The sequence below is a fragment of the Arachis hypogaea genome, chromosome 18 (assembly GCF_003086295.3).
Source record: "Arachis hypogaea cultivar Tifrunner chromosome 18, arahy.Tifrunner.gnm2.J5K5, whole genome shotgun sequence".
In the NCBI taxonomy this organism is placed as follows: domain Eukaryota; kingdom Viridiplantae; phylum Streptophyta; class Magnoliopsida; order Fabales; family Fabaceae; genus Arachis; species Arachis hypogaea.
The window spans coordinates 27313499-27457677 of NC_092053.1; the positions used below are offsets into that span (position 1 = coordinate 27313499).

Here is a 144179-nt window from a genome sequence, read left to right on the forward strand (position 1 = left end):
TTGATCAAGATTGGGGAGATTGAATTACCAAGACATTGGGATTCAATCACTCATGATTGCCAAGAGGTCAATGAGTTGCATGATTGAAGAGGAGATGAAAACTATTGATCCTAAGAATGCAATATCTCTTGATCTCAATGTTAATTTCATTCTTAATTCTTGTTATTTACTTCTTGTCTTTAATTCTTGTCATTTACTTATGCACATTTATAGCTTTATTTACTTTTACACATTTGTGCCTTCCAAGTGTTTGTAGAAATGCTTCACTTAGTTTTACTTTCTAGTTATTTACTTTCTTGCACTTTACTTTCTTATACTTTCCATTCCTTACAATTTACATTCTTGCACTTTAATTTTCAGCACTTTACATTCTTATCATTTACTTTTTTGTTCTTTATTGCTTTCATTTAATTTCAAGTCATTTACATTCCTTGTTTGCTTATCACTCAAAATTGAATCGTCTAACTAGAATAATTAATCAACTATTGCTTGCTTAATCCATTAATCCTCGTGGGATCGACCACACTCTTGTGAGTTTTATTACTTGATACGATCTGGTGCACTTGCCGATAATTAATTACGGAAGATACATTAATTTCGTCATCACCTTGCCATGCGAGATGCAATAAAGAATGTTCTTCCTGATGCGACCCATCGGTTATGCGGATCGCATCTTCAGAGAAATGCATGTGAAAATATAAAGAATCTTAATTTCCTAGGGATTTTAAGGGTCTTATATACGACAACAACGACAGCATAGACTTTGATCGAAGATGGGAAGCCATTTTGGATAAGCACAACCTTGTTGGGAATACGTGGATGAAAAAGACTTACGAAACTCGTGCGATGTAGTCCTATTATTTCTTAAGGGAAAAGTTTTTTGGGTACATAAGGATGACGTCACAGTGTGAAGGTATAAACTCTCTCATCAAATTTGACGTTAATTGCAAGAATACATTCATCAACTTCATGCATAACCTGGATAGGGCCTTAAAGGAGTATCAAAACAATGAATTAGTAGCTGACTTTAAGTCTCAGTGCTCTAAGCCAGTCATGATTACTTCGTTGGAGGCATATGAAAGATTTGCATCATGTTATTTCACTCGCAACATTTTTAAGGAAATTCGTAATGAGATTCAGAGGGCAGAGGCTTTGAATATCAAGGTATTAAGCATGGTCTCGGACAAGGTCGAGTTCAATGTGACTGCTCTCGGAGACCCAACCAAAGATCGACGGGTGGAATTCGACAGAAGTAAAAATCAGTTCGCGTGCTAGTGCAAGCTGTTTGAATCATGTGGCATTCCTTGTAGTCACATTTTCTGTGCCATGAAGTTTGAAAACCTCCTTGTGTTTCCGGAGTCTGATATACAAAAGGTGGACTATGAATGCAAAGAATGAATTTATTAGCCCAATAATACCTGTGAACGAGAACGTTGAAAGGGTCTTAAAGTTTTGAGTTGGTGCATTGGCATCCAATTGCAAAAAGCTGTGTGATAATGCTTGTAAAAACGTTACTGATTTTATGAAGTCTAGACTGAGTTTGTGAAGCTAATTATTCGCTTGCAGTCACGCAAACATGGCACATCCACTCCAGAACCGAATGTGGAAGGCATCAATGATCTGTTTGTTGTCAAATGTAAAGGTGCCCCTTTCAAGAGGTCTTCTTGGAGGAAGAAGAGAGCATGCTTTTATTTCCACAAGTACGGTCATTACTACAAGCGCTGTCCAGATCTGATGCATGATAGTGAGCAAGGTATCCCTTGCGAGCAATCAAATAGGAATGCATCAGCCAAGGTTGATTTCAGCCAACAAAGGTATGCTAATTCTTCGAAGTTGAATTCAGTTAAGTCTGAAGACCTATCACGACCTAAGACGAAGGTATGATTTTCTTATTACAATTGAGTTGATGCTGGTGAAAACTATTTGGTAGGTGTCCATTTCAAAAACATGAAATTATGTGATGGTTAACGTCTATGTACGCATGTTTTTAAAAAGGGTGGAGCTAGTAAATTTATGGCCAAGGATTTGAGGAAATGGAATGGTAAACACAACACGTTTTATGAGGTTATTGCTTGAATCTCAACCTGTTCTATTCTTCCAATTAATTGGGTACATAAATGTACATCATGTTTTATGAAACTTTTTTGTTTATTTTTTAAAATAGTTGAATCTCCATGAAAACAGGGTATCCATGGATGGGATGTCCCACAATGGAGTAGACTCCCGAAACTTACACTATGCAAAATAGGTGTGTACAACTCCTTTTAAACAATACGCGGGGTCTACCATGATGCGTTTATGCCAGATTATGATTTGTGTATTAAGTACTTTATGAAATCAAGAGGTCAATCTATCACACCAACAGCAAGGACACTCATTCACAAACAATGAATGCAATAAACATGACATGGACGAAACAAAAGCCACAACACACGTACAGGATGATGTCGGATTTCCGTTACCTTTGTCAATGCTTTATGGATAAAGTATCCTACATGGCGTTGTTCGAGGCTATGCATAAGAGAAGTTGATTACATTGGAACAACCGTTTTCAAACTTTCGTGCAATACTAATATAGGGTCAATATGTATGGTTTAATGTAGTAAACTAACGGCACGAGTTATAGAAAATATGTTTGGATTTGGTTGGGAATGACTCATGTCTTATTTTACAATGTATGAACAAATCCAGACCACCAAAGGAATTGTATACGGCGGGGAAAGTTCAACCTGGTCCTTCTAGGATCAACATTGAAGATATCAAACATTGGATAATTAGGCTTGATTCATTTGGGGTTTAGTGTTTACAATTGTTTAGTGTAAAAAAATTTTGTGGAATCCTCTAATAAGTGGTGGTGATGAGTATAAAGAGTTTGATGACAATAATGACAAAAAGGAAATAGTAAAGGTAGAGGGGTTTTCAGGGAAGAGGGGTTTGAACGCAAGGTTCTGAGTTCGGTTTATTTGTATTTAGCCATTTCCTAAATCCGTTCTAATGTAACCTTTTTGCTTGAAATCATTATTTTATTTTATTTTTTTGAAAAATATAGTCACAAAACAACACAACAAATAGGTAAAAAATTTAAAAATAATTCTAGTAACTTAACGACCTGGAAATTCTTTCAACATGCTCAGTAACATCATAAAATTGGTAAAAGTAACGAAAGACGATCATTGAAGATGGAGGTGTGCAATAGTACGCAATCACTAGTTAAAAACTAATTTGTCTGAAAGCCATAAGTGTATTAATCCCCAATACTGCACAAACAAGTAGAAGTACCAAAAAGGATAGTAATGTTACTAAATTATCACCTACTACATACTGAAAGTCTTAGCAAAATATACGCAAAGATATTGTAAATTCAGGGACAGGAGACAATAAGCCCTTGATCTTGGAGCATCCTATCTGCATCGAACCTAGATGATTGTGAGCGGATCAATGGAGATGACCTCAAAGACCCCTACACCGCTTGGCTTGAAGTTGCACAAGGAAGCAAAAGTTTTCCATGCTCCAGAAATAACCCCGAAGCTACCATTTCTTTTTCCACTGTATCTTGTGTATGTAGCTTCAACCTCTATGTGGTCGTGGATAAGTAGGAGAGGGTGCCTCTGAGCAGTGAAGTGACTAAGATGCGGGACATTGGGCTGATGATAGCACATGATAAATTAGTAACAATTAGTGCGTGTAATGATTAAGGTGGAATATATCATTAACACAAGAGGTTGCACATAGTATAAGCTTACCAACAATCAAGAAGACAACATTGGCCCAGTTAGTTCCATAACAAAGAAGGGCCACTTGGAGGATACCCTTGCAGCAACATCTTTAGCCTTCTCTAAAGAAGGATTGTTGACACATTTTGCAGCTTCGAAGTTACCTTTTCTTTCATATGGCTGTTCTTCCAGAGGTCGGGTTGGTATGAATTCTCAATGCCACCAAAATCAAAGATTTAGACCTGGAATTCTGAGTTTTTTTGTGTTTGAAATTGAGCATAGAGTCCAGATTGATTTGGCACCTTTTGTAGAACTCCAGCTAGCCACGCGTCAATACAATTTTTCTATTTTGATTTGGTGTCCAGAAGCACCGAAATGGGCGTTCATACCATCAGAGACCACAAGGTTCATGTATGGGGTACGGTTTGGAAGTTGATCCTATTTTGGGACCATCAAAGAATGTGTCACGTCACAGTGAAGGAATTGTGTCAGCATCTTAATGGTAGTTCGATCAATGCCATGAAACATGTCCAAACATTTAGTGGTCATGCCTGCGGACTTCCTTCGACTATCCATGTTGCATGCGACAAAGTATGGAATGTTATGAATTATAGTATTATGGTCACTCGACCCAGTCGAGGCCTCGTTTTTGTACGCATGCAATATGGTCACTAATTTATGGTAATATGTTGTTGCTCGTTGTCCTAGACTAACCATCACCTACCATGGAATATTAATTAATGGCCTTCATATTATGTGGCCTATGGATACCACTTGGTACGATTTAGAGTTGATTAATCTAATAGAAGAAACTTGATTAACCTAATTATAATAGGGAAAAAAATAAGTTAAATTGATTAATATTAGTTAAAATCAGGTAAATACATAATTAGTTAAATTACTAAAAAAATATAATATGACATTAAAAATAACATATAAAATAACATATTTTAGTACTCTTTTTAAATACTTTCAATAATTTTATTTTTATTATTGTTTTAGGTTTGGGGGATGAGGGTTTAGGGATCTGTGTACGGGATTTAGGGTTTAGGGTTTAGGTTATATGGTTTGGGGAATGGGGTTTGGGATTTAGAGTTTAGGGTTTAGGGTTCAGAGTTTGGGGTTAAGGGTATGGTCACTAATTTATGGTTTAGAGTTTAGGTTTTAGGCTTTATGGGTTTATGGTTTATGACTTAGGGTTAAGGGTTTATGGTTTAGTGTTTGGGATTTAGGATTTGCGGTTTAGTCTTTAGGGTTTAGGGTTTGCGGTTTAGTGTTTAGGGTTTGGGGTTTGAGATTTAGGGTTTACAGTTTATGGTGTAGAGTTTAGTATTTATTGTTTAGGGTTTAGGCATTAGGGTTTGGGGTTTGGGATTTGTGGTTCAGAATTTAGGGTTTAGGATTTAAGGTTTAGGGTTTAGTGTTTACGGTTTAGTGTTTATGGTTTATAGTTTATTGTTTAGGGTTCGGTGTTTGGGGTTTAGGATTTAGGATTTAGTGTTTGAATATTGGGATTTGGGGTTTGAGTTTTAGGGTTTATGGTTCAGGATTTAGGGTTTAGGGGTTCAGAGGTGTATGGTTTAGGGTTTAGGGTTTAGGGTTTAGTGATTATGGTTTATGGTTTAGGGTTTAGGATTTAGGGTTTAGGGTTTAGTGATTATGGTTTAGTGTTTAGGATTTATGGTTTAGGGTTTAATGTTTATGGTTTAGGGTTTATTTATTATGGTTTAGTGTTTAGGGTTTATGGTTTAGGGTTTAGGGTTTAGTGTTTATGGTTTAGGGTTTAGAGTTTAGTGTTTATGATTTAGGGTTTAAGGGTTTTGGTTTACAATTTAGGGTTTATGGTTTAGGATTTAGTGTTTATGGTTTAGGGCTCAGGGGTCAGGCTCATGGTTCAGTGCTGAGGGGTTTATGGTTTAGGGTTTATGGTTTATGGTTTAACATTTAGGGTTTAGGGTTTATGGTATAGAGTTTGGGGTTCGGGTTTCTTGATTTGGGGTATAGGATTTAGGGGTCAGGCATTAGGGTTTTGGGTTTGGGGTTTGTGGTTTACAGTTTATGGTTATTGATTTAGGGTTTAGGGTTTAGGATTTATGATTTAGGGTTTAGTGTTTATGGTTTATGGGTTATGGGTTAGAGCTCAAGGCTCAAGGCTCAAGACTAAAGGGTTTGGTGGTTTAGGGTTTATAGGTTTATGGTTTAGACTTAGAGTGTGTATGGGTTTAGGATTTATGGGTTAAGGGTTCGGGGTGTTATTATATTGTAATTTACGTTTGGAGAACGTGGGTTATCTTTTTGGTTTTGGGAAAATAGTTGGTAAGTTGATTCTCCTAGAACTATATAGGTGATGGTAAAAAGAGAAATGCAAAAAGTCAATAAGCAATAAATTAGATGAAGAGTGTTCAAGACAAAGAATAAGACGTAGAACTCTATGGGAGACAGGTAATGTAATACAACATTAATGAAAGGGAATATAACTCATAGGAAATGGAAAAAATATACTCTTTCTTCGCGTTATTGACCCAATACGTGTATGATATTCAAACCTAGCTTTTGTGGCTAAGTTGATGGAGTCTAATGTTGCGTCAATTAATTTTTTACTGAACGGTAGTTGGAAAAAAAATATCAAGTTTATGATAACAACCTAAAATAATTATCTACATACAATTTTGATAAAAATAGATCATACATATGAATATGATAATTAATATTTTTTGGAGATAATTACTTTTTTATCATAATAAAAATGGATCAAAATTTTAATTAGTTTTACATGCAGACAAATGATAATTAAATTTTTTGGAGACAAGCATTCATTACTGAAATTAAAACACTTATAACTAATGAATGACACAGTTGCATGAAAACTTTAACTAGCTTTGAATAATACAAACAATTCAATGTTGGTTAAATAAATCAACTAATGCATGGAAAGAACAACACTTAGTGAAAACTACAAATTTTAGTCGAAAGTATGGAGCCTTCTGTTTAACCAATCAGAAAATAGAGTTTTAAATGAAATAAATCATTGGAAAAATGTTAGGAAAGTTTATTATCTGACTACGTTAACAACTTCATATATTAGGGGTCTAGAAATATCAATCTGCTGTCAGAACTCCTTGAATAATAAGGTCTAGCCACCATGTTTGTTATTATTTTAAGAAATTGTGGTTGGTAGTGGAGTGCAACTCATTAAAGCTACATGTTTCAATATTTTTCTTGTTTATTTTTTAAAAAAAATTTACAAAACCCAAACATCCAATGGTGGGCAAAGGGAAGTGACACTCAACACAAAAGATAGAAAAAGGAGATGACGAAGCAAAAAATAAACAAACTAGGAAAATTTCAAGGAAAGTCGTCGATAAGGAAGTCATAGAACTGTCATCCAGGTTAGAAATAAAATGTATTCCAATAAATTATCATTCATATTTTAAATTGAATCCTAATAGAATATCGACAAATTTTATGTGTTGTTTATCGCAGTCTCCACAGAAGCACCATGCATGACCAGTGCCTACATGTAAAGTTTAATAGTGGAACCGATAAAGATATTGGCGAGGACTTCGGTAGAATTACCGCCGAAGAAGGCTCCCTAAAAGATGTAGTGACGCAAATGTCGACCATGATGAATACACTGTCTAACCTGATTGCTTTCCTGGCCAAAACGTGTTATCCATTGTTCGGAACTATGCTACACACGTTAATCTTTGAAATGGTCTGGCCGATAACTTCAACCCTACATTAATGCCTGTGATCATGAGCGGATTCAGTATGCCATCAGGTACACTTGAGAAGAATCTAGATTCATCCAAAAAGAACATATCCAACATGTCTAGTATTCAACAAGGCGCAGATTCAACTTCGCATCAAGATATGGAGTGTTGTTCAAAGTCTTCGAAGTGTGAACAAACCACGCCCGGTGAATACGTAATTTGCCGTAATCTGTTCTGTGATGATGGTACTGAAAGACAGATATAGAACTAATCATACCGAATAGCGTAGACAAAGTTGTGTATATTAGCTACTTCAACTCAGATGATCGCAAGTTGCCACTAAGGAAGGAGTTCGCAAAGATACTTGCAGTGGGTTATCTCCTATTAACGTTGTATTATAGGTCTTCTGTGTTATATAAGTATTAATAACTAACGGGTAACTAATCATTATCTCAGTGGATGCTTGTTCTGTTTTGTCCCTCAGATGATATGGCATTGTGCAAAGACGAAGTTTCAGTCGTTACGTACGTATTTGGTTTAAATTTGATAGATGATGATATAAATTCAGAGATAATTTCACAGACAAACTTGTGACACGCTAATAAGAGAGTCATGTATACTCTACTACCAAACAAACCATTGGTGGATGAGGTATGGATCTCCCTCATTACCATTATTTAATTTCGTGAAAGAATTTATAACCATACAAACATGTTGTAGTAAGGGAATAATTGCGTTTATATTTTTCTTAATGGTCGTCAAACCTCCAATGCTAAACTAGATAATAAACTTGACATCAAGCATGATCATGGCTGATGCACGTAAGGACACCAGGTTTTCCTGCATGTGGTTTTTACCGACTACATTTTTGGTGAGTGCAAACAATTGTTCATGGGTTGGTTTACGTTTATTTTTGCATTATTTGCTTATACATATACTGGTAAACTCAAATTTTAGCAATTTGTCCTTAATTGGAGTCACTCGCCAAAGACTTTGAAACACTATTACGCTGAGAAATCCATGGGAGAGTTTGAAAACCTATGCAAGGTAAGTTTGTACTTCATGGATCACAGTACATGTTTTTGTTAATACTAAATTCTTATTTGAATATCACTTATGTGTGTAATAATGTTAGATTTTCGTTCCAATGAATGAGGATAACATGCACTGGTACCTAGTTGTAATAGACATAAAAAAAAAGGCACCTTATATTACTAGATTCTAAGCCATGCATCTCAAGCAAAACCAGGCGCCGTCGTAGTGTCAAACTAATGGTAATGCTCTAACACTTCTAATGACAAGAACTAGAGATTCTATATTACTTGAACACTCAAAAGACTTGATACATATGAAATAAATTTTACTCTCATTATAGGCTTTGTTTGTTGAGGAGATGCTTGATGACTCAACCTTTTATGCTTACCAGTCAACACACAGACCAGTAATTTCAGATTTTCCTATAATAAACCTTGTCGGGATTGGCAAGCAAAGGGATGACTTGTAAGATACCAAACAATTTTATCTGGCTAGTTGATTTCTAAAGAACTGACCAGACATTTATTCTTTTGTTAGTTTGTGTTGAATAATTATTTTTTATCACAATTTAAGGATGCTACAATGGTATTTATATTGTTAATGTACTATACACTGCTTTTTCTTCCAGCTTTGTTTATGGACCATGATATGCTAAATAATCCTGTTTCTTGTGCTATGATCCTTTACGGTAAGAAATTAACGTAATTATAGATTATAACAAAATGTTTTTAATGTGCAAGGAATGATTGTGGTGTTTGGGTGGCTACCTGGATGAGGGAGTGCCAATGGCGGGATGACTACATAATCCATGTAATTAAAAAATTCGATTCATGGTTTCGTATACTCTTTTAAAATCTTACGTATGCTTACATCAAAATTTTTTTAACTCAGGTAAATGATAGCACAAATTTGCGGCTGGCTATTGATCTCATCATGAAACCGTTCAATTTAAAATCATAGGAAGTGCTTCAAACATCAAAGACATACTTCAGTGAAATATATAAAAGGAGGAAAGAATGGTTAATGGGAAAGGAAATCTGCTCTGAGTTCTAACTATGTCCTTTAAATAAGTGTTTTATTTACTTAGTGTGGTCATACTTTAATATTTGTAATAAGTTATGAAGACATGTTATGGTTGTTTTTGCAGTAATTTATATTAGTTTTCGTTTGTATTGCATTTATTATATGATCAAAAACTTGGTCTTGCAACTCATTTGGGTTAACGTGATGAGCCGGTTACGTCATGCTCTCACTGTTATTTATATCCTTCTTGTCAAATTTGATATGCAATCTAATATTTTGATCAAGCTTCGACCCAATAGTAACCTCCTACTTAGGTAGTGAAACATAAATAACAAGAGTGTACATAAGCTGCATAAATCATCATATTGGAATGGAAATGGTGATTTTTAGGATGATGGATTATAAGGCTCTAATGCTTGATTATGGTACTTTTTTATTTAAAGGGTATAAATTTGACCATCAGATTTATTAGATGCCATGAATTGGATCCTACAATTTACTATTTTTTTTAAACAAATGCCACCCTCGGATTTGATTTAAAAAATTTTTAAAAACAACTTGCAACGTAATCGGTAGGTCTGATTAATGATTCTAATAGCAAAATAAAGACACATTTTAAACCAATAGAATTGAATTGTAGCCGTTTCTCTTCCATAATGAAAATGTCTAGCCAGTTGTTATTTGCAAAATTAAGAAGCATATAATGAAAAAATAAGATTTAATCAAGTTTGTTGGAACTCCCACTGAATTTATGTGTTCGCATAGGCAATGAAAAAATGTTGGGAGACGAGAACCTTTTCTGGTCAACAACAGGTTATTCTAACTCATAACAATGATACCGGTAATACAATGTTCTGCCATCCCAATTTTGATTGGATGTAACATCTCACACAATTAATCGCTTGGACAAATTTAACTTCATATCTTATAAAACAACCGAGGACTTCTAGCAAATAAACTACATCATACATTTACTTACCAAAAAGCTACACTGCCAACCATGCCTAGAGAAGAAATGAGTGAATTCCAACTAAATTATCTTCCATTACCGGTTATTCCGGATGAACTGCTTCAAGAAATTTTTTTGCGAAGTAGTGCCAAAGTAGTAGGAAGATGTATGTGCTTGAATAAATTCTGACTCCAACGCCTAAGCCAACCGAACACATGCTTAGAGCACATGCGAAGACAAGTTGTGTTAGATCAACATGTTTTGTTTTATGTTGGATATTCAATACTCTTAATGGGTTCAGATTCACTAGTCATAGTGGATGCTGTTTCGGGAGAACCTATTAATGTTTAGCAACCTTTCGGAGTTGGCTCTTTTGGGTGGTTTCGTATCGTCAGAACGTCAAATGGGAACATATGTGTCAAGTTCTCCTGGGACCAAAACGACACAAGACTTTTAGTATGGAATCCAACAACAAGACATTCTAGAAAAATTTTGGACACCCACATGGAGCACGGTAGATCATATTTCTCTATTTATGGTTTTGGTTATGTCCCAAATTTAGATGCTTACAACATCATACATATGTGCAAAAGAGATATTTCTGATCCCTACATTTTTTTCTCTAGATATTGTTCAATGTGATCTTCATGGTTTCACTGTGTTAATTGTCTGCCTGGTGTTGAAAAAATTGACCCTAACTCTGTTTTTCAAAATGGTCATTCATACTGGATAACTGGTATAGGAGATAGTTATGCTACTCCAAAGTCTTTTAAGTTACAGTCTCAAATATGAATCTTTTAGTGAGGTCTCTATTCCAGTAGGAGCATTATATAGCAATCACAGTTTACTGGTCCACAAGGACAAACTTGCACTCCTCGCTCATACACAAAATAAATTTGGTTATGTCGCATTAATTTGACGCTTGAATGAAGACGTTCGTGAAAACAAAATATTCGAGCAATACTACAGGTTTGGAAGTCGAACCATAAGAGAAAATCTATTACTATTCGTGGATCATAATCTAATTCTGTTAGTTAACAATTCAAAGGAAAGAGATTTACTCCTGAATTCCAGGTACAGAGAGCTTATGTTGACAGAATATGACATTGAACATGGCACTAGGAATCTATTAGTAAGGAGAGAATGGCCTACCCTAGAAACACCACACCCTATAACAGTTAGGTCTACGCTCAAGTATTTTGAAGGGATGTTTCCAGTGTAGAAATTAGACACAATTAAATCATTCAGATTTAATCGATTATAGAACTTTCCTATGAACATCTATAACTAGTCTTCTGATTAGACATCTATATGGTTGTTTTTTGGATATCTTTTTACTTTTTCTTGTAATAATTTATGCTATTCGTTAAGCTCTTTTTTTTAATGTTTTAAATCAATTTGTTGAATTGAGTTTAAAATATGTCACTTTTTTTTGTTTTTCATTGGTTTAAACTCCTTTTAACTAAAAGTTTTGTTTATGTACCAAATTGTTTTTATCTAATTTTATGTCTCGTGTAGTGTTCTTCAACTAAAAGTGATTTATAATAGTGTTATCCTAACCACCTTACTATAAAGATTACGAAACTTATATCAACTTAACGCAGTCATATTTGTTATCAAACTCAACTTTGGCACAAACATTTTACGAAAATAATCTACTAAAAACTGTTATTCAATCAGAAATTTAAAAGGGTAAAGAACTACAATTATCAGACATATCCATAAACGGATAAAAAAATTACCTGAATCAAAGGTGAAATTGCCTCCAAGGGTTAGGAGAATCATATAGCACATGCTTGGGCTTAAATTTCCAGATGAAGTACAGCTTCCTCATATTCGAGCCACTAGATGAAGAAACTTGTCATGAAGATTTTTTTTTGGCACTGGCCCACTTTACTTGTACAGTGACCTGCACTATAAAAATGAATATTTTTTACGGGTTAGTTCACAGAGCACAAATCCAAGCACAACATACACATATTATTTTCTTAATTAAACTAATACTGGGGGAAAATTAGGGAATACCAATTCCTCTCCTATCCTACACCTTTGTTCCAAACAAGAGATCAATGGGGATGACAATGAATACACACGGTCGAAATAATTTAGCTTAGTATGCAACAAAATTCGACCTTTACCTTAGTATGCAACAAATTTTGACAAAAAATGACAACATATAAACAGGCTTTTAACTAACTACTTGAAATAAGTAAAAACTGAACTTACATGATGGCCACAGGTCTCATGCCAACCATTCTAGGAACCACAACTGTGTTAGAGGATAACCCAACCTAACCTTTATATAGTCAGGCCTGCAATAACCCACACATTATTGAATATTACTAGATCGGAATGAAAAATCATTTTTGTGAAGTTTGGCGATGAACTAGAGTAATAAAGACCCTATTCAGGTGTCAATTATCTATTGTGGTGGGTAGATAATTACTGTCAGGGGAGTCACATGAAAATCTGTAAATTTTGTCAAATTTTATGCCTGCGACTCTTACAGACTTGCCAAACATTGAATTATAAGATGATTGCATCGTTAAGCTTTCATGTCAGGAGAAAAAAATTTATTATTTCTGGTATTTGGACAAGTTACTCCAAGATAATAGCAATTTTATCCAACATTAATTTATGGACGAACTAGTATAACTAACTCACAAGTCATAATCACAGACCATATCATATACATGGATCTATATGTTGAATAAGAATACGTCAGTATATACATAATCAAATTCTAATACTGAACTTTCGTCAATGAAAGTTTATTTCAGGAAACCGCATCACCAGTTTTTTTTTCTTTTCATTTCTCTTAGTTTTGCATTTACATTATAGAAGAAAAAATCACAGACTGTCATAGATAAATAATTTGTCTCGAACTATCTCCAAACAAAGAATCATCAATGATCTTTCGTCACCCTGCAGCAATTTAATAACAATGTCATAGTGTAGTTTTCAACAAACACACCAAACATGGAAATTAATTTTAAGTTACTAAACCTTTTAGAGGTGCTTATGGTTCTGGTTTTCTTCTTATCATCCGACTTTGTTGATGAAGCCTCATTCTCTCTTGTAGCTGCTTCTCTCTTCATTCTCTTCAACTCTACTTCCATGGCGTTTGTCAGTCCATCAACTTTCTTTGCAAGCATCTGAAAAAAAATATCTTAAAACTTTAGTTCAATTTCAAAAGAATGATTATGTGACAAGGCATTAACTAATGGCTATCAGCATTATCTTAATTTCTTCATCTTTGGCTTGCAAATTACTGTCTTCAACTTCACAAGACTTCCTCAGATTCACGACTTCTTTTTGAAACTTATCATACACAAAACATGAGACCACATGTTCACTGCAAAATCATTTGGTATCTTGCTTTTGGAATCTTCATCTACCACAACAGTGTTTCTAATTTCTGCTACTTCGTATTCATTACTAAACCAGTTCAACTTCATGTCGGTGTTCACATGTGTCTCGTTCTCCTTTTCACCACCATTAACAGCTTTGCTTCGCGATGCCCATATCCCTGTTACAACATTTTCAGCAGCACAACGTCTCTTTCTTGCGGGGCTCCCCTGTTTTAACATCCAAGCAGCATTGTCTTTGAACATTTTTTCGTATTTGGCTGCTGAAACAAATAGCTTCCAACAGCAGATCCCCTATGTTGTGATGTGGATCTCTTTCTCAGTCCACTACTGGTAGTTAGGCAACCTAGGATGTTAGATTTTACTTCTTTAGAAGGATTATAAAACGCATTCAAATTGGTTGCGTTATTTGAGAATTGCTTTAAGCCATCTTTACAACAGTTATTGCTTCTTCTGTTCTCTAGGTTTACTATTCTTTCCTCTAGATCAGCCATCATGTTCTCCAGTTCTTTTTTCCCCAAATGTTCTACAACATCATTTGGCTGAGTGTCACCCAATGCCCTTGTTGGCGCCACGCAACCAAGTCTTACAATGTGCTCATCAACCCACACAAAGAATTTGCAATATGTTTGTTTTACCTAAATCGATTCGAACACAATGAAAATGTGTTGGTACAAAACACTCATATTCATTCTAATCCACATATATCGCTATAATTAATCCCTAAACTCAATCTCAAAAATCCTTTCTAATTTTAAACTAGTTTTGATATCAGATCAGGTTCGATGTCAAATCATTTCAAAATCAATTTATTTCTCTAATTCGATTTATTTCCAATAAATCAACTTATTTATAAATCTCAATGATTTTTCAAAATCAACCAGCTCCAACATTAAATCATTTATAAAATCAACCTAATTCAACATCAAACAGGTTACGAAATCCGATCATTTTCATATCCAATTCTCAGGCCATTCCCAACAATTCAAAATCACATCCACAAAAACTCAACAAAATCCAGAGTTTAAACCACAAATCCAATAAATCACAATTTAAACCAATTTTAGCATAAACTTAGTATGCATACATGAAGAATTGCGAGCTTACCTTTAATAATGGGCATCCAAAAAATTGCCTATTCGGGTTCGTGTTTGTCTTCGACATGTAAAAGATGGCATATTTTTCGCAGAAGCATTTTGGGGCCACACCATCTTTTACATCCCCAGGTTACAGCGAACATGAGTTTGCATATCTAACTATGAGTTCGTGTCGTCCGCCGTCTCTACCTCTGCTTCGTCTCGTACTTGAGGAGCATGCATCACTGGCCATCAATCTAATTAACACCACCATGAACAACTATAATCAACTACTGGATTCGAAATTGAAATAGTCTTCTTCCACGAACAGTGTTTACAGAAAGTGAGTAACATAACAAAAAAAATAAAAAAATTGGAAGAGAAATTCAAAAAAATACCCAACTAGTGATGGATCCAAGATAGCCCTAACAGAAAAATCGACAACACAGGTTGTGGTTGTTCGCTGGAACAACCAACGATGTCTAACGCAGTTCAATCCTTTGAGCTGCCTCAACTACAATCTATGGTTTGTCGGAATAACTTAACCCAGCCGGTGAGACACAGAAGAATACCAACGCATGAACTAGAAGAAGAAGCAGTAGGCTTTACAAGGGTATTTCGAAAGGGTTTTGCTGTGGGTCGTCGGATCCTAGCCGGGGAGGGGATAAATTAGGGTCTTCGAGGAATTAACCACTGTTTTTATTATTTTGAAACATTTTGTAAAAATTAATTATTTGCAAAATGCACCCATTCATATTGGAGTACATATACATTAAGGGTGGTATAATGCAAATAACATAAAATACAATGCAGTATGAAAACTTTTAATAAATCCATTAATAAATTTTTGAAAATTTTACTTGATCAACGGCCGTAATGGTGACACCTAATCAAGGGTAAACAACCCTCACAATTCTATAAGGTTTGGAAGAAATCACCATTATAAAATCATATTTGCAATTAGATAAATGCAAGACAAAGAATTGCCAAATGTTGCACATTTAATAGAATTTTTATAACTTGGACAGCAAATTCGAATTAGATTGGATACAATGTTATGAAGCATTATTGGAACTGTCATTAGAACTTCCCAAGCATGTAGTTTCTTGGATTTGCTATTTTATATGCTAATAATTATTTGAGTAAATATCTAAATTGATCTTTAAAAAATTTTAGATAAAAATTTTTATTATTTAATATATTTTATTCATTAAAAATTTTAAAAATTATTTTTGTTAGACAAATTGATCTCTTTGTTATTTTTAATATGCTTGTTAAATAAATAAATCTCTAACAAATTTTATTATAAGATAATTTGATAAAAATATAACTATAAAATAATTTTGAAAACAAAATGACGAAGAATGAATTTTATTCGATGGGAATACTTTTTTATGACTTATAAAGAATTAATTTATTTTTTGGTAATCGAATAAAAATTTATTTGGGATTAAAATATTTGATATAGAATTTTTTGAAGACCAAATCTAGTTTATTCTAATAATTTAAATCGTTAAATGATGGGCCCCCATTAAGAAGTTCACATTCCACAAACCATAGAAAATTTGAAAAGAGGAAAAATAATGGAGAATTCTTTGACACAAGCTCGTTCTCACAGCCACCACTTCCATTTCCACACCAATTGCTTCACAAAAACCATACATACAGAAACTAAGAGCAGCAAAAACAAAACCATCTTTTTCTTCTTCAAACCTTCTTCAAAATTCCAATCCCTCACAACCCAAGCTCGCCTTGCTTCCTCTATCCACCCACTGTCGCCACCGCCACCATCCACCAACCATGCTGTTTGGGACTCAAAGCACACCACCCTTCTTGTGGAAGCTTACCATGTTCACCGTGGACTGGGAATCTTGCTCCGGAAACTTGATAGCATAGATGGTGACCCTCTTAGGATTCTTACTGAAGACGGTGATTGGCCCAAAGAATACTTTTGGGCTGTTGTCAAGTTCCTCAAGAATGCATCAAGGTTTTCGGAAATCCTTCAGGTTTGGGACTTCTGGGACCCCTATCACTTGCAGTTTCTTGTATTTAGTTTATTTATTTATTTATTTATTTATTTTTTTTTTGACAAAGTTTGAAGCTTTGCGTAAAGCCGTAAATGTTCTTAAAATATTTAATTGAAAATAATGTAATTTGGAGTCATAATGATTTATGGGTAATAAGTGAGAATATGATACGGTTCCTTATGTGACTACTGACTATGATAAATTTATGAAAAAGACAAAGTAATAAATCTATGAATTTTTAGGTGGGTAGTGCATTTAGTATGGATAAAACACTTGTGCATCATAGTAACTCATTCATTTGCTTGCTATGTATGTAAACTCTCCACTTATTTATGGATGAACTAAAATGAATTGATGTACACATGTAAATCTATTGTCAATGTCTGGAATCTATTTAATTGCCTTTTGATGTGTAAAAGGGTTTTCTTCTTCCTTCTTTTTGGATTAATATTTCATAGTTCCTTAGCATCTTGCAGTAATTGATTCCAGGGTATTTGTGAATAATAGGTATTTGACATGTGGAAGAACATTGAGAAATCCCGGATTAGTGAGTTAAACTATAACAAGATAATATCCCTGTTAGTTGAAGGAGGGATGATGGAAGGTGCCATGTCTACATTGCAAGAGATGAAAATTCATGGTCTCAAGCCTTCTTTGGACACCTACAATCCGATTATCCACGGTTTCTCCAGAGAAGGTAAATTTGGCGAAGCTTTGTGTTTTCTTGATGAGATGAAAGAATTTGATTTAGAGCCAGACACGGAGACTTATGACGGATTAATACGAGCTTATGGTAAATTTAAAATGTATGATGAGTTTGGTAAGTGTGTGAAAAAGATGGAGTTGGATGGTTGTCCTCCTGATCATATCACTTATAATATACTTGTACAAGAGTATTCACATGGTGGGGTACTCGAAAGGATGGAAAAATTATATCAAAGAATGATTTTGAAAAGAATGCGTTTGCAATCTTCAACATTGATTGCAATGCTCGATGCTTACACCACATTTGGAATGGTTGAAAAGATGGAAATGTTTTATAGAAAATTGTTGAACTCAAAAACACGTCTAGATGATGATTTGATACGAAAAGTGGCTGAGGTTTATATCAAGAACTACATGTTTTCTAGGTTAGAGGACCTTGGATTAGATTTACGTTTAGCATTTGGTGAATCTGACCTTGTATGGTGTCTTCGCCTCCTATCTTATGCATGTCTTCTGAGTCGAAAAGGTATGGATATAATTGTTCAAGAAATGCAAGATGCCAAGGTTCATTAGAATGTTACCACTGCCAATATCATCATGCTGGCTTATGTGAAGATGAGAGATTTCAAGAGCTTGAGGATTTTGCTCTCGCTATTGCCAATGTATCGAGTGAAGCCTGATATAGTCACTGTTGGAATTGTATTCGATGCAAACAGAATCGGCTTTGATGGTAGTGGAACTTTAGAAGCATGGAGAAGAATGCGGTATCATTACCGAGTTGTAGAAATGGAAACAGATTCTCTGGTTCTTACTGCATTTGGTAAAGGCCATTTTCTAAAAAGCTGCGAAGAAATATACTCTTCCCTTCACCCAGAGTATAGAGAAAGGAAAACATGGACGTATCATGACCTTATTACTTTAGTATCAATGTATAGTGGCAAGTAACATTCATTGTATGAAAACAAAACAGATAACAAAAGAGATGGAGTATGTAAAACAGATAACAAAAGTTTCAATGTCTCGCATTATTGTTATTGTCCAGTTGGGATTAGGAGGTTGAAAAAAACACTTGTAACTAGCGGTTTAGGAATTGTAGATTTATCATACATTACATTACAATCAGCTCTGCAGCTTGTAATATTTTCCGTTTTCGGGTTGTTTCTCCCGGATTTAAAATGTATAACAAGAAAAAAGTATTTACACTCTTACAAGACATGTTTTCCTCTCCAACAATATGGGACGTTACATGGGCAGAAAAATGGTGATATGATACCAGGTAGTTTATGCATTTTCTTTGCCCATTATCATTTCTTCTATGTAAGGTAGTGCTTTGAAGGTAATAGGTTGTGTTTTTTTTTTTGTTGGACCAAGGCAGGCTGGCATGCATCTCCATGCACCACAAATACTTGCAATCCCGCTACCACCTCCTAGACATGGGCCTGCACCTAGAGTATATAAGTGAGGTAGGGCTGCTTGTGCTCGCATTGGGACTAACACTAGTTAGTGTGATTATGTGAGGGGCAATGATGATGATGAAGATGGCGATCATGAGGTAAATACATATATATAGAATCACTATGATACTTGGTAATGGAATTCCAAACATGCTTACCATTTTGAAACCTAAGCTATCTGCATCTATTATCTACAGTGAGGGTCCTCAAAAACGATTCTATTTCTTCTAAGAGCCTCTTGTTACCCACATGAAATCCCCATGAATCCATATCTATGTATGTCTCTGATGACATTAAATCAATGAGATAGCTGTAAACGTCTCCCAGATCATAAGGTGTGGTGAGGACCTGCTTTATTGGTTCAGACGGGAGACACTCGGAGTTTGTGTAAATGTGCTTTCTGCATTCCTGTAGACAATAGAAATGGCATAGCTATGACATCTAATCTAGTTGTGTAAAATGCACATATTTTAAACTTCATGCGAGTGTAATAAAGTTAACCCTAAATATAGAGCATATGTAGTTTAAACTTATAGACATAAAAATGGTAGTTACCTGGAGCATTTGACTTATAGTTGCAGTTTGCTCAGTACTTAAGAAGTCTGATTTGAGTAGTTCGTGAAGTAAAACCAGAGTTTCCGAGCTCAAACTACTTGCATCAATGCTATTAAGTATGCCAGATATGCATGAATTGTTAAACAGTATCTATATGTATGGCAGGTCTTTGAGTTTTAGCAAGTGACGGAGATGCTAAACGAGGAGATACCAAAGACGCTGTCATCTCTTCCATAATCATTCTGCACCAGTTGCTCTTTCCATGTAGTTTTGTTTGATTTTCCAGCTTTTCCCATCTCAGAAGCATTGACAGGCAAACGGCACAATTTGTAGCCACTCTCGCGTCATCATAAAAAACTAGGCCTTCCAATATACTCTTTATGGACATTAAGTACCCAACGGAGCATTTCAACTCTTCATGTGTATTGTTTATTTGATTTGATACTCTGTTAAACAACTCTAACAGGCTATAAGAAGCAATAATCTTGACCACAGGAGAACCAAAATGCAGAATTCTGCACAAATCATGGCAGTGGATGCCAATGAAGGGTAGGGGTTCTGCTGAATTTGTTAAAACAAAGAAGTTTTGCCAATCCACAACCCCTTGAACAGTGGCATGCAAACTAGAACAGAAAAATTAGCATCTAAAACATAATTGATGAAAAAAATATGTAATATTGAGGTCGATATGGTGACATTAATCAGAACGAAGAGGATATGTATAATTTATCATTTCATTATGCTGATACGAACTTTTATACCTTCTAATAGCGAAGTAATGAAGCAAAAGAACAAAGATTAATGTTTCTCCAGTGCTTGTTCCCTCATCATGGTCAACCAAAGCAGGTCCCTTTGATGCAGCAGCACAGACTGCAGTATTGACTACAGATATTATGCTAGTGTTGAAAAGAATAGTCTTTGATGCCTCTTCAAGTGCTTTACTGGTGGAAAGATGCAAAATCATGGAAAGAATACCAATTGCAAAGAGACTTTCATTACTTAAAACATCAGAATTTTCTGGTGGAATAAAATACTCCATCATCTGCAGAATCAGTAACATGCTGTTAGAACAATCACTGGACAAATCATAGTGTTACAAGTAGTTTGTTCACAAAAAAATGGTAGCATCAATGCACATTTGCATTCAACCCTTCTCTGACTGTGGTTTTGCTATTATATATTCCACTTCAATTTAGTTACTACATTTTAGACTCTCAATTCTAATATTTCAAAATCATTCTTGCAACAGATCCCCAGATTGTTGTTTTTGGCCTGTTACAGTGTTACCTATTCATATTATCATACTTTTCCAAATTCAAACATGAGCATCGCAATTCACAAGAGTTATGTTTTGCAGTCTAGATCCTTCAGGATTTTAAATGTAGAAGTTTGGCAAAATGACACCCATATGATCAGAACTCGATAATATTGTCATCATTTGATAGAGACTACACATGGAGGATCACTGACTATACTAAGTCTGATAAATAGCTAGGACTAGGAGTAAAGGGAACTAGAAAGTCCAGGTTCCAAAATCCAAATCCAAAGCTAGCGTAAATTGCAAGGACTAAAATGATAAATTAACCAAACCAAAACTAGAATATCTAAACATGGTCATGATTAATTTATATAATCTCTAAACAACTTTAATACTCGAAACAAACTTTCTAACAATAGGAAGCAATGTGCCTAAGTATATACCTTCATGGTTACTGCAATCCAACTCTGATCAGCTGAAAGTGCTTCAGGATGCACTGAACTCAAAATGTTAAAAACTAAAAGCAAGATGGACATGAAAGTTGTTTCTGAGAAGGTATTGCTCGAATAGCACCAAGTCCTGATTGTTGACCCTATTCCATGCAAAGATAGCTGGTCAGAAGCAGCTGGACAGATGTGAATTAAGGTTGCCATAAGATTTAGAACCGAAATCACATCATGTTCTTGACCTTCTTCCTCAAAGAGCTGTGCCAATAAGCATATGAAAAGTCTAGCTCCATAATTATCTTTTTCAGATACTAACTCTGCAAGCGTCTGTACATCTATAGTTTGATAAATGTTCCCAATAATTATGTCACCTCCTTCTAAGTTGTAGCTTCTGCAGAATGCTAAAATTTGATGACCCAAAGATTCGACTATATTCTCTTGTTGAAACAACCACCTCAATGATACTGTGTGAATACTTCCAGAAAGTAAATCCCATTCATCATTCTTTATGAGCCGAAACAGAATCTCTTCAGCTTCTCGACTGTAATGAATTCCGTGGTTCATCTTGCCAAGACCCCTTAACAATCCGTACAGATTTACCAGTTGTGTCACTATCAAGTTATCTTTGGTTGGATCATGAAAATCACTTCCATTCAGAAGAATATATTGTTCAAGGGAAGCTAAAACCAACTTCTCATCAGCAATTCTGGTAAATGAAAGTCAAATAAAGTTGTTAGGGAAACATAGAAGTTGATGAATTGTCAAATACAGAAATACGAATAAAATGAAATAGACAGTTCAACAACCTTATATCATATAGTGTACGAGTATACATAATCAGCAAAATAGCAGTTTGGCAAGAGGACAAGTTTAAATTGTTACTTCTCCTCTGCCCAAGTAGAAAGACTAAGTCAACAGGATCGGATGGTAGGTCCAATGCAGCATCTCTAATTGGTTGTCCAGAATCATTTCCCTGGAGAGAATCTATAAGGGAGCTGAGTAACAAATATACTCTATATTTCATCCTATCTCCAGTAAACAAACCCAAACATCCAAATGAAAAACTGAACCAACTGGATGAAATCAGGGACTCTGCAAATTCCATGGCATCATTACTAGAATGCAAAAGTATCAAATGAAAAGTTTCAAGCACAGCCAGGACAATTTCCTCTTCCATTTCATGGATGCCAGATACGAGCCAAGGAAGCAAATGTGTTCTACATATATCTAGAATGCAGCTTCTAAGTGTCAGCTTACTAGAGTTGATGGTGTTCCCATCATGACTGTATGCATATGCCTCTTTAAGTAGGTACAGACATTGCAAGATTTGGTTAATGTCCCTTTCAGAGATGCAGATACAAGATAATGCGGCATGTTTCACTGCATCCTCAACAGATTTTGGCAGATCTAAATCTCCATTACAAGATGGAGATCTGATAAGGACCACAAAGACTGAGCAAGCCATTATAAAAGTATCAGGAGTCATACCCATCTCTCCATTAGAATTCTTTTTAAGCATTTTTATCAAAACAAGAACCAACTCCTCCATTTGAGAAGATGATACAGCTCCAGGACACTCAGAAATGCATTCATAAATGAGCTTCAAAGTCTGGTATTGAGCTGGGTGAAAAGGAACTTCAGCCACATAATGTAATACTGGAATCAGAGTGTGAAACCCAATAACAAGCCTTAGTTTGAAAGCTTCCTTAGCAGTTGATAAAAAATCAAGTACCTGAAGGCACATCCTAACTACAGGATCCTTACAATTTGTTCATAAAAATGGAACAACATAAGTCACTTATTTGTAACATGAAGAACCAAATTAAGAATCGCATTTACAAACTTTAAAAGGAAAAAGGTGAGCTAAGCTAAACTAGACCAATCAAACTCATCTAGGTAACTGACTATACATTTCATTCAATCAGCAATGAATCCAAACTGTAACTGATAGAAACCGGTTTGGTTTAGTTTACAAGAGGAAAGGCAAGTATTCTACTTGCTGGTTTTTAGTTGTTTTAGTTCATAATTGCTGTGAATTAGCTATCGGGTTGTTTCCTTTGAGCTTCACTAGCAGGCATAAGGGCAATAGTTCTTAGTCCTAGCTGCTGCCTATAAATACTAGTTGATTAGTTAATTTTAATTTTATGAATTTTCTGTTAAAACTGTTAGAACTAGAAAGGAAGAACTCCCTCCACAGTTGGTAGTTCCAACCTTGTATTCCAACAAGGGAATTGTGATTTGCAATCCCTAATCATCAATAAAGCCTACCGTTTCTGCTACTCCCTGAACCTATCACTAACGCATGGACATACTAGTTAGCAATTTTTAGGTGTACTTACCTGAATATCTTAATACTTCAAATACATAATCTGCAATGTTTTCTTCTACCATGACATGAATCTGATTGTCTAAAGTTCCAATGGAAGACAGATAATGAAATAGTAAATCCAGAGTGCTGATTTGGACTTGACTGTTCGATGAAAGCAGTGGACCTTTGATGGCTTCTGCAAGCAGATTAACCAGAGATAACTCCTTGGCTCCCTCAATGTTTTCTTCAGAGTCAGCTCCATCAGAGTAAGAAAGGTGACAAGTATCATATGCACCTTCTTCCCTGAGCAAATGTCCTTGAGCCAACATAGTCAAAAGTGCTAATCAATAATGAAGGAGAACTGTTAGTCAAAGTAAAACAATACTGAAAGTTATGTCATACTACAGAATGAGTCTTTACTGTTGCTAAAGCCGTTTGGATGACTAACATTAATTACTCATTCATTAATCCAGCAATGTCTGCTTAGCATATATACTCTGTAGCTTATGTGTGCATAGTCTTAGAGAGATACAAGCAGAAAACCAATCTTATTGATATCATGATATACAGATGATCATATATGAAGTTCTGCATAATATGGCAAACTTTTTGTGTCTTTATATCGTCAGCGTGTAACAGCACCAGGGGCTAGGGCCTCCTAATTGCAAACATCTATTAGATTGTATCATCTTGTTTGTAATGAGTTTCAATGCAAGAAAAGAGTAAAAACATGTTTTGGAGAATGCCAATGGTATCAGCTCCTTAAGATGAAAGCATGAGGACCAAGTAACAGAGAGAAATGAGAGAGCTTGGAATTGTGAATGAGAAAATAGACATGACAAGCTAAGTAAGACAAAAGACATGTTAGTAAACTCTAAATGAAATGAGAATGAACTTCTAACTAACTACACACACCAAGACCGACCTAACTAACTGCATGTTGAACCAGTGTAACTGCCAATAACAACTATCATAGAAATTCTTGATGTCAAATCTTACTAAATGTCCAAAACTGGCCTCGTCACAAACAAAACAGAAATACTGAAAATTGAAACTTCAGCAACAAACAAAAAGATTGTGAGATTGATAACAGACCAATACAATTCAAGCGAACATCATCATTTTGAGACTTCATGAGAACGTCTCCCAATAGGTACAGGAGCGTCGGACAAAAGGGAACTAAGATATCAGTGTCATCTCCCTCAGTAGATGTATTCTTAAGAGCATACAGTTTGTAAAGGACAAAAAGGATCTCGCCACGGATCTCATCACTGCACTGAGGAAGTAGAGGGCTTACAACATCCAAATCAAATTTGAAAAAACTATTATGCATATCAGAACCAATACAATTGTTTACCTTGGCAATTGAAGACCGGTAACAAGAATGGTAATGAGGCCGTATACATCTCTGATATGTGCTATTAGATCATCATTTTCACAATTCAGAAGAACCCCAAGGCAGTGTATCTGTACACTCAAACCACAAAAAAAAAAAAAACGACAGTCAATAAATTTTTCCCTTCATTGTGTCAAGAATAATGGAAATAAAAACTCTTCTACAATGTTCCAATAGAGTAAAAAAAGAGGACAACCCGGCGCATAAGCATCTTGCGTTAAGGCAGGGTCCGGGAAGAGTCGCACCAAAGGGTGTAATATATGCAGCCTAACCTGATAATTACATCAGTGGCTGTTTCCACGGCTTGAACTCATGACCTGGAGGTCATATGGACTGTTAATTGTACTTCAAGACTGCATAGAGTCATATGTTAAGTTTAAATTTGTGGTCCGCCACCAAAACAACAACCATGACTGCATCCACAATCACAGAAATTACAGTGATTGTGGCTACAGAGATTTCAGTCAGAGCAAAATCTCATAGTTTTGGAAGCCTTGGAAATGCATATAAATTCATAACAACTTCAATTTTAGTCCAATTTCCCCAATTCAGTAAATGCAACATAACAACAATCACAATTTAAAAGCATCACTAGATAAATAATTCGTTACATGCAAAAAACATATCACCGCATTACATTTGATTTCATGTAAGGTATTTAAACAAATAAACTGTCAGATGAAACCAATAATCCAAAACTTATATGATCGGAAAGTAAATCAAAATTACCATGTGCAACTGACGGGAGCTCCAGGCCAGAGTACCGGAGGCAATCCTATCGAAAACCCGACCGACGAACTCTTGTCGAACGGAGGGATCATTGGATGCGCAGAGATTGACAATGAGGCGGATAATCTGCGCAGCAATGGGCTCATCGTCGAAGGAGGAGAGGGCAGCGACGAGAGGAGAGAGGAGGAACTGAGGGTGGAATGCGAGCACTGATAGGAGGAAGGGAGGGTGAGAGAGGGACCGTTCGATCTGGGAGAGAGCATAGGACACGTGGACGGTTGGGGAGAGAGGGTTTGAGACTAGGTTGGAGAAGCAGAGGAGGCAGATGGAGCCGCCGAGCTGAGTCCGGAGATTTAAGGAGGAACGGTGGCCCTGGGAGCATGAGGTGTCGTTGACGAAGACAGTGTCAGCTTCTTCTTCGAAATCCAAATCCACTTCCTGCGAATCGTACATTCTCGTCCGGGTTCAAGCTCAGAAACGATGAGGACGAGGCGTATGTTCAAACTTGCTTTTGGCGCCAAAGTAACAGCAAAATGTGCTGAGGCATGCGGAGATCCGAAATGTTTATTTTGTTTATTTATATTTTAGGGCAAATAACCCATATAAACAAAGCATTGGTTAAATTTACACAATTCTACCAAAATAAAAAACGTTACAAGTTCCACCAAGAGCACATTTTTTATATAGTTCGAATTACACTAATTCGAATTACACATTTATAGTAATTCGAATCACACTGATTCGAACTACACACACGCACTCAAGCACTAATTCGAATCAAGTTGATTCAAATTACACACAGAGAAAGAGACACTAATTCGAATGGGCTAGGTTCGAATTACTCCATGTTTTGCCTATATAAGGAGTTCGAACCAACTTCATTCGAACCACTATTTCAAATTCATACCCCACCAAATCCTAGAAAAAACGACCCAAAACGACTCCAACAAAGGCTTGAGCAGAATATTTAGCTGATGGGGGATAATTTGGACAGACTTTATCGATTAGATGTAGTAGCCTATATAACTGGTGTCATCAACAAAGAGGTTAGTGCCAACTTGTTCTTTTAAAATAGGAGGACTTAATTTTTTTTATATATTTATTGTTAGTGGTTTTGATAGTGAATGATGTTAGTGGCATTGTTAGTGAATGATTTTAGGGGTTTTATTAGTGGTTTTGATAGTGAATGATGTTAGTGGTTTTGTTAGGGGTTTTGTTAGTTGTTTAGGGTGAATGATGTTAGTGGTTTTGTTAGTGGTTTTGGGGGTGGTTTCATTAGTGGTTTCGTCAGCGAATGATGCTAGTGGTTATGTTAGTGACTTTGTTAGTGGTTTTGTTGGTGGTTTTGTTGGTGGTTTTGTTAGTGGTTTTGTTAGTGGTTTTCTTAATGGTTTTGTTGGTGGTTTTATTAGTGGTTTTGTTAGTGAATGATCTTTTGTTAGTGAATGATTAAAGTTATTTTTTATTTTCTGGAACATTATCTTTGCAGCCCCAGCGATGCATCTCGAGCATGCAACGGCAGCAGGGTATGCGTATGGACGAGAGGTACATTCCGTACTTACAGATGGCCGGCTTATACCATCTTGCGAGGCTGAACGAGAGATGGTTCATATTGGATGAGCCCCTGGTCAGTGCGTTCGTTGAGCGCTGGCGTCCAGAGACGCACACGTTCCATATGTTGTTCGGGGAGTGCACTATTACACTGCAGGACGTGGCGTACCAGTTAGGACTACCGATCGATGGATGTTATGTTAGTGGTTACCTGACAGATTTCCAGACGTACATCCAAGGTGGTCGGCCAGCTTGGGTGTGGTTCTAGGAGTTGCTGGGTGTGTTACCTCCTGTGAACTAAATCCAGAAGTTTGCAGTGAACTGCAGCTGGTTCTAGGAGACCTTCGGAGAGCTCCCTGAGGGAGCCGATGAGCCCACAGTTAGGAGGTATACCCGGGCCTATATCATGATGCTGTTAGGGACTCAGCTATTTGCTGATAAGTCCGGCATCAGCATTCACATTAGGTGGCTCCCCTACGTAACTAGGCTTGAGGACATGGGTGGGTACAGCTGGGGATCAGCTGCTCTCTCGTGGTTATACCGGTGCATGTGTCGAATGTCAGGGCAAAATTTGCGGCCACATATTGAATACAGAATGTACGGTATGCAGCAGGTGGTAGCCATCCTCCATCGGGAGCCTCAAGTGCAACCTTGATACCGTTGTGCCTATCTGATATCACCAGGATCCCCGGTTGCGGGGTCACGTGCTGGCGGAGATGGGATAGAAAGAACAACTAGGACTCCGCATTCTCACTCTCCACGAGTGCAAATGCAATAGGCAGGATGTTGGAGTTCCCGTCCTGTGTAATCGCAATGAGCAACGTACCCCCATATTTACCGTACAAGTGCGTCCCGTCGATACTCACCAACAGCTTGCAATGCCGCAATGCCTCAATACATGGTGGGAACATCAAAAAAAGCCGGTGAAATAGGCTTGCGAACCGTCCACCTGTCCCCCCAATAGAACAGGACTCGTTCTCAGCACTGCAACACTACCAGGCATCGTCAGCTGCACTCCCAAGACCCATCGCGGCAACTCGTTGTATGACTCATCCCAATCTCGGTAAATATGGGCCACGGCCTTCTTCTTGACCAACCAAACCCTCCTTAAGTCGGCCTGAACCCAAAGTGTGCCTCCGTCGCATTCGGCACCCTCTCCACGATACCAACCTCTCCGCCACCACTGCAGTTGAGATCAACGGCGAACGACGGGGACGCGACAGGCTCCTCCCTAGGTGCATTCACGGGCATGGACGAACATGCACCAATGGGTCTCGAGCTAGAACCGGCTACGGTGCCTAGAGTTTGGGTATTCCGGTTCGAACCTCCCGAGCTAGATACCACATCAACCAACTTTGCCAACAACTCAGGTGTCCTGACCTCGAAAAACTGGCGACGACAATGGAACAGGACTGCAAATCCTCGTCAGTCCCTATAACAAAAGAATCGTACTTCATGTCATCTCTAAGCACTGAGATCGGAATGCGGTAGAATAGCTTCTGAACACGTTTCACGCCTTGCAGCCCAAGTTTTTGTATTATAGAATTCAAGAAGTCATCGAATCTCGTCGTTGGTCTCATAAAAATACTCAGAGGATCTTTATCAGTAAACTTCACACCGGAGCGTGTCTTTCTCTTAATCGACCCTCTATAATGCACCAACACTACAAAGCTCTCCTCACTAGCCATTTAGTCTCACTCAAATGAACTCAATTCACGTTCACACCATATTTATACACGTATGGGGCTTCTTAATTTGAAACAGCCCAATTCGAATTACATACACATAATTCGAATTAGATACATTTGAACTATAATCAGAATTCCTCACCATGTAATTTGAATCAGATAGATTCGAACTTCTCCTTGCATGGTTCGAATTAGTTTGATTCGAACTATTTACACTGCAAGCCTAATTAATGCATGTTCAAATAAAACACACATATGCATATGATGTATGCTTGCCCATTTGGCTGATGAGTCTCATCTGTCGGTTATAAAGCCAAACCTGACATGTCTGGTAGCTAACCCTGAACAGAACACCAAACATGGAGCAAGTGGGATAACGCTACAACCCTTGCATCTTATCAGCGTACCTGGAGCAGAGAACAACCTCACCACTACTTGTTACCCAGGCGGTGTTATAGTTCTCGACCCAGAGCAAGTGGCGACAGAACTCAGCCCTTGCATCTTACCTGAAACCTCAACTCTCCCAGAGCAAGTGGATAACACCACTGTGGTGCGCAAATTTGTGACTCACACAACTGAACCGGCAAGTGTACCGAGTTGTCCAAGTAATACCTCAGGTGAGTGAGGGTCAAATCCCACGAGGATTGCTTCGGAGGTGCTTCTTCTTCTGGATTAACACGTCATACTCACTACTCCAACGATGGATGATTCATTCAATGCCAAGGATATAAGTGATTAAGCCATTGGTCATGGTCATTAATCTCCTCAGGTCCAAACCAAACACCCGAACAGGCTAGATTAATTTGGGAGAGGGTGAAGCGCACGCAATTCAATCTCTTGGTGATCCTACTCAAAACGCCACAGACAAGGTCGGATCTTCCGAATCAGAGGATGATGCTCTATGATTCTAGCCTGTAGAGCCACAAGAACCTCAATTACCCCTGACTAACGAGGTTTTATGTCACATACCCCGATTATCCCAGATAACTTATTGGAACCTGTGATGCATTCTCAAGTTGTAGCTCAATACTATCCAGGTCAGGACTCGTAAGGAACTCATGTAGAATCAAGATTCATAAGGATGAAGAACAACAATGCATCATAGAATAGAATCAAACATAGATTGAAGTAGAAAAAGTAATTGCATTAATCCATAGGAATTAGCAGAGCTCCTAACCTTAACCTAGGAGGTTTAGTTGCTCATACTGTACAGAAAATAATATGTAAGGTTGGAAGGTTGTGGAGAGAGAGATCCTAAACAATGGTGATCTTCCCTTATATATACTAATCTAAACCTAAAAGGACATTAATAATAATTCGAAATTACAAAAATAGAATAGACTAAGCTAAAGGTGCAAAAGTCCACTTTTGGGCCCACTTGGTGAGTGTTTGGGTTGAGCTTGGCATCCAACTTGAAGAAGTGGGTATTGAATGCCCACTAGGGGGTAGATATGCTGCTTTCTTGCTCCCCTTGTGGCATTGAACGCAGAGTTTGGGCATTCAACGTTGGCTTGAGTCCTTTTGGGGCGTTGAACGCCAGAAAGGGGGTAGTTTGGGCGTTCAACGCCCAATTTGGGCAGTCTAATTCAAAGAAAAGTATAGACCATTATATATTGCTGGAAAACCCTGAAAGTTAGATTTCTAACACCATTGAGAAAGTGTCATTTAGACCTCTGTAGCTCCAGAAATTCCCATTTGAATGCACGGAGGTCAGAATCTGACAGCATCTGCTATGCTTTCCTTGTCTTAGAATCAGACTTTGGCAAAACTTGCCAAATTCACCCAAAATTTACCTAAATTCATAGAAAAAATACAAAAGCTCAAAGTAGTATAAAAAAAGTGAATTTTGCAATAAAACCTACTAAAACATAATAAAACTTAACGGAAATTACTGAAAACAGAAAGAAAACAATGCCAAAAAGTGTATAAAATATCCACTCATCAGAACACCAAACTTAAACTGTTGCTTGTCCTCAAGCAACCAAAACAAAGTAGGACCAAAAAGAAGAGAAAGATACAATAAGTCTTAATGTTTTTTCAATGAAGCTTAGTTCCAATTAACAACCCAATAATTATCACTAAATGTTAGACATTATGGCTCTAGTAATCCATACACTCATTTCTCCCAAGGCAAGGGGTAAAAATTACCCCATAATCAAAATTGGCATTTCATCAAACACATAGTGGGCATAAACATAAAACATGGTAAAATTGGAAAAATAATGAAAGCTATGAACCACAAATGATAACAAGCAACAAAAGCAACTCAACAAACATAAAAAAGAGCATCAAACATCAAATTCATAAACCAAAACTCAAAATTGTAAAACTATGTATCTATAGACAAGAGAAGTTGAAATAGGAACAAGTGTAGAACAAGTAATGTAAATAAAAGGGAAATTAAAGAAATACTTACAATGCAATTGCTATAATCCAAAATCAAACTTGAAGTATAAAATGCTACAAACCCTAATTAAACCTAAGAAAGAATTTTCTAATCTACACTCCTCCTACTCCTACTATGTAAAACTATGGAAAATAAAATCTAAGTCCTAATGCCTTCATATGAGATGTTTCCCCTTCAGATAACTCTTGATTTCATCCTCAAGCCTTTAGAAATAGGCCAAAAAGAGCCCCAAAATGCGAGTGCACATGCAATTTTAATGAAGGCACGCACTAGTACCTGTGCGGACGCACAGATGTGTGCGTGCGCACAGGTCGCTGAATTTGCACTTGTGCGTACGCACAGATGATTGTGCGCACGCACACTTCGCAATGCTTTGGATTCGCTCTGCTTGGGTTCTTGTGCGTACGCACAGATGGTTATGCGTACGCACGCATGCTGATTTCCTTATTGTGCATACGCACGCTTGCTTGTGTGTACGCACACATGGCTGTGTGCTTTTCCTTTGTTTTCTTCATGCTTTCTCCCTTTGTACATGCTTCCTTCCACTCTTGCCTTGCCAAACTTGCCTCTAGGACCTAAAATCACTCAACAAACATGTCATGGCATCGCATGGCATAAAAGTGGGATTAATATCACTAATTTAAGCTCAAAAATGCATGTTTTCACATTTAGGCACAATCTAGAGAGAAAACACAAAAGCATGCTATTTAAGTGAATAAGTGTGAGTTTATGCGATGAAATCCATCTAATTATAGCCAAAATATATCATCAAATATGAATTTATCATCCTACATCGGACCATGGTGCGCCATGTATGGAATCCTTGTCCATCTTTCTTTTGTTTTTCTGTTATCCACAGATTTGTATAAAATTCATGGATCATTATTATTCCAACATTGGTTCTAGGGTTGGCCAAAATTTTCCAACCCCTCATTCGAATCTGCTCTTAGATTTTCAGATATTCATCTTCTTTTAACTCAAACTTGACTTTTGGAATCACTGTCTTCTTGCACATTACCTTATAGTAATGTTCCACATGAAGCTTGGAGTAGAATCTGTAAGGTTTATAGGCAGTTGTTGGTGGATCGCTTTCTTTCTTATTTGTTGATGTGGATCTTTCACTTCTTGGAGCCATGGATTGTAAATAATTGAAAGAGTAATGCTCTTACCACACCAAACTTAAAAGGTTTGCTCGTTCTGAGCAAAAAAGAGAAGTGGAGGGGACGTATGAAGGAGGAAGAGGGGTGTGAAGGAGGTAGAGAGATTTGAATGTGGAGAAAGAGCATAGAGGATGGGTCTTTATAAATTTTGAATTTTTAAAAATATGATTAAAGAAAAAAAACAAGATATGATTGAAAATCAATTTGAATGAAGAAAGATTTGAAAAAAAATTTGAAAGAGGATCATGTGGAAAGCGAGGATATTCATAAAGAAAAGATATGGAGGATAAGATATTTATTAAAAAGATTTGAAAAAAAAATTGAATTGAAAGAGATTTGATTCGAAAAGATAAGGGTGGAAATTAAGTTGTTGAAAGAGATATGGTTTAAATTCAATTTTTAAATTAGAAGAGATAGTGATTTGAAGAGAAGATTAATGAAAATATATGGTTTTGAAAAGATATGGTTTGACCAAGTCAACCCCTCCTTCCCTTCCTTAAAAATTCGAATGCCTGGCACACCCCCTCAAAGGCGTTCACCGCCCAAGTCTGGCATTGAACGCCAGGTGGTGTCTCTCTTTTTTTTTATTAGGGCATTCAACGCTAAGAATGGGCATTGAATGCCCAAGGGGGACCACAAAATGGTCCTGAGCCTGCCCCTGTTTAATTACAAATGTTAAAAAGCAAAGGAAAACTATAAAAATTAATAAGAAATGAACAAAAAATGAATATGAATGAGAAAAAATAAAAGGACTAAGACAATAATACACTACTTATGGTTGAGTTGCCTCCCAACAAGCGTTTCTTTACCGTCATTAGCTTGACCTTACAGTTGTCATGTTAGCAACAGTGTAGAGCTCTCTTGCTCCAGATTGTCCCTTAGATAATGATTGACTCTCTGTCCATTCACTATAAATCTTTTATCAGAGTGTCTGTCTTGGAGTTCTATATGACCAGAAGGTGATACATTAGTGACCATAAAAGGTCCCGTCCATCGGGACTTGAGCTTCTCAGGGAAAAGCTTGAGTCTGAAATTGAAGAGTAAAACCTTCTGACTCGGCTCGAAGACTCTGGAGGAGAACTTTTGATCATGCCATTTCTTGGCCCTTTCCTTGTAAATTTTAGCATTGTTAAATGTAGCTTGTCAGAATTCATCCAATTCATTTAACTAGAGCAATCTTTTGTCTCCTGCAGCCTTGGCATTAAAGTTGAGGAATCTGGTTGCCCAGTAGGCTCTGTGTTCCAGTTCCACTGGTAAATGACATGCCTTGCCATAGACCAACTGGTAGGGTGACATCTGGGCGTCATCAAGCTTCCGTGCCCAATCTCCTCTAGAGGTACTCATTGTTCTTTCTAGGATTCTTTTGAGCTCCCGGTTGGAGACTGGTGCACAAAACTGGTTCTGCACGTTTCGTACAGATAGATCGGCAAGTATACCAGGTTGTCCAAGTAAATTCTTTCAACAATTTACACTATATTCCATAGCAATGATACAAGATAAATAATTCAATGGCGTGAATTGAGACTTGAGGTAGGTACTAGCTACTTATATACATCCTTCTATGATGAATGAATTATTTCACAAAATAATGTCAAAACTTTTTAGGAGCAATCGTCGCTTAGTTTGGTGTAGGGTTTAGGGTTATCTGAACGAGTTAGGGCAATTGTAAGAAGGAGAAAGCTAAAGTTTGGAAGAGTAGATGGGGTATTGCAATTGTAACTTAGTAATTTCAAAGGGAGTTCTCTGAATTTTTTTTTTTGAAACCTTTTGGCCACGCTTTTGAAGCATATCAAAAGAGTTGTAAAAAATTGCTACACTTTTAAAATGACCTTATAACAAAACTCTGTCGCTACGCTTTAAAAGTGTGCCTGTTTTTCTCTGCAAAAAAATATGGCCAAATCTCGAATCAATTGTCACCCTCATAAAAGCGTGACCATTGACCCCTTTTACCATGCTTTTGAAGCATAGTAAGAAAAAGCGTAGACAAATCTCTATTTAGTCGCTACTCTCGTAAAAGCGTGGTCATTAACCACTTTTGGCCATACTTTTAAAGCATAACAAAAAAAAATGTGGCGATAAACTTTTTTTCTTGTAGTGCAATATCCTTTAGCCTCTCGCCGGACATAATTTTTATATTTTTCTGCATTTAAAGCAAAGAAAGTTTTTATAGACCTACCTAAAAAATGAAGTCCAACAACTAAATTAATTAATTAACTAATAAATATATTGATGGTATAAATTAATTAATCAACTAATAAATATTATATAGTATTGTTATATTGTTTAACTATTCATTAAGTATTATTTTATTTATATCTAATATTTTTTTATACCGTCTTAGATGATTAGCATGAGGTAGGAAATCAGGAATTGAGTATGTTTAAGTACATTTTATTTTATTTGAATTTTTTTTATTTTTTAGTTAGTGCTATTGTTTTTTTTATTTTGTTAAATTTTTCTTTTTAAAAAATATTATTATTTCAAAGTATACATTATAGGAGTTTGTATTTTGTCATTCATATTTGTCAGATTATCAAAATAAATTATACTATTTTTATGGCCAATAAATATTTTAACCAATATTTAATAGGGCCAAAGTTTCAATTCGCAACAAAAATTTAAATTGACAAGCTCATGTGTAAGGTATAGAAACCAAGGATATTTTAAATAAAGCATCATTTGTAATCAACTGATGAGTTATTTTGTTTTCGTAAGAAGGTGATAAGTTATTTTCTCTCATATTTTATTTTGAATTTTATTTTACTATAGCATTATTCTTATATTATTTATAAATATATTGATTATATAAATTAATTAGTATGAGGTAAGAATTAGGGCAAATCACTTAAATAAGCTAATAGGAGCTCAAAATTACACAAATCAGCCAAATGCAAAAATAGTTCATGAATCAACCAGAGACACATATCTATGTAATTCGAATTAGGTTAATTCAAACTTCATCTTCATGTAATTCGAATCATACTGATTCGAACTACCTACACAGGCACACACCCACTAATTCGAATCAACCTAATTCGAATTACACCCACACTAATTCGAATCAGGGTGATTCGAATTACACTCACACACGCTGCATATAGTAATTCGAATTGGTTAGATTCGAATTACTAATGATTTAATTCTACCCATTCTTTTATTAAAAAAATTAATAATTGATTAAAAAAATTAATAATTTAAAAATTAAAAAATATATATTTTATTTCATGCATTAAAAAAAAGCTAACAAAATATTTAATTACGAGACTTCTTTAAAATATTAATGAGCTATCAATTCGAATTTCATACAATACTCTTTTGTCCATTTTTAATAGCTTATGAATATTTTTTAATAAATTTTTTTAATAAATTTATTTAAATTATACCACAAAAAAATATTTTATTCTATACAAAATAATTTAAAAGAATAACTTAAAAGATGTTAGGAGTACTATAAAAATTTGTAATATCCTAATGACTTAAGACATTAAAAAAATACTCTACATAGTCAATAATAATTTAGAAATTAAAAAAAAAATATAGTTATAATCAGTATTTACCTAAATTACTAAAATATTACAAATTTTTATAGTACTCCTAACATTTTCTAAGCCATTTTTTAAAATTGTTTTGCATAGAATAAATGACATTTTAAGCCATTTTAAGCCATTTTAAACTATTTTCTATGCAAAACAATTTAAAGGAAAAATGGCTTAAAAATATTAGGAGTACTATAAAAGTTTATAATATTTTAGTAATTTAGGTAATACTGGTTATAACTATATTTTTTTTTATTTCTAAATTATTATTGGCTATGTAGAGTATTTCTTGAATGTCCTAAGTTATTAGAACATTACAAATTTTTATAGTACTCCTAACATCTTTTAAGCCATTTTTTTAAAATTATTTTGTATAGAATAAAATATTTTTTTGTGGTATAATTTAAATAAATTTATTAAAAAATTTTATAAAAAAATATTCATGAGCTATTAAAAAAAGAGTATTGTATGAAATTCGAATTGATAGCTCATTAATATTTTAAAGAAGTCTCGTAATTAAATATTTTGTTAGCTTTTTTTTTAATGCATGAAATAAAATATATATTTTTTTAATTTTTAAATTATTAATTTTTTAATTAATTATTAATTTTTTAATAAAAAAATGGGCAGAATTAAATCATGAGTAATTCGAATCTGGCCCATTCGAATTACTATGTACAACGTGTGTGAGTGTAATTCGAATCAGGGTGATTCGAATTAGTGGGTGTGTGCGTATGTAGGTAATTAGGCTAATTCAAATTACATACAAATGCCCTCTTACATTGGTTGAACCTTGTAATAATTATTGGTTTGGTTGAATCACGTAAATTTTTTTTCAACTTGGTTTATATGGGTGATTTGTCCTAAGAACTACATGGGTGTTGTTTGGGTACATCTTATTTTATTTGAATTCTTTTATTTTAATTAGTATTGTCGTCTATTTTATTTAGTTAAGTTTTTTTAAAAAATATTATTATTTAAGGTATCTTATATTGATTATGAAAATTCGTATTTTATCATCTATATTTATTGAATTATTTAAATAAATTATATTATTTTATATGATCAATAACTATTTTAATGAATATTTAATAGGATAAAAAGTTTCATGAAACAAATTTTCCGTCAACAGAAATTAATGATGAATTTACACTCCATGGCAATAGATCTGTATGTTTAATACTCAAATTTTGATGCACATGATTAGGAAGATTTTAAATAAAATATTATATGTAATAGTTTACTACAAACAATTAAGTTCATTCATCTAGTAAGAAATTACATAATTCATACTAACATCCTAGTAAGTTAATTCTCTCTTTATGATCATAATTATTTTAAAATTTGTTTAAAAATACTATTCTTAATTTCTTATATTGTTTGTGGATACGTTGATCATATAAATTAATTAATCAACTAATAAATATCATCAAGTATTGTTATATTTTTTTTAACTATCTATCCAATTTTATTTTATTGATATCTAAGTATTATTTTATCAGCCTTGGATAATTAACATATGGTAGAAATTGAGTACGTTATGTTTGGACACCTTTTATTTGAAAATTTTTTTAACCAGTACTATCCTTCATTTTATTTAGTTAAACTTTTTTTTAAAAAAAAATGTGAGCATAAAGTAATGCTCATTCATTAAAGATGTAAAGTTCATGCGATCATACACCTATTCTTTCCAAATTTAGTTTTTTTTCAAAGACATTCTTTTTATTTTATTCCATAATTTAGTTGGAATGAATTGAATTAAAATAAATAATATTGCAAGGATCTTGTGGCTCTATACAACGATTGAGGCTCATTTATATTTGTGATAGGTTTGAATAGATATATAAAATTTTTCTATATATACAAGTCGTCCAAAAAAAATGATGGTAAATTAGTAATTTTTTTTTTGGCGGTAAATTTAGCTATCTTCCTTTAAGAATTATGCTTAATTCGCACAAGCACAGTTCTACAATACCCACCAAAATGGAAAACGGTACAAAAGGGTCCCTGTCTAACTTTCTTCTTTTAATAATAATTTGCGCGTCTACTTTTTATTGCCTTTTTAATTTAATTATATTAAAATGAGAAGAAAACTATAGAGAGAGAAAGGGGGCAGGGAGGACATGCTTATGCTTGGTCTTCCCACGTGCAATTATACTTCTTCCAAGTGTCAATTTTCTCCTACAATTTTCTGTACGGCACCACAGAATTCTAGGGATCACAAAAGATTAAAGCCTAATTTCAGACTCTATGTTGGGATATCTGTCCTTAATTCTCCTGGTTTTAAGCTAGTCGTGGAGTGCACATGCACATCTTGAGTTGTTAATCATAACTTTAAGTCATTAGTTATATTTGAGAGAAGGTGGATACTACTATGAAGATGTTACAATTGTCTTTATGTGAAGATGTATCTTTTTTATTATTAGATGATAAATTGAAGGGTTTGATTTTGATATGTTACAAAAGTGTTATTTTTTTTTAAAGTGTGGCCAAACAAATAAAGCACACTTTTAACACAAGACTCTTTATAAGAAGATGTTTTTAACATCTTCATTTGAGTAGGTGCCTTGAGAGAATAGTCCATCTAATCTCTTAATGATGCGAATCACAATTTAATTTTTAAAATTTTAATTGTATTTATTTAATTTTTAAATTTTATCTGAAAATTTTTTAGACACACAGACATTAATGGAATAATATCGAATGCCACACTAAATTTATAGAACGATATCATATTAGTTTTAGGAAAAGTCTAGGACCAGCAACTTTGTTAAATTTTGGCCAACATATAACCAGCAAAAAAAAGTGAGCCATTGGATAAAATTTCACATCAATCTCACACTAATCTCACACCATTAAAACCATCATTGATGACTATTTGATGACTACAAATCACAAAAAATTACTGACCCCTAACATTTCTTATAATTTTAATATTCAAATATTCTAAAAATAATATCATAAATAGTATTTATTAAAAAAATTTTTTTAAAACAAATAATATAACATTATTTTTGGACAATTTAAACGCTAAAATCAAAACTCTATTATTTTACATATTATAACGTGACATTTGATTATTTATGTCAGTACTTTATTAATATTTATGTATCAAAAATGGTTAAAAAATTAATATGAGTTATGTTTATAAAATTTAAATATTAAATAAAGATAATTAAAATTTTAAAAATTAAATTAAAATTAACATACAAATTCAAAAATCAAATTAAATTAAGTATTAACTCATTATATAATTACATTATTAGCGTTTCCTTCAATTAACTTCTATGTAAATTAAGTAAAGAAAAACAAGAAAGAAAGGGGGAGAGAAAAATGCTTCTAATAATTTTATTGGTTTATGATTAATAATTACACTAGTTCTGATTATTTAAAGAGTTGAATTTTGATAGAAAATTTTTACAATATCATCATTCAATTATTATTTATTTAAATAATTATTTAAATGGTAAGTATAAAAGTAACTTGTATAATTTGATATGATATTATTTAATGAAATATCTTGAATTTTTTATACTGAAAATACATGAACATTAAATCTTTATTTGAATAATACTTATGTTTGCATGAGATGGAATAGTACCCAATACCCATGTTGATTATTGACGGTGGAGAGGGAGAATAATTAGCCACTTAAATAATGGTTCCTTGGTAGAATTGTGACTCTAGTAATTATTTTGATCTTATATCAATATTAATCATTAATATTTGAACTTAAAAAAGAAAAATTAAGTTGTGCAGTTGGAAGAAAGAAAAAGGTGCTAGTGTTAATAGCATTATCGAATTGGTGGATATAGAGTTGAGTGATCGTAAGTTTAAGTGGTTCAAGGGGTTAATCGTACAATCAAATTGATAGAATATTGGTGAGTTTGGTTTTATAGTTATCATTTGGAGCACTTAGTTAAAAAGGAATGACAGAATTTTCAGAAATCAAGAATCAGGTGTTATAGGAATAATTAACAGGTCAATTAAAAGTTACAAAGAGTAAAGTGATATTTGATCTTTTGGGTTTTTGATGGTTTTTGTCAGAAATAATTAAAAATTAATTTATTTTATTTATTTAATATTTTTCTGTTGAGACGTTGATGTTCCACTTTGTTGTGTTGAGCTTTTTATTTTAAAAGAAAAAGAAGAAAAATTAATGTCATGGGTTAACAAAACCGTACCCTAAATAATAATTATGTGGAATTACAACCATATGTTTATTCCAAAAGAGGGGGACGTTGTATAAGTACCTATATTATTTTAAAACTTAAAAAGACATAAACAATAGACATAGTTAACATGCACTCCGACTTTCCTCCTAATCATTATTAGTGCTTTCTAAGTACTATCCCTTTTAATATAAAAGCATACAAGATATATAGGTGCCAGCATGAAATGATGGGGTTACCCCAAAATTTCAGAGGGGGAAAGAGGCAGGAACAAGAATGCTAGACCCCCATGTGAGTCTGATTTGGGAACAAAGCAAAGAAAGCTTACAAAGTGTTTCACATGGGGTGAGAGAAGAGGACATGATTCTTCTTATTACATTACCCTTATTCTCTTCACAGCTCATCATTACCCCCAAAGTCTTCCATCTTCAATTCCCACTACACACCACCATCCCCATAATTAAAATATTAATCTGCCCTAGAGATCTCTTTTATGTAACTGCACCTACTGAACAATTGAATGATCCCACATTGCATGTCTTTCTTTACTTTTTTTTTCTTTTTAATATATCTATTATTATTATTACTATTATTTAATTAAAAAATTCAATAGATTTAGTATCAATCATTTTCTCAAGATATGATTTTTAAGTTCTTTAAATACTTATAAATATATGTATATCTGCTATCAATAAATTATGTCAACTATTTTTTTTTGCCATTTAATATTTTAATTATTATATACCAATAAATAGAGAAAAGGACAAATAGGTCTCTGACCTTTTGTCCTGTGGACATTTTTGTCCCTAACCATTGAAAAATACTTTTAAGTCTCTGACCTTCACAAAATTTGGACGGATCAGTCCCTCCGTCCAAATACATCCGTTAGAGACTGATCCGTCCAAATGCCTCCATCAGGGACTGATCCGTCCAAGTTTTGTGAAGGTCAGGGACTTAAAAGTATTTTTCAATGGTCAGAGACAAAAATGTCTGCGGAGCAAAAAGTCAGAGACCTATTTGTCTTTTTCTCTAAATATTTTTTATTAGATGTTTACGTTTGAATAATTTGTCTAGATAATAAATAGTTAAATTAACTATGTTCTTATTAATATAACAATATAACATTTTCTTAAAAATGTTTTACAGTAATAGTATATAAACACAATTTATTATGTAAATCTTATATGTACATCAAAGGCAATTTACTTATTTAAAATCTTTGGAAGAAAACGCTATCAGATTACAACTTTTTAAAACACTAAACGCAATTACAACTTTCTTATTTATATGTAAACGGTGACACTATGCCGCGAATTAGGGTTTGCAAGTAAATCGCTACACTCTGTCACGGTTTACATGTAAATGGTGCAAGCGCATAAACTGCTACCCCACTGTAGGTATGGCGCAACAAAATCCGAATTGTGTAGATTAGTACGCTTAGGTTACTTTTGACGTGAAGGACACGGCTTCCTAAATAACCCAAGAAGAACTCCAAGAGTTGCGTAATTCCGGGGCCTTGTGTGGAGGTGGCCCAGAGTAAGCAAAGTACAATGTTTTCGTCTCAGGGGATTAAGAACACATATGCCAGATAAACATGTCGTCTCCCCGGTGGCCAACTGGTTATGGGTGTACAAACCCATGTTCACTACTTTGGGCGTCCGTCTTCCTTTTTCTCCCTTTATCATGGGATTATTGAACCGATGTGACGTTGCCCCGTCATAACTCTATCCGAACACTTGGGCAACCATTCGTTGCTTCGAGATGGTGTGTGAGTACTTGGAGCTCTCGGCCTCTGTCAACGTATTCCTTTACCTTTTTCTACTCACCATCCCTACTTGAGAGGGCAAACACAAAAAGGGCTATATGTCCTTCTGAGCCGTGCAAAATCGCCGAATCTTCGGACTCTTCGAAGATTCTTTCCATGGGTTTAAGAGTATTTACTTCAAGGTCTGGCTAGCTCAGGGTCACCACCCTTTTTGGCTTACCTTGGAGGGTGAGAGGCGAATCCCAACTTATTGGAGCTTCGGTGCCGGCTCTGACTATCTAATAAAAGTGTCCTACGAGTGGCTAAGTTCGGAGGACCGTCAGATTGCAGACATCTTGTTAGCGATATTTGGTACCAAGAATCTTAATCCCCACTAATTGATGGGCGATCGGGAATCCGGTCATGAGTGTGTAGGTAAAGCTTGAACTTATTCGTTGTTTCGTTCTCACAATTAGCTTGTTTGCTTTGCTTGCTTAAAACTTTCTATTTTCCCGACTTCTTAACTTACCTTTAATTTTAGTAGTTGCAATGGCTGCCGGGAATACCTTGATAGCTCATTTGATGACACACTTCTTCCCTGCTGAGGATAGTGACAATGATAGTTCGGCGACCCCTTCGACCGAGCACGGACCTCAGGTCGTCGGCGAGGGAAGTGCTCAGTCTGAACCTTAACCTTCTCCCGAGGTGCTTGTTGAGGAGATCCCTGTCACCAATGAAGGGGAACGGGGTGGAGAGGTTCAGGCCGAGGGTGATCCTGATCTAACCCTCACTACCAACCCCAAAAAGAGGAAAACCCTTGAGTTCGGGAAGACTCTTACTGTGATGGAGAAAAATTTTGATGCTGGCTATTTCATCGATTCTCAGCTTCTCCCGGATACCGAGGAGTTCTTCCGGGACGATGACCTAACTGCCCAGGTGAGGTGGACGTACCGCAGCTTCCTCCAGGCAGCTGCCATTGCTAGGAAAGTAGAACCCATGCTGGCACAGGACCAGGTCTGGGAGGGGAAATTCCAGGCTGCCCGAAAAAAAATCACTGACTTGAAAGCCCAAGAAGAGTCTCTGAGGGCCCAGCTTGCCGAGGAGGAGGAGAAGACTAAGGAGAGTGCTGTCGAGATTAATCGCCTGGTGGAGAGTGACCTTTCACTCTCCAGCTTACTAAACACTGCTCAAGGTCGGGCCACCGTAGCTGAGGCAAAGGTGAAGGAGCTGGAGGAAAAGCTTTTCGAGGCCACTAAACGAGATGCCTTGGCTTTGAAGAAAAAGAACAAGAAAATTTTCAAGGATGCTCGAGAAGTGGTCAAGGCTACTGAAGAGGGGATTACGACTCAAATCTCCCTCCTTACTCCCAACCTTAATACCTCTTTGATTGGGGCCTTTAAGATGGTTCAAGACGGGAAAATTGTGGACATTCTGAGGAACTGAGGCTTCTTTGTTAAAATGTGAATTTTGTACTTTTTATTTGCATTTTCTTTTATTGAGCTGATGTGGTACCCCCGGCTTGTAACTTTGAAACAATTTCACTTTTATTGTGGTTAAGTCGTTGTTGTGACTTTTGGTACTATCGACTATAGATCGTTAATAGGCTAACGCGATGCCTTTTTTAAACTACCGTTTTCATTCATAGAATGTTTTGGTTCACTTGTTGCTTCTTTGCTTGGCCGTTAGGCCGTAAAATGCTATACGTTGGATATCTGTTAGTTGCAATCACCAAGGCCTCCGGGGTGATCAGTCCCGGGTTGCCGTTTTTATAAAACAATAATAAACTACAAGTATGACTGAGAATAATGTATATTAATCACTTGATTTTCCAATAGTAGGTCTTGTTAAAAACCCCTTGTCGTTACCTCGTGTGGATGGTAGGGGAAAGAGTGCCTCCTTAATAATCAAACAAAAGTACAAACGTGTGAAAGAAAACGAAACATCTAACAAGGGATTGTAAAATAAAAGATAACAAGAGTGAAGAAAAAAAACCGTTAGGTTGGGACCTCATTCAAGAGTAGAACCTCTTCAAGTTCGCCACATTCCACGTTCTCGGAACCTCGGTCCCATCCAACCACTCTAGCTTGTATGTCCCTTTCCCAAGAACTTCTCTTACCCTGTACGAGCCTTCCTAGTTGACTTATAGCTTGCCTCCTCTCGGAGTCGGTGGGCCAATGTCGTTACGTCGTAACACCAAATCACCTTTCTCGAAGTTCCTGTTTAGCACCTTGTGATTGTAACATAAGGCTATCCTCTGTTTTAGTGCAGCTTTCGATAATTGTGCCGTTCTCCAATTTCCACAAAAATAATCGCGTCGACCCCGTAAGTAAGTTGGAAAGGCGTCTCCCCGGTGGAAGACTGCGATGTTGTCCTATAAGAGCATAAAACGGAAGCTAGTTTGTCTGTCCAAGAACCCTTTTGCTGGTCAAGGTGCTTTTTTAACCCATTGAGGATAACCTTGTTCGCCACCTCGGCTTGACCGTTACTCTAGGGGTGTTCCACCGAGGAAAACTTTTGCTTGATCCCCAAACCAGTTAAGAACTCTCCAAATTTTCTATCAAAAAAATGCGTTCCATTGTCTGAGACCACGATCTCTGGAATCTCGAACATTGCAATTACTTGTCTCCAGAAGAACTTCTGGCAATTTGTGGACAATATGCTGGCTACTAGTTCTACCTCCACCCACTTTGTGTAATAATCGATTGCCACAATGAGGTACTTAACTTGTCTTGGGGCTACCAGAAACGGGCCCAGAAGGTCGACTCCCCACTGGGAGAAAGGTCGGGAGGCCAACATGGAACTCAGCTTTTCTGCTGGGGCCTTGTAAAAATTTGCATTCTCCTAGCATTTCCAGCACTTCTTCACGAATTCTTGGGCATCCGTCATCATAGAGCTAATAATATCCCGCTCTTACGAGCTTTCTTTCCAATGCCTTTCCTCCAATGTGATGGCCACAACACCCCTCGTAGACTTCACCTAGAATGTAGTCTGTCTGGTCGGGGCGCAGACACTTCAACAGGGGCTGGTTAAGTCCCCGTTTGTACAGCTGTCCGTGAACCACTACATATTTGTCAGCCTCTCTTCTTATGACTCTATCTTCTTTTTCATTTTCAGGCAGTGTCCCATCTTCTAGGAAACGGTGGATCGGGTCAATCCACAAAGAAGGGTTTGGGGTCTGGGTCATGCAAAGGGCCACCGATGGTTCCTTCATTAAGCCTTGGATCAGAGCCTGCTCCCCCGAACGCCTGGTTGGAAGCTTCGTCAACATGGAGCTTCCACTATATGCCCGGGTTTCTAGAAGAATCCTCGGTCACCTCTAGCAAAAAATATGCCATTGCCTGAGCCTTGATTGTGTGTCGAAGCTTGTATTGGATGTCATACTAGGATGGCTTTATCGCCCAAGTCATCATATGACCCACTAGGTCAGGTTTCTGCAAGATTTGTCAGATGGCTTGGTCGGTCCTTAGTGTGATCGGGTGCCCTTGGAAATATTGTCTTAACCTCCGAGAGGAGATCAATAGAGCATAGACTAACTTCTCCAACTTGGTATACCTCAGCTCCGCTCCTTGGAGCACCTTGCTAATGAAGTATGCCGGTTGTTGGAGTTTGTCTTCTTCCTGAATTAAAATGGCCGCCATGGCCTCCTCCGTCACGGCTAGATAGAGGTATAGGGTCTCCCCTTCTTTTGGCTTTCCGAGCATTGGTGGTTTCGATAGGATCCTCTTGAAGTGGTTGAAGGCTTCCTCACAAGCTGGAGTCCATTCAAAGGCGATTCCTTTCTTCATTAAATTGAATAAAGGGAGGGCCTTTGCTGCCAACGCCCCGAGAAAATGGGATGAAACTGTGAGCCTACCGGCCAATCGTTGAACATCCTTGATGCACCGTAGGCTTGTCATCCGAAGGATGGCTTTGCATTTATCTGGGTTGGCCTCAACTCCTTGTGGCATGATCATAAGCCCCAAAAACTTCCCTGCTTCCATTGCAAACATGCATTTCAGAGGGTTCAGCCTCATATTGTGCTTTCGAAGCGACCCGAAGACAACTTCTAGGTCGGCAACCAAGTTGCTTGGTTCGGCTGTCTTTACCAATATGTCATCGACGTATACCTCCACTGACTTGCCGATAAGCTCTTTGAAGACTTTGCTCATTAATCTTTGATATGTGGCTCCCACGTTCTTTAGTCCAAACGGCATGACCCTATAGCACTAGGTCCCATTTGGCATTATGAACGCCGTTTTCTTCTCGTCGGGGCAGTGCATTGGGATCTAATTGTTCCCTGAGTACGCGTCCATAAAGCTCAGAAATCGATACCCTGAGCTGCATCTACTAGGGAATCGATGTTTAGGAGAGAAAATGAATCTTTTGGGCATGCCTTGTTAAGATATGAATAGTTGATGCACATTCTCCACTTCCCATTGGCTTTCTTAACAAGGACCACGTTTGAGAGCCACGTCGAGTACTCTAATTCTCTTATGAAACCAGCTTTTAACAAGCTGGCCGTTTGTCTGACCACCTCGTTAGCCCTTTCTGGTGACATCTTTCTTCGTTGTTATGCCACTGGCTTGGCGTCCGATCTCACAGCTAGGCGATGCAACATGAAATCGAGGTCCACTCCTGGCATGTCATCTGGGGTCCAGGCGAATAAGTCATTGTTTGCTCTGACGGCCTTGATGAGAGATTCTTTTAACTCATGGGGGAGGTTCCGATTTATGAAGACAAACTTGTCCTCCATGTCTCTCACTTGAAACTTATCCAAATCTCCTTGAGGCTCTGGCCTCGACTTGTCGTCAACCCTTGCATCCAAGTCTGCCAGGAACACCCCAGCTGCTTCTTTTGACTTCTTCCTTAATGAAAGACTGGCATTGTCTCAAGCGACTACTATTTTCAGGTCTCCTATGATAAATCCTACAGCTCCTCTATCCATTACGAACTTCATCATGAGAAGTTTCGTGCAAATAACAGCCGACAACTCGTTGATCATTCACCTCCCAAGATCACATTGTATGCTATGGAATCTCTTAGGACCACGAACTCTACTATTGCCGATTTTCTGTTCTCCCCGGATCCAACACAGATCGGAAGAGTGACCAGCCCGTTGGGTCTTATGTAATTATCTCCTAAGCCAATTGACCCCATGTTGATGGCTTTCGAGGTTGCCTTCTTTAAGCCCTAGGGTGTCGAACACATTTCTAAACATGATATTCGAGTCTGCTCTGATGTCCACTAGAATTCGCTTGACGAGGCCCATCCTAATTCTCGCTGTAATCACCATTGGCAGGTCCTTAGGGAGGTCATGGCACCAGCGGTCTTTCGAGCCAAAAGATATTTCGAGAAGCTCTTCAGATTGAGTATTAGGCCTTCCCGACGTCACTGCCAGGACCTTTGCATCCTTCTTTGCTGCTGATTTTGACTTGGGTGATACATCTCTTCCGACCACAAAATTGATGACTACAATCGGAGCATTTTTTGCATTATCGGGAAGCCTTTGTCTTAGCTTCACAGTTCGGCTGCGGTCCTCCACGAACCATTCTCGCTCTCTCCTTCTCGGTTCTCGTATGAACTGCGAGAACTCGGTCAGCTTACCTTCTCGAATGGTCTGCTTTAAAGCATCCTTCAGATCAAAACAGTCTTGGGTTTTGTGTCTAAAACCCTTATGATAGTCACAATACAGGCTTTTGTTTCTGCCCATTCTATTCTTGAGCTACCGAGGTTTAGACAATATGCCTTTGTCCATAATTTGTTGATAGACTTCCACAATAGGTGCCGTTATAGGGGTGTAGTTAGTAAACTTACCTACCCGGGGAAACGGTTTGAATGGTTTCCGGATGTTCCCTCCTTTAGCGCCTCTTTTGGCTTCTCTAGGTACCCGATCGAACGTGCTGGCGGGTTAGGTGGCTGCCGTTTATTGGCGGCCACAACTTGGCTAACCTTTTCATTGTTAATATTCTTTTTCACCAAGTTTTGGATTTCTTGCATGGTTCAGACAGGCTTGGTAGTGAGATGCTTCCTAAAGTCCTCATTCAACAAGCCATTTGTCAAGCATAAGCTCGCTACCGAATCTGTTAAGCCATCAATCTCTAGACATTCATCATTGAACCGGTCAAGGAATTTTCTCATTGGCTCGCCAGTATGCTGGGTCACACCCAGCAAGTTGATCGGGTGCTTGGCCTTAGCTATACGTGTAGTGAATTGCGCTAGGAACCTCTATGCGATATTCGGGAAGGCCGTAATGGATTCTTGCGAAAGCACATTGAAATAACGTATCGTTGGATCTGCCAGGGTTACAAGAAAAGCACGGCACCTTACAGCATTATCAACACCCTCCAGGTTCATTCTGGACTCAAAGGCTGTCAAATGTTCCTGAGAGTCTTTTGTCCCATCATACCTCGTGTCCGTAGGCTTGTCAAAGTTTTTCAGCAACCGAACCTTGAGGATAGAAGGGTGGAAAGGGGTTGCCCACCATAATGATAGGGTCGTGCCGTTTCCTTTCTCTGTCTCTTCTTCGCTCACCCCAGTCTTCAGACCTACTGCGGGTGTGAGTGAGGGACTGAGCTTCGGTTTTGTCATGCTCATCGTCCCTTCTAGGGCTTCTTCTACGCCCTTCCAACCTCCTAGTTGGGGACTGGGTTTGCGAGAGGCTCGGACGGGCATCTCAGATGTGTTCAAGATGATAACGGTCCCTCGCAACAAGTTCTCTCTCTAGGTTCTGTACTCTGTGCCTAAGCTCTTGCATAATCCTTGAGCTATCACTACCCGTACCTCCAAACAGACATTCCTCGTGAGGTCGGGAGTGGGAGTCTCCTTGGTACGAGGGGGCTTGGGGCACTCTTGAGAGGTTCCTGAGCTCACTTTGTTTCGCAGGCGGGCTCCTCCCTTTTCCCGTACTTCCTCCGAACTGGGGAAAAGCTCCATAGGCGTCAGGTCCCCACAGACGGCGCCAATGTTTGGTAATGTGACTGGAGCAACCGTGAGATGGGGATTTGGACCTGGGTGTGAGCTTCTCAGGGAGGATAACCGTCAGAGTCGTCGATGGGTCGGTGGGTAGGACCACCTGCAAGGGCACTCTGGTGCGTGGCAGAAGTTAGACCAATTAAGAGAATTTTAATAAGAGAACAGCGTTGCAAGTATAGCCCTTAACCAGCTAAAGTCCGCCTCACCAATTTAAAAAGGGTCATCACAAAAATTAGAATTAAAAATACTGGGAGTATAAGTCCCAGGTCGTCTCCCAACGAGTTGCAGGAAATAGTGCTAATTTATTAATCAGAAATTTTTGAGAAGGTTTGAGTTGGATAATGAGTAATTAAAATAATTGTAAATTAAAATAATAAAAATAAGAATTATTATTAAAATAAAAAGCCTTGACTGGGGAATTGATTAATTGAAAGTTCTATCCTTGTTGAAATCTTCTCAAGTGTAATATAAAGAGGTTGTTGTTTTCACTTAGTTAACCCTTATTAAATAAAGGCAAGTCAAGTGATTGAACTGACTTTTATCCGCAAATTCTAGTCCTTTCCCTTGGGAAAGTCTAGCGTTAGTAGATACAAAATTAGCCAACAATGTCCAGTTTAACTAAGCACTTGAGCATTCCAACTCAAGTGTCTCCTCTTAATCAACCCCCATGTCAAGTAGAAAATCTACTCCATTGACATGGAATTAATATTCATAAAAATATAAGAAGACATAATTGAATAAAATAATATAAAATAGAGATTTAAAATTAATTAAAAGTAAAAGTAGTTCTATGTATTAATAAATCCAAAATGCAACATACTTATTTGAATAGGGTCAATGATCAACTAAAAAGAGTGAAGGATTAAGGAAACAAACTAAAGTAGTAACTTCGACGGCGGTGATGATTCTTCAACATCCAAAATCCAAAGCATAAACTATCAATGTAAAGCGAATCTAGATTTAGATCTAAAAGTAAAAGTAATCCTAATATCAATGTATCTCAATGCGTGTGGATGTCTATGGGTGTGTGTCGAAGCGTGTTGAGTCTCTTCACGTTCTCTCACTTTTATCTGTGTTTCTGGGCCAAAAACTGGGTTAAAATGTGGCCCAAAATCGCCCCCAGCGTATTCTGTTATTTCTGCAGATCGCGTAGGTCACGCATACGCGTCGTCCATGCGTTCGCGTCATTCAGCGATTTTCCTTGTCATGTATTCGCGTCGTCCACGCGTTCGCATCATTCGTGCAGACTCCAATCCACGCGTTCGTGTCAGGCATGCGTTCGCGTCACTGCGATTTCTTTATTTTGAGCGCTCGCGTGAGCCATGCAGTCGCGTCAGTGTTCGCTGGTCATCTCCTTAATTTCTTGTGTTCCTTCCATTTTTGCAAGCTTCCTCTCCATTCTCTGAGCCATTCCTGCCCTATGAAGCTTGAAACACTTAACACACGGATCACGGCATCGAATGGGATAAAGGAGAGTTAAAATGTACTAATTAAAGGCTTCTAGGAAGCAAGTTTTCAACCATAAACAATACTAGAAAGGAATTATAAAATCATGCAATTCATATGAATAAGTAGGTAATGGCTTGATAAAAACCACTCAATTAAACACAATAGAAATCATAAAATAGTGGTTTATCAACCTCCCCACACTTAAACATTAGCATGTCCTCATGCTTAGTTTAAGGAGATAAAATAAATGAGTAGGGAAATGCGAAACTCATGCAATGCAATGCAACCTATATATATGAATGCAATTATATGATTCTTGTCTACTTGGTTAAAAATAAATAGGTTCTTCAAGACAAACATAAATCAAATTCCACTAATTCAAATTATATAGTAAAAACAGGTAAAATTGTAAGAAGATAGCTCATGAAAGCAGGGAACATAGAATTAAGCATTGAACCCTCACTGATGGTGTATGTGCACTCTAGTCTCTCAAGTGTATAGGGTAATCACTCTTTCCTTCTCTAATCATGCTTTCTAAACTTTGTTCTTCACCTAACCAATCAACAATATTTAATATACCAATGCAAACATCATGAGGTCTTTCTAAGGTTGTAATGGGGCTAAGGTAAGGGTAAGGGTATATATATATATGGCTAAGTGAGCTATAAATATGAATCTTTGACTTAACCTAAGCTTTCACCTAATATACATATACTCTATTTAATTCTAATTCATGCCTAGCTACCCATAAATTCCCACTTTTACATTACATACTCATGCATCAACTTTCTTTTAATTTTTATCACATATGCATTGGAGCTTTACTTAACTTAGAATTGGGGTAATTTTGTCCCCTTATTTATTTAAATATTTATTGAATTTTTTTAGATTTTATTATTATTATTATTTTGTAATTAAAAGTAACATATCAATGCATATGGATTTTTAATTTTTTCTGTTTCACATGAGTAGGTACCCAAATTCCCATTATTTTATTAAGGTAAGAACATAACATATTCCTTTACTAACCCATGTTCCCACAATTTTCCCATGCTTAATTAACACATAATCTCTATCTTAAGCTAACCGAAGATTCAATTTGGGGTGCTTAATTGTTTTTCTGCTTAAGGCTAGTGATATGGTAAAATATAGAACAAATGGGGTTTAAAAGGCTCAAAGTGGCTGACAAGGGTAATTTAAAGGGTAGGCTTATTTGGGATAAGTGAGCTAAACAAGTAATGGCCTCAATCATATACATGCATATAATATATTAAACATTGGACATATAGGATGGAACAAAATAAAGATTACAATCATAGAGAAGTGAACACACAGGAATAAAATATTCATGGTTAAATAATGTAACCATGTAATTAGGCTCAAAATCTTACGGGTTGTGTGTTCTTGACTTTTTAAACTATGTTCCAAATACAACTTCAAACAAATTTAACACAAAAGTTTTAAATTGGTGAAATTTTTTAGAAATAGAGTCTTAAAAAGAAACTTATTATTTTTCAATCAAGTAGAACATGCATGCAACTAATTATTACTATGCAATCTATCCTATTCTACAAAAGAAAAACTAACTAAATATCCTATTTTATTGGTGTTTTAAGGAAAAGAAATTACCTCCAGAAGTCAGGTACTGACTGACCTCTCCATACTTAAGGCTTTGCACCGTTCTCGGTGCCATCTGTCAGGAACAAAGGGGGGCTGGTTGCAGTATCTCCACCATCGGGACCGTCATGGCTCCCTGTGCTGGTAAATGAAGTGGATTTCGGGGTGTCTGGGTCTTCTTTAGGTGGGTGGTTACCAATAAGTAGCTCATTGAGGTATGTAAATCTGCGCTTGTTACGGTGCTCTCTTTGCTTCCCTTTCTGGTCAAGCCGGTCTAGCCTCTCAAGTATCTGATGGAGCAGTTGGTTTGTTGAAGGTGCTTGTGATGTAGAAGAAGAAGGGATATCTTCTGCTGGTTCTGTGCTCTGGTTGATAGTGGCTGCTGGAGGTCTGATATACTTCTTGTTAGGGACGTATTGATCATCTCGTGGAATCATGGCCTTGGTGTCCCCAGCTTTGTAGGAGACTCTGGCTGCTGAGACTAGATCTGAAACCAAGGCGGAAAAAGATAAGTTGCTCGCAATTTGTACGTGTCCCATAGCATGCCGAATGTGTCTTGGTAAATTGAGGTGCTGGTCTGTAAGGATATATCAGAGTAGAATAGCCATGTCTACGGTGAAGGAAGACTCGTGAGCGCTCGGAAAGACGTAATGGAACATGATCTGTGCCCATACTCGAGCCTCCAAGGTGAGTGCTGAAGCCAATATGCCCTTAGGTCGGGAACGATGGTATCCATAGATCCATATGCTGCCAGGTTGTGCGATAACTCTGAGAACGGCGTCCTAGTCAAATTGGTATGTCTGGCGCTTGAGTGAGGCTTCTTGGAATGCATCCAATCCTTCTAGAGCAGGGGGAAGATCTAAAGCTTGTTGAATGGCTTCTTCTGTTGTAGGGATTTGCTTCTGATGGACATAGACAGACTGCATGGTTGGCATGTGAAAATTGGAGTAGAATTCAACTACCCAGGAAAGATTAACCTGCCGTGGCTGTCTCCGTAGGAATTCCCATTGTCTTCGCTTAATGTGGGGCTCAACAAATTCAGCAATGTTGGTCGGGAGGATAAGAAGGTACTTATTGTTATAATTCATCTCTGCCAGGATGGGGAACATCTGCTCACAGTAGCGGTTAGGGAACCGTGCAGTATCCTTTGCTGGAAAGGCTTTCTCTTTTTCATCGACCTTGATGATCCTCTTGATTTGTTTTGTTGAGGGTTTCACCATTGTTGAAGATGGCTCTTCCATTAATGTTCTTTTTGTTCCTCTCCTTGCTGGTGGTTTGGGAGTAGCTTTCTCTTTACCTTTCTTGGTGGCCATCCTGAAAAAGGAAAGAGAAAGTAATATGTAAAGCTAAGAGTTCGAGCAAGGGAGCGAACATTAAGGGTGATAATCAATGCACGGTAAAGAAGGATGTCGTTAACACATGGTCTAGACTACATGTGAAAAGTTCATCAAAGGTGATATAGCAAGTGCATGTGATGGCAATTAAATGCAAGGTGTTTATTGGCATGCTGGCAAAGGCATGAATAGCATAGATTAAGCATTCAATGTCCAAGGTAGATTACCAAGCCTTTCAAACTAATAATCTATTTGTATTGACAACTATATTTAAATAATAAAATATAAAAGGAGTTTTCTGAAAAATAGGCATTAGAATAGTAGAATAGAAAGATTTAAAATAATGCGTAATGCCATACGGGCTTTTTCACAAACACATAGCATGTATGGTAAATATGTTATTTAAAGTAGGAATTTGAACATGCAAGCAACTCTTTAAGAAGTAATATTAATTGTCCAACAATTCCTTAATAGAATCACAAGCAAAATATAGAAGAAAATAATCACCTAATTAAATATCTAACACCAATTAAAGGAATAAAAATAAAAAAAAGGAAATATAGATAATGAAAGTGAAAAGAAAAAGGAAAAGAAAACATTAATAAAAATAATAAAGGAAAAATAAAAAGTAAGGAAAGAAAGAAAAGAACCTTGATAACGGATGTGAAAAATAAGAAAGGAAGTAAAAAATGAGAAAGAATAGAGAAGGAAGAAGGGGGAAGAAAGAAATAACAAGGGAAAAGAAAAATTAGGATTTGAGGAAGAAAAGATAAGATATTTTGGCTGATCTGGATAAGCTGTGCGCCACATGTGATGCGAACGCGTGGTTGACGCGGTTGCATGGTATGCGATGTTTTTCAAGTGACGCGGACGCGTGGGTCACGCGGTCGCGCGACTTGATTTGTGCGAGTGGCGCGAGAGCAGCCTCGCGTTCGCGCAACTCTCTATTTCAAACTCATTTTGCCAAAATTTAGGGTGACGCGTTCGCGTGGGTGACGTGATCGCGTGAATGGCCATATTTTGAAAAACGATGCGGATGCGTGGGTCACGTAGACGCGTGATAGGGCTGGTGCTTCTAGCATCATTCCAGCCCCACTCCATCATAACTTGCTGCCATACACCTCTTTTACGTTGATTTTTAGGGGCACGCGTTCGCATGGGTGACGCAGACGCGTGGGAGGCTGGTTTTTCAAAATGATGCGGACGCGTCAACGACGCGTTTGCGTGGGCTTGGTTGTGCCTAAGGCACGCCTCCAGCCACGCTCTCACGTGACTTTCTATTCAAGTCTCTTTCCTTCAGAACGCACCAATGACGCAGACGTGTCAGCGACGCTTACGCTTCGCGTGCGGTTTTTTTTTATGCAGAATGCAAATGCAAATGTAAACTATATGCAACTATATGTTGAGATTATGAGAAGAGTCATCATCATAAATGAAAATATAAGAAAGTAGAATAAAACTAACACTGAAACTGAACGATCATACCATGGTGGGTTGTCTCCCACCTAGCACTTTACTTTTACGTCCTTAAGTTGGACGCTCGTTAGGCTCATTCTGCTTCTGTTGGTGGATCTTCCAAGAGAAAAACTTCTAGTTTGTTGTTATTCTTCATCTTCTCACCATGATAAAGCTTCAGGCGATGTCCATTGACCTTTAAGAATTTGGAGCTAGAAGGATGACGCAGGTGAAAAACTCCGTATGACTCTGCCTTTTCTACTCTGTATGGACCTTCCCATCTTGAAATTAGTGTCATCTACTGGAAGGTGGCAAGCCTTTCCATATACTAAGCGGAAGGGGCTCATCCCAATGGGTGTCTTGTATGCTGTTCTATATGCCCAGAGTGCATCTTGTAGTCTGACACTCCAGTCTTTCCTGTGAGGTTTTACTATCTTCTCCAAAATGTGTTTTATCTCTCTGTTAGAGACTTCTGCTTGCCCATTGGTCTGGGGATGGTAAGCTGTTGCTACTTTGTGAATTATCCCATGCCTCTTCAGTAATTTTGTTAGTCTCCTGTTACAAAAGTGGGTGCCTTGATCGCTCACGATTGCTCGTGGTGATCCAAAACGGCAAATAATATGGTTTCTAACAAAGGAAACAACAGTGTTAGCATCATCACTACGGGTAGGAATTGCTTCCACCCATTTATAAACATAATCTACAGCTAACAGTATATAAAAGTAACCATTAGAATTTGAAAATGGACCCATGAAGTCAATGCCCCAAACATAAAAAATTTCACAGAAAAACATAATCTGTTAAGGCATCTCATCCCTCTTGGATATATTACCAAACCTTTGGCAAGGGGAACAAGATTTACAAAATTCAGTAGCGTCTTTAAAAAGAGTAGGCCACTAGAATCCACAGTCTAAAATTTTTTTAGCTGTTCTTTGAGGGCCAAAATGTCCTCCACTCTCAGATGAGTGGCAGGCCTCTAAATGGAATGGAATTCTGATTGAGGCACACACCGTCTAATTACCTGGTCAGCACCACACCTCCACAAATATGGATCATCCCATATAAAATATTTAGACTCGCTTTTCATCTTGTCTCTTTGATGCTTAGTAAAATTTGGAGGAAAAGTGTGGCTAACTATATAATTAGCTACAGGTGCATACCAAGGAATTACTTCAGATACTGCATGTAAGCTGTCGAATGGAAAAGTATCATTTATAGGAGTGGAGTCATATTTAATGTGCTCAATGTGACTCAAGTGGTCTGCAACTAAATTCTGGTTACTACTCCTATCCTTAATTTCTAAATGAAATTCTTGCAGCAGCAGTATCCAACGTATTAGCCTTGGTTTGGACTCCTTTTTAGCTAATAAATATTTTAGAGCTGCATGGTCTGAGTACACTACTACCTTAGTACCAAGTAAATAGGCTCGGAATTTATCCAGAGTAAAAACAATAGCAAGAAGCTCTTTTTCGGTAGTGGTGTAATTAGATTTAGCAGCATCTAAAGTCTTAGATGCATAGGCAATTACAAAAGGATCCTTACCTTCGCGCTGAGCCAACGCCGCTCCTACTGCATGGTTGGAAGCATCACACATAATTTCAAATGGCTGGCTCCAGTCTGGTCTTCTCACAATTGGAGCTTGAGTTAGGGCGATCTTCAGCTTATCAAATGCCTGCATACAATCCTTACTGAACTCGAACTCAATATCTTTCTACAGCAATCTGGATAAAGGCAATGCTACCTTACTGAAGCCCTTAATGAATCTCCTGTAAAAACCTGCGTGGCCAAGGAACGAACGGACTTCCCTCACGAAGGAGGGATAAGGTAAACTAGAAATGACATCCACCTTTGATGGATCTACTGAAATACCAGTATTAGACACAACATGTCCTAGTACAATTCCTTGTTTTACCATAAAGTGACATTTCTCAAAATTTAACACAAGGTTTGTACTAACACACCTGTCTAATACTCTAGATAAACTATCCAAGCAAAGGCTGAATGAATCACCATATATGCTAAAATCATCCATAAAAACTTCCATACAGTTCTCAATAAGATCTAAAAAGATACTCATCATACATATTTGGAAAGTAGCAGGTGCATTACATAAGCCAAAAGGTATTCTTTTATAAGCATACATTCCAAAGGGACATGTAAAAGTTATCTTCTCCTGATCTTCAGGAGCTATATAAATTTGAAAATATCCTATATAACCATCTAAAAATCAATAATGGGATTTACCTGATAGGCGATCAAGCATTTGATCAATGAATGGTAAGGGGTAATGATCCTTGCGAGTAGCTTGGTTGAGACGCCTATAGTCAATGCAAACTCTCTATGAATTATGCACTCTAGTTGTCAGGAGTTCTCCATGCTCATTCTTTATTGTTGTGACTCCAGACTTCTTGGGGACTACTTGTACTGGATTGACCCATTCACTGTCTGAGATGGGGTAAATGATATCTGCTTCAAGTAGCCTGGTTACTTCTTTCTTGACAACTTCTAAGATGGTGGGATTCAATCTTCTTTGAGGCTGACGGATAGGCTTTTCTTCCTCTTCTAGATATATTATGTGCTCACAAACTTGGGGACTGATGCCTACTATATCCGCCAAGCTCCATCCAATTGCTTTCTTATGTTTTCTCAGCACACTGAGCAGTTGCTCTTCTTGTTGAGAGGTAAGTTCCCTTGCAATGATAACTGGGAATTTCTGATTATCCTCAAGGTAAGCATACTTGAGGTGTGGAGGAAGGGGCTTTAATTCTAATTTAGGCTCATGGCTAGGTTCTGGATCATCCGGGGCTAGTGATAATGGTAAAGGGTCTTCATTGTTTTCAGAAAGTGTCGCCACACTTGGACCTTGCTCCATGTGCTTCTCTTCTATTTCTTCTTGGTGAACTTCAGCTACAGTTTCATCAATAATGTCACACTGGAAGATAGAATGATCTTCTGGAGGGTGCTTCATAGCTTCATTTAGACTGAAACTCACTGTTCTGCCATCTATATCAAAGGAGTAAGTTCCTGAGAATGCATCTAGCTTGAACTTTAAAGTCTTCAGGAATGGTCTTCCAAGTAGGATTGATGATGGTCTTCTTGAGTTATTAGGGGAAATTTCCAGGATATAGAAGTCAATGGGAAATGTGAGCCCCTTAATGCTCACTAATACATCTTCAGCAATTCCAACCACTGTAATAATGTTTTTATCTGCTAACACAAAATGAGCTGCAGACCTTTTTAAGGGAGGGAGCCTCAAAGTATCATATATAGACAATGGCATTATACTAACATACGCTCCTAAATCACACATGCAATCAGAAAAACTTACACCTCCAATGGTACAGTTAACCATACATGGACCTGGATCACTACATTTTTCAGATATACCTCCCATTAAAGCAGATATAGAACTACCTAAAGGAATAGTTTCTAATTCATTAATTTTATCTTTATGTATGCACAAATCTTTTAGAAACTTTGCGTATTTAGGTACCTGCTGAATAACATAAAAAAGGAGAACAGTTACCTCAACCTTTTTGAATATTTCTACCATTTTGGGATCTAGTTCTATCTGCTTTCTGGTCTTCCTTGCAAGTTGTGGGAATGGGATAGGAAGGGCGTTACTTGCAGCCTCTGCATCCTTTGGTGCTTCATTCTGTGGTTGAATTGCTTCTTCTTCAATTATGTTCTGTACATCCTCTTCCTCTTCAGCATCTTCCACTTCCACCACATCCTCAGCTGGGACGTGTTCTGGTGAGCTTGGCTCCTCCTGGTTCCTCTCCTGTAATGTGGTTCCGGACCTTAAAGTGAAGGCATTGATGCCACCTTTGGGATTAGGTAGGGGTTGAGAAGGAATTCCAATGGAGCTTGAAGGTTGATTGGTGGAATTAAGTGATGAATCTAACCGGGAGACGAGAGCTTGTAAAGTGGCAGTCAGACCATTTAAAGTAGAGTTCAGCTGTGTCTGCATGTCTTATTGCCCTTGTGCCAGAGAACGGAGCATCTCATCATTTGATGAGGAATTGGAGTAAGTGATCTGAGGAACCTGCTGTTGGTTGTGCTGGGGTCCTTGGGGCTGTCTTAGGTGAGGTGCTCTGTAAGGTTGGTTCTGATTCTGCTGTCTATTGTTATTATTGTTATTCCACCTCTGGTTTCCATTGTTGTCTCTGCCTCCTCTGTTATAGTTTCCCTCCAACCTTGGTTGGAGTTGTCTTGGCATCCTTGGTTATAGTTTCCACTTTGGTTGTAGTTGCCACCTTGTTGATTGTATCCTTGATTTGGGCGGTCATAGAAGTTATGAGTGGCTGCCACAGTGTTGTCTTCCTGTTGGAGCTACGGACATTCATCAGTATAATGACTATAATCAACACAGATCTCGCATACTCTTTGTAGAACCAATTGTTGGCTTTGTTGTGGTGGGGGAGGCTGAGCTTTATGTGCTTGTTGTTGATTTAACTGCATCTGTTTCAGTAGGTTGGTCATTTCACATATACTCTGTGTAAGAATAGTAGTTTCAACACTAGAGGAGATCTCTGCAACAGCTTTTGAGTGGCTACATATCGGCCTGTGATTCCTAGTGGACTCAGCTAAGTCGCTGATCAGTTGCCATGCTTCATCTGCGGTCCTATACTTTTTCAGGGAACCGTTACTAGCACCATCCAGTGTAGTCTTATCCTGGGGGTTCATTCCTTGAGTGAAGCAGTTGATCAATACCAGTCTATCAATCATGTGATGGGGACATGTGTCTAGAAGGTTCTTAAAACGCTCCCAGTACTCATAGAGAGTCTCCGATTCACCTTGAACAATACATGAGATTTCTTTTCTCAGTCTATCTGTGACTTCATATGGAAAGTATTTTTCCAAAAATTCTCTCCTAAGCGTATCCCAGTTGGTAACAGTCACTTCAGGTTGGGAGTAGTACCACTCCCTTGCCTTTCCCTCAAGAGAAAATGGGAAGGCAGTTAACAGAATAGAAGTTTCATCTGTACCATTATGCCTAACAGCAGAACAGGCTGTCTGGAAATCTCTAAGGTGCTTGATAGGCTCTTGAGCAGGTAAGCCATGAAACTTGGGCATCAAGTTGATTAGTGCAATCTTCAGTTCAAAATCTGCAGCTGCAGCTAGAGTTGGGTGATGCACTTGATACGGCTGCAGTGTAAAATTTGGGGCTCCAGCTTCCTGGAGAGTAATCCTCCTAGGTGCTGCCATGTTATCTGCACTGGAATTAACTGAATCAGTAGTAAAGGAGCTTGTCTCGCTCTCAGATGGCGGTTCAGATTCTCCCTCAGATGAGACTGGTGAATCGATAACAATCACTTCACCACCCTCAGAGGCTAACCAACGTCGAGCTCGCCTAATACGTGAAAGAGTTCTTTCAATTTCAGGATCAAAAGCGGCTAAGCTCGGATCAGGTAATGAACGCGTCATTCAATGAGAAAGACATATAGCTCATGGTAAAAAACTAAAAATAAAATATGCAAATAAATAAAAAATATGTACACTAATTAATAATCTAGCACACTATTGCAACTCCCCGCCAACGGCGCCAAAAATTGGTGCGTGGCAGAAGTTAGACCAATTAAGAGAATTTTAATAAGAGAACAGCGTTGCAAGTATAGCCCTTAACCAGCTAAAGTCTGCCTCACCAATTTAAAAAGGGTTGTCACAAAAATTAGAATTAAAAATATTGGGAGTATCAGTCCCAGGTCGTCTCCCAACGAGTTGCAGGAAAGAGTGCTAATTTATTAATCAGAAATTTTTCAAAAGGTTTGAGTTGGATAATGAGTAATTAAAATAATTATAAATTAAAACAATAAAAATAAGAATTATTATTAAAATAAAAAGCCTTGACTGGGGAATTGATTAATTGGAAGTTCTATCCTTGTTGGAATCTTCTCAAGTGTAATATAAAGAGGTTGTTGTTTTCACTTAGTTAACCCTTATTAAATAAAGGCAAGTCAAGTGATTGAACTGACTCTTATCCGCAAATTCCAGTCCTTTCCCTTGGGAACGTCTAGCATTAGTAGATACAGAATTAGCCAACAATGTCCAATTTAACTAAGCACTTGAGCATTCCAACTCAAGTGTCTCCTCTTAATCAACCCCATGTCAAGTAGAAAATCTACTCCATTGACATGGAATTAATATTCATAAAAATATAAGAAGACATAATTGAATAAAATAATATAAAATAGAGATTTAAAATTAATTAAAAGTAAAAGCAGTTCTATGTATTAATAAATCCAAAATGTAACATACTTATTTGAATAGGGTCAATGATCAACTGAAAAGAGTGAAGGATTAAGGAAACAAACTAAAGTAGTAACTTCGATGGAGGTGATGATTCATCAACATCCAAAATCCAAAGCATAAACTATAAATGTAAAGCGAATCTAGATTCAGATCTAAAACTAAAAGTAATCCTAATATCAATGTATCTCAATGTGTGTGGATGCCTATGGGTGTGTGTCGAAGCGTGTTGAGTCTCTTCACGTTCCCTCACTTTTATCTGTGTTTCTGGGCCGAAAACTGGGTTAAAATGCGGCTCAAAATCGCCCCCAGCGTATTCTGTTATTTCTGCAGATCACGCAGGTTACGCGTACAAGTCGTCTACGCGTTCGCGTCATTCAGCGATTTTCCTTGTCAAGCGTTCGCATCGTCGACACGTTTGCGTCATTCGTGCAGACTCCAATCCACGCGTTCACGTCGCTGTGATTTCTTCATTTCGCGCGCTCGCGTGAGCCATGCGCTCTCGTCAGTGTTCGCTGGTCATCTCCTTAATTTCTTGTGTTTCTTCCATTTTTGCAAGCTTCCTCTCTATTCTCTGAGCCATTCCTGCCCTATGAAGCCTGAAACACTTAACACACAGATCACGACATCGAATGGGATAAAGAAGAGTTAAAATGTACTAATTAAAGGCTTCTAGGAAGCAAGTTTTCAACCATAAACAATACTAGGAAGGAATTATAAAATCATGCAATTCATATGAATAAGTAGGTAATGGCTTGATAAAAACCACTCAATTAAACACAATATAAATCATAAAATAGTGGTTTATCACACTCCGATGTTAAAGTTAGTGTCCGTATAATAAGGCGGCTAATTAGGGTAAAAAACGTGACGTACCTGCGGGGAGGGATACACTACAAGATTTCTGTTTGTTTATAGGATTTTTTTTTGGAAGTTTTGAAAAACCTCCATAACATATTTTATTTATGGCAAAATATGAAACCCCCATTAATTAATGCTAGTTTAAATTTCTAAGCCTGATTGTCCAAACAAATAGCCATTCTTTAATAATCTACTTGTCCAAAAAAATTAGAAAAGGAAGAAGAGTGAGAATGAAATCCTAGATCTACACCACCGTATTCATCTCTTCGCCATTGTCACCATCAAGCTCGCCATAGCGTTTGAGATCAGAAGGAAAGTAACTAGTGACGCCCGCGATGCCATTCTTGCCGACATCCAAGAGCAGGTTTCCATCCTCAACTCCACTTTTTCATGGAAGGAGTCAGATTGAGCCGCCGCCAAGCGCGCCATTCACGTGCTCGCCGATCTTGCCAAAAACGGTAAATCCTCTGTTCCTCTTCCTCGATCTCCTAGCGTGTTGCTCCCTTCATTTTGGTTTTTGGCAAATTTGGTCGTGCATGTCTCTTGGAGTAAATCCTTCGGTGGTTGTATCTTGCAGAGGAAGTGGTGAATGTGATTATCGAAGGAAGAGCTATTCCTTCGGTGCGTCTCATGGGGTCACGACACGGTAACTTTTGAGATCTCCTCCTGTGTTCTTTTGTGCATTCCTATGAAAGCTTCTTTTTTGTTAATTTTGTGATTACCTCCACATTAATTTAGCTTGATTGATTACTTCTCTGATTTCAAATTTGGCTTATTACTTTTGCGATTATTTAGTAACTTGATGGCGATACAATTAGTGTTGATATTTTTGCTTACTGATTTCACGACAAAATTTTCGTTATAATGCAAGGAAGGAATTGGTTCAGACACTATTAAAATTTTGGGTAAACAAAGTTAATGTGTGATAACATGATCAAGTGGAGGAAGGAATTCAATTTAGAAACTATTGCATAGGTATTGCTTTGAATTCGTTAGATATATCATATTATCATGATTAATTGTTAGTTTGAGTTAGGGTGTGTTGTTGTATGGGACTTTGATTTCAAGAAAATTAATGAAGTGATAATTCTTCTTTGAGCCTGCCAGAAATATGGAAGCATTTTTCATTGACTGCAGGATCTATGCATCAGTTTAAAAGTGAAGCATGCATCAGCTTGAAAGTGAAAATGGATGAGATTCAGAAACAGAAACGGGAAACCAAAAAGAAAGTAGGATTCTTTTTTGTTAATTTTGTGATTACCTCCACATTAATTTAGCTTGATTGATTACTTCTCTGATTTCAAATTTGGCTTATTACTTTTGCGATTATTTAGTAACTTGATGGCGATACAATTAGTGTTGATATTTTTGCTTACTGATTTCACGACAAAATTTTCGTTATAATGCAAGGAAGGAATTGGTTCAGACACTATTAAAATTTTGGGTAAACAAAGTTAATGTGTGATAACATGATCAAGTGGAGGAAGGAATTCAATTTAGAAACTATTGCATAGGTATTGCTTTGAATTCGTTAGATATATCATATTATCATGATTAATTGTTAGTTTGAGTTAGGGTGTGTTGTTGTATGGGACTTTGATTTCAAGAAAATTAATGAAGTGATAATTCTTCTTTGAGCCTGCCAGAAATATGGAAGCATTTTTCATTGACTGCAGGATCTATGCATCAGTTTAAAAGTGAAGCATGCATCAGCTTGAAAGTGAAAATGGATGAGATTCAGAAACAGAAACGGGAAACCAAAAAGAAAGTAGGATTAGGAATGTGTGAAGTTTGCTGTGGTTCGCAACACCCTCGTGTGATGGTGATGTGAAGATAATTGTCGGTATAGAATTGATTAAGAAAATTACATTGTAAGCATAGTCTAAACCAACAATCTATCTTCAGTCAAAGTTAAAATGTGTGTCACAAATAAATTCAATAACCGGGAGTAGAATCCCAGGTCGTTTTTCCTAGGACTTAACATAAGATGCAATTTATTGGTTAGGATTTTCTAGAGATTTTCAAAGTTGAGAACAAGAAAAATAAATAACTAGGAATTAGAGCAATAGATAACTAGCAAGAGTTTATAATTAATCAATATAAAAGGTCTTGGTTAGGGGTGAGAATTGGAATTTCTATCCTTATTGTCTTTTCCAAGTGTGATGGTAAAGGCTCATTACTCTCACTTAGTTATCCTCTAACGATTGAAGGAAAGTCAAGTGAAACAATTAACTTTAGCTCACAAGTCCTAGTCACGTCATAGAGAAGAACTAGAGTTGGTGAGTTTCAAGCTAATTAGCAATCTTCAATTACCAATCAACACTTGAATAAGACAATTCAAGTGGTTCCAATTACTCAACCCCAAACCAATCAAGGAAATCTACTCCATGATTATGGGTGACATTTCCTCAAACACTTGGTGAGCATAGATAAAAGACATGATAAAAACTAGAAAATAATCCAGTTCAAGTTACTGCTAACAATAATCAACAATCACAAAACCAGAAATAATAATGGATATGGAAATAACTCAATACATTAACAAAATTCAAGAGTAACAAGATCCAAATATGAGTTTAAGATAACCAAATTGCAAAGAGTACTAAAGGAATTAAAGAGGAAGCTATAAGGAAAATGACTAGAAAATGAAGGTAACAGCAATTTCTCTCAAGATCCAATTAAAAGTAACTAAGAAAATCAAAACCCTAGAGAGAAGTAGGAGTTTCTCTCACTAAAATTCGAAAACTAATTGAAAAACTAAAGCTAAAGTGAAGTGTGTCTATCTCAGCTCCATTCCCAGCGTATTGTCTTCATTTTCGGGCTTGAAACCGGGCCAAAATCAGCCCAGAAATTACCCCCAGTGTATTCCCTTAATTGCAGCATGTGATGCTCGTCACGCGTATGCCTCAGCCACGTGTACGCGTCGGTGGGCTCTGTACTGGCCCGCGTACGCATCAGTCACGTGTATGCGTCAGTGGATGACGATCTTGGTCACGCGTACGCATTAGTCACGCGTACGCGTCGCTTGGAAGATGGCTTGATCACGCGTATGCTTCAGCCATGCATGTGCGTCGATTCCAACTTCTCAAATCCTCAATTCTTTGTGTTTCTTCTACTTTTGCATGCTTCCTTTCCATCCTCCAAGCCATCCCTGCCTTATAAACCCTGAAATCAGTTAACACACATATCACGGCATCGAATGGTAATAAAAGAGGATTAAAAATTAGCGATTTTAAGGCCTAGGAAGCATGTTTTCAATCATAGCACAAAAATTAGGAAGAAAACTTAAAAACATGCAATTTACATGAATAAGTGTGAGAATAGTTGAAAAAATTCACTTAATTCAATCCAAAATATACCATAAAATAGTGGTTTATCAATCTCCCCACACATAAACATTAGCATGTCCTCATGCTAAGCTCAAGGGAACCAAAAGAGTGAAGGGAAAGTGGTAAGACTTATGCAATGCCTTATCTATATGAATGCAACTACATGCTGAATAATTCTACCTACATGATTAGAAGTAAATAAATCTTTCAAGAACAAATATGAATTGGATTCCACTAATTCAAATCCCAAAATGAAATACAAATAGACTTGCAAGAAGAAAGCTCGTGAAAGCCGGGAACAAAGAATCGAGCATCGAACCCTCACTGGAAGTGTCTACGCTCTAATCACTCTAGTGTTTGAGGGTTGATTCTCTCGGTTCTCTACTAATCCTGCTTTCTAAGACTTCCTCTTCTTCTACCAATCAACAAAAAATTAATGCATGAATACACATATCAACAGGTCTTTTCAAGGTTTGTAATGGGGTTAGGGTCAAGGTAGAAATGTATTTGGTTGAGTGGACTAAAATTCGAATCCTTGATTAACCTAAACTTCCCACCTAACCTAAGACACTCCATGTAATTACAATGTAAAATCTAACTACCCATTGACTTTCTCTCCACAAATTCGTGCACCTTGATATTTTTTTAAATACGAATCATATGCATTGAAATCATTAGTTGCCTTGGGGAATTTTATCCCCTTTTTATTGCTTTCTCTCTTTTTTTTTTTTGGAAATATGGTAGAGAATATATATATACACAAGGAGTTAATGTATATGATTAAAGTGTTGGATGCATGAACAAGTGCCCAAACTATTTTCACATTTTCACTTAAGAATATAAAATACCCAATTTCCAAGCCAAGCATTCTCCAAACCCAATTTTCCCATACTTAATTCATGTACACTCTCACTAGTCTAAGCTAACCAAGGGTTCAAATTAGGGACATTTATTATTTTTCACTTAGAGTTAGTGATGTGCTAAAATAATAAAGAACAAATGGGATAAAATAGGCTCAACATTGGTTTGCAAAGGATGATGAAAAGGTAAGGCTATTTGTGTATGTGAGTTTTAGTGAAACGAAGGCCTCAATCACATAAGTGCATGCATACATCAAACAATGAAAATATAGAATCAAGCAAGACAAAGATCACAGTCTTAGAGAGAACAACACACACCAAAACAAAATATTGGTTGATAAGATGCAACCAATCAAATAGGTTCAAAAATCTCACTAGGTTTGTGTGTTCGAGCTCTAAAATCATGTTCCAAATTAAATTTCTTTAAGAAAGTTCAACAAAAAAATTTGTAATTTAAATTAGCGAAATGCCCTAAAACAGTTTCTTAAAAAAGAAATTATTACTTTAAATAGGTAGTCCTAGCAGGAAAGAAATGGTAGAATATGTACAAACATTGATTATAATGCAATGCAACAACTAACTACGAAAAGAAATTTAAGACATAGGTGTTGGGAAAAGAGGGTTATTACCTTCGGGAGTCAGTTACCGACCTTCCCACACTTAAAGCTTGGCACGGTCCTCCATGCCATCAGTGATCCGCAAAGCGTGTCTGGGATCGCCACTTTCAATGGCCAAAAGATTGGGGGGGGGGGGGACAGGGGTGCCTTCATGTCCACCTCTTGATCGCTTGCATCGCCATCAGTGGAAGTAGAGTCCGAGGTGTCGGGTTCCTCCATATATGGGTTAGAATGCCCAATGAGCTTCTTCAAGTAGTCATAGTGGCGCTTGTTGCATCGCTCAATCTGCTCAATCCTCCGGCCTTGCCGGTCTACCTTCTCGATGAGCTCAAGTAACAACTAGTTGGCGGATTGTTATGGTGCATGTGGTGTCGATGATGGTGGAGTGGAGGATGATGGAGCTTCCAAAGACGGGTCCTCATTCTGGCGCACGGGTGGCACTTGAGGCCTAATATATTTTCCATTCGGGACAATTTCGTCATCCCTTGGAATCATAGTCTTCACATCCCTAGCCTCATAGGAAACTCCAGCCGCAGATACCAAGTCCGTAACCAAAGCGGGAAAAGGTAGGTTGCCCACTGTTTGAACTCGGCCCATAGCTTGTCGGATGAGTCGTGGAAAGTTGAGAGGTTTCTCTGTGAGGATGCACCAAACAAGAATGGCCATGTCTACAATAATAGTGGACTCATGAGTGCTCGACAATACATAGTGAGACATGATCTGTGTCCACACTCAAGCCTCCATAGTGAGTGCTTGTGCGGAGATGCACTTGGGTTGAACCCTGCCCCCTCGCTTGGATCCACTCGCTTCTGGGTTGAGCAATGACCCGGAGGACGGGATCCTAGTCAAAATCGTATTTCTTATGCTCAAGTTGTGCGTCTTGGTAGGCATCCATCCCATCTGGACTTGGTAAAATCTTTTTGAAATTAAAATTTGAAATCTTTTTGATATTTTGAAAATTAAGATAAAAAAAGATAGAAAAATATTTTTTGAATTTTTTTGGAATTAATGAAGAAAGAGAAAAACAACCAAAAGACACCAAACTTAAAATTTTTAGATCTAAAACACTAAGTTTTCGAAAATTTCAAAGACAAACACCTAAAGACACCAAACTTAAAATTTTAAAGATCAAAACAAGAAGAAAAACAAGAACAATTTGAAGATCAAGAAGAACACCAAGAACAAAATTTAAAGAATTCAAAGAAAATAAAGAACATGCAAAGGACACCAAACTTAAAAATTTTGAAAACCAAAGATACCAATTTCAAAATTTCTAAAAGAAAAGACACAAGAAGACACCAAACTTAAAGGTTGACACAAGATTCAAACAAAAGACACCATTTTTGAAAAATTTTTAGAAAAAGACTCAAGAAATTTGAAAAAGACTCAAACAAGAACAAGAACAAAGACTCAAACAAAAGATCAAGATTAACAAAGAAAAGAAACGGTTTTTGAAAAATTTTGATTTTTTTAAAAAGAAAATAAAAGACTCAAACAAAATTAAAAACAATACCTAATCTAAGCAACAAAATAATCCATTAGTTTGTTCAAACTCGAACAATCCCCGGCAACGGAGCCAAAAACTTGGTGCACGGAATTACACTTCGCACAACTGAACCAGCAAGTGCACTGGGTCGTCCAAGTAATACCTGAGTGAGTCAGGATCGATCCCACGAGGATTGTGATTTGAAGCAAGTTATGGTTATCCTGTAGATCTTAGTCAGGTGGATAGAAAAGTGGGTTGCTTATTTAAAACACATAAAAGTAAAATAAAGATAACGTTACTCAGTTGATGGTGAATGCAATGATAAGAAGATGGTTAAGGCTTCGGAGATACTTTATTCTTCTGGATCAATTCGGTTTTACTATCTCCTCCAACTGTCAATAATTTCTTCTATGGCAGGCTGTATGTGATCAACACCTTTCTTGAGAGGTCGCCAATTCTCCTCCAGAGCTGAACACCAGGGTTAGTCCGCATCCAGTCTGATTGAGGGTGAAGCTCCTGCAGTCCATTCCCCTTGATGATCCTACTCAAAACACCACAGACAATGTCGAATCTTCCGGATCAGAGAAAGCTGCGCCTTTGGTTCTAGCCTCTACCACAAAGACCCTAATCTCTCCATACTTCGGCTGAACTGGTGTCTCGAGAAGTCCCCAAAGAAGTCGTGGATTAGCCGTCTAAGAGATGTATAATCAAGCTAGTGGTTCATCATTGTCCGATGAAAGACTCACTCTGAACCCATGTAGAATGAGATAACCTTGTGCCGGTTCAACGCATTCATAAGGATGAAGAACGAAGATACATCTTAGAATAGAGAATCAAACACGGATTGAAGATAGAACAGTAATACTTTTATTAATCCATAAAACTCAGCAGAGCTCCTCCCCCCAACCTAGGAGGTTTAGAGACTCATACTAATAGAACAATGTAAAATGTGTAAAGTGGTGGAAGAAGATCGAGTGTGTCTAACAAAGGGTGATCTTCTCCTATATATACTAATCTAATAACTAAGGATTACAGAAATATGATAGGCTTAGGCTTGTAGTGCAAAAATCCACTTCCAGGGCCCACTTGGTGAGTGTTTGGGTTGAGCTTGAGTGGTCTCCACGTGCTAGGATGCTCCTTGGGCGTTGAACGCTGGCTAGGGATACCTTTGTGGGCGTTGGACGCTGGCCACTCCTCTGTGGGCGTTGGACGCCTGGACTGAGGTAGATGGCTGGCGTTGAACACCATTTTTGGGCCTTCAATTCTGAAGCAAAGTATAAACTATTATATATTTCTAGAAAGCCCTGGAGGTTAGCTTTCCATAGTCATTGAGAACGCTCCATTTGGACTTCTGTAGCTCCAGAAAAGCTCTTTCAAGTGCAAGGAGGTCAGATCCTAACAGTATCTGCAGTGCTTTCTCTGCCTCTGAATAAGACTTTTGCTCTAGCTCCTCAATTTCAGCCAGAAAATACCTGAAATTGCATAAAAATACACAAACTCATAGTAGAAACTAAAAATGTCAAATTTACACTAAAACCTATGAAAATATAATAAAACTTAAACAAAACATGCTAAAAATTATATGAAAATGATGCCAAAAAGCATATAAAATATCCGCTCATCACCAGGTAGCAGCAGCCTCAAAATTTGGGCGTTGACGCGTACGCGTCAGTCACGCCTACGTGTGACAACCCCTTTTTTTTTAAATCAGAACAAAGGCAAATATGTATAATTGAAAAGTGTCACACACATCTAATGAAACAAAGATAAGCAAATAAATAATAAAAAAAACTATAGTAAAGGAAGATCATACCATGGTGGATTGTCTCTCACCTAGCACTTTTCTTTAACGTCCTTAAGTTGGAAGGTCTATGAGCTCAGTCCTCTTCCTTGGCCGGGTTTTTCAAGAGAAATATCTTCAGCTCCTTGTTGTTCTTCACCTTCACACCATGATAGAGTTTCAAACGGTGGCCATTGGTCTTGAAGAAGGTAGGGCTTGAGGGGTGACTCAAGTGGAAAACTCCATACGGTTTGACCTTCTCCACCACGTAGGGACCATCCCACCTTGACCTCAGTTTTCCCGACATTAATCTCAACCTTGAGTTATAGATAAGGACTCGATCCCCAGCTCTAAACTCTCTTCTCTTGATGTTCTGATCATGTACTGGCTTCACCTTTTCTTTGTAGAGCCTTGAGTTTTCATAAGCCTCTAACCGAATGCACTCCAATTCTTCCAGTTGCAATTTTCTTTCAACTCCGGCTCCTCCCAATCCTGAGTTACATTCCTTCACAGCCCAATAAGCCTTGTGTTCTACATCTACCAGAAGGTGACAAGCCTTTCTGTAGACTAGCTAGAACGGACTCATGCCGATCGGTGTCTTGTAAGCTGTCCGATAAGCCCATAGTTCATCTCCGAGCCTAGAGCTCCAATCCCTCTTATGGGGTTTAACCATCTTCTCGAGTATGCGCTTAATCTCTCTATTAGACACTTCGGCTAGCCATTTGTTTGGGGATGATAAGCTGTCGCCACCTTGTGAATAATACCATGTTTCTTCATCAAATCTGTCATTATTTTGTTACAAAAATGAGAGCCTTGATCACTCACAATTGCTCGTGGTGATCCAAAGCAGCAAATGATGTTATTTCGCACAAAAGAGACACCCACGTTAGCATTATCAGTACGGGTAGGACACTTAGAAATATAATCCACTGTTAACAGAATATATAAGAAACCATTCGAGTTTGGAAAAGGGTCCCATGAAGTCAATACCCCAAACATAAAAAATTTCACAAAACAACATGAGTTGTTGGGGCATCTCATCCCTCTTGGATATGCTTTCAAACCTTTGGCATTGGTGGCAAGAGTTACAGAAAAGATTTGCATCCTTAAAGAGTGTGGGCCACCAAAATTCGTAGACTAAGATTTTTCTTGCAGTTCTCTGAGGGCCAAAGTGGCCACCACTTTCAGAAGAGTAGCACGCCTCTAAGATACATTGAATTTTGGATTGTGGAACACACCTTCTAATTATTTGGTCGGCACCACATCTCCACAAATATGGGTCATCCCATATATAATACTTGGACTTGCTTTTGAGCTTGTCCTTTTGATGTTTAGAAAAATGTGGAGAAAAGGTGTGACTAACCAAATAATTAGTAATGAGTGCATACCAAGGAACTACCTCAGATATTGCTTGCAAGCTATCAAGAGGAAATGCATCATTAATAAGAGTTGAGTCACTTTTTATATGCTATAGGCGACTCAAGTGGTCCACCACTAAATTTTGAGAACCACTCCTATCCTTGATCTCTAAATCAAACTCTTGCAATAGCAATATCCAACGAATTAACCTTGGCTTTGATTCTTTCTTAGCTAGCAAGTATTTCAAAGCTGCATGGTCTAAATATACTACCACTTTGGTTCCAAGCAAATAGGCTCAGAATTTATACAAGGCAAAAACAATTGCTAAAAGTTCCTTTCAGTGGTAGTATAGTTAGACTGGGTACCATCTAATATCTTAGAAGCATAAACTATGATATAGGGATCATTACCTTCGCGCTGAGTAAGTGCCGCTCCTACCGCATAGTTAGATGCGTTGCACATAATCTTAAACGGCCTACTCTAATCAGGCCCTCTCACAATAGGAGCTTGGGTTAAGGCAATCTTCAGCTTATCAAATGCTTCTATACACTCTTTAACCAAGTCAAATTCCACATCTTTTTGCAATAGACGGGAAAGGGGTAGTGCAACCTTACTGAAGTCCTTGATGAACCGCCGGTAGAAACCTGCATGACCAAGAAAAGAATGGACTTTCCTCATAAAAGAGGGATAAGGTAAACCAGAAATAACATCAACCTTGGCAGGATCAACAGATATACCAGTATTGGAGACAATATGACCTAGAACAATACCTTACATTACCATAAAGTGACATTTTTTTCAAAGTTAAGCACAAGGTTTGAACTAGCACATCTTTCTAATACTTTAGCAAGATTATCCAAACAAAGGTAAAAAGAATCACCATAAACACTAAAATCATCCATAAATACTTTCATACAGTGCTCAAGAAGATCCAAAAAGATGCTCATCATGCACCTTTGAAACGTAGCCTGTGCATTACATAAACCAAAAGGCATTCTTTTGTATGCATACGTTCCAAAAGGGCATGTGAAAGTGGTTTTCTCTTGATCTTTCAGAGCAATATGGATTTGAAAATAACCGGTATAACCATCTAAAAAGTAATAATGTGATTTACCGGACAGGCGATCAAGCATTTGATCGATGAATAGTAGTAGATAGATATCCTTGCGAGTGGCCAAGTTCAAGCGCATGTAGTCGATGCAAACTCTCCTTGATTTCTGCACCCTTGTGGCCAGGAGTTCCCCACTCTCATTCTTGACTATGGTGACGCCAGACTTCTTCGGAACCACTTGTACCGGGCTAACCCACTCAATATCCGAGATTGGATAGATAATATCGGCTTCTAGTAGTCAGGTTACCTCTTTCTTCACAACTTCTAGAATTGTGGGGTTCAACCGCCTTTGTGGTTGATGGATAGGCTTGGCTCTCTCCTCTAGAAAAATGCAGTGCTCACAAACTTGAGGGCTTATACCAACTATGTCCACCAAACTCCATCCAATAGCTTTCTTGTTCCTTCGCAGTACATTAAGCAATCTTTCCTCTTGTTAGGAGGTAAGCTCCTTTGCAATGATCACCGAGAGCTTTTGATTCTCTTCAAGATAGGCATACTTAAGATGGAGTGGAAGTGGCTTCAATTCCATATTTAGCTCATGACTTGGCACTTGATTATTCGATAGCACCGGAGGTGGCAATGTGTCTTCATCATATTCAAGGGGTTTCTCCACACATGAACCTTGAACCATGTTCTTCTCATCCACTGTATCCTGGTGGACTTCGGCCACAATATCATCAATCATATCACACCGGAAGATAGAATAGTCCTTCGGTGGATGCTTCATAGCCTCATCAAGATTGAAACTCACTGCTCTTCTATCAATTTCAAAGGAATAGGTACCCAAAAAAGCATCCAATTTAAACCGGAAGGATTTCAAGAACGGCCTCCCAAGAAAGATAGATGATGGTCTTTCGGAGTCATTAGGGAGCATCTCAAGAATGTAGAAATCAATTGGAAAAGTCAACCCCTTAATGCTCACTAAGACATCTTCCGCAATGCCAACCACCGAGATTATGCTTTTATCCGCCAAAACAAAATGGGCCACCAATCGTTTCAACAGTGGAAGCTTGAATGCATCATAAATAGATAGAGGCATAATGCTAACGCAAGCACCTAGGTCACACATGCAATCAACAAATTGTATACCACCTATAGTGCAAGTAACTAGACAATGACTGGGATCACCACATTTCTCTGGTATAGCACCCATCAAAGCCGAAATTGACCTACCCAAAGGAATAGTTTCTTAATCATGAATCTTCTCTTTGTTCGTGCATAAATCTTTTAGAAACTTAGCATACTTAGGAACTTGGCAAATAGCATCAAAAAGGGGAATATTTACCTCAACATTTTTGAAGATATCCACCATCTTGGGATCTAGCTCCACTTGCTTTTTAGTCCTCCTGGTGGTGTGAAAAAGGAGTTGGAATAGCCTCTTTTGAACCATTTTCTTCCTTAGAAACTCCATCCTTCGGTTGAACAACTTTTCCTTCAACCGCCTCTTGTACGTCATCTTCATCTTCGACATCTTCTACCTCAACAACATCTTCATCTTGAATGGCTTCACGTGAGCTTGGCTCCTCGGGACTCCTTTCTTGCAATGTAGTGCCGGACCTCAAGGTGATGGCATTGATTCCACCCTTGGGGTTAGGTAAGGGTTAAGAGGAAAGTGCACTAGAGCTTGAAGGTTGAGTATTGGAGGTAGATGGTAGGTCCATACGGGATATAAGGGCTTGGAGAGTAGAGGTGAGACCTGTGAGGCTAGAGGTAAGTGTAGTTTGAAGTTCCTTTTTCCCTTGAAGAATAGTGCGAAGGGTTTCATCTTGGTTGGCGGAAGAAGAAGGGTAGGTAATTTGGGGGACTTGCGTTTGGGTGATTTGAGATACTTGAGCTTGCCTTTAGTGAGGTGGTTAGTACCTTTGACCTTGGTTTTGTTGTTGGTAAGCAGGGTTTTGTTGATACTGGTTTTGTTGGTAATTGTTGTTCCACCTTTGGTTTGCACCATTGTCTCTTCCTCCTTAGTTGTAGTTGTCTCTCCATCCTTGGTTGTGATTCTCTTGCCAACCTTGGTTGTAGTTACCCCCTTGATTATAGTTACTGTCTTGTTGATAATACCCTTGATTTGGACGATTGTAATAGGCATTGGTAGCTGCCAAGATATTGTCCTCTTGGAGTTGTGAACATTCATCAGTATAGTGGGAGTAACAAGCACAAATTCCACATACTCTTTGAGGGACTAATTGTTGACATTGTTGTTGTGGAAGAGGTGGAGGTTGTTGTTGATTGAGTTGGAGTTGTTTGAGGATATTGGTCATCTCTCCTAAAGTCTTGGTGAGGGCAGACTCAGTATTAGAGGAAACTTCCACAATAGCCTTGGGATGATTATTCCTTTGCCTTGCATGTTGGGTAGATTCAGCTAAATCGGTAATAAGTTTCCACGTTTCTGCCGCCGTTTTGTACTTTGTCATAGAGTCATTACTCAAAGCATCCAAAAGAACCTTATCTTGAGGCTTCATGCCTTGGCAAAAGTAACTAATTAGCACTAACTTGTCAATCATGTGGTGAGGGCATGAATCAAGGAGCTTCCTAAAATGTTCCCAATACTCATAGAGAGTTTCTGATTCACCTTGAATGACGCAAGAGATTTCCTTCTCAATCTATCCGTGACCTCCTGTAAAAAGAACCTATCCAAAAATTCCCTTCTAAGCAAATCCCAATTAGTGAAAATATTTTCGGGTTGAGTGTAGAACCACTCCTTTGCCCTTCCCTCAAGAGAAAATGGGAAAGCATATACCCAAATGGCAACCTCATCTGCACCATACCGCCTAGCACTTGAACAAGCCGTTTGAAAGGCTCCAAGGTGCTTGATGGGATCTTGAGCGGGTAGACCATGGAAATTAGGAAGTAGATTAATCAATGAGGTCTTTAGCTCAAAATTGGCATTCAAATTCAAATGATGCACTTGAAATGGTTAGAGAGTGAAATCTGGAGCTCCCGCCTCCTTTAGAGTGATTCTTCTAGGAGTGGCTATAGTATCGGTACCTAAATCAATGGAAGAGACGTCAATAGATTTAGTGGGAGAGGAGTTAGTTTCTTCTTCAAATGATGCCTCGAATTCAACCTCAGGTAAGATTGGAGAATTGGGGGAAACCCTTCACCACCCTCGGAGGCTAATCGACGCCGAGCTTGCCTAATTTGTGACACGGTTCTTTCAATTTTGGGATCAAATGGGGCTAAGCTTGGATCCGATAATGAACGCATCATTCAATAAAAGAAACATAGAACTCATGGCAACAAAATATATTAAGCAAAATAACTAATAAATACTACTAATAACCAACTAGCACACAAATAGAAGATGCAATTATTCAAATATAAACATATTTACACCAACCAATAACATAGCACACATATGCAACTCTCCAGCAACGGCGCCAAAACTTGATGTGAAGATAATTGTCGGTATAGAATTGATTAAGAAAATTACGTTGTAAGCATAGTCTAAACCAACAATCTATCTTCAGTCAAAGTTAAAATCTGTGTCACAAATAAATTCAATAACCGGGAGTAGAATCCCGGGTCATTTTTTCTAGGATTTGACACAAGATGCAATTTATTGGTTAGGATTTCATGGAGATTTTTGAAGTTGAGAACAAGAAAAATAAATAACTAAAAATTAGAGCAATAGATAACTAGCAAGAGTTGATAATTAATCAATATAAAGGTCTTGGTTAGGGGTGAGAATTGGAATTTCTATCATTATTGTCTTTTTCAAGTGTGATGGTAAACTCTCATTACTCTCAGTTATCCTCTAATGATTGAAGAAAAGTCAAGTGAAACAATTAACTTTAGTTCACAAGTCCTAGTCACTTTATAAAGAAGAACTAGAGTTGGTGAGTTTCAAGCTAATTAGCAATCTTCAATTACCAATCAACACTTGAATAAGATAATTCAAGTGGTTCCAATTATTCAACCCCAAACCAAGCAAGGAAATCTACTCCATGATTATGGGTGACATTTTCTCAAACACTTGGTAAGCATAGAAAAAAAACATGATAAAAACTAGAAAATAATCCAGTTCAAGTTACTGCTAACAATAATCAACAATCACAAAACAAGCAATAATAATGGATATAGAAATAACTCAATGCATTAACAAAATTCAAGAGTAACAAGATCCAAATATGAGTTCAAGATAACCAAATTGCAAAGAGTACTAAAGGAATTAAAGAGAAAGCTATAAGGAAAATGACTAGAAAATGAAGGTAACAGCAATTTCTCTTAAGATCCAATTGAAAGTAACTAAGAAAATCAAAACCCTAGAGAGAAATAGGAGTTTCTCTCACTAGAATTCAAAAACTGATTGAAAAACTAAAGCTAAAGTGAAGTGTGTCTGTCCCAGCTCTATTCCCAGCGTATTGTCTTCATTTTTGGGCTTGAAACTGGGCCAAAATCAGCCTAGAAATCGCCCCCAGCTTTTTTCCTTAATTGTAGCACGTGACGCTCGTCATGCGTATGCGTCGATAGGCTCTGCACTGGCCACGCGTACGCATCAGTCACGTGTATGCGTCAGTGGCGATGCTCCTAGTCACGCGTACGCATCAGTCACGCGTACGCGTCGCTTGGAAGATGGCTTGATCATGCGTACGCTTCAGCCATGCGTGCGCGTCAGTTCTAACTTCTCAAATCCTCAATTCTTTGTGTTCCTTCCACTTTTGCATGCTTCCTTTCCATCCTCCAAGCCATTCCCCTTATAAACCCTGAAATCACTTAACGCACATATTACGGCATCAAATGGTAATAAAAAAGGATTAAAAATTAGCGATTTTAAGGCCTAGGAAGCATGTTTTCAATCATAGCACAAAATTAGGAAAGAAACTTAAAAACATACAATTTACATGAATAAGTGTGAGAATAGTTGACAAAATCCACTCAATTCAATCCAAAATATACCATAAAATAGTGGTTTATTAGATGGTCCCCAACTTCCTCTCCCCTGAAGAATGCAAGGTTAAGTTCCCTTTTCAGATTCTTTTGTTTGCTTCTTCCCCTCCCTTCCCTTGATTTATTCCATTGTCAGGAGCTGGAATTCATACACAAGAGTAGCAGTACTATTGGCTATAGACCCAATGTCTTCTCAACCACTCTCTCCCATCTCATTGCCACCAACACTTACCACTTCCTCATTCCCTTCATTCACATTCGAGGTACTCTCTTTTTTTTTTTATCATCTTTCCCTCTATTGAAATTTCTAACCTCAATCAAATTTTTTCACAGAAATGTTGAAAGACAAGCTAGAGGAGTTTTTCAACTGTCAATACGAGCTCTTCATTATTCACCGCTCTAATCAGGTTACTACTCTATCTTAAGGACCATTAATTGCTTGTTGGTTGTTACTTCTTTTATAATATTTACCTTATTGTATTTATGAATCATCAAACAACTGGAGCAGAGGTGCAAGCATTGGGTGGCATAGTGATGATAACAGACCCTACCTCAAACAGCAGCACTTTGCAGTCAGGATTCCACTTTCCACTACTCCTCTCTTTTATTGAATTTTATTTAATATTGTTGCTGACAATTTTGGTTCATCAAAGGTGGTGTGCTATTTAAATAATTATGGCAAGGATTTCAATGGTGGACTCTTTCGTTTCCAAGATGCCAACCAATGTCAATTATGCCAATAGATGGAGTGAGTTTATACTCTTTCACTACTACCACTTGTGTTTTTCTTTTCTGGTCAAATGGTTTTTACTGCTAAATAAGAAGAGTGATTTCTCAAAATTTCATTATTGAAATGATTCAATGTAAGAGGAAACATTTCGCTTTTTAATTTATTTTATCCTTTTTTATCTTTTAACAGGATGTTCTGATGTATACTACTGACCAACATAACATTTATTCTGTTGATGAAGTATATTCAATTGTGCTCCTTTTTTGCATGCCCTTACTTACTTGGCCTTGTATATAATCAGCTGTTTTATTTCAATTTAAATCTCCTTCTCCCGGACTCCGTGTCCTCAAAAGAAAAAGGGATAGAAGAGAAAACAGGAAATCATAACTATCATCTTTGATAGTTACCTAATGGGAAACCATATTAATTCTCGAAAATAGTATTTACTTTAGGGTACCATTCTAAAGATTCCAGAATGCTGAAATGAATTAGTCAAGAATGTATCTGGTGCTTTCACTTATTTATGTCAAAATATTATTTTGGTTAATTGGTCATATGAACTCATTTGATCTTCTTTACAATTTGTGTATATTAGAATGGCATATGAGAACAAGAATGAATTACATTTTCCAGTGCTTTTACATTGAATTAAAAATTAAAAATCTTCAAATAAGTAAACTTGATTTCACCTACTGGTGTGTACCTTGTAGAAGCTAAACTCAGTGATGATCAATTGATTGTGCTCACAAGAACTTTGATGCTTGTTTAAGAAAAAGAACCTTAGTTGTTGAGATTTTACTGCTACTTTAAAAAAAAGGACTTAATACTTCATTGACTGAAAGAAACCAAGTTATGCAGAGTAAACTTATGTTGTAAGAATTTGTGTGGCAAAATCATGAAAAAACATAAGTCCCCAGTATGCTACATGTACCTATTTTGAGCTTCATTCTAAGGGGTGGGCGCTGGAATTTTAACAATAAGATTAGTATTCTGTATTGTTTTATCTTGTTATTTTCTATTCTTATTGTTGAAAAGTTAGAGTTGTTTATCTAACATTGAATGCCATATTTCAGAAACTAGTTAAACCTATGAGGATTGAACGCTAGGCCGTTGTAAACTTCTCAGCTCGCTGTGATACACGTTTTCTATGTAATACCATCAAGAAGTGTGCTTAAATGAAGGGGATTGTATGAGTTTTATGGCTAATTTAGTCTTTATTTAAGCATGTTCCTTCCAATGATGGTAACAAAGATGAAGGTATCATCAGAGTGTTATATAATAATGGCATTAGTTTGCGGTTGAAAAGATTTGAAGTCCTCATTCATGTATGTTATTATTGTGGTGTTCTTCTCAGGCAACTATTTATGGACTTCTATGAAACTTCAAAACAAAGGAAGCCTCTACAAATTATAATTTTCAGGTATTGGATTAGTTAATTGAGGATTCATGCTTTGGATTAGTCCTAATGATGATTTACAAAATAGAATTTGATTCTATTTCCCTTACTGAGTGTAATGGTGTAGTAAACTAGCAAAAGTTGTATATAACTAAATTAATTCAGCATGAGTTTGATTTTGTTTTCATGGTTATATGAAGTTAGGGTTGCAAATATTGAAAATACTTGCATAATTGTGCAGGTGTAAGCTCCATGGTTCACCAGATGCATTCTCTGCTTCAGTTCATGAATATAAAATATCCCTTAAAGGTCTTCTGAGATTACATTCATATTTTCATTTTGAGACTTTTATGTAATTAGATTATATTGAAATAGTGAAGTTGTTTTATTTTACTTTTTAAAGAAAAATAATAATAGTTATGTAGAACAATACCATATGTAATTATGTTTGGAACTAGACAATGAGAATTTTTTTTATATAGAGAGTTATGTCCTATATTGAGGAATTGTGTCATAAAAGATTTAGTTTTTAAATTTTGATATTAAAAAATAAATTTTTAATTTGAGAATATGTAAATGAGATGAGATTAATGAATGATTTGAAATTAAAAATAAACAAATAATTACAGAGTTTGTGGAGGTTTGAAAATCTCACAAAATAGTTAATTTTTGTTAAATTAAAAATTAATTTGTGAAGGTTTTAAACTGCTACAAAAATGATTAAAACCGCCACAAAAGTCTAATATAAAATCCTCACTAAACTCACACAAAACCCCCACTGAATAAATTGTGTAGGTTTTTAAAAACTCCCACAAAAGATCTCGTGGCACCTCAAATTTTGGGGGTTTTAGAAACCACCACAAACCATTTGGTGGGGGTTATAAACCTCAAAAAATAAGAGAAAAAACTGTCACAAATAAATAAAAACCTTGTAGTGGTAGGTCCCTCCCCACTTATACTCTAAACTCGAGTGGGGCCTTTCACTTGGACTCATCCACCTGGAAGCTTCTGCTAGCTGTCCAGGTCGTCCGTAGGTCCAGGGATGGATCTATATACATTGTAGCATATGATAATAATATTTTTTAGTAGTATATGATAATAATATTTATTTGTCCCATTAAATTATTGAATTATTTGATCCCTCAATCATTTTTTACTCAATTTTTGATACTTAATAATCAGTTTAAAAATTTTATATTAGATGTTATATTTAGAATGATCAATTTTCAATTTAAATAAGATTAGTGTTCTTTCTTAAAAATGAACTCAAAAGATATTATTTATCTTTTTTTAAAATTAGTTTTAGTTTTTGCTGTAGCAACTATATTAATTAAAAGAAGTTTTTCAACTATGAATATCACTGAGAGTTAGTTTTTGATTGTATGAGAAGTGAATTTTTAAATAATTGTTTAGTGATATATATATATATATATATATATATATATATATATATATATATATATATATATATATATATATATATATATATATATATATATAGAGACATTTCGATTGAATTGTTAAAAAAAGATTACTCAATTTTTAAAAAAATATAAAACCTAAAAAATAGAATTATAAATTATATATTATTATTTAAATTATTATTTTAGTTTTTTAATTTATAAATTATATATTTTAAAGTCTAACCATATTTTATAATAACAAAATATAATTATAACAATAATTATGCTATATGTACATAAAAAATAACTATCCGTATAGAATACAAATACAAAATACATATTAAAAATGAATTAAATAATAAATATATTTATACACAAATACATAATGATTAATGAATAATTTTATAGTTGACTTTTATGCCATATAATTAATATTTTATTATAAAAATTATTAGAGTTTATTTATCTTGTGTCCTAAAGGTACATACTAAAATTACAAATTGAAAATATTTTTTATTAGAAATACAAAAGACTTATGTTTTTTATGTATTTATTTTGCAGTTATTAAATAAAAAAAATTAAAACCTTCCACTAATATTAAGCTTGTCATGTGTCTTTAGGACATATATTAGCTAAACCCAAATTATTATTATGTTATATATATTTTGTCTCTACTGTTAAAATTTTTTGGATCTATCACTGCGTAGGTCATGAGATAACACGCGGATTACCTCTAGATGCGGGTCAAATGCCTAACGGATTAGGGATCCGCAAGTGGATCCATAGTTGTTGTCGGGCCGGACCGGAACAATTTCCAAAAATAAGTTATGTGTGTGAAATTTTCTTACACGGATGATACATGGAAGTTAATTTTTTTTAGATAATAAATGATTAAATTAACTATTTTTGTTAATATATATAATAATAATTTTGGTAAAAAATGTTTTAGATGGTAGTGTACAAAAATGAAATTAATTATTTAAATCTTATGTATATATGAGATGCACTAGCCGAATATATACTCAATTGGGTGATCAAAATTCATTTTTATACATACTCTACTTAGGTTAAAATAATAATATAAGATGTCAGTATCTGATCCAAACCAGAGAACAAATATTGGGAGCCATCCTTGTCGACCAATTTCTTGATCCAGAAATGGCAATAAAGTATTCATCACATGATATGTTTAATCCACAAACTTCGTATATAAGCACAATAACATCACGAAGTCAATATGTACTCTAGATGTTTCAGAAAACAAAGTAAAATGAATGTGGGTAGATGAAATCGGATATATTATGAATTATAGTTAGTAAAACATTGTTATGCAAAGAAACTATATGATTATATATGGTAATAAAATTATTGATAATGAAGGTTCTGTTGGTGATGAACACACCGACCATGTGAGTATCAAGGTGCCTAGCATTGAAGATGGTCCCATTATATATCCCAGGTAATAGGTTGGAACATAAAGGGTGTATTGTTATATATATATATATATATATTGGTGGTAAAACTTCATAAAAAAGGTTGAAATGAAATTCACATGAAATGATATCTGTCTATTCATCCTTTCTCGTATCAATTGAATTATCACATTCACATATATATCTTTTAACTGAGATAAAAAACAATAGACTAATTCTATATAAATATTTCTTTTTTTTTTTTTGCGTGTCCATTGAATTATAGGTATGCAAATTTAATTATCATCAACTAATAGGGTATGACTTAGTTGAAGTATTATATCGAGAATAAAAGTTTTCAACAAAACTTTTAAACTTAGCTAGAACATAAATGATAAAAAAAATTAATATACTTATATACCATCTTATTGAATGCGTGTTAATAAAAATAAAAAATTATCTGTATATCACTATATCGTAAAGAATTATAATATTATGCATTATGATATATAAGTATGATGTTGGGATTGAGATAATGGATGGCAAGTGAAGAGGGTCACATCTGCACGTGGTTGCTGATTCCTATAGTTAATAAACTAGACTGCAAATAAAATTTCCCACTAAAACCGTTGAGTCTTTCACCACCTAGCTGTTGCTAGCTGTCTTTAACTCTAATCCTCTTCCCCCATGTGACCCACCTCTCTGTCTCCCAAAAAACCTCTCTCAACACCAAGCATATTCATACATTAACATTAACATTATACCCCCCTTCAAAATCTAAGCAAACATAAAATAGTGGGAATATAACCTTTAGCTTAGCTTAGCTTATAGTATTATTGTATGGAGCATCAGCATACGAATATGAATAAAAACACCCACACTACCCATCATCATGAGTTTGTGCATATGACACAATAATCCCCATTGCCTCATCATCATCATCATCCCTTTAATATCTCTTTCTCTCTCTCTCTTCACTCTCTCCCACACACACACACCCACAAAGATACATAACTGGTTTTTGAGAGCCCCAAGAACTAACAAGATTTGCGGTTGTGTTGAGTACTAGTCGTGTTATTAATTAGTTAGTTAGGTTTGTTGGGATCATTGTTCTTTCTCTTTCCATTTTCCCAACAGACTAACACACAAACACAAACACAAACAAACTCCATTGACACGTTAACACAAACACCTAGAAGCTAAGCTAAACACATATAACAGTATACATACAGAAAAACAGTCAAATGGCACAGTTGCCTCCTAAAATACCAATAATACCCCAGAATTGGACGCCTTTTCACCTCCAAAGGGCACCACAACCACTATCAAATTCCACAATGTCAAGTTTCATCCCAAATTCAAATGCAACGGCAACGTCTAATAACAATTCTGCATCTTCAGTTCAACCACAGCAATTGTTGTCGTCATCGACAACGTCTTGGGTTGACGAGTTCCTCGACTTCTCGTCATCGCGGCGGGGCGCGCACCGCCGCTCCGCAAGCGACTCCGTGGCGTTCTTGGAGTCTCCCATGTTCTTTGACAGGCTGGACGATGACCAGCTCATGTCAATGTTCTCCGACGACGTTGCAGCTGTGGCGATGCAGCATCCGCCGCCGCTGTCGTCCGCATCCGATCCGTCATCGCCGTCGTCGGACCAGACGAGTAACAACGATGAGAAGCCAGCGGCAATGGCGCTGGACATTGCACCACCATTATTAATGCACGAACATAACGATAATCACGTGATGAAGCTTAAGAATGAAGCGGTTGAGGAGGAAAGCTTCGGCAAAAATGAGGAGGGGGCGGCCCCGTCCTCCTCTGCCACCGGCACCATTGAAACCATCGTTGATCCAAAGAGAGTCAAAAGGTAATTCTTCACTAACTCTATGTGGTACTACTTGTGTTTTTCTTCTTTCTTAAAAAAACAACTTGCCAGAAGTAAATGAATTATTAAATACCAATTTATTTAATGTACTTGTAAGTTGTAATGTAAAATATTTTATATAAATATTAAATCATATTTATTATTTTAAATTATATTTATACAATAAATATAAAAAATAATAAATTATTTTTGTTGATATAATATTATATAGTTACATATACATATAAAATTATTTTATGTTGATAATAATTAAAATTAAATTTTAAAAAATTATAATTTACTCATTCTTTTAATAAATACTTTTATTTTGTATCAATTTTTTTTTACGTGCAAGAAAAATAAATTATTAACCTTTTATGTAAAATTAGTATAAAATTTTTGTTGATGTTAATATTTAGTTGTCATATGCTATGCAGAGAATAATAGATACGGAGAATAAACATTTTTTTGTCACCACGTGATAATATTTAGTTGGATATAATTTTTACACAAATGATAAGTAGAAATTAAATTTGAAAAAATATAGTCTATTTTCTTTCATAAGTTTACTAGTCTAGTCTGTCTGTTAGGTTGAAATTGTAGTAATATTGAGAACTACTTACCATTTTTTCATAGTTGTGAAATTGGAAGCTCTCAATTTTCTATTACCATTTTTTCTTTTTGTATATTGTAGTTTTTACTACTCATGTATGCACATGTATTCAACGAATTTTTTTTTATTTTAAAATAAATTCATTTAATTTGTAACACTGTTTACATTAACTCTTTTATATATACAATCAAATAAAATTAGATATATTAATATAAAAAAATTATTTTGTTCATTAGTTGTATTTGTATGATATTTCAATTTATATTTATAAATTCTATCCATCATTAAAAATATTTGACATAATAAACCCTTTTTAAAAATATTTTAATTATAATAGGTATATAATAGAAACATACTATTAGAAATAGTGTAAATAAAGTCCTTACCCAAAAATAGAAAAAGAAACGAAACTGTTTGGATACAGCTGTATTTGGATCTAACAGAATTAATCTTACAAACAGATTTAAATGGGTGGTTGAGTAGAAGTTAATTATGTCCATCAAATATTCAATCTCATGTACATTATCTCTAATAATCTATCTCATGTGTAATTATTTTTATTTTTGTATATGGATATTAGAATTTTGGCTAATCGGCAATCAGCTCAGAGGTCAAGGGTGAGAAAGCTACAATACATTTCTGAACTTGAAAGGAGTGTAACAACATTGCAGGTGAAAATACTACATATATATGTCAACCTAACTTTCATTTTCACACATTATTATTTTATCATTCAATAATAAATTAAATAATATTTGTGAAAAAAATGAAGACGGAGGTATCAGCATTGTCACCAAGGGTAGCATTTTTGGACCACCAACGTTTGATTCTTAATGTCGACAATAGTGCATTGAAGCAACGCATTGCTGCTTTGGCTCAAGACAAGATTTTCAAAGACGGTAATAACACTATTTTTACTCCCAACTATTGCTTTATTTCTTTTCACATATTAAAAAACCAATATACTTAAATACAAAATAAATTTAAATATATTATTTTTTTAAGTACTTCAGCTTTTGTTCTCGATAAATAATTATTCACAAATTCAAGATAATAAAGTTCACAAGATGCAGTGCATGGAGCGTGATATAAATGTGCATCGTGTGAAATGCATGGTTATTACATGTGAACTTCCTTAGCTGTAGTTAGTAGAAGGATAAATAATCGGGTATGACAATAAATTTAAGTCAACAATGAGATATATGAATTTTAAATATATATATATATAATTTTTGGAGTTCAAATCTGTGATTTTTAAACTTCTGGATATATAAAATTGTTGTTTGCTTTCCTATACAAAACCAATTGATTGATTAAATTATACTTGATTTCTTTAAGAATATATATATATATATATTACACAAGAACTCAAATTTCTCATGCTTGCACTTTTTTATTTATTATCAAATTTATAAGAAAAATTACTGTCGGAATTTACAAAAAGTATATAAGGACATTGAATGTTACATAATTTAAATATAGGAAAAAATTAATATATATTTACAAATAAAAGACGGTTGAATATAGTGTAATATCACCTAATTACAGAAGGAACTACTAGTGTAATTTAACCCTAATTAAGTTTCCCTATAATTTCTTTTTCTTTGAAATACTGAAAATAAATCAATAAACGATGATAAAATAAGCTATCTAAGAATTTCATATTGTTGATTTTCATGAAAGTTGTTAATTTCGCATCTAGATTTTAAGATCTCATCACATGGAGCACAAAAGCATATTTTTGAAACATGATAGAATCAAGTTCTTTTATTCTATCTTAATTAAGCAGGGATTAGTCATCTTTTGGAACATGGATATAATTAACATAGTAGTGGCTAACATATATATAAATTTGATTATGAATCTTCTCAGCTCATCAAGAAGCACTGAAGAAGGAAATAGAAAGACTTAGACAAATCTATCACCAGCAGCAGAACAACAACAACAACAATAATGGCCATTCATCTCTTCATACTCCAACCATGGCATGTAATAATAATATTAATAATGACAATAATAAGGAACAGCTCCTAAGTTGAAGAGAAGAAGATAGAGACAAAGAATGGTGCTAGCAGCTATTATGGATGATGTGTATCTAACTTGAAACTTTCACGTGATGTGTTTCTTCTCCCATCAATGTTTATGTGGGCCTGCTGACATGGTTATGGAGCTTGGAGGGTAGGAAATTGACAAGGTGGATCTTGCTTAAAATGGATCATTGTCCAAGTTTTTTTTTTCTTTTTAGTTTGGGATTGGTTTGGAATTTTTAATATTTATTAATTTCTTATTTTACAACTTTTTTATTTAAAACAAGAATTATTCTCAATGATTTTTTTGGGGGGTGTGGAATAATTAAGGGGGACAAAGGATGGTGGGATTGTATTGGGATGTGCATGGGAAGGTATCAGAGAATTTTTTTTTTTATTATTTGGGGAATTGAAGGGGGTGTCTGTCTTATTGATGTACTTTTTTTTTTCCTTGTTTTTTTTCTTTTCTTAGGCCTAATTATATGTTATTTTACATTTCCTCTTGTTATTTTTTTAGTTTTTGGACAATTTGTACAAAATGTTATTGTGTGAAACATTAATTAATTCTCTCCTTTACTAATCGAACTTATTGACTTGATGTTTTATGCATAGCAGACAAAATTATATTATCAATTTTCTAGAAGCATATAAATGATGATGCTAGGTATGTAAACAAAGACTACTATATATACATAAAAATGCAAATCAAATTCATTTATGTTGATTGTTATTTTAATTCTGTCATTTACTTCCATACTTATTTTTGAAAAGAACAAAAAACAAAATTCACAAATTACAATATATATATATATATATATATATAAACAACTTGTGTACTCCACTACTTATCCTCGTATTGATTTTTTAGTAACTATGGTTGTTAGGCTAATTCCAAGAACTTCAATGGGGCCAAGACCAAGATGCCTCCATAGACCCCAAAGCTCATCACTTCCAATCCAATCAAATTGTAGGGGCAAATGGTGGGCAATGATTTCTTTTATCCATTTAGGTAAAAGCTAAGAGACTTATAAGAGTCAAACCACGTCCAAGGTAACTCGAATTCGTTGGTTTTGATTTAATGGTTTCGATGCACTGTATTTTGATACACGAACAAATAAATCGAGCACATTACAAATTTTTATAATACTCATAACATCTTCTAAGCCATTTATAATAATTACAAAAAATGCTTACAATAAAAAATTTAAAACTTTATAAAAATGTTTAATTTAAAATTTTAGTTATAGTCGTTAGAAAATGAATAATTACCATAAGAATTTTTAAAAATTATAACAATATGTAAATATAAATATTGGTACAAAAAATAAATTTTTGTCGACAAAATGGCGTTTCGACTGCCAATGATTTCGACTACAGAAGAAGTGTGTCGACTACAGAAATAGAGACAAGTAAACTGAAGTCGAAGAAAGATAGTAGAAAGAGCGTCGAAATCAGAAGGTAGTTATTACCTATCCTTGGGCATCAAAGCTTGCTATTCAAGATCTTCAGGCTAAGTGGAGAACATGGGTACGAAATTTGAAGAGCAAGTTGAAGGAACATGGAACTTGGAGATCAAAGAAGATGTGGATGTCGAAATTTGGGGATAAGATTCTTCGTGATTAAGACAAGATCATGACTGAGAAAAAAGAGGAAGTAAGATAGTGGACAACATGCTCCATGGTAAGTTCATCTTTTGGTCTATAAATAGTAGAAATTTAGAAGAAAAATTATGGGACTTCAACTAACAACACTAGATCATCACGCAAACTCATAAAATTTTCAATCACAACGACGCAACGGAAAAATGGAGTGGAAGTGCATATGAGTATTAGAAGTCAACTTTTAATTTGCTTCCTTTTGTTTGTTTGATTCATTTTCTTTCATTTTCTTTGAATTTTGTTATTATTTTACTTTGATTAATATTTTTACAATTTCATTATCTTCTTTACTTAATTATTTATTCCTTAATGTTGTTTGTTTTCATAAGTTTGTCACTAGTGATTTCGACATAAATTGCTTTGACACCATAATTAAGTAATTTTCAGGTCGAGTTCACTTTTTTTTAGAGGAGTTGTATCTGCTCCCAATACTCGAGATCTTGATACAAATTCGATTTGACATACTATTAAAATATACCAAAAATCAAGTGAAACAAATTGGCACGCCTAGTGAAACCCTGAATTAAATTTGTGCCAAGCTTCGTATGCAATTATGGAGTGGTAAATTAATCATGACGGGTAGAGCTTCAACTTCAACGGATACGTCAAATAGTGACAGTGAAAATTTCAATAGGAGCCCGGAAGTAGAGGCATTCCCTTTGACCAGTCTTTCGAGCTAACGGTCAACAGAAGGTATTCCAACGGACATATTCGTCACATGGCCTCAATATGGACTACCTTGATGCGAATTTTGAAAATTACAAACTAATAAGAAAGTACACCGGATCGTACCAAGTAATATCTTAGGTGAGTGAGGGTCAATTTCACAAAGATTAATGGATCAAGCAACAATGATTGAGTGATTAAACTAGTCAGACAAACAAAAAAAATAGTTTGGTTCAAATTTGTTTTAAATAGTAATTCAGAGAATTTGAGAAAATAAACAGTAAATTTTTTCTCCATCCCCATTTTCACAGAAAAAATTTCCATCTTTACATCTCTATTTGGAGCAGTCTTTGTAGGAATTCTTGCACTTTCGAGAGTTTTACCATCTCTAACATTTATAAAATATTATATTCCATTTGATTTCTTAATGTCATTTACCCTAAAATAAATAAATAATAAGTTACATAAAATTTAATTTGGTTATCCTACAAGAGGTTCAAGTGTTCAACAGTTCAAGAGTATTAACAAATGCCTCAATCACTACCCATGCATGCATCTAGGTATTCCTTTTTCTAGTACTAGGTATTCCTTTTTCTAGTACTTGGGACTTGTTAAGGTTGTATGTGTGAAAATTGTAATGAATTAGGTTCATATTAGAAAAAATAAAAAGAAGTATAAAGTGAGAGACTTATTAATTTAGTTTTTTAAAATTTTGAGTTAGATGTGATATTTTTTTATTTTTTATTTTTTTCTTAGTTCTTTCTTAAAATTTTTTTGGTGATCTATAACTTTTAACAAATAGTATCAAAATCAATGATAGATCGATTTTGTGATTAAAGAATATTCAAAGTAAATTTTTTAGATAATTACAGGTTTCTACTTAGTTTTCAAATAATAGAAGTTAACAAATATGGTGAAGTTAGGTTGAATTTATGGAAGGAACTAAAAATTATTTTGTAATAAAAAGAGAATTAAAATAAAAATTTTAAAAGAGACTAATAATATAAATTATTTTGGAAGGCCATTGCTTACCTTGGGGTTATTGAAACTCCGCCCATGTTAACAAGGTTATCTGACCTGTCTGTAAGTTTCATTTATTTTTTAAATATTTATTAGCATTTAATTTTAATATACTATTAATATAAAATTATTTTACATGTGTATTCAATCACATAATGTCATATTAATAAAAATAATTATTTTTGCATTGACCGTATAAATGATCATTCAAAAAAATGGTTGTGATTATACGACTATTGTAAAACGTTTTACTTTGTTAGTACATCAAAATTAAATTTTATTTTTAAATGACTTTAATACTATTTTTTAAAGTCAATTATTAATTAAAATTATTTTTTTTTCATTTTTTATTTTTTATTCTCCAAAACCTTCGTTTCCTCAACACCCCAAACCACGCCATCACTACCACTAACAACAACCAACTTCGTTTACGCATAGTTACATATATGGTTTTGGAAAGTTTAAGAACCAAGGTAATACTTATTTTATTGCTAATAATTGATCTTGAACAAGCTTGTTATATGGATTCCAGCCAGCAAGGCACAGCTGGATTTGACATTCTCTTATTGGGATTCAACTCTTCAAGAAAATTAATAACCTTTCTCGTGTTAAACAGCAGCTTGTAGTGTAAGAAACAACATATTTAATACTACCTCTCATTGGAATTCATGTTTAGCATGAGTTAATGAGTCGATCTACCTGAGTTTAAGTTTGATTCACTAACATATAATTAAGCACAAATCTTAAACTTACGTTCAGCTCAAAAGTTTATTAATTCAATTTTTGTTCACAAACCTACTTCAGTTGTATCATACATATTTTAGATTAATTGATGTAACATAAAAAAAAAATTTGTTTCTCGAAATGTCATATTCTATGAAAATCTTCTTTCTTAAATTCTGCAGCAATTGAGAACATAAATTTTAATTTTATACTTCAAAATTTATCACTTGACACTGCATCAAATACATGTATTAATCTATTTATTTATGATTTATGCATTATATTTTCGCCTTATACTCGTTCTCACCTTAGTTTATCATCGTCTTCAAACACTACTACATTATTCAATTGAGCATGCCACATTTGAATCAGAAATTACACTAGATTCTTCCATAGTATTAGACAATTTACATTCATTGTATCATTTTATTGATAACTCTGCTAGAAGGTTCACTAGAATAAAAGAAATTCCTTACTACTTGAAAGATTATCACTATGTGATAACCAACTTCAATTCACTGCTAGTGACAAATTATCTCATTCTTTGTATTCCTTCTAACAATGTTTGTCTTTTGAAAAATTAACACCAAAATACACTACAAAAAATTCATTTGAGACCATCGAATTTATCAAAAAATTCGCTGATAATTGTTTACAGGTATTATTTTTTTATCCGCCACTAATTACTTGTGGATTTAGCGGATTTAATGGCGAATATTAACTTTTAATTGGCGAAATTTTAGAGCATGTTACCGTCGGAGTTATTTTTTGGTAAATCCGACGGTAATCTTAAATTTTATTTTTTTAAAAAATTTGTTTAAAACTTCAATATATAATTTTAAATATTTATATTCAATAATTTTTAAACTAACAAAATTCAAAATTTTACAATTTTTCATAATAATTTGTCTATAATTTTTTGTTAAAAATGTACAAATAAGTTCACACATCAAAGTTTAAGAATAAACAAAAAATAATTTACTCGTGTATAGAAAAAAGTAGCACTATAAACATATACTTTAAATCCAGAAAAGATGAACTTACATAAGGTTCGATATAAAAAACAAGATAACTTATGGTGGCTAAGTAAATTGCATAGTTGAAACTCTATAGACAATAAAATATTGAAAAAAAATTAACTATACAAATGGTATGTCTATTTAAGATTCTAAATAATCAACTAACTTGCATATGTATAATTCTCAAATGGTATATCTATTTAAAATTATACAATTTCAACAACTTACAAATTTACTGTCTACAGGAGCATTTTCTGGAATAGCAGACCGTACACCTTCAATTACAAACTATAAACATAATCAACACAAACTATAAATATAATCAACATACAAATTATAATTAAACAAACAAATCAAAGTTCATATATTTAAATGAGTAAGTTGCAACAAACTTAGTAAAATTAACAACAATCAACTCAGCAAAATTAATTTCAGAAAATAATTAACTCAGAAACAATAAAATTAAAAAATTAACAACAATCAATAATAAGTCAATAATTAACTTAAAAAATTAATAAGTTAAAATTAATTCAGAGAATTAATAACAATCAATACTAATTAACTTAAAAAAATAATTAACTCAAACAACAATAAACTCAGAAAATTAACAACAATCACAACTAGAAAATGGATTAATACAGACAGATTTACAGACGGATTTAGCCTTTATTACAGACGAATTTTTGGTTACCGATGAAATTACCGACGGATTTTGTCCCTCTGTAAAAGCCCCGTCAGAAATTATTTACCGATGGATTTTTTTCCGTCGGAAAATTACAGACGGATTTTTACCAGTTACTGACGGATTTTCCCTCTGTAAATTCTGCATCCATTTTTTCGAAGGCGACGAACTTTTCGACGGATTTTCCGTCTGTAATTACAGACGGACTTTTCGACAGATTTTCCGTTTGTAATTTGAACTTTGGAAAATCATCTACACTCTGATTACAGACAGAAAATCCGTCTGTAAATCCGTCGGTAAGGTAAAATAATTTTTTTTTAATTTTTCTATTACAAAAATAAACCTATTTTCATACAAAATAAATATAAATTTAATAAATACAATTTTTTTTATCTATTTTGTATTCAAATATTTATAATATTTTAAAAAATAAACAAATTCATCGTATTATCAAACTAAAAAAAAAGTACTATAAACAAGCAAATTAATATAATTCAAAACATAAACAAAGTGTATTAATACATCAACTATAATATTAAGTAACAACCATACATCAAAGTGTGTTGATACATCAACTATAATTCATCACAAACAAATATTTAATTAAAAGAGTATGTAGTCAAATCTTATGGAATAAAAAATCTCTTGGCGTGTATATTTGCCAAGCCAAGCCAAGCTAAACAGATCATGCTGGAACTGCATAGGTTCTTCCTCTAAACGAGACAGTAGCATCGGTGGTAGTGTTGGCATTGGTTAAGAAGCAACTTGATGATTTGTTTGAGGCATACACAATGGCCTGAAATAATTATTTTTGAAAAGTAATTATTCATTATTGCTCTAATTCAATTAGAGGGAAAAAATAATGCAGAGTTGTAATTTTGTTTTTATGTATTTTGGTACCGTGATAGAGTTGCCAAAATCAATTTGGGAAACGTTCTCGTTTGTAAGACTCTCTTCCATTGACTTCAAAACCCTGTGGAGTTCTTTGAGGTGACCCCATTTTGGTTGAGCTTTGTTGCCTACATACAATAATTAATTAATTACTCAAGGATCATTTATGAAAAAATATTAGAAATAGAGATTCTTCTTGATCAATGTAATTTTACCATATTCATCAAGAGGAGCATCATAATCATATGAAGTGGCAATGTATGGTCCACCAGCGGTTCTATCAAAGTTAGTCCCACCATGATACTGACCAAAAATAAATATATTACATCAAACAAACAAATTTAGAGCATAAATGAGAGCAGAGAGAATGATAAGACATCGGACAAAATAATTCCTTTTGTGTGCATAAATAAAACAGGATAAATAATGAATGAAGTAGCAAATAAAACTAAAAGAAACCAAATTGCAAGGATGATGAACACGCTACAGCACAACAGATCCACACTTAACTATACCAACCATTTTTCTACTGTGTAATAAAAAAGAAAATCAAAAGGTAAATAAGTATTCCCAAACAGACATAATTGTTCCCCGGAAATAAGAGAAATGAATAAAATGCATACTACAACAACCACCAAATAGCAAGTGAAAAGGATGATGTCCAGAATAATAACTACCTGTGAATGCCCAACTATGAATAGCTTTGAATTTGTTACTGAATATATGTAATTGATCATTTCTGCCATATCATACAGGGCTAATTCCTGCTAGCTCCAATCCCAGAATTTCTATCAAGGGACCAAAGTTGAATCAATCACATGATGCACTGTACAAACTCTGGCTCTAACAATTTCAATAAAAATAATATACACTGAAAATGACAGTGAAATGAAAATATAAGTATCATGACAATTTAGAATATTTTCTCAAGATCAGTGATTATCAACAGTGTTGTGGAACTCAATTTGGTGCTAAATATAAGTAGCTTCAGCACTGAGAACAATTTAATAATTCTTATTTCAAACATATCAAAGTAAATAGAAAAGGCTTGATAGTATTCGGCACAAACCCTTTTACTATTAAATAATTGAATGATAAAACCTACTAAAGTGTGACCTTATTCATATCAATTGCAAATATTTTTCCCAATTCAAATTCAGAATAAATGAACATTTGGTTCTTAGTTTTGACTCATAATTATTTAGCACTGAACTTTATGCACTGATATTATTTTCAGTTTAATCACATACGTCGTCAGCATCTCTATAGGTCAAAGAAGAGCCACACACCTTATTCTTCACTGAATAAGACCTATGACCATGGCTCCAGCGTGTTCCACGCACATTTCCTACCCATACATCAAAACCTTGATCTGCAAGGATGAAGCTCAATGATTGTTCAGGAGTATTTAGAAACCATGCATCACCTGCCTGATCACGTCAAATAGCATCAACATATCAAAATGGAGATTCAATTAGATTGTTTAAAACTTCAAAAGGAAACTTCACTAAAGCCTGAACAAGTAAACTTGTAACATTAATCTATATATATAGTACCAGTTGGTGGGAGAATATTGGAAGAAGATGATAAAAGGGCAAAGCATGCCTGAAGCAATCAAAGAGATTCTTGTTGTTTAGGATCCACAAATATCATCATCAGATTCATCAAAAACCAAGGATAATTTCATTAGGGACTTTGATATAAAGCCTAATGTCATATTATATCACTCCCACAAGCAGAAGCAATAGCACAATTTGGTTATTACACTACATGAATTAGAAAGGAAGTAAAGAGCAAGCATAAAGGTTCATGAATCCTTTTGTTCATGAATCCTTCTATTTTCAATCAAGCAAATTCTAAAATCAAAGAAAGAAATAGTATCCTTCTTACAGAAGTAAAATAGTATCATGTTTCAATTTGACATTCAGAGCTTAATCAGAACAAAAAAGAGAAAGGAAAAGGAAAGCAAAGAGAACAAGGAAAGGGGATGCAATGAGAAAAGTGAATGGAATTGACTATCGACTAGCGAATTACCTGCATGTGCGAACAATAAGTGAGGAGAACATCCCAACTGATCCATCGCCAATGCCTAGCCTTTTCTGTTCTAGCACAGCCACTTCGACTTTGTTCCTGAATATTTGATAGAATAATAATAAACACCCTATATTGATCCTAGTAACCGCACAAAATTATTTTTTTAGTTAAAACTTAATTCATCCATCCTAAATTCCTAATTATACTTTCTTCGTAAGAGTGAGTTTGTTTTTTTAAGACCTGACAAGAAAGAAAGCTAGTATTAAGTATACTATGCACATTCCCTTCATGTCTCAGCTTTCTCTTCAATTTATCAACCTGTCAAGTTTGAAAACATTAATTTACTCTATGTACTGAAAATTTATTTCACTAATAAATTATCACATACATCTTGTATCAAAGCCATTTTCCTTTCTTGATTCGATCAACGCCCATTTTTCTGTGCAGCCATTGCTTTGCTCCCTCTACTTTCCATCTTGTCCTGCTTTGCACATTCAGAGATAGAATCTTTGAAAACCAGCAAAAAGAAAGAACTAGCTTGAGTCTCTGATATGTTTCTTATGACAAGTAAAAGAACCAAGCTTCCACTTTCCAGATTCGGATAATATTCAAAAGAGGAAGAGAAATTCTATCTGCCTACTACAGTTAAAGTAATTTAAGCATTGAAATCAAAACTCTTTTAGTGTATAGTGTATAACTGATTCTATCTTGCAAATTGCCTAAACAATAGAACAATGGGAGCATCAGGACCAACAAGCATGGCAATAGTTGGAACCATTAAACAATTGAGCCACAAAAGCAGAGTATGATAAACTAGCTAAAACTGGCGTAGAAAAATTGAGCCCTAAGGTTTATCGGCGTAATTTAAACAATGCATACCTGAATCAGCGTAATTTAAACAACTGCTGGTAGATGCTCTGGTTCTCTTTGAAGCAAGAACCGATTGGGATTGGGTCGAATTCCATCAATTCGCTTGCGACAGAGCGTGATAGAGCAGCGACGGTGACAGAGCAGCGACGAAAACAGAGCGTGACGACCTTGAGTCTGAAACGCCCACGAGAGAAGCGATATACCGGAGAGATAGAGAGAGGTCGACGTCGAGACCAGCCGTGAGAGAGGTGAGACTCAGTGAGCTTGAGGGTGAGAGTGGCGAGAGAAGAGCGAAGAAACTCAAAGGAGGGTTAGGGGTTCTTCGTCGCGGTTAGGGGTTCTTCGACGGAGGCAGTGCAAGCGCCGGCGACCGGCAACAATCTTCGTAGAGTGCTGTTAGGGGCTCTTCGTCGCGGTTAGGGGTTCTTCGTGGTGATTAGGGGTTTTTTGTGAGGCACAATGAAGAGACGGTTAGGGTACAGTAAGGCACAATGAAGACAGGTTAGGGTTAGCTAGGTTAATCGTCTTCCTGAGGCACAATGAAGACGGTGTTCATCTTCATGGAGTGCTTTGTAAATTGAGTAGAGAGAGAGAGAGGGGGTAGATTAGGTTAGAGTTATTTGTGAAGGGAGCTCGAGAGAGAGAGACGGGGTAGATTAGGTATAAGATTTTTTCCGGCGGAAAATTTTAAATTACAGACGGATTTTTCGTCTGTAATAATTTAATAAAATACAGTATTTTCGTCTATTGAATTACAGACGGATTTTCCGTCTGTAACTATTTTTCACGAAAAAAATTAATTTTTCCGACAGAATTATTGATGGATTTTCTCTTCCGTCTGTAATTTATGCTAATTCATTTTTTTTGTTTTTCGACAAAAAATCCCTCTAAAATTCCGTCTGCATTTCAGTGGGATAAAATCCGTCGGAAATATCCGTCTGTAATAACTAGTTTTCTAGTAGTGAATCAACAATAAGTCAATAATTAACTTAAAAATTAACAAGCTAAAATTAACTCAGAGAACTAACAACAACAATAAACACTAATTAACTCAACCAACAATAAACTCATAAAATTAACAACAATAAGTCAATAATTAACTTAAAAAATTAACAAGCTAAAATTAACTCAAAGAAGTAACAACGACAATAAACATTAATTAACTCAAACAACAATAAACTCAGAAAATTAAAAACAATCAACAATAACTCAATAATTAACTTAAAAATTTAACAAGCTAAAATTAACTCAGAGAATTAACAACAATCAACACTAGTTACCTCAGAAAATAATTAACTCAGACAACAGTAAACTCAGAAAATTAACAATCATCCAAAATACCATCAACTCAAAATAAATCCTAAATTACACCCTACCTGGCCTAATATTATTTAATTTGTAATTACACTAAATTAATATAACAAACCCAATCACACACTTCATTAAAAATTTTTAATCAATAATTTAACAAAATACCTAACAAAATTTTAAACAAAAAAAATATGAAAAAACACAAAACTATAAGAAAATTACCTCTGATGGTGACTGCAAAATGGTGGGAAGTGTGGTAGTGACAGGATGCAGCAGTGAAACCTACAATGGTGGAGCTAGAGTTTAGTAATATAACAAACAACCAAAAGGAAAAATGGACAACAACATTACCTTGTCGTGGTGGACCTCAGCCGTGGTAATAGCGATAAGGCGACGACCTTCGATCGAAGGCAACGGACACCAACAGCGGCGGTACAACGGAGGCTTTCACGATTAGAATCGCATTAAGATGTTTTTTTTAGAATTATGTCGGAACTGTAGAATTTATTAGAAATATATTCCGCTATTGAAAAATGTTTCCACCCATTTTATTTACTTTCTTTCATCTATATCGGATATCCAGATTTTGTCGAATCTGAAATAATTGTATTATTTCTATATTCTCAATTCAATATACATAGATAGATACCATATATCTATATCTTTTTTAAAGCCCCTTACTTCTATAATCTTTTTTATACAATTTGTAATACCCGAAGGGTCGATTTTTTTTTTTGTCTTAGTTTTTACCTTTCCGAAGGAAAACACGGGAATCTTTCATTATGATCTGGATTGGGTCTTTCTCTTTCTTTCAGTTAGTAATTGGGATATTCTTTTGATTATTTCAAATAAAATAGAAATTCGATAGAGATATCGAATTGATAATTACTTTTTAGAATTCATTCTGTATATAAATTGAGAATTCTTTATCTTATATAAATTCAATTAATTTAAGGATATAAATATATGGTTAAATTTATCCTGATAATCCAATCTTTTATAGATAGATTATGGATAGATTTATACATATTAACTCTTAATAGATAAGCATATTCTAAATTCTAGATACTATCTATATTAGTATATAATATATATTACTATATTAATGTATTAATATAATTACTGTAACTGTAATAGAATTATTACAAATTCTAAATGATAATAAATAAAAGAAATGAAATATATTTTTTTTCTAATTTTATTTTAATATTCTATTTGTAAAAATTGAATTATGACATATTCATTATGTTCGGAATAGCAAATTCCAAACTGTTCACAGAGACTCAAGCAACAGTGACGATGAAAATCTATGATGCAATGTGGCTTACTGGTGGCGACAGCAAGTCTAGGTGGTGGCGGTGCACCCTTTTTCAATGGACCAGAGGAAGAGAGATGAGAGAGAGAGATGAGAGAGAAGAGAAGAGAGAGAGAGTTTGCAGAAGTGAAGGAGAAGGATTTTACGTTTGAATTTTATCTCAAATTTACCGTCGGATTTACCAGTAAAAAAATCCTTCGGTAAGTCGTTAGTCATTGCCTAAACGATGCGTTTCACTAAATCCTTTTACTGTCGGAATTTTTCATCGAAAAATCCCACGGTAAATTTGGCACTACTAAAATTAGTTTTTGCGCCTCTATTTACCATCGAATTTAGTGGCAGAATTTTAAATTCGACTGTAACTTATTTGAGGGACGAATTTTTAGTCGTAACTGTCGGAAAATTCGCCGCTAAATCCAACGGTAACGTCTGTTGCTAAATCCGACGATACTCAGCATTTTTCTTGTAGTGTTACAGATCTCTTTCCTTGCAATTTTGGTCAATTCGGAATGTAGCATAGCACCTATGAAGAGGCTACTGTTCAACCTTGCTGGAGAGAGGTGATACAAGCTGAATTGAAAGTCTTAGACCAAAATCAAACTTGGGTGCTCACTACACTTTTAAAGGACAAGAAAGTTGTTGGGTGCAAGTGGGTTTTTCGTGTCAAGTTCAATTCAAATGGTTCAATTCAGCGGCACAAGGCCATATTGGTAGGCAAAGGGTTCACTCAAGTACAGGGCATGGACTATGCAGATACTTTCAGTCTAGTGGTAAAAATGACCACTCTTTGAGTTATCTTGGCAATTATAGCAGCTAAGAGTGGCACCTCAAGCAGCTGAATGTGAATTCTGCATTTTTACACGGCGACTTGGACAAGAAAGTCTACATGAAGCTTTCATCCGGATTGAACACCTCCTAACCAAGACTTATTTGCAAGCTACAAAAGTTTTCCTATGGCTTGAAGCAAGCTAGCAGACAGCGGAGCATCAAGTTGGCCCAAACACTAGTTGCTATAGGCTACAAGAAGTGTGTTGATGATCATTCCCTCTTTGTTTTAACCAAAGTAGAGGAATTTACTACCATCCTTGTGTGTGTTAATGATCTAGTTTTGGCTGATGATGACATTGTTGAAATTGATGCAATTAAAGGGATCTTAGATGCCAAATTCAAAATCAAGGATCTTGGTGATTTGAAATATTTCATAGGAATGGAAGTACACCACCAATATGCTTAAGGACTTTGGGTATCTTGCATGTTTCTCTCTCAACTCCAATGGACTACACAAGAACTCATAAGCTATCAAAGGAATCTGGCACTCCTTTACTAGATTGCACAATTTATATGCAGCTTGTTGGGAGGCTGCTTTATCTCACAAATACTACATCTGATATTTCTTATGTAGTGGCTAGATTAAGTCAATTCCTAGACTCTACTACCACTGCTCACTTAGATACTGCTTTTTTGGTCCTAAAATATCTTTAAAAAAAACATCCCAAGGTTTATTCTTTCCTTCAGTCTCGGATTTGCATATTTCTGAATTCTTTGATACCGATTGAGCCACATGTACCGATACAAGATGATCAATTTCTGGAGATTGCTTCCTGCTTTGGGGGGGGGGGGGACTTAATAAGCTGGAAGAGCAAGAAGCAAACCACAGTGCCTAGATCTTTAGTCGAAGCCGAGTATAGGTTGCTTGTTGCAGCCACTTGTGAAGCAAGATGGCTATCTTTCCTTATGACATTCATTGATAAGCCTCTTTAGAAGCCAATTACCATCTTTGGTGAAATCAATCCGCTATTCACATTGCACATAATCCCATTTTTCATGAGAAAACGAAGCTATAGAGGTGGACTGCCAAATTGTGCAAGAACAATTTCTTTTTGGACTCATTCATCTCATGCTTGTCAGTAATAAAAACTTGTTAGCAGATTTTTTCACCAAAGTTTTGCCCTGGGTCCCTTTTCTGCCAATATTATCAAGCTTAAATTGTGAGATTTATACAATCCTAGCTGGCGGGAGGGTGTGACGTGATTCTTATACATTTGAATATAGAATTATTTATTTAATTAGCTTAGGTGTCAAATTAGTTAGCTATTCTTCAATCAGTTAGTAGTTTGTTACAGTTTTAGTGCAATCAGTTATTTAACACGTGAAATATAGCTATGTGTGGCTGAGATATAAGGAACACTTGTATAGTTAGCTAGGTTTTCTCATTTTCTCTTTTCACTCAAATAAAAAGCTCCATTTTCTTCTCTCGACTTTCTTTAATTTTCTCCAATTCAATTAAACATTCTCTCTGCCAAATTCCTCTGTAGCTTGTAGATTGTTCAGATAAGGAATTTGCACACGTTATCATGTGAAATAAAGCTAGAATTAAGCCCAATCAATTTATATTAGTTAAATAATTTGTTCATTTGTTTTCTTAAATAAATATAGAATCCTGCCTTAGGTTCTTGTAGTAACTTATTAGTAAGCAATAAATTCTTAAACAAGGTTAAGTTCTATGAGATCATTAGCCTGCTGGATTGGAAGATACCATAAGAAAAAAAATTAGAATGAAGTATAGTATTCTTTAACAAAAAGGATCTTGTATTGAAATGAGAAAAAAATGTAAAGAAAGAAGAAGAAACAACAATTAATTTGTAGGCCACATGCTTGAATTATGTAATTGTATGTTGATTAAAAAATTAAATCAATTTGCACCACTTCATATAGACTAGAATCTTCATGAAACATAGTTAAAAAATTGATGAAGCAAAGTTTTAGTTGAATACAACAATCATCAATTTGCTGGAAGCTAATCATTTTGGGAGCTTGAAGAATTTTCAAGATATTCATAGTTGTGCTGAAAATTATAGAGTTCCAACTAAGAAAAGTCAAATAAATAAGATATTGAACTTACTTATTTGAATAGTCAATGTTAAAAGTAAAGTTGGCCAAGTATGTGTATTCACTGCCAATTAAAAAGTTGAAAGAGTCATGAATTATTAGCATCAACCTTTGCCTATATAAAGGCCATATGTACGTATGTTTGTATGTGCGTTTTCTTGAAAAAAATGAGCATGATTTCTCAAAATTAGAAATGTTCCTCTATTCTTTTATTTTATTATGAGTGTTGGTGAGTTTCAAAGATTGAAAATATGATAGTGTCATTTATGTGAGTGAGTAATCTAGAGGCAAATCAATTGTGGATATTGTATTTATATTTGGTATCAAAGCTGGTTAATCCAGTGCCAAGTATTTGAGAGTTTGAGGTGTGGAAGAATTCTCACATAGTTGTTTGTTCATGGAATCAGTATGGCTAAGACTTTCAACGTTATGTGGTTTGGTATCAAATTAGATAGAAACTCGATTATAGTTACTAGGAGACTTTGATATCTACCCATTTGAAGGCTCAGAACCTGTGAAATTTTATTGAACCGGGTTCACAAGAAGGATCTGATTTTGCCAATAGAGGAGAGATCAATCAGCGCTATCTCAAATTTATCAAGGTGTTAATTATACAGTGTTTGACAAAATAACAAATGGCAAAAATACAAAAGAAGCTTGGAACACATTGAAGTTATCGTACAAAGGTGTATATAAAGCCTAGAAAGCAAAGTTACAGTCTTTGCAAAGAGAATATGAAAGGTACGAGATGTGTAACTCATAAATTGTTGAGCAATATTTTACTCGTGTTATAGATCTTGTCAATAAGATGAGATTCTATGAAAAAGGTATGTCCGACAGTAAAGTGGTGGAGAAAATTCTTTGCACCATGCCAATTAAGTATGACCATGAGATAACTACAATACTAGAGTCCCACGATATAGATACCATGATGATTGCAAAGTTGCAAGGAATCATGAAAATCCAAATCAGCATAATATTGGAGAAGTACGAAAAATCAACCGAAAAAGTCTTGAAAACCGGGTGATTTTAAACAATGTTACAGAATTAGGCCGTACACAAGAAGGACACGAGGTCATGGTATTAATTTTCAAAGTAGCGGAGAAAAGGTTTTAGAGGAAGAATTAGCGGAGAAAAAGTTTTAGAGGAAGAAGTCGCAAAAATTACAACCGTGAAAGTTATAATAATTTTGCACTGCCTAATCAAGTAAGAGATGGAACAAATTTTAGGTCTGTCAACCGAGGAAGAGGTCGAGAAAATTTTTATTAAGAACAAACCAATTTCAACTGTTTTATTGTAGAAAATATGGACACAAAATAGCATATTGCATATTCAAAACATGTTACAGAAAATCAGCATCAAAATACTGAATCTAAATACTCAAATTTTATTTTTTACAAGTAATTCATGTGTTGAAGATAAAATATATGGTACATGAATAATGCTTATAGTAATCATATGTTTAGTAGAAAAGAATTATTTTCTTCACTAGATGATTTAGTCAAACTATTATTGAAGTTAGTAATAGTACATAGATTCCTATTGAATGAAAAGAGCAATACCAATTAGACTGAAGGATGATTTTCTGAGTTATATTTTTTATGTTTTCTATGCTCCTGAACTTGATTACAATTTATTGAGTATGAAAAAGTTAAGTGAGAGGGGATATAAGATGATAACTTATCGTGGATATTGCATTGTATTTGACAACAACAGAAGGTTTATAGATAAAGTAAAGATGACTTTAAACAGAATGTTTTTATTGAAAATTCAACATGTTAATCCCTCTTGCATGAGTTCTGTGATACTTGATGATGACTGGCTATGGCATATGCGGTTTGGACATTTTTATTTTTCTAGCCTAAACTACTTGTTAAGAAAATGACTTTTTTCTGGTCTACCACGAGTTCATATTCCTAATTGTGTTTGTGAAATTTTTTAACTAGAAAAGAAGTACAAAGATCCATTTCCTGTAGAAAAGTCATGGAGAGCTAGAAGATTGCTTGAAATTGTGCATTCATATATTTGTTTTATTGAAGTTCCAAACAATGGTGGTAACAGGTACTTTATTACTTTTATTGATGTTTTTAGTATATATACATGGTATACTTTCTAAAGTAGAAATTAGAAGCATGTGATACCTTCAAGGCATTCAAAACATTTGTCGAAAAACAAAGTGACTATAAAATCAAAATCCTTAACACAAACATAAGAACAGAATATATTGCATGTTTAGATTACTTTAAGCAATACAGAATTCAACACCAATTAATAACTAGATATAATTTTCAACAAATGGAGTTGCTGAAAGAAAGAATAGAACCATCATGGATATGGTCAGATTTAGTTAAAGTCAAAATAAATGCTTAAAGAATTTTGGACAGAAGCAATCGTGATAGCAGTACATATTTTAAACAGGTCCCAACGAAGAGTGTTCGTGATAAAACTTCTGAAGTAGCTTGGAGTGGAAAGGGTCTTCCATTCATTATTTCAGAGTCTTTGGGTATATTGCTTATGCCCATGTTCCATATCAATTAAGGAAGAAGTTAGATGACAAAGACGAGAAGTGTATCTTTATCGGCTATATCACAGAGTAAAAGCATACAAATTGTATAATCCAGAATCAACAAAGGTGATCATCAGCAGAGACATGATATTTGACAAAAATGACATGTGAGATTGGAACACAAAAACAAAAAAAACAGCCGATTGTAATTCCAAATACGCGTAATGAAGAAGAAGAAGAAGAAAGACAACCAAACACAATTGAACAACCAAAATCATCTAAAAGACCTCAAAGAGAGCGGCTCCGCTAGATTAGTAGATTATAAAGTTAGCAATGACAACGATTCATCCGATGAAGAAATCATAAATTTTGCTTTATTTTTAGATTGTGACCCGTTGAATTTTGAAGAAATCTCTAGAGACAACAATTGAAAGAAAGCAATGGATGAGGATCGGAGATTCATGCCATTGAGAAGAATGACACATGGGAGCTGACAGATTTACCTACATATAAGAAGTTGATTGAAGTAAAGTGGGTTTACAAAACTAACTATAAACCCAATGGTAAAGTTGATCGTTTCAAGGCAAGATTAGTTATTAAGGGATACAAACAAAAGCCAAAATACATCAAATGATGTTAAGTCTGCATTTCTAAATAGCACTTTAGAAGAAGAAGTGTATGTTGAGCAACTTGCAAGATATGAAGTTCCAGGAGAAGAAGATAAAGTTTATGGGTTGAAGAAAGTTTGTACAAATTAAAACAAGCACCAAGAGCGTGGTATAAGAAGATTGATTCTTATTTCATTCAGAATGGTTTCAGAAGATGTCCATTTGAGCATACTCTTTATATCAAGTGTGTTGAATCTGAAAATATATTGATCGTGTGCCTTTATGTTGATAATTTGATCTTTACTAGCAAGAATTGGAAGATAATTGTTGAATTGCATAATTCAGGGAAGCTATGATAAAAGTACTTTGAAATGACGGATATGAGTTTGATGTCTTACTTTCTTGACATTGAAGTCATTCAGAAAGATGATAGAATTTTCATTTCACAGAAAAAATATGCAAATGATATTTTGAAGAAATTTCATATAGATAATTCGAAACCAATTCCTACTCCAGTTGAAGAGAAATTCAAGTTGCTAAAAGAAGATAAAGGAAGAGAAGTAAATGCTACTTATTACAAAAGTTTGATTGGAAGTCTAAGATACATAATTGCAACCAGACTAGGTGCTGTATTTGGAGTTGGATTGCTTAGCAGATTTATGGAAGAACCTTATTCCAACCACTTGCAAGCAGCAAAAAGAATTCTTCAATATATTAAAGGTATTTTAAATGATATTTAGTGTGGAAATACTAATGAAGTGAATCTTGTTAGTTACACTGATAATGATTGGGGCGGAGATATAGAAACAAGAAAAAGTATTTCAGGATTTGTATCTTATGATGGCTCTGATCTGGTACAATTTCATTATCATCGAAAAATAATCAGTAGTAACATTTTCTACAGCAGAAGCAGAATATATAGCTAAAACAGCGAGTTGTGCAACACAAGTAGTTTGGTTAAGAAGAATTTTTGAAGAATTGAATGAGAAACAAAATACTCGAACAACAATATTTTGTGATAACAAGTCAGCTATAACACTTTGCGAAAATTCAGTATTTCATGAAAGGTCCAAATATATTGATATTCGATTCACAAAATTAGAGAGTTGGTGAATAAGAAAGAAGTTGTGATCGAGTTCTATCCTATAGAAGAACAAATTACTGATATATTTATAAAGCCATTGAAGATCGAACTATTTTACAAGTTGAAGAAGATGTTTGAAATGATTAATTCTGCAAATTTGATTTAAGAAAAACAATGTTGATTAAAAAAAATTAAATTAACTTGCACCACCTCATATGAACTAGAATCTTCATAAAACATGGTTAAAGAATTGATGAAACAAATTTTTAGTTGAATACAACTATCATCAAATTGCCGGAAGCTAATCATTTTGCAAGTTTGAAGAATTTTTAAGATATTTATAGTTATGCTGAAAATTATAGTGTCAACTAATAAAAGTCAAATAAATAAGATGTTTAAGTTGTTTATTTGAAGGTGAATTCTATGATGTAGAAATAATTTTTTTTTACACATGAAGAAATGAACGTGGCATAGGTTTAGGAGTGACACATATCTCTTGCTATTATTATTTTGTTCAGATGTGACAAGACAAATGCATCAAAGTTCAGATTTTGTCTTTTTTTTAATTAAATATTAATGCTAATAAAACTTTAATTACATATATATTTTTGTTGTATTGGGCAAAAAAAATTGGGCCAAAAAAAAAACAATAATGTTTAAACTGTAATGGATTACTATTAAAGATATATATTTTATTGCGTTTACTTTATCAATAAAATTAATTAGTTTTTATTAAATATTTAAGTATGCATAAATAATATTAAATACTACAAACAATAAATATTAAAAAAATAAATATTTAAATTCAAAATTTAATCTCTAAATTATTGTGTATAATACTAAATTTTTCTTACATTTTGTATAAGAAATTAACAAGTGTTATTTTTATTTTGTGAGAGTACCTTTAAAAAAAAATTGTCAATAATATTAAATTTTTCTTACATTTTGTATAAAAAATTAACAAGTGTTATTTTTTTTTGTGAGAATACCTTTAAAAAAAATTTGTCATTTGAGTTATGAATTAGTTAAAAAAATTCTTTAGTTCATGAATTATTTATTTTTTAAATTAATTTATAATATTTTAATTTATAGTATGAATGATAATTTATTTAAAATTATAAATGTAACAACAAAGTTAAATTTAAAAAGATGAGAGAAAAAAAACTTAAAAAACAAATCTGGAGTGTGAAATATAATCCAAATTATTTGGTACGTATGAATATTTTTTTAAATGTTCAATATTAAAAATTATTTTATATGTATGAATATTTATTTATGTTCCAATTTTGCATATGAATATTTTTTTATCTTTCTAAATTTAACTTTGTTGTGATATTTGTAATTCTAAATAAATTATCATTCCTACTATAAATCGAAATATTATAAATTAATTTTAAAAAATAAATAATTCATGGACTAAAGAATTTTTTTAACTAATTCATAAATCAAACGACAAATTTTTTTAATGGTACTCTCACAAAATAAAAATAACACTTGTTAATTTTTTATACAAATTATAAGAAAAATTTAGTATTATTGACAAATTTTTTTTAAAGATACTCTCACAAAATAAAAATAACAGTTGTTAATTTCTTATACAAAATGTAAGAAAAATTTAGTATTATACACAATAATTTAGAGACTAAATTTTGAATTTAAATATTTATTTTTTTAGTATTTATTGTTTGTAGTATTTAATATTATTTATGCATACTTAAATATTTAATAAAAACTAATTAATTTTATTGATAAAGTAAACACAATAAAATATATTTCTTTAATAGTAATCCATTACAGTTCAAAAATTATTATTTTTCTTTGGCCCAATTTTTTTGTCAAATACAAAAAAATATATCTATAATTAAAATTTTATTAGTATTAATATTTAATTAAAAAAAAGGACAAAATTTGAACTTTGATGTATTTGTCTCATCACATCTGAACAAAGTAATAATAGCAAGAGATAGGTGTCAGTCCTAAACCTATGCCACGTTCATTTTTTCATGTGTAGAAAAAAAATTATTTCTACATCATAGAATTCACCTTATTTAAATAGTCAAAGTTAAAAGTAAAATTAGCTAAGTATGTATATTCACCGCTAATTAAAAGGTTGGAAGAGTCATGAATTTATTAGCATCAACCTTTGTCTATATAAAGGCCATATGTACGTATGATTGTATGTGTATTTTTATTAAAAAAAATCAACATAGTTTTTCAAAAATGTTTCTCTGTTTTTTTATTTTATTGTGAGTGTTGGTGAGTTTGAGATATCGAAAAGAAAAAGTCTAGGGGCAGTAATTTTATCAAATTCTGGTCAACATGTAACCATCAAAGAAGAGTGAGCCATTTGATGAAATCAAATATTAATCTCACACCATTAAAAGCCTCATTGATGGCTATTTGATGGCTATAAATCCTAAATGTTGCTGCCCTTAGCATTCCTCTATTGAAAATATGATAGTATTGTTCATGTGAATGAGTGGCTCCGAGACAAATTAATTATGGGTGTTGTATTTACATTGTACATGTACATACATAAGCGCAGTTACTAGTTAGTTAGTTAGATAGATAGATGATAGTGAGAGCAAAATAGAAGTTGAAACACATGCTTATTATATACAGGCACCTATTGCATTAACCATGATTGATCTTATCAACTCCATAATTTTGAAACAGAAATACAACAGATGATAGAGACGTAAAGACTAAGGTCTATTTCATTATCTGTACAATCTCCTACATCAAATTGAAGTAATACATATAGTTCATCAAGCTTGAGGACGTTGCATAACATGTGAATCTGAATCTGGAGAGTTCACAGGACTTTCTGCAACATGACTATCTTTTCTTGAGAGTCGTCTCTTGGCTTGTCCCCATTGTTCAATCACCGCCGAGGTTAACCACCCGATAGTCTTCTGATCATGGTTCGAACCATTGGTGCCGGTGACATAAATCAAGAGGGCAATTGTTGATGTACCTGCTGTCAAAGTGAATAAGGCCCAGAAGCTGTTTGGGCTAAGACTCGCAGTTTCGCCGTCCGGTTCAGACTCTTCACATTTCTCTGATGCAAGCATTCTGTTCTCCAGTTCCCTCTGTTTTCCGGATTCAAACAAATCCAACAGTGCTTTGTTCACAAGTGGAAGGTATGGAGATCCTTGCGGAAAAGCCTGCAAACATCCAACACAACACAGATCACCAGAAACTTAAATTTTTAGTATTAACAAAGCAACAACCAAATTCTAAAGAAGCAATCCAAGATGCATCAAATTAAAAAGTGTCATGCATTGTGCACAGAAATAACTGTTCTTTTGTCTTCTACTTAAGAATAAGGTGTGCACATTGCATAAAGTGGTATAGGCTAATTTTTTAATTTGATAGATCTTGGATTGCTTCTATAAAATTTTGGTTGTTGCTTTATCAGAAACCAATCGGTGGCGAGAATTTGTAGTGGAGAAGCTCATACGAAACCAAATCCTCCGATTTTATACATCGGCCCGGCTTGAATAAACTCTTTACAGTACTTTGCAAGGAAAATCTTGGCCCCAGGAACTTCAATAAAGACAGCTGCTATTTCTTTTCTTCTGAGAGCTTCAGCGAACTCTTCATGTGATCTAAATTGCCTTATGTTTGCAGGGTTAAAGTGTAGAACATCATGAAGATAATTTTTCAAGAAAGATCCAGTACTGTATCCAACCATGGCATTGTTATTTCTTAACTGATCAACATCACCTATTGTTGGTTCAAGTCTTTCAACTGTTAGCATGCTGGTTAAGTTGGCTGTGTATGTCTGCATTATAATGAGGGCCACAAACAACCACACCACCATAGCCACCCTTGATAAATTGTTGTGTAATTTATCTCCTATGTCTATGTTCAGTCACAGTAAAGAAATCATGTTATTTGCAAAGAAGTTACAACTTAATTTATCACTAAACTAATTAGTCCCTCGACGATACACGCCATATCAGTTCTTGAAAGATATCTATTTGATTCTTTATTTTCTGTAAGTTCAATATATTATTTGATGCTAAACACATCTTTTAAAGACTAAACTAATGTTACCAATACAAACATGTTTTTTACTAAATTTATGTCAAAATTCTTTTGAGGGACCAAACCGATATTGCATATATTTTGAGGTGACTAATTAAATAGCTAATTTTTCTAAAATCATAGGAAATAAGTTTAAAGGGTTCTGAATGTTACCATTTAAGTTTACGAGAGGGGTCATTGCCAACCAAGCAATGTTGCCATATTGTTTGAGTATGGAGCCCTTGAGTTCACAGAAATGCTTTCTTTCTAGCATCCATAAAACAAAGACATTGTAGATAATCACTAACACTATTAGGATCCACATTGTCTTTGTGAAAGGCTTCACAAACAGCCAAGCTCTGTGTCCTGTTTTTGATTTCAAAGGGACTACCATCACCACTCCAGGATCAGTGTATGGCTGAGTGAATTCGGCATACTGGTACCGGTACGAGATTATTGTTACATCAATTACTGCATCAAAATTCTGCTTCATGCCATTTGAAAGAGTACAATAACAGAAACAAGTGAGTGTCATTAAGTAATGTTTTTAGAAAAGTTACGTTCATGTTAATAAGAAAGTTTATATCAGACATAAACTACACTATTGGAGAGAGATAAGTTAATAGATTAAGTAAAAAAAAAAAATCACAAAATAGGTCAAATGAATCTTTCCAAATGCCATTCACCTTTAAAATTCCAACATGCAAGAACAAACCAAACAAACCAAATTCGTTCCTGAAAAATAACTCATTTTTTAAATTAGTCTTCAACAAATTTTGTTAATCATAATAGTTCCTAAAAATTATAATCGTAAATCGAATTGATTTTTACATCTATTAGATAATGATATATCACGTTAAATGTCATGTGGTATGTTGACATTAAAGGCTAATACCATGTGTTACAAAATGATTGATTTTTAACGTGACATTAAATGCCATTTGGTTGACAAATCATTTTGTGACATATGGCATTAACTGCTATGGTATGATGCTACATAATACTTAATGTAACACGTTATCATCTAATGAATAGAAGGACTGATTTGACTTACGACTGTATTTTTAGGAATCAATATGACTAATAAAATATTTCAGAGACTAATTTGAAAAAAGAATTCTTTAAATGACCAATTTGAATATTAACCATTAATTTGTCACATTATATGGGGAATCTGCAACTTAAAAATATCATGCAAGAACGACATAAAAATATTCAATACTTAACTTATTACCTTCAAATAAATTTGCCTCACCAACTCATCATAAGTATCATTGAAAGCATAGAACTTGTATGGAACATGGTAGGGCATCAAGTCCATAGTTGCTTTGAAAAGATCAATAGTGAATCCCTGGAATTGATCATGAGTTATGTTTATAAATTGTTTCAATGTGGACAAAGCAGGGACCCCAACTCTTAATGGCTTCTCAATTGTTGGTAGGGCCCACCCTCTTGGAGTTTCCCAAGGTCTACCTGGCCACATAACCTGTCCTAGTTCCTTCATTGAAGAACTATAACTAACATCATGTTGACCAATATTGCTTGAAAATCCAAGTCCATTTGACCAAAAACCAATCTCCTTGTATCCCTTCCCAATCACATTGATGATTTGAAAAGTCTGTGTAGGATCTAAGGTATGATCATTGAATTGAATTCTTCCCTTTAGGCCAAGAAAATTACTATGCAAAATCTTGTTCATCAGGAATTTGCCACCTTCATTATTGTTGGTTTGACTCATGGCTAGAGCCAGAGTCCATGCAGCATCATAAGCATGTGCTGCAAAAGTTCCTGGCTCATTGTTGAGTTCTTGCGGGTAATCTAGGCTAAATTTTCGACGAAATTTCCGGTAGAAATCCTCATGTTTTTTCCTATTTTCTTGGAAATAGCTCTTGACTCCAATGATTCCTTGCATTGACGAGATAGTTGAAGCATTTAAGGAATGAACAAGGCTTGTAAAAGGGTCAGTAATGATCCAAACATAGTCCTTCCCAACCATATCCATTTTTGACGCAGTTTCGAAGAGGTTTATGGCCAAATTGAGGGACAAACTAACAACAAAGACTCTACAATGGCCTTCTCTAAGATTCTCAAGATCTTTGGACAGTGAAGAGGAAGGAAAAGGAGGAACACTCAAGAGATTACTTATTGTGATACCTGCTTCAGTGAGTGCTAAATAGATATTGGATAAAGATTCTGTGGATGAAGCATCTTTGTCTTCATAAATTATGTTGACACTGTACCAATCCCATGATTGAACAATAGCAGATATTGCTTTCATTTGTTTTAATGCATTAGGTGAAGTTTGAACCATGAAGGGCCATTTTGATGTTGCCCAATTTGGAGTTACATCTGCTAGGGATAGAAGAGGTGTCATGTTTTGGTTGCAAAGTTCAGCTATTAATGTTGTTTCTTCCCACGTTTGTGGACCTATAATTGCTTGCACTTGCTCTTTGTCAATAAGGTCCCTTGCTGCAAAACAAAATCAATTAGAATTGGATGATTAATTAGTTATGATTATTAATGTTATTATTTATTTTTTGGTTGAAATAAATCCAAAGATAACAGTGGTTAGGACTTATTTTAAGCCTTTTTATCTGTACTTTGTGCTATGTCTGTTTGCATATTTAGCTCTAGACAAATAATTCAATGAATGAATGTATATTTCTATTTCTCCAAATCACAAGTATTCTTTACAAGAGGTGATTATGGCAAGACTAATTTTCTTAACAAATGAGATTGGCCAAAGTGGAAGGTACTCTTCCCTTAACTAAAGTGTATTTAGGATTGAGTTTTGAAAATGGAACAGGATTTTTTTTATTGACACATTTAATACTCCTTTTAGGACTTCTATTGGTCTAGACATGTTATTTGGATTTTTGATAACACAATTTAATAAAGGAACCCCATAATTCGTAGGTTTAACTACTTAATATCTATTGTATATAATGAAGATTAGCAAAATTCGGTGTATAATTTTCTTCTAAAATATTTTTATTTATATTTATGAGTTTAATTTTGATGCATAAATACTATAAAACGTTTTATATAATCATCCAAACATATCCGATTTTTTAGATGCTATTTACACTATCAATTTAAACAGTAATTATTTTGACTTATGTAAGTGAATACACGTGTAAAACTTCTTTTTACTTACAGTACATAAAAATTAAATTCTTATACTAATTTACTATCATACACACTTAATAAATAAAATAATGGACTAAGAGACACGTCCTAGTGTTTTTGATTTGAATGGTATAGAGCATACAAAATTAGTGTGATCCATCAAGTATATAGTATATACCCAAATATTAAAGAATCTGAGAGTTAAGAAATATGAACCTGCAAGAGCAGCTTTAAGGGGATCCCCATGAGAGTCCCTTATGTGAAGACCAAAGCTTCGATTGGTGTAATGATAGAAATCCTCCAATGCCATCTTAATAGCCACTATTTCCTCTTTTCCACTTCCATCATTATAGTCTGCAACAACTCCTACTATGCCCTTTTTCACATCCATGCTAGCATCACCCTCATGAAATTTTGTTGCTGTTCCTAACACTATTTTAACCATATTCATACTAATAAGACAAACGAGAGGAACAAATTTATGCATACTTTCCATAATAGCAATATTATTACCCTCACTTGGTGCTTATTATCCATATATATTCCTTTTTATAGGAAAAGAATAGCTAACAAAATTAAACAATTTTAGAGTGAGAAATTTTCAGGTAAAGTTAGAGGGCATCTTATGGTATATGTTGTTGCATATTAATTGGTACCTTCATATTATTTTAGCTATAAAATTTTGTAGTGAGATTCACATAAATATTTTAAAAAAATCACATACCTTAATCTAGGATGGACAGTTAGAGAGAGATGACATAATATCATATAAAATGTACAAACTATAACATAATATTCCTCATTGTATTGCATTTCACTAATTGTAATAGTTGAATAGTAATAAAAGGTTTTGGAAACATCAATGCCAAGCAAGCGCCACGGCAGAAAGGCACTTAAAAAATAATAAAAATGTGGCGTATGTTACTGAGCATAACTCGTTAAAAGGGGATGAAGTGAAGGAGAAAATTCCAAAATCTAATTTTGTCACGTAATGACACACGTAATAACACTAGGTACTTTTTCAACTATCATTGTTCATTGGTTCATCTTAGTATAATAATAAAAAGCTACATTAGCATAACAACTAATTAATATATTAATGAAAATTCGGGTTTCTCTCATGAAGGCAACAAAAATTAAAGAAAATAAGAAATGTCACATTAGAAGTTTTGTATCCTTGAATTTCGTAGTAATCAGATGTCACTTATGAGTATTCCTCTTGTATCACATAACAAGTAGGATTTTCTACTATTGGGAATATTCCTCTATATCTGTTTTAGTGCAAATCATATTTAAGCGGTTAGGTAGTTAGCAAAAACTTTTGTATAAAAAGACTTGGAAATTTGAAAGAAACTAGGGAATAAAGTAGAATACAAGAAATCAAATTTGTCGTGCAAACGAGGAGATTTATTATTATGATTACATCCCTTTGATTAGGTCAGGAAGTGAGTCAAATCTGCTCATAAGTCAATTCGAGCTCAACTCATTAAGGCTGTGTTTGGTTTATGTATGGGTGAAAACATAGACACAAATACATAAATATTGAAGACATACATAAAGAGACACAAAATTTTTACTTTGTTTGATAACTATGCACAAGACAGAACATAAATTACAAATATCAATATTATCCTTATCTCCGAAAAAAAATCACCACAGTCACTACTATTAAGCATAAAAGTGGAAAAATTTGTGTCTTAACTTTTGTATCTTAGTGTCTCAATAAAATGGTAGTACACAAATTTTATGTATTTGTGTACCAATATGTACCACCGTGTCTTTACTTATTTTATGTATTTAAAAACCAAACATGAAACATGGGTGTGAGTGTGTCACCGTATCTCAAAATTTGGTGGCACACCCACTAAACAAACGGTGCCTAATAGCTCGATAAGTTGAACTCGTGAGCTAGTGAGTTGAGCTTGAGTTTGGAATTGAGCTTATAAATTAAATGAGTCGAGCTTAATTTGGATAAGCTCAACTCATTAGCTCATGAACTGACTCGATTATATATATAATATTAAAAATATAGATCAAATACATATAAAATATGTGTATTAATATATATAATTTTACATATATATTAATATTCTTAATTATTTAAAATATTATAGTTATTTTTATATATAATTTTAATGTAGGACATAAATAAAAAAATTATAATTGATAGATAGATAATATATAAATTTTATCTTTTTTAATATTTTTAATATATATAAGTTATATTTTATTAATATAAAATTATAGATTATGTTCTTATTATTTGAGTCAGCTCGTGAGTTTTTGTTGAGCCGAATTTGAACTTATAAAATAGGCTTGATTATTAATAAGTCGAGTCGTAAGTCAAGCTTAATTTTTGTGAATCGAACTTAAGCTTAGTCTAGCTCGACTCACTTCCGACGCTACCTTTGATCATACTACTGTCTTAGGATATTTAAATAATTTTATTGTCTTTAGAAGTTTAGACTATAGAAAAATACATTTTCAGCAAAGATAACAGGTTATTGTGTTATACTATTTTACAAACTTACAAAAGAAGGCAATGAAAAGAAAAAGTTTCAGCATTTACAAAGTTATAAACTTATAATTAATGGTGGGCAAATTCTCTAGTGTAGATATAAAAATTTTATCTACATGTGTAAACGAGTGTTGGTTATTCCTAAATACGACAAGTGTTAATAAATTTAAATATTTTTTGTAAGGTTGTAAGTTGTTGCAGCATTAATTTATTGGTCTAATTAGATACATATTTAAATTACACAATAGTTAATAATTATTCTGATGTTAATTACATCTTAGTAATATGAGTATTTTTATATTTTTTATTGTATGAAATGCATAAATATTAAGTCCATTACAAAAAAAAAGATATAAATAATATTATTATTTTTTTTGTAATAAACTTAATATTTATACATCTCATATAATAAAAAAATATAAAAAAAGTCCATATTACCAAAGCGTGATTAACATCAAAGTAATTACTAATTATTGTGTAATTCAAACATGTATTTGACTGGACCTTCCAGGAGATCAACGCTGTAATTCTGCAGAAAATGTCTAAATCTATCAACACTTGTCGCACTCAGACCCCACACTCACTCGTCAGGTTTTGCCTTTGACGATAGGGATGATAGCCGAAGCCCCCCACACTCACTCGTCAAAACGCGTCATGATATTGTCTGTTTTGGCACACAAGGCCTCACGATTTTGCCTTTGACGATAGAGATGATAGCCGAAGCCCCCCACACTCACTCGTCAAAACGCGTCATGTTAGGGAGAGATATCCACACCCTTATAAGGCATGCTTCGTTCCCCTCCCCAATCGATGTGGGACCTTACAATCCACCCCTCTAAGGGAGCCCAGCGCCCTCACTGGCACATCGATCCAGCCTCCGCCTCTGATACCATCTGTAACAGCCTAGACCACCCGCTTGCACGATATTGTCCGCTTTGGCACACAAGGCCTCACGGTTTTGCCTTTGACGATAAGGATGATAGCCGAAACCCCCCACACTCACTCGTCAAAATGCATCATGCTAGGGAGAGATATCCACACCCTTATAAGGCATGCTTCGTTTCCCTCCCGAATCGATGTGGGACCTTACAGATAGAATCTCTATATCTACACTGGAGAGCTTACCTTAACGGTGATATTATATGTAAGAGCATTTTTATAATTAAATCTAATTAAATTGGCACAAGTTTAATAAAAAATACACAAATGGGTCATTATTGTTGTTGTTGTTGCTGTTGTTGTTGTTGTTGTTGTTGTTGTTGTTGTTGTTGTTGTTGTTGTTGTTGTTGTTGTTGCGCTTCTTTAGCACATAAATTTTTGTTAAAGAGTACAAAAATTTATTAATATAACACAAATATTTGTAGAGCTTAAGTTGATAGGAGGAGGCAACATGAATGATTATATCTCTAACATTCTCCTCCAAATAAGAGTTTCTTTTTGGATTTGTTATATTTTTGCATAAGTCTTCTTTTCTTCTTTTATTTGTCTTATGTTATTTTTTCTCTTTTGAGATTCACCAATAATCAAACTCTAGACCTTTCGGACATATATAGAATCTTGATACCATGTCATGAAACTACTTTTCCCAAAAGTTTAAGTTTAGGTGTGACAATGGGTAGGATAGAGTAAGGTTTAGACTCAACCCTAACTCAACCTACGAGTTGATTTTTTCACTAACAGCCTGTTTTGAATACATCTGATTTGAAATCATAGATGAATTGAATTCTATTCCTTGCTTTGGAATAGAAAAAAAAATATGAAGTTGAATTCCGATGAGAATTCCAATTCTCATTTTACCTCATTTATAAATTAGACCTACTTTGGTCTGATTTCAAAATCAATTCTCACCTAAATCTCACTTAAACTATGCAATATCCAAAATACCCTTGTCCAAATTATAATATTCCACAATCTCTTCACTTTCTTAAACCGTATTTTTCTTAAACTAATGTTCCTTTTTTATGTTATACTTAGTATGATGAAATCTCTACTATTTAGACTTTTATGTTATGTTTAGCGTGATGGAAACTCAAAACTTCTATGAGGGTCATGTGAGGTTGATTTATTGATATGAATTATGAGTATTTTGTTTTAAATTAAACTTTGTTATGTTTATCGCTTATGGGGTTATCTCATTTTTAATTTTATTATTTTTTAACAAAAACATGATCATATTAAATGAGTGTCATAATCACACACAAATAAGATTATAGAAAAAAAATAAAAAAGTTATGAGATGTTGATTTTTTTAAAATAATTTAAATTTCTCATTTTTAAAAAAATTTCATCTATCATGATTTCATGGGTGAGATGGATCTAATTGGTGAGGTTGTGTTAGACCAATTTTACTTATAAGTAATTTATATAATTATATTATCTATTTTATTTGATAAATAAAATTATACTTAATATTTATTAAGGGGTAAAAATATCTTAGAGAAATAATGTAATTGATCAACAAGTCATTCCAAACAATGGAATTCAATTCTATCTCATTAAATGAGTTAGTTGTTCCAAACTATGGAATTGAATTCCATTTCTTTAGGAATTCATTTCTTGATGAAATTGAATTCTAATTCCATCATTTAAAGGTGTTCAAACATGCTGTAAAACTCAACTATATCTTACCCACATGTTTATAAAAAATACTTATAAAATACTTATAAAATTACTCGTAGATAAATTTTAGAAAAAAGAAAAAAAAGTATGATTTTTAATTTAATTTTTAAATAAACTTTATTTTTAATTTTAAAATAAATTTTAATTTTATTTTTTAATAATATTAATTTTTTATTATACATAATTATTCAATTATTTTTTAATCATATCTAAATAAATTATTATTAATAAAATTTTTTGTGTTATTCAATTATATTTTTTAAAAAATAATTAACTATTAAAATAATTAAACTTTTCACAACAAGAAAAATAAAAAATTATGAACAAAAAAATTAACCATGATGATAATTTTTTGTATTTTTATTCATATTTTAATTATAAACATAAATATAATTTAATTATATTATTTATAAAATGTGACTATAGATATAGATAAAATTTAGTTATATTACTTATATATAATTTTATTTATTGCTTATAAAGTTAAATTATAATTATGACTATAGAATTGTTCAGGTATTTTTGTATATGTAGCTAATTGATGATGTTAAAACATTATCCTTAATTATAAATAACGTTTATAATTTAAAAAATCAAAGACTCAATTAAAAATATACGAAAAAATGATGTTAAAATATTCTAACTCTTTAAAATAAAAATATTCGAAATTCAATTAAAAATTATTTAAAATTTAAACTCAACAAAAGTTTATATCCAATGTATTTTGTATTAAATATATTTAATAACCTATTATATCATATTGGTTGAAATTAGCTTTTATAATGTTAATTTTCTAATAACACTTTATTAGAAAGAAATTATTTTTCTAGAATTTTTTAAAAACTAATTAATATTATATATTTTGTTACACTACATCTAGTTATAAAAATTTTATTTATTTATAATGCTTATATTAAAAATCAAAACTATAATACCCTAACTATCAGAATGTCATGCTTCCGACTGTGTCACTCTGTTAATTCGAGTATTACGACGACTCTTATGATATTTAATACTAAAATATGAGCCTGTTTAAAACTTAAATCGTATTACCGCTCGAAAAACTTTTTAATAGATAACATACATTCATACAAAACTCAATACTTACAGAGGATACATATATATACATCTTATTAATTTTACAAGCATTACATAATCAGAATCCTATCCCTCTTATAAAAACTTGTAAAGATAAAGGCGATGGAAAAAGTACTAATACACCACAATATTGTTAAAACAGAAAAGGAAAATAAATAAGCTCTTTCGAACTTCGTCGCCCATAACCTGAAAAAGAAAGGACCTGTAGGGGAGTGAGAACATCGTCCTCGCAGGTTCTCACTATGGGGTTAGAGAATTACTATAATAGAATATGTGAAAAATAAAACTGTTTTTTAAAAATAGTGATTAATAACCGCCTTATGTATCTTTACAAAACCGAAGATTCATATTCAAACAAAATCCGAAATCCTTTTTAAACTAGAAAACTGTTAATTCTAAAAATAAAATCCAAAAGCCTTTTTAAAAGTTTTTCCTAAACAATATAAATGACCAAACTATTCCAAGCATAGGTTCATTAAGTCTATGCTGAACCAGTTTAGTTTTTTCATACTTTTCTAAACCAAAACACAAACCAAGCATGGCCTTCGGCTCATCTCATAACCAACCACGGCCCTAGGCCCAAACAATTTAAACAAAAGCCAATCCAACCAATTTTCACTCACAAACACAAGTAGGAATGTTCTACACTCAAGCAGTTACATCAAGTAGAGCAATTAGCAATTAAACATAATTATTCACATAGGCAAATCAAGTACAATATGCACACCCAAACAATGTCACATAGATGCAAATGATGAATGCTTGCCCTATGGCTGATGAGTCTCATCTGTCAGTTATTAAGTCAACCCGACAAGTCCGGCTGCTAAACCCTGGACTGTCTCCCAACGCGTATCCCCAATAGTCTATGCATAGCTTTTTCTCAGAGATATATATATATATATATATATATATATATATATATATATATATATATATATATATAATTGCTCAATGGGGGTCAACATTCTCGGGAATTTATAAGTGTCTGGTCACACTTACATCGTAGGGTCAACAGAGTATCGAGTCTCAACCTGAAATACGTGATGGCAAGGCACGGTACTTTACCCAGAGAAACTCGTATCTCAGATAAAAGAAGTGCAAAGGCCACATATTCATTTATTCATCATCATTTCCGCACTTCATTAACAATTCATATCAAATCAATCATCATTTAAGCTATAAGTCACTTTTTCTCAAATCTCTTTACTTTGAAACTGTTCATACCCTGGGTCGAGCTATCCGACCCGGGATGATTGGCGACAAAGCGACCGACCTCTTCAGGTCAGACTATCCGACCTCTTCTTCTAAAGAGCTCGGCCAATCGACAAGAAAGCCCAATAAAGGGCCCAAATAGAGGAACACGACCCAAATCCACAGGCAGTCCGAGCCTACGAAGATAAGGGCGGTTCCCTTGAAGATAAGCTGACCTCACCCAAAGATAAGATAAGATAAGATAAGATAACTAACTTATCTTATCTAAAAAGGTCACTCCGCACCATTATAAATACACTGGAGCACCCAGGTATAACTCATACTCTGATTCTACTAAAAACCTGTTTAATACCCATGCTAACTTAAGCATCGGAGTCTCTTGCAGGTACCCCCACCCTCCGGTGACCAAGGATCAGAGGCGCAGTTAGTCCAACAAGTCGGACACAACAGCTCCGGCCGCAACCAGCCAGCCGGACACGTCATCTCCGACCAGTACAGAAGATCTCATCCAAGATCGACTACAGTTTCAGGTAAACCTCGGAACATTGGCGCCGTTGCCGGGGAACCTGGAAGTCATCCCATCACCATGGCGGACGACCATGACAACGATCACAACTCAGATCTAGAGGACAGAACGCCGCACAAAAATACAGATGCCACACCAAAGGATACTCCAGAATCTAATGGAGACAAAAACTCATCACATCCGGGAGTAATAGAAGCACTTCAAGATCGCCTAAAGCAACTCGAAAAAGAAAGCCAGTACCAGCAAGAAGTTGGCAAGGATCTACAAAGAGAGGTAAGGCGACGTCGAGAATTAGAAGATAAACTCCTACAACTTGAAGCCGATCTCGAAGCAAAAGCTACCCGGACCACCTCTGAGGACAACTCTCGCAAGGATCAAGATCCATTCACTAGGGAAATCATGAAGACTAAAATCCCTAAAGACTTCAAACTTCCGGATATGACTTTGTATGATGGCACCACAGATCCCAACCATCATCTCAGCAACTTCAGAAGCAGAATGTACCTCACCGACGCTTCAAATGTCGTTCGCTGCAAAGCTTTTCCAACGACTCTCACAAAGACAGCAATTAGATGGTTCGACAACCTACCTCCGAAGTCCGTCTCAAACTTCGACGACCTGACCAAAAAGTTCCTGGCCAGATTCTCCATCCAAAAAGACAAAGCTAAGCATGCTCCCAGTCTACTGGGTATCAAGCAAGGAGATCGGAAAAGTCTTCGCAACTACATGGAAAGATTCAACAAAACATGCCTAGACATACAAAGCTTGCCAACAGAGGCTGCCGTCATGGGCCTCATCAACGGCCTATGAGAGGGACCTTTCAGCCAATCCATATCAAAGAAATACCCCACATCTCTAGACGAGGTGCAAGAGCGGGCAGAGAAGTACATCAACATGGAAGAAAATTCCCGACTTGGAGAAGCCTCGAAATTCGGTTTCACCTACCGAGATAAAGAATCTAAGAAGAAGGAAGATCGAACGGGAGAAAAAATCAAAAAGTATCATAATTACACCCCTCTTCGGGTGTCCCTTGTGGATATTTACAAAGAAGTCTGTAACACAGAAAAGATACCCCCAGCTCGACCACTCAAAGGCAAAAGAGGAGGAGAAAATCGGAATGAATACTGTGAATATCATCGGGTCCGAGGGCATTCCACCAACGAATGCTTCGACTTAAAAAACATCATAGAAAAATTAGTAAGAGAAGGAAAACTAAATCGGTATCTGGCCACCCGAGATGATGAGCAAAGAAAAAGACGAAGAGATGAAGATGTCGGACGAGCTGAGCGATCACCTCGTACGCCAGAAAGACATGTCCATATGATACATGGAGGATTCGCAGGAGGTGGAATCTCCAAATCATCCCGCAAAAGATACCTCAAAGAAGTATATCATGTCGAAGGAAAGGAGGAAGCACCCGACATCCCTGCGATCACGTTCACCAAAGAAGACGCATCCGGTATCATCTCAGGACACGACGATCCCATGGTCATCACCAATATACTAGCAAACGCCAATCTCCACCGCACATTAATAGACCAAGGGAGTTCTGCCGACATCTTATTCAAAACAGCCTTCGACAAACTCGGCTTAGAAGAAAAGGAGCTTAGAGCATACCCGAACAGCCTATTTGGACTGGGAGATACCCCAGTACAACCACTGGGATATGTGTCACTACATACAACCTTCGAAAAAGGGAACCAATCCAGAACACTCAAGATAGACTACATTGTGGTCGACGTGAGTTTGGCCTACAATGCCCTAATAGGTCGGACAACACTAAATCAACTCGGTGCAATAGTCTTGACTCCACATCTATGCATGAAATTCCCAACTACAGAGGGGATAGCCATAAAAAAGTGGTGCACGAAATTGTGATCCCTGGTAATGGCTCCAAAAACTTGGTGCTCTAATCTTAATTTATAATTTGTCACAACTTCGATACAACTAACCAGCAAGTGCACTGGGTCGTCCAAGTAATAAAACCTTACGTGAGTAAGGGTCGATCCCACGGAGATTGTTGGTATGAAGCAAGCTATAGTCATCTTGTAAATCTCAGTCAGGCGGATATCAAATGGTTATGGAGTTTTCGAATAATAATAATAAATAAACAGAAAATAAAGATAGAAATACTTATGTAATTCATTGGTGAGAATTTCAGATAAGCGTATAGAGATTCTTTCGTTCCTCTGAACCTCTGCTTTCCTGCTGTCTTCATCCAACCAGTCCTACTCCTTTCCATGGCAAGCTTTATATAGGGCATCACCGTTGTCAATGGCTACATCCCATCCTCTCTATGAAAAAGGTCCAAATGCTCTGTCACGGCACGACTAATCATCTGGAGGTTCTCGATCATACTAGAATAGGATTCACCCTCCTTTTACGTCTGTCACTACGCCCAGCACTCACGAGTTTGAAGTTCGTCACAACCATCCCTTCCTAGATCCTACTCGGAATACCACAGACAAGGTTTAGACTTTCCAGATCTCAGGAATGGCCATCCATGGGTTCTAACTTATACCACAAAGATTCTAATATCTCGGACTCAGTCCTCTGTATTAGATATCTAAGAAATACTCATACTAGCTTGTTTGCATGTAGAACGGAAGTGTTTGTCAGGCACGCGTTCATAAGTGAGAATGATGATGAGCATCACATAATCATCACATTCATCATGTTTCTTGGGTGCGAATGGATATCTTAGAAGCGGAATAAGTTGAATTGAATAGAAAACAGTAGTACTTTGCATTAAATCATGAGGAACAGCAGAGCTCTACACCTTAATCTATGGAGTGCAGAAACTCTACCGTTGAAAATACATAAGTGATAATGGAGTTCATTGGTCTCAGCCCCAGAGGGGAACCGGAGTAACCAAGACCTGATCAAAGGATCAAAAGATAATCCAAAGGTGTAAATATAATAGTAAAAAGTCCTATTTATACTAAACTAGCTACTAGGGTTTACAGAAGTAAGTAATTGATGCATAAATCCACTTCTGGGACCCACTTGGTCTGTGCTTGGGCTGAGCTTAAAGTTTACACTTGCAGAGGCTTTTTTTGGAGTTGAACACCAAGTTGTAACGTGTTTTTGGCGTTCAACTCTGGTTCGTGACGTGTTTCTGGCGTTTAACTCCAGACTACAGCGTAGAACTGGCGTTCAACGCCTTTTTGCGTCGTCTAAACTCGGGCAAAGTATGGACTATTATATATTGCTGGAAAGCCCTGGATGTCTACTTTCCAACGCCGTTGAGAGCGCGCCATTGAAGTTCTGTAGCTCCAGAAAATTCACTTTGAGTGCAGGGAGGTCAGAATCCAACAGCATCAGCAGTCCTTCTTCAACCTCTGAATCTGATTTTTGCTCAAGTCCCTCAATTTCAGCCAGAAAATACCTGAAATCACAGAAAAATACACAAACTCATAGTAAAGTCCAAAAATGTGAATTTAACATAAAAACTAATAAAAACATCCCTAAAAGTAACTAGATCCTACTAAAAACATACTAAAAACAATGCCAAAAAGCGTATAAATTATCCGCTCATCAAAAAGTAGATCAAAAGATGGCACGCCGCTGTTATAACGAAAGTCTAAACCTCAGAGGCAGAGGATAAGAGTTCCATACAATTAAGCTTGGTGGAGTCCAGAGACGAGAAGAACTGCGTCCACAGCCCGAAGGTGAAATAGAGAAAGTTCAGATCGGAGACACCTCGGACAAAACGACTAATATTGGCACGATCCTGAAAGGAGATGCAAAGGAATTACTAGTACAGTTCTTGCGAGATAATGTCGATCTCTTTGCATGGAAAGATGCAAACATGCCAGGCATAGACCCCAAGCTAATGTGTCACAAGTTGGCGGTCTATCCAGGATCTCGGCCGGTACAGCAGAGATGAAGAAAACTTGGGCCAGAGCGATCCCAAGCTGTGGAAGAACAGGTATAAGCACTACTGGAGGCAGGATTCATAAGAGAAGTCAAGTACCCACTATGGCTAGCTAACGTCGTCTTGGTGAAAAAATCAAATGGGAAGTGGCGAATGTGCACCGACTACACCGACCTCAACAAAGCCTGCCCAAAAGATCCTTACCCACTCCCAAGTATCGACGCTCTGGTAGATGCTTCCTCCGGATATAGATACCTCTCGTTTATGGATGCATATTACGGATACAACCAAATCCCCATGTATCTACCAAATTAAGAAAAGATCTCATTTTTGACGCCAAAAGCAAATTACTGCTACATTGTGATGCATTTCGGTCTCAAGAATGCGGGAGCTACTTATCAAAGGCTAATGAATAAGGTCTTCTCAGATCACATCGGAAAAATCATGAAAATCTATGTGGACGACATGTTGATAAAGACACAAAGCGAAGAGGCATTATTGTCCGACCTGGCTCAAGTGTTCGACACTATAAGGAAGCACGACATGCAACTCAATCCCGCAAAATGCACCTTTACAGTAGAAGCGGGCAAATTCTTAGGTTTCATGCTCACACAAAGAGGAATTGAAGCGAATCCAGACAAATGCCAGGCCATACTCAACATAAAGAGCCTAACTTGTGTCAGAGAGATACAACAACTCAACGGGAGATTGGCAGCCTTATCCAGATTCTTAGCGGGATCAGTGATAAGATCTCTCCCCTTCCACGCCACTTTAAGGAAAGGAAAAAATTTCGAATGGACAAAGGAATGCGAGCAAGCCTTCCAGGATTTCAAAAACTTCCTAGAACAACCACCTATTCTAACTCGACCACGAAAGGAAGAACCACTCATACTGTACCTTGCGGTAGAAAGTCGGGCAGTAGCCACAGCACTGGTTTGGGAGGACGACAAAGGGCAACAACCTATATACTTCATTAGTAAAGCGCTGCAGGGATCCGAGCTAAACTACCAAAAAATAGAAAAGTTTGCCTATACTCTCATACTGACATCTCGACGACTTCGCCCGTACTTCCAGGCTCACACCATTAAGGTTCGAACCGACCAACCCATAAAAGGGATATTGCAGAAAACAGATTTAGCAGGCAGAATTTTACAATGGGCAGTCGAATTATCCGAGTTCGACCTCCAATATGAAGCTCGGACAGCCATCAAATCACAGTACTTAGTCGACTTCATTGCAGAATTCACAGATACCCTGGAAACCCCACAGAATGGAATCTCTATGTGGACGGTTCCTCAAATAAGACTGGAAGCGGCGCATGTGTGATAATAGAAAGCAACCAAGAAACCCAAGTTGAGCTTTCCCTCAAATTTAGGTTCCCCGCCTCGAACAACCAAGCGGAATATGAAGCGTTACTAGCTGGTTTGAAGCTGGCTAAGGAGGTCGGAGCTCAAAAACTCAACATCTTCAGCGATTCACAAGTAGTCACCTCGCAAATAACAGGGAGCTACCAAGCCAAAGATCCCACCATGAAAAAGTATTTGGATAAAACCAAGGAACAGCTCGGACAACTCGGGGAATATAAGATCTGCCACATACCCCGCGAACAAAATGCCCTAGCTGATGCACTCTCGAAACTAGCCAGCACCAAACCAGGGGGTAACAATAGAAGCCTCATCCAGGAAATGCTACAGAACCCGTCAATCTGGGAAGAGGAAAAAGTCCTAGCCATAACAAGTCAGGATCAAGGATGGATGACCCCCATAATTAACTACCTCAAAGCATAAACACTCCCCACAGATGAAAAGGAGGCAAAGAGGTTAAAACGGGAGGCTCAGTACTACACTATCATAAACAACACCCTATACAAGAGAGGGATCTCGCTACCGTTGTTAAAATGTGTGCCGACCTCCAACACAAGGGAAGTCTTAGAGGAAGTACACAGTGGCATTTGTGGCAATCATCTCGGGGCACAAGCTCTCACCAAAAAGGTACTTCGGGCGGGATTCTACTGGCCAACTTTACAAAAAGAAGCTACAGAGTTTGTAAGGACATGCCCACCATGCCAGAAACATGCCAACTTTCACATCGCCCCGCCAGAAGAGCTCATCAGCGTAACCTCACCTTGGCCATTTACAAAATGGGGACTTGATCTTCTCAGACCCTTTCCCTAGGGATCAGGACAAGTCAAATTCCTCATAGTCGGAGTAGACTATTTTACAAAGTGGATTGAGGCAGAGCCCCTAGCCAATGCCACTGCTCAAAGAAGCCGAAAATTCCTATATAGGAACATTGTCACGAGGTTCGGGGTTCCACACTCCATCACCACGGACAATGGCACTCAATTCACAGATGCAGGTTTCAGGAAATTAGCAGCCGACTTGAACATAAAACACTAGTTCACCTCCGTCGAACATCCTCAAGCCAATGGACAGGCTGAAGCTGCCAACAAAGTCATATTGGCTGGGCTGAAATGGAGACTACAAGAAGCAAAGGGATCTTGGGCCGAAGAACTCCCACAAGTCCTATGGGCATATCGAACAACGCCACATTCTACCACAAACGAATCACCATTTCAGTTAGTGTACGGAGTGGAGGCAATGATCCCAGTAGAGGTCGAGGAAGGGTCCCCTAGAGTGGTCCACTACAATGAACAAGCCAACTCTAAACGTCAAAGAGAAGAGCTCGACATACTTCCAAAAATCCAAGAAAGAGCTCGGATCAGAGAAGAAGCGCTAAAGCGCCGAATGGCTTCGAGATATAATCAAAGGGTAGTGCCAAGGAGTTTCACTGAGAATGATCTCATTCTAATCCGAAATGATATTGGAACAACTCGACCTGGAGAAGGAAAGCTGGCAGCAAACTGGGAAGGACCTTACCGAGTTACAGAAGTACTTGGAAAGGGCTACTACAGACTGTCCGAACTCGATGGATGAGAGCTCCCCAGATCATGGCACGCTTGCAACCTAAGAAGGTATTATAGCTAGAGAAGGTAACAGACCTCGGATGCACTCTTTTTCCTGAAAAGGTTTTTTAATGAGGCACCAAGTTGAAATCCAGAAATTATCCAACTTAAAGGGATGAAAAACTCCCGCATATTTGCACTTGCCTTTGAATAAAATATATTTTTAGATATTCTACAAATTCTTAAGACGCATTAATTTGAAGCATTCATCGTCCGATTATAAAGCAACAGATCGGCAAAAGTGAAAAATAAATTCACTGCACGATCACGATGAAAGACCAATAAAGATGAAAACGCGATTCATCTAAAGGTCGACCGAAGAAAGACAGAAACCACCTTCTACAAATCAGCAAAGATGAACACATAATAATGCAAGAAGTTATCGAAAGTGATTTGAAAAAAGAACCTGACGAGGTCTTATGGATTGCTAAATAATAACTTAAAGACTGGCCGACATAGAGAAGTCGGACCAAGTCAAACCAAGTTATCAGCAAATTCCTGGAAAGAGGTCTGGCCAACCCTATAAAAGAGGAATTGCTATAACTTAGAAGAGATCGACCTAACGAAGTCGGTCTCCTACAAAAATAAGTTATATAAGTAATCTCTGAAAGAGACCTGACAAAGGTCCAAGAAAGAGGATTACAAAAATAACTTAGAAGAGATCGACCTAACGAAGTTGGTCTCCTACAAATAAGTTATAAAAGTAATCCCTAAAAGAGACCTGACAAAGGTCCAAGAAAGAGGATTACAAAAATAACTTAGAAGAGATCGACCTAACGAAGTCGGTCTCCTACAAACAAGTTATAAAAGTAATCCCTGAAAGAGACCTGACAAAGATCCAAGAAAGAGGATTACAAGAATAAATTAGAAGAGATCGACCTAACGAAGTCGGTCTCTTACAAAATAAGTTATATAAGTAATCCCTGAAAGAGACCTGACAAAGGTCCAAGAAAGAGGATTACAAAATAACTTAGAAGAGATCGACCTAACGAAGTCGGTCTCCTACAAAAATAAGTTATAAAAGTAATCCCTGAAAGAGACCTGACAAAGGTCCAAGAAAGAGGATTACAAAAATAGCTTAGAAGAAATTGACCTAACGAAGTCGGTCTCCTACAAACAAGTTATACAAGTAATCCCTGAAAGAGACCTGATAAAGGTCCAAGAAAGAGGATTACAAAAATAACTTAGAAGAGGACGGCATAAAGAGGTCAACCTCCCACAAACAAGTTATAAAAGTAGTTCCGAAAAGAGACCTAGCAAAGGTCCAAAACAGAGGACTGCAAAAGTAACTGGAAAGAGGACCAACGTAAAGAAATCGGTTATGGATCGCTAGAAATACAAGCAAGAGCAAGAAAACCAAGAAAAAAGTTGGAACCGCCCATCCACGACCTCAAAGGATCCAACCCACAAGCAACAAGTGCAAAGCAATCCAAAGAGGCCGAAGGCTCCGACATTTTCAAAAAGTGCTAAGACAAGCGCAAACAAGCAGGATATAAAAAACAATATTATAGAGCTTCAGGGTCAGGCCCAAAAGCTTGAAAGCTACTTGTTGTTTTTCAAAGTAAAGTTGCCAAAACAGCAACCAAAAGGAATATCAACAGTCAGCAAAATATTCAAATTACAAATAAGGAGTTTAAAAGCCCACAAGCCGGGCCGACTACACAAATATCCAAAGAGAAATCAGCAAAGATCGGGAGCCTTCCCGGCAGCATCAGTACAGGGAGAAGGAGGCCGAGTCTGAATAGGCACAGCATCCACGGTTCCATCATCCCGGTTTAGAATCTGGCAATCCGGGTCAGACACAACTGGAGGAACTGAAAAGGCTGACACTTTGGCAGAAGACACAGGGGGAGGTTCAACATCATCATCATCCTGGTCATCAGGGACAATCTTACCATCCCTCACAACATTATCCAGGCTGAAAAGAGTAAGGTCGGCCTCGGGAGCAATAATCCGAACCTGTTCCCTCAAGCTCTCATAGGCAGCAGTTACGCTGCCAACAAGATGACCCTGGAGCTTGGAGTAATCAGCTCGCGCATTCTCCAACTCCTCCCTCAGGCGCACCACCTCCCGATAAGATGTCACATAACTGTCCTTATGCCTCAATGCCGTGTCCTCGGCCAACCGCACAGAAGCCGCCAGAGCAAGGGAACTCGTCTTTTCGTTCTCCAGATCCTTCTCCAACTTGGCTACCTTTACCTCAAGCTCTTCCTTCAGGCCCTTCATTCGGTCGAACTCCTGTTTAGCCTCCTCCATAAACTCCTTGGTGGCATGGAGAGGAAGATTCTGAGTAGTTCAGTACAGGGCAGCCCCCATATACGCCATTTTAACACTGTTTCGGGTCATAAAATCTAGATGGCGAAGGATTGACACATCATCCATGGGGAGGGTACCGTAGGGACCGATTTGCTGATCTACGAATTCGATTGCATTAAAATCAGGGGCGTGGCGTCAAGGTTAAAGGCCTCAATTGTTTTCTGTTTCTTGTGGGGAGGAGCACCAGAAGCAATGACAGAAGTCTGTGGAGGATCAGTCAGATGAACTCGAGGAGTGGGGATCACCTTCCTTGGCCCAGGAGAACTTGGCACGGGCGGCTTCACAGGAACTTGAGAAGATCCCTCTCCAGCCGCCTTGGCCGAGATGTTTTGAGCAGCAGCAGCCTTCTTCGCCTTCTTGTAGGCCTTCATGGAATCATTGTTTTTCGACATCTCTGAAAATACAGAATCAACCATAAATGACGAGTTACAACATAGGAGAAGAAAAGCTCAGAAACAAGTATAAAAACAAGTCAGACAGTACCCAAAGCAGTTCGAACCAAAGATGGATCACTCAAGAATCTTTTTGTATCCAGATGGGGTGGTTCCCCCCACAAATCTTCAAGAACAACTACAAAAGCCCGCTCAACCTCATTAAGCATCTCCCATGTATAGCGTGGAACTCTCACATTCTTTTGCCACTCTAGAGGAAAAGCAGGCTCGTCATTCTCATCAAGAAAAAAGGGGCGGACCCCCTCAACAGCACGGACTCGGAAGAAATAATTCTTAAAATCTTTTAAGGACTCATCATACATGGCAAAAACTTTATGCCCCTGGGCCGATCTGAAAGAAACCCAGGAAGCTTTCTTTTTGGAAGAACCTCCGGGCTTGGCCGAGACAAAAAGATAGAGGAAAAGAGTTTCAGAAGGTGTTACACCTAACTCTTGGCAAAGCAGTTGAAATATTTTGATAAAATCCCAAGAATTCGGATGAAGCTGGGATGGAGCAATATTACATGACCACAACAAGTCGGTCTCGAAAGCAGTAAAAGGAAAAATAACGTCCAACTGGCTGAAGAAATATTCATAGGCGTAGAAGAAGGGACGCTCCCCCTCGACGAAAGTAGGAAAACAAGCCCTCTCATCAGAGTCAGGAGCTACGAGCTCATAATCCCTCTTCCGAGCACTGTTACCACAGATCCTATGACGTTTCCTCAGCTCTACACAAAATTTAGCATCCACGACAGAGACACACATTAAGACAAGGGAGTCCAGCCAATCGGACATCCCCTCGGGAACTTTAGAAGACACCTCTACAACGTTATTGTGAGAAGACATGAGGCCAACTAATCCTATAATAAGAAAAGAAGATTGGATTACTAAAAAATATCTCGGACGAGGGGCAAAACAACTCGACAGACGAACAAACAAGAAAAGGAAAACCCCAAGACTTAAACCAAAGTCTCGGGGCATCCTTTGGAGGCAGTAACAAAGCAAGGTTTCAGGAAAAAGCTACAGCTTACGTCCCGACATTTCTCAAACAAGAAAAGAAGATCTCAAATAGCAAACATTTCAAAGAGGAAAAATACAAAGTCATCAAAACCACTATCTTCCTACAGTCTATCAGCAAGGAGCATTGTCAACATAAAAAATGCCAAGCAGAAAATCATCAAAGACACAACCTTTTTTAGAATCAAGCAAAAACCATCATCGAAGGCGCAAGCAGAAACGGTGATAACATGCAAAGGCCCTAAAAGCATCAAGCAACACTAAAAGCGAAAAAAGCTCGTGCAAAAGACAAAGAAACTTCAGAACACACAGCGATCAGGCACAGCAAAAGGCAGAAAGATCCAAACTTTCTCCAAGCAAAATCAAAATTTTCTCAAAACAGACACAAAAAGTAACGTAGAAAGAGGAAGGAAGAAGAACCAAACCTGGAAAAATGGGAGAAGGCCGCAAAGGAAAGCAGAAAAGCGGAAGCGACAGGCGAAAGAATCACCCCTCTTCCACAAAAAGCAGTAGCAAAGCAGGCGTCACGGGAAGGAACTACGAACTCTAAGCAAGAAACAGAAAGCGAGAGAGTAAAGGGAGAAGTTACGAAGAAGAGCGAAGAAGAGAAACCGTTTTTCTGAGGAAGTGTTCCGAGGGTTACCTGAAACTGTAGGTCGATCTCGGATGAGATCTTCTGTACTGGTCGGAGATGACGTGTCCGGCTGCCTGGTTGTGGTAGGAGCTGTTGTGTCCGACTTGTTGGACTAACTGCGTCTCTGATCCCTGGTCACCGGAGGGTGGGGGGTACCTGCAAGAGACTCCGATGCTTAAGTTAGCATGGGTATTAAACATGTTTTTAGTAGAATCAGAGTATGAGTTATACCTGGGTGCTCCAGTGTATTTATAATGGTTATAGAGTGACCTTTTTAGATAAGATAAGTTAGTTATCTTATCTTATCTTATCTTATCTTTGGGTGAGATCAGCTTATCTTCAAGGGAACCACCCTTATCTCTGTAAGCTCGGACTGCCTGTGGATTTGGGTCATGTTCCTCTATTTGGGCCCTTTATTGGGCTTTCTTGTCGATTTGGCCGACCTCTTTTGTAAAGAGGTCGGATAGTCTGACCTGAAGTGGTCAGTCGCTTTGTCGCCAATCATCCCGGGTCGGATAGCTCGACCCAGGGTATGAACAGGAAGCAAAATTCAAAATAAGGCCAGGAGAAATGGGGCAATTAATACCAATTAATGAAGGTATTAAACCATCGCATGTTCCCTAGAACAAGGTGTTGGTATAAAAGCGCGTGCTTTTAGAGGAAAACGTTGTACGTTCAAAAGATTCTACAAAAGGAAGAAATCGACAAAATGCTTGAACTCGGTTTCACTAAAGAAAGACCGAAGTCAAAGGACTCGACCTCAAAAAAAGAAGACCGAGCTCAAGCAAGGGCACTGTTCATACCCTGGGTCGAGCTATCCGACCCGGGATGATTGGCGACAAAGCGACCGACCTCTTCAGGTCAGACTATCCGACCTCTTCTTCTAAAGAGCTCGGCCAATCGACAGGAAAGCCCAATAAAGGGTCCAAATAGAGGAACACGACCCAAATCCACAGGCACTCCGAGCCTATAGAGATAAGGGCGGTTCCCTTGAAGATAAGCTGACCTCACCCAAAGATAAGATAAGATAAGATAAGATAACTAACTTATCTTATCTAAAAAGGTCACTCTACACCATTATAAATACACTGGAGCACCCAGATATAACTCATACTCTGATTCTACTAAAAACCTGTTTAATACCCATGCTAACTTAAGCATCGGAGTCTCTTGCAGGTACCCCCCACCTTCCGGTGACCAAGGATCAGAGGCGCAGTCAGTCCAACAAGTCGAACACAACAGCTCCGGCCGCAACCAGCCAGCCGGACACGTCATCTCCGACCAGTACAGAAGATCTCATCCGAGATCGACCTACAGTTTCAGGTAACCCTCGGAACAGAAACCAAAATCAATCCATCTCAGTCTTAACTCTAAAATCCTCATGTCTCAAATTATTCCAAGTTCATAATCCACTTTTTTCTTAAAAATCATATCAAATGGGAATTCTCTTTGAAAAGACTCAAATCCTTTACTTTTAAAATCATTCATTTAACTATTTTAAATCAAAGTTATTAATTAACAACCTTGGAAAAGATTCAAGACTCAAAATCATAATTACTTAATTTGAAGTCAATTGAAATAGAGACTTAAAACAAAAACCAAAGCATGTAAAATAATAGTGACAATGAAACCAATTTTAAAACCAAAATTATTGAAATCAATTAAAATGGAGATTTAAAACCAAAACCAAAGCATGTTTAAAACACTAAGTTCCAAACCAATTTCATTTCATTCTTAAATTGGTATCCTTTCCAAAGGCCCGGAATTGTTTAATCTTGCTAAATCAAAATTTAAAGAATAATTTAAAAGCAAAATGAACTTAATTAATCAAAGTTTAATTTCTTTTAAAATCCCCTAAAACTTCTTCAAAAGTACTCCTTTAATCAAAGTTCAAAAATGTAGGTCCTTTCATATTTACATCAATCCTAAAACATAAACTTTGCTTAAACAGATTAAACTCGAGCTTCCAATTTCTTAATAAATCAAGAACCAAATAATAGAACCTCTCAAATCCTAATCCTTTTCTAAATCACATTTGAAAACTAATCTCAAAGCTTATAAAAATTCGACAACATCTCCCCTAAAACTTGGACTTCGCCACCCTTTTCGCGTTCCAACCAAACCATTCCTCAACCTCGTCCATAGGTTCAAAACAAAATCAGTTTAAAATCAAACTAATTCCGAAAATTCATATCATTCTCATATTTTAAGAAAACAGATTCAAACTCAAGTCATTTTCAGCGGATTAAATTCATTTTCAAAACTTTAAGGAAACAACTTCGAGAACCGTCTATTTAGCAAAACCAACAATAATCCAGTCAAACAAACATTCAGATCCAACCAAGACAACTAACAATACAGAAGACTTGGGGTTAAGTACTGAAATCGTCCCTAAGGTCTGGGGTGAAAATCAAAATCGTCCCCGACCTTTTTTTGTTATTAAAATCATCCTCAACGTTACAAAACGTTATAAAATCGTCCTTTTCTATTTTTTTGGACCAAATTACCTTTAACTATTAATAAAATAATATTAAAAAAATAAAACCCCACCTCACCTACACCCAGCATCTCTTCGTCTCTCCCTCCACCCCAAACCCACCCCCAATTCCATCATCATCAGTTCCCACTCCCTCACCCCACTCCCTCCACCCCACACCCAGCATCTCTTCATCTCTCCCTCCACCCCAAACCCACCCCCAATTCCATCATCATCAGTTCCCACTCCCTCACCCCCTCACCCCACTGCCTCGGAGGTGCACCCGCCGCTGCCCCTACGTCCAACCCGCACGCCTCCCCTGCGTCCAACCCGTCGTCGCCCCTGCGTCCAACCCGCGCGCCTCCCCTTCGTCCAACCCGCGCGCCGCCCCTGCGTCCAACCCGCCGCCGCCCCTGCTTCTTCCTCTGCTCTGCTTGAACTTCTGCTTCTGAAATTGTAACTTGATGATTATTGAACTTTTGGATCTGAAAAGTGAAATTGTAGTTGATGATTATTGAATTATTATTTATTGAAATTGATGTGATTATTGAAATTATTATGCTTTTTTTTTTCTTATGGTTTTTTTGTTGATTTATTTTGTTTTGTGAATGTTGCTGTTAATTTGTTTTGTTATGAGTAATGAATGGCTATGGTGGCAGTGGTGAATGGATGAGGGAGAGGGAGGAGGTGGAAGGAGATTGGGTGAGTGAGGAGTGGGGTGAGGGAGTGAGGGGTGAGGGGTGAGGGGTGAGGGGTAGGGGGTGAGGGAGTGGGCTGATGGGGTTACGGGAGGGTGAGTGAGGGAGTGGGGTGAGGGAGTTACGGGAGGGGAGGGGAGGGGAGGGGAGGAGGGGGGAGTTTGTTTTAATTTTTAATATTATTTTTAATTATTTTTATTAATAATGAAGGGTAATATGGTAAAAAAAATAAAATTGAAGTGGAAAAGGACGATTTTATAACGTTTTGTAACGTTGAGGATGATTTTAATAACAAAAAAAGGTCGGGGACGATTTTGATTTTCACCCCAGACCTTAGGGACGATTTCAGTACTTAACTCTAAGACTTGCACAATCACTAAAGATACATTTCTCACATCAGTATCCATATATAACAATTCCAATTTATAAAGTACAGTTTTTTGAAAAAGGTCCCTACCTCGATAAACGAACCCATAACATAAATGCGACAACGAATTCCTTTCCTTTCGACCCGAATCCAACGGCAGCTTCAATTCACAGCTCCGCACATTTCATAATAGCATAAACAGCTCTAAATCACAACATGCAACCTCGGTTACTAAATCCTAAGAATATTAACGTCGCGAAAACCTTAAAGTACATAAAGGAATACTAATGGCGAGGATTCCAAGATAGAGACACTTAATGGAATAAAAGAACAACGTAGTAGCCACTCCGAACTTATCTGGCAGCAACTCCGACAGTGGCCAGAAGCTCCGGTGGTTCAGCAACAACCTCAATTTCGACATGCAAACCCATAAAATTAATCCTATAAGATCCATACATCAAAATCCTTAACCACAGATAACCCAATTACAATAAGAGCTTCAGAGGGCGAGCAACTTACTGTGAAAAGGAGAACGACAGAAGTGGAGCAGCAGCTCCGACGGCAACCTCCAGTAGCGGCGACGGAGACAGCTTCACGAACGGCGACGCAGTTCGGCGACGGGTCGGGTTGGGCGGAACGGCGACGACAGGTCGGGTTGGGCGGAACGGCGGCGACGGGTCAAGCGCGCATCCCCTCACTCGCAGCTGAGCTCCCGCGCGGTTCTGCCTCCTCTCTCGCGCGTCCTTCTCTCTTGACGGAACAGCGGCGGCGATGGCATGGAGCACGGCGCAGTGGTGGTTACAGAATCGGCCTCTCCTCTCGCGCGTCTCTCCTTTGCGATGGCGCAGCTAGCAGCGGCAAGGACAACGAACGGCGGAGACGGGGTTGACGGGCTCGGCGACGATGACCAGGAGTGGCAACTCCCTGGATGACGGCGGTGGCGCGAGCAACAGGACGTCATGGCGGCGGCGAGCTCCTCCTCCCCACGCTCTCTCTCCCTCTCGGATCTCCCCCCTTCTCTCTTCCCCTTCTCCCTCTTTCTTGTTCCAGCTTCCCTTTCTTTTGTTTCTTTCTTTGTTTGTTTCATTTCTTTCTTGTCCGTGAGTGTGTGCCTAGAGGAAGAGGGTGGGTGAGTGTAGTTTAGTTAGGGTTAGGGTTTGGGGTAATTTAGAAAATTTTAATAAAAATAGGAGTAAGAATGTAATTTTATAAAATAAATAAAAAAATAGAATAATAGATGAATAATAAATAAATTAAATATAAAATATTTATTTTTAAAAAATTTTTAATTATTAATCTGTAAATAATTTTTAGTTAAATACCAATTTAATAGAAATTGGAGATAAGTAAATTAATTCTTTTTTATTTACAAAATAAGATTAAAAATCTAAATATTTAAAAGTAAGGCATGTAAAATATTTGCTATTTTTCAAAATAAAGAACTCTAAAAAATAATTAAGAATTTACTCAACTTATATATAAAAATTTCTAAAAATATAATCTTAAATAAATATAATAGATCATAAATAATTTATTAATAACTTTTCAAAATTCGGAGTCTTACAAAAATAAATTTAAATTAGTGAATTTTAATCTATAATATAATAATAATATAGTGATTGTTTATATATTGCACGAATATAAATTAATTATTTTTTTATTTGTAAAACTTTTAAGAGGTTTGTGCTTGTTATCAATATACTCTCGTATGATAAATTTTACTTTAAAAAAATTATATATATATATATATATTTATTGATTGATGAGTGTGACATTCTTTTATATAAACAATTTCAGAAAAAAATCTAATAGTTAATCTATTACCTTTTTTATTTTAGTCCAATCTAAATATTTTTTATTGTTTTTGGAAAGAAAATCTTTTAAAAAATTTAATAATATGTGATAAGGAACACCAAATAAATTATATAAAAATTAATTAAAATGCAACACGAAAATGTCTTTAGCAAAAGATGAAATAGACATCTTTATTTGAGTGGTCTCTAAAAATATATTATTGAATTACTAAACTAAAAAAATTAAGTTAATAACTAAAATTAATGATCAAAAGTAATAAATTTTACTAGTTATCTAGCATTTTTTCAACGATAACTTCTTAATAAATAATACATTTTGAGTAAAGGAATAGTGCAAATACTTGATGATTTTCATGGGATGAAGATTTTGACTGAGGAGCTTGGCTGGAATTGGAGTTTATTCATTTTGTAAAACCATCAGCAAATTCTTTCTTGCTAATTTCATCGTCTTTATTGACATCAAGATCTTGGATTAGTTTTGTAACTGCCTCTTTCGCGTCCACCACATGACTAAAGTGGATGTTCTCGATCATATTTTCTATCTCATATCTTGAAACACGGTCATCTCGATCTCCATTGCTGTCAACTTTCTCAAATCGCCTGTTGCAGTTAGCATGCACCCAATTTTGATTTTTTGTCTATCTCTATATTCATGATGTTCGGTTTCTGTTGCATAGATGAAATGAATATCTAACAAACTAGAGTATACCACTCTTTTTATCTAAGAATAACTGCCTTACTACATAAAATTGGTATGATTTTTAGGTGGTGGTTCCCAATACCATCTTTACATAAAGATCTTTTCATGGAAGTTGCCATCTAATTTTATATATTAATTTTATTCATATGATGATTGTTATATTTAGATGAAAAAGTGTGCAAAATAGTTGCAGATGCTGACCTTCTGATAGTAGCTTTATCAGCCATGCCTTCATTATTTAGGAGTCCACCAATCTCATAATTTTGAACATGCTTTAATACTTCTGATATAAAATGTCATAGCCTGAACCTGGCCATGACTGACGCTCAAGGGACAAGTCTCTCAGCAAGCCAAACGATCAAATTTTCAGAAAAACGGACAGAATCTCCTCTATTTCTAGGACCTTACTAGCATAAATATTAACTCCCTGTATCAATAATAAACATCCATTTCCATAGACAACAACAACAGCATATTCCAACTATATCCACAACCACATATATCCAAAATACACATCATATATATATATATATAAGTCTTACATAACCAACTTATAATTACTATCTAAACAGTTCAAGATTCAAAATAACATAACCCACACGAGGATCCTGCTTGTGACATATGGAGCATTGATATAATCTAAATTTTGAGCAAAGGTTCCATTACATAATTACTTAGCCCTTGGAAAGAAAAAGGTCTCACCGAAATGACTAAGATCTACTGAAGGGCAGGTGGAATGGAACCTAGAATGATTCCTATATCTGAAAAACATGGAAATATAATAGGGTGAGTTTTGCAACTCAGTGAGCAAACATTACATCTATAACCCACACGAGACAATACAAAGTTTACCTTGAACATTATATTTCTTTTCAGAGATGAGAAATTCATATTAATTAATTATGTAAATAAATAAATAAGTAGTTAAGCGGATGAACTGAAATGGGAGTTCTCATTCCAGAAGTCAAATCAAATAAAATATTACACACCTAGGGCGGCTCCACCTCTAAGGGTAGCCCTTTCCTCTAGTGTGCCTGTATGGTATAACAGATCCAACGTGTGGCCTACACGTTAGGCTAGCAACGCCCCTGCTAGCTGAGGTCTGAGCCAGATGCATCTAGGTTAACGTCACAACCGCCGTTAACTACGGTTTTCTAGTTAGAGTCTCCCAAACCAATCCAAACCAAATCACTTATAAAAATCTCTAATACATATAACAAACTACTAAATTCCATAGCAAATCCAATATATATAAGAATGCATACTAAAATTTTTAATAAAATTCAATAAAGTCAAATAAGAAAACATGTATGCTTTACAAAATATATAAATATCGTCTCGTGTGTATTTTTATGAAATTATAAGTTTCACAAATCAATATTTATTTTCAAAAATTCAAAAATCACAATAATCAAATATTTTCAAACTACAAAAATAATGATTCAACATAAATATTGATAATAATATACTTAAAAACAATTATAGACATAATATCCACTCACAACTTGATTCCAGAGAATCGAAAGCAACTCTGAGCGCGTCAACGAGCTACCAAATGATGTCCAATAATTCAACAACTCTAGAAATATGACAATAATGATATTTGTGAGCTACTAATATTGTCAATTAATATAATCTTACTCACCTTGACAAAAGTCCCAAATTTTCTTATCTTAATAACCCTAATTCGGATTTATACATACGTATAAATATAGAGATGACAAAAATTGGGAATATGGCTAATTATTGAGTCAAAGAGTTACCTTGAAGTCTCAATAATAATTAGAACTCAAAGTTGAATGCTTCTTTCACTCATTAAGTTGACATTCCATGATTTGGAGTTTTGAGAAAATGAGATTTTAAATAAATAGAGATAGAATAGAAAAATAAAGGAAGGTAAGATGATGAAGATGAGTTTGATAATAGTGTGTAATGGCAAGAAGAGATGAGAAGATGGAAGAGTTGAATGAGAAGGAAGAGGAAGAGAGGGTTTTAATTTGTTGGGAAGAAATAGAAAGAAAATGAAAGAAGGAAGGAGGGGACGAGGGGTCACCGAAGGAGGGGGGAAGGGAAAAAGAAAATTTAAGTGGGGGCATGTGCCCCCCACGTGCTTCCACTTCTCTTTTTTTTTTTCTCGGTTATAACATTCTCTCCCCCTTAAGAAATTTGGTCCCCGAATTTCGAATTCATATACGGTGATAAGTGTGATAGTTACCTTCAGACTCAAACAAATACAGATATTTGTCGCGCATAGCGTCCTCCACTTCCCAAGTTGCTTCTTCTACCGAATGATTCTTCCAAACGACTTTCACAGATGCTATCTCTTTAGAACGTAGTTTCTTTACTTGGCGATCAACTCTAGCCACTGGTTCCTCTTCAAATGATAAATCCTCTTTTATCTCTATGGCTTGTGGTGCGAGCACATGAGATGGGTCAGGAAGATATTTGCGCAACATTGATACGTGAAAGACTAGATGAATCATAGATAACTCAGGCGGTAATGCCAAGCGATAAGCAACTGCACCTATTCTGTCCAAAATCTCAAATGGACCAATGTAATGAGGATTAAGCTTGCCTCTTTTCCCAAACTTCATCACTCCTTTCATAGGTGACACTCGAAGAAATACCTGATCACCCACTGAAAACTCTAAGTTACGCCTTCTGTTATCAACATAAGCCTTCTGTCTACTCTGAGTTGCTAATAGCGTTCTCTTATTAAGCGAACCTTCTCAACCGCATCTTGTACCAAATTCAGCCCCAAAAGTTTAACCTCACCAATCTCAAACCACCCAATAGGTGACCTACATCTTCTCCCATAAAGAGCCTCAAATGGTGCCATTTGAATGCTGGCTTGATAACTATTATTATAAGAGAACTCGATCAAAGGTAGATAGATGTCCTAATTCCCACCAAAATCTAGAACACAACACCTTAATATGTCTTCCAAAGTTTGGATCGTCCTCTCCGATTGTCCATCGGTTTGAGGGTGAAAAGTTGTGCTGAGATCCAGATGAGTTCCTAACACTTTCTAAAAAGATTTCCAAAAATGAGAGGTGAACTGAGGTCCGCGATCTGAAACAATGGAACTGGAATTTCATGTAGTTTAACTATCTCATCAACATAAAGTTGAGCATACCGAACTGCACTGAAAGTTGTTTTCACCGGAAGAAAGTGAGCTGACTTCGTCATTCTATCTACAATTACCCAAATTGAATCAAAACTTTTAAAACTACGAGGTAAACCTGTTACAAAATCCATCATAATCCATTTCCACTTCCATTCAGGTATCTCAATCTGTTGCAATAACCCAGCAGGTCTTTGATGTTCAGCTTTAACCTGTTGGCAAGTTAAGCAATGAGAAACAAACACTCCTATGTATTTCTTCATGCCTTCCCACCAAAACAATTATTTCAAATCTTGATACATGTTATTGGAGCCTGGATGAACAATATACTTAGAATTGTGAGCCTCCTCCAAAATAGCTTTCTTCAAGTCATGATTATCTGGCACACATAAGCGTTGACCACAATGCAAAACATCTTGATCAAGAGAAAAGTCTGAGTTCCTCCCATTGCGAACATCTTCTATGAGCTTTCTTAGTTTTTGGTCATCACGTTGCGCAGCCTTGATCTGTTCTATCAGGGAAGATTGGGCTCGAATATGTGCTAAGAAAATTCCTGATTCTCCAAGGTCAAATTGAATTCCACTGGCCTCCAATTGATGGACTTCTCCAAAAATTGGTCTCCTTGCAAGAGTAATGTGGGCCAAGCTACCCATAGATTTTCTACTAAGGGCATCTGCTACAATATTTGCCTTTCCAGGATGATACAAAATGGTACAATCGTAATCTTTTAGCAACTCCATCTATCTCCGTTGCCTCAAATTTAAATCCTTCTGTTGAAATATATACTTTAAACTCTTGTGATCTGTATAGATTTCACAGGTCTCACCATAAAGGTAGTATCTCCAAATCTTTAAAGCAAAGACGACCGCTGCCATTTCCAGGTCATGAGTTGGATAATTCTGCTCATTCTTCTTGAGTTGTCGCGAGGCATAGGCAATAACGCGGCCATGCTGCATTAATACACAACCAAGTCCTATCCGAGATGCATCACAAAAGACTGAGAATCTCCCAGACCCAGAAGGTAAAACAAGAACTGGTGCTGAGGTTAGACAAGCCTTAAGTGTCTGGAAACTTTCCTCACAAGCTTCTGACCATTGGAACTTTACATTCTTCTGAGTTAACTTGGTTAATGGTGCAGAAATTCTCGAGAAGTCCTTGATGAATCGCCGATAGTAGCCGGCCAACCCTAGAAAGCTACGAATTTCCGTCACTGTAGTAGGCCTTGGCCACTTCTGAACGGCTTCAACCTTCTTTGGATCCACCATGATTCCATCTTTTAATACCACATGCCCCCAAAAATGTCACTTGATTAAGCCAAAACTCACATTTAGAAAACTTAGTATAAAGCTTGTGATCCCTTAAGGTTTGTAACACAATCCTCAAATGATACTCATGCTCTGTAGCACTTTTCGAATACACCAAGATATCATCGATGAAGACGATAACAAAGCGGTCTAAGAAAGGTTTGAAGACACGATTCACTAAGTCCATGAAAGCTGTAGGCGCATTCGTTAGACCAAAGGACATTACTAAGAACTCATAGTGGCCATAGCGAGTACGAAAAGCAGTTTTCGGAATGTCTTCCTCTTTTATCTTCAATTGATGGTACCCTGAACGCAAGTTGATATTTGAGAAACAGATAGCTCCTTGAAGTTGATCAAACAAATCATCAATCCTTGGCAATGGATACTTGTTGCGAACAGTTATCTTATTGAGCTGACGATAATCTACACATAGTCGCATCGTTCCATCCTTCTTCTTTACGAATAGAACAGGAGCTCCCCACGGAGAAGTGCTAGGACGAATGAATCCTTTCTCTAGCATATCTTCCAATTGAACTTTTAATTCTTGTAACTCAGTTGGAGCCATACGATAGGGAGGAATGGACACAGGTTGGACTCCCGGAGCCAAATCTATGGAAAACACAACTTCACGGTCAGGCGGCATCCCCGGTAGCTCATCAGGGAACACGTTAGGGAATTCTCTAACAATAGGAACTTGATCAAGACTAGGCACTTCGGCATCAACATCTCTAACAACTACCAGAAATCCTTAGTTTCCCTTATCCATCAATTACATAGCACTCATAGATGAAATGATGCTAGCTAAAGCGGGACAATCATCACCCTTAAAAACAAAAGGTGAGATACCCGGTATGTCAAACTTCACAATTTTGGAGTAACAGCCCACATCAGCATGACAAGCTGCTAACCAATCCATGCCTAAGATGACATCAATATCTTCTATTGGTTCTAAAAGGATCAAATCAGCTAAGGTTTCAACCATATTAATTCTAACAACACAAAATCAAAACATGACTCGGACCACCGTGGAGACTCCAAGTGGAGTGCCAACATAAAATGGGTGGGATAACAATTTAGGTTGTTTATCGAAACGAGATGCAAGATGTGGAGATACATATGAATAATGAGAACCCGTATCAAATAACACTCGAGCATCTAAAGAACAAACTTGTAAAGTACCTGCCACCACATCATTAGAAGCTTGAGCATCTTGATGTGTTAAAGCATACACACATGCCTGACCT

General features: G+C 35.9%; 8 protein-coding genes, 2 long non-coding RNA genes and 2 other non-coding genes across 13 annotated transcripts; 5 read left to right on the forward strand and 7 right to left on the reverse strand.

Moving 5' to 3' along the window:
• The first annotated feature begins 16379 nt into the window (after positions 1 to 16379).
• LOC112771277 (pentatricopeptide repeat-containing protein At4g14190, chloroplastic) lies at positions 16380 to 18817 on the forward strand. Its single transcript, XM_029295131.2, has 2 exons — positions 16380 to 16883; positions 17412 to 18817. The coding sequence occupies exons 1-2, from the start codon at positions 16461 to 16463 to the stop codon at positions 18180 to 18182; spliced, it is 1194 nt and encodes a 397-aa protein (XP_029150964.1). The 5' UTR covers positions 16380 to 16460; the 3' UTR covers positions 18183 to 18817.
• On the reverse strand, positions 18602 to 26302 carry LOC112771276 (protein PUTATIVE RECOMBINATION INITIATION DEFECT 1-like). Of its 2 annotated transcripts, XM_072224530.1 has the most exons (9): positions 25756 to 26302; positions 25223 to 25343; positions 24988 to 25097; positions 24726 to 24906; positions 22129 to 23970; positions 21320 to 22028; positions 20380 to 20660; positions 19619 to 20064; positions 18602 to 19471 (listed from the first exon to the last, which is right to left on the reverse strand). In XM_072224530.1, exons 5-8 carry the CDS (start codon positions 23064 to 23066, stop codon positions 19758 to 19760), a joined length of 2235 nt encoding a protein of 744 aa, XP_072080631.1. In that variant the 5' UTR covers positions 23067 to 23970; positions 24726 to 24906; positions 24988 to 25097; positions 25223 to 25343; positions 25756 to 26302; the 3' UTR covers positions 18602 to 19471; positions 19619 to 19757. The 2 variants fall into 2 exon arrangements, with proteins under 2 accessions (XP_072080631.1, XP_025671753.2); XM_025815968.3 differs by lacking the exons at positions 24726 to 24906; positions 24988 to 25097; positions 25223 to 25343; positions 25756 to 26302 and having other exon boundaries at positions 19619 to 20241; positions 22129 to 23204.
• Positions 26303 to 59541: 33239 nt separating this feature from the next.
• LOC112773807 (small nucleolar RNA R71) lies at positions 59542 to 59649 on the forward strand. The gene has a single exon (XR_003188336.1). It is a non-coding gene; the product is annotated as a small nucleolar RNA R71 (small nucleolar RNA).
• Positions 59650 to 70098: 10449 nt separating this feature from the next.
• Positions 70099 to 71822, reverse strand: LOC112769824 (uncharacterized). Its single transcript, XM_025814287.1, has 2 exons — positions 71726 to 71822; positions 70099 to 70538 (listed from the first exon to the last, which is right to left on the reverse strand). The coding sequence occupies exons 1-2, from the start codon at positions 71820 to 71822 to the stop codon at positions 70099 to 70101; spliced, it is 537 nt and encodes a 178-aa protein (XP_025670072.1).
• A 1082-nt stretch (positions 71823 to 72904) lies between these two features.
• On the reverse strand, positions 72905 to 73624 carry LOC112769825 (uncharacterized). The gene has a single exon (XM_025814288.1). It carries the CDS (start codon positions 73622 to 73624, stop codon positions 72905 to 72907), a length of 720 nt encoding a protein of 239 aa, XP_025670073.1.
• A 3830-nt stretch (positions 73625 to 77454) lies between these two features.
• On the forward strand, positions 77455 to 79302 carry LOC112771699 (uncharacterized). The gene is made up of 5 exons (XR_003187175.3): positions 77455 to 77621; positions 77692 to 77765; positions 77867 to 77930; positions 78012 to 78106; positions 79162 to 79302. It is a non-coding gene; the product is annotated as an uncharacterized lncRNA (long non-coding RNA).
• Positions 79303 to 82950: 3648 nt separating this feature from the next.
• On the forward strand, positions 82951 to 87388 carry LOC112772733 (basic leucine zipper 34). The gene is made up of 4 exons (XM_025817732.3): positions 82951 to 84166; positions 85357 to 85447; positions 85549 to 85675; positions 86649 to 87388. Exons 1-4 carry the CDS (start codon positions 83544 to 83546, stop codon positions 86813 to 86815), a joined length of 1008 nt encoding a protein of 335 aa, XP_025673517.1. The 5' UTR covers positions 82951 to 83543; the 3' UTR covers positions 86816 to 87388.
• A 5868-nt stretch (positions 87389 to 93256) lies between these two features.
• LOC140181330 (beta-galactosidase-like) lies at positions 93257 to 93984 on the reverse strand. The gene is made up of 4 exons (XM_072224869.1): positions 93958 to 93984; positions 93678 to 93765; positions 93472 to 93590; positions 93257 to 93367 (listed from the first exon to the last, which is right to left on the reverse strand). The coding sequence occupies exons 1-4, from the start codon at positions 93982 to 93984 to the stop codon at positions 93257 to 93259; spliced, it is 345 nt and encodes a 114-aa protein (XP_072080970.1).
• A 143-nt stretch (positions 93985 to 94127) lies between these two features.
• On the reverse strand, positions 94128 to 95140 carry LOC112772734 (uncharacterized). The gene is made up of 3 exons (XR_003187629.2): positions 95019 to 95140; positions 94752 to 94892; positions 94128 to 94250 (listed from the first exon to the last, which is right to left on the reverse strand). It is a non-coding gene; the product is annotated as an uncharacterized lncRNA (long non-coding RNA).
• Positions 95141 to 108658: 13518 nt separating this feature from the next.
• LOC112773267 (glutamate receptor 2.8-like) lies at positions 108659 to 113815 on the reverse strand. The gene is made up of 5 exons (XM_025818346.3): positions 113457 to 113815; positions 111346 to 112580; positions 110286 to 110595; positions 109543 to 109946; positions 108659 to 109246 (listed from the first exon to the last, which is right to left on the reverse strand). Exons 1-5 carry the CDS (start codon positions 113734 to 113736, stop codon positions 108848 to 108850), a joined length of 2628 nt encoding a protein of 875 aa, XP_025674131.1. The 5' UTR covers positions 113737 to 113815; the 3' UTR covers positions 108659 to 108847.
• LOC112774812 (U5 spliceosomal RNA) lies at positions 109355 to 109467 on the forward strand. Its single transcript, XR_003189271.1, has one exon. It is a non-coding gene; the product is annotated as a U5 spliceosomal RNA (small nuclear RNA).
• A 24393-nt stretch (positions 113816 to 138208) lies between the features above and the next one.
• Positions 138209 to 142371, reverse strand: LOC140181331 (uncharacterized). The gene is made up of 6 exons (XM_072224870.1): positions 141955 to 142371; positions 141750 to 141843; positions 141567 to 141701; positions 140723 to 141232; positions 138709 to 138790; positions 138209 to 138407 (listed from the first exon to the last, which is right to left on the reverse strand). Exons 1-6 carry the CDS (start codon positions 142369 to 142371, stop codon positions 138209 to 138211), a joined length of 1437 nt encoding a protein of 478 aa, XP_072080971.1.
• Positions 142372 to 144179: the final 1808 nt, after the last annotated feature.

Excerpts from the sequence above, each read along its gene's own strand:
- LOC140181331 (XM_072224870.1), bottom strand. The coding sequence starts at position 142,371 with ATGGAGTTGCTAAAAGATTACGATTGTACCATTTTGTATCATCCTGGA. Across the intron at positions 141,702-141,749 it reads TATGATGGATTTTGTAACAG|ATAGAATGACGAAGTCAGCT; the intron begins GTTTACCTCGTA and ends GGGTAATTGTAG. Across the intron at positions 141,233-141,566 it reads GTTTCAGATCGCGGACCTCA|GTTCGCTTAATAAGAGAACG; the intron begins GTTCACCTCTCA and ends GCGGTTGAGAAG.
- LOC112773267 (XM_025818346.3), bottom strand. The coding sequence starts at position 113,736 with ATGGAAAGTATGCATAAATTTGTTCCTCTCGTTTGTCTTATTAGTATG. Across the intron at positions 110,596-111,345 it reads TGAGGCAAATTTATTTGAAG|AATTTTGATGCAGTAATTGA; the intron begins GTAATAAGTTAA and ends GGCATGAAGCAG. Across the intron at positions 109,947-110,285 it reads CCCTCTCGTAAACTTAAATG|ACATAGGAGATAAATTACAC; the intron begins GTAACATTCAGA and ends GACTGAACATAG.
- LOC140181330 (XM_072224869.1), bottom strand. The coding sequence starts at position 93,984 with ATGGTTGGTATAGTTAAGTGTGGATCT. Across the intron at positions 93,766-93,957 it reads GTATAGTTAAGTGTGGATCT|TATCATGGTGGGACTAACTT; the intron begins GTTGTGCTGTAG and ends ATTTTTGGTCAG. Across the intron at positions 93,368-93,471 it reads ATTTTGGCAACTCTATCACG|GCCATTGTGTATGCCTCAAA; the intron begins GTACCAAAATAC and ends TAATTATTTCAG.
- LOC112769824 (XM_025814287.1), bottom strand. The coding sequence starts at position 71,822 with ATGTGCAACGCATCTAACTATGCGGTAGGAGCGGCACTTACTCAGCGC. Across the intron at positions 70,539-71,725 it reads TGCTTCTAAGATATTAGATG|ATGTAGAACACAAGGCTTAT; the intron begins GTACCCAGTCTA and ends ACCTTCTGGTAG.
- LOC112771277 (XM_029295131.2), top strand. The coding sequence starts at position 16,461 with ATGGAGAATTCTTTGACACAAGCTCGTTCTCACAGCCACCACTTCCAT. Across the intron at positions 16,884-17,411 it reads GGTTTTCGGAAATCCTTCAG|GTATTTGACATGTGGAAGAA; the intron begins GTTTGGGACTTC and ends TGTGAATAATAG.
- LOC112772733 (XM_025817732.3), top strand. The coding sequence starts at position 83,544 with ATGGCACAGTTGCCTCCTAAAATACCAATAATACCCCAGAATTGGACG. Across the intron at positions 84,167-85,356 it reads GATCCAAAGAGAGTCAAAAG|AATTTTGGCTAATCGGCAAT; the intron begins GTAATTCTTCAC and ends TATGGATATTAG. Across the intron at positions 85,676-86,648 it reads AGACAAGATTTTCAAAGACG|CTCATCAAGAAGCACTGAAG; the intron begins GTAATAACACTA and ends GAATCTTCTCAG.
- LOC112771276 (XM_025815968.3), bottom strand. The coding sequence starts at position 23,066 with ATGTGCCTTCAGGTACTTGATTTTTTATCAACTGCTAAGGAAGCTTTC. Across the intron at positions 22,029-22,128 it reads CGTACACTATATGATATAAG|AATTGCTGATGAGAAGTTGG; the intron begins GTTGTTGAACTG and ends TTCATTTACCAG. Across the intron at positions 20,242-20,379 it reads CATTACTTCGCTATTAGAAG|TTTGCATGCCACTGTTCAAG; the intron begins GTATAAAAGTTC and ends TTTCTGTTCTAG.
- LOC112769825 (XM_025814288.1), bottom strand. The coding sequence starts at position 73,624 with ATGGGTGCTATACCAGAGAAATGTGGTGATCCCAGTCATTGTCTAGTT.